The sequence below is a fragment of the Melospiza melodia genome, chromosome 9 (genome assembly GCF_035770615.1).
Source record: "Melospiza melodia melodia isolate bMelMel2 chromosome 9, bMelMel2.pri, whole genome shotgun sequence".
NCBI lineage: Eukaryota > Metazoa > Chordata > Aves > Passeriformes > Passerellidae > Melospiza > Melospiza melodia.
The window spans coordinates 3,051,509-3,193,877 of record NC_086202.1 but is presented as its reverse complement, the minus strand read 5'-3'; the positions used below and the strand labels follow the sequence as shown (position 1 = coordinate 3,193,877).

The 142,369-nt window shown below is 42.5% G+C and overlaps 5 protein-coding genes across 7 annotated transcripts; 2 read left to right on the top strand and 3 right to left on the bottom strand.

Annotated features, from left to right (window-relative positions):
- Window positions 1-70,282: 70,282 nt before the first annotated feature.
- On the bottom strand, window positions 70,283-75,899 carry TEX36 (testis expressed 36). Its single transcript, XM_063162810.1, has 4 exons — window positions 75,784-75,899; window positions 74,806-74,937; window positions 73,095-73,175; window positions 70,283-71,760 (listed from the first exon to the last, which is right to left on the bottom strand). Exons 1-4 carry the CDS (start codon window positions 75,829-75,831, stop codon window positions 71,431-71,433), a joined length of 591 nt encoding a protein of 196 aa, XP_063018880.1. The 5' UTR covers window positions 75,832-75,899; the 3' UTR covers window positions 70,283-71,430.
- Window positions 75,900-77,347: 1,448 nt separating this feature from the next.
- On the top strand, window positions 77,348-99,148 carry EDRF1 (erythroid differentiation regulatory factor 1). Of its 2 annotated transcripts, XM_063163011.1 has the most exons (25): window positions 77,348-77,532; window positions 78,773-78,981; window positions 80,368-80,434; window positions 81,571-81,696; window positions 82,186-82,310; window positions 82,653-82,812; window positions 84,053-84,154; window positions 84,422-84,543; window positions 85,284-85,395; window positions 86,059-86,206; window positions 86,281-86,389; window positions 86,691-86,802; window positions 87,712-87,972; window positions 88,274-88,345; window positions 88,457-88,607; window positions 90,635-90,823; window positions 91,863-92,063; window positions 92,412-92,630; window positions 92,950-93,173; window positions 93,508-93,666; window positions 94,094-94,243; window positions 94,461-94,614; window positions 94,941-95,056; window positions 95,633-95,796; window positions 98,180-99,148. In XM_063163011.1, the coding sequence occupies exons 1-25, from the start codon at window positions 77,467-77,469 to the stop codon at window positions 98,367-98,369; spliced, it is 3,708 nt and encodes a 1,235-aa protein (XP_063019081.1). In that variant the 5' UTR covers window positions 77,348-77,466; the 3' UTR covers window positions 98,370-99,148. The 2 variants fall into 2 exon arrangements, with proteins under 2 accessions (XP_063019081.1, XP_063019082.1); XM_063163012.1 differs by lacking the exon at window positions 84,053-84,154.
- An 812-nt stretch (window positions 99,149-99,960) lies between these two features.
- UROS (uroporphyrinogen III synthase) lies at window positions 99,961-109,579 on the bottom strand. Of its 2 annotated transcripts, XM_063163013.1 has the most exons (10): window positions 109,349-109,579; window positions 107,960-108,049; window positions 107,140-107,223; window positions 106,705-106,801; window positions 105,437-105,511; window positions 104,834-104,908; window positions 102,300-102,383; window positions 101,926-102,011; window positions 101,299-101,397; window positions 99,961-100,699 (listed from the first exon to the last, which is right to left on the bottom strand). In XM_063163013.1, the coding sequence occupies exons 2-10, from the start codon at window positions 108,020-108,022 to the stop codon at window positions 100,559-100,561; spliced, it is 804 nt and encodes a 267-aa protein (XP_063019083.1). In that variant the 5' UTR covers window positions 108,023-108,049; window positions 109,349-109,579; the 3' UTR covers window positions 99,961-100,558. The 2 variants fall into 2 exon arrangements, with proteins under 2 accessions (XP_063019083.1, XP_063019084.1); XM_063163014.1 differs by lacking the exon at window positions 105,437-105,511.
- A 56-nt stretch (window positions 109,580-109,635) lies between these two features.
- Window positions 109,636-118,252, top strand: BCCIP (BRCA2 and CDKN1A interacting protein). Its single transcript, XM_063163009.1, has 7 exons — window positions 109,636-109,899; window positions 111,811-111,885; window positions 112,378-112,458; window positions 113,175-113,267; window positions 114,298-114,485; window positions 115,634-115,811; window positions 117,887-118,252. Exons 1-7 carry the CDS (start codon window positions 109,762-109,764, stop codon window positions 118,055-118,057), a joined length of 924 nt encoding a protein of 307 aa, XP_063019079.1. The 5' UTR covers window positions 109,636-109,761; the 3' UTR covers window positions 118,058-118,252.
- Window positions 118,253-118,417: 165 nt separating this feature from the next.
- On the bottom strand, window positions 118,418-142,005 carry DHX32 (DEAH-box helicase 32 (putative)). Its single transcript, XM_063163010.1, has 11 exons — window positions 141,407-142,005; window positions 138,314-138,504; window positions 135,822-136,194; window positions 133,116-133,361; window positions 130,848-130,947; window positions 130,573-130,731; window positions 123,560-123,751; window positions 121,936-122,085; window positions 120,393-120,583; window positions 119,383-119,564; window positions 118,418-118,668 (listed from the first exon to the last, which is right to left on the bottom strand). The coding sequence occupies exons 1-11, from the start codon at window positions 141,674-141,676 to the stop codon at window positions 118,476-118,478; spliced, it is 2,247 nt and encodes a 748-aa protein (XP_063019080.1). The 5' UTR covers window positions 141,677-142,005; the 3' UTR covers window positions 118,418-118,475.
- Between the last annotated feature and the right edge of the window lie 364 nt (window positions 142,006-142,369).

Below are 142,369 nucleotides of genomic sequence, written 5' to 3'. Positions count from 1 at the left end.
CACCAATGTCCCTGTACCCAGAACCAGCCTGGGCTTTGAAACTCCACTGTGTGGCATTTTTGGGGTCCCCCATCGTAGCGGGGGAAATGGTGAATCTGACTCCATGTTCTCAGGAAGGCTAATTTATTATTTTATGATACTCCATTATATTAAAGAATACTATATTAAAAGTGTACTAAAGGATAGAGCAAGGATGCAGACAGAAGGCTAGAATACAATAATTAAAAACTCATGACTCTCTCCTCAGAGTCCAACACAGCCTGACCATGATTGGTCATTAAGTCCAAACAATTCACATGTTGGATAAACAATCTCCAACCACATTCCAAAGCAGCAAAACACAGGAGAAGCAAATGAGATAATACTGTTTTCCTTTTTCTCTGAGGCTTCTCAGCTTTCCAGGACAGAAATCCTGGGCAAGGGATTTTTCCAGAAAATATGACAGTGACACCACAGAAACAGTGAATCGTCTGGGTTGGAAAGGACCTTTAAAGATCAACTCATCCCACCCCAGCCATGGGCAGGGACAGCTTCCACTGTCCCAGGTAACTCCAAGCCCCGTCCAACCTGGCCTTGGACATTTCTAATGGAAAATGTCCCTGCCCGTGACAAGGGGATGGAAATTGATGATCTTTAGGCTCCCTTCCAACCAGGCTGTTCAATGATTCCATAATTCCATAAAGTCCCCTGGAACCTTCTCTTCTCCAGGAGATTACAACTGGGCATGGCACAGCAGGAGCACTTGAATGGGAACCTTACAAAGCAGCACAAGGTAGTGAGTTGGCAAATTTCCCTGGGGTAGTCAAAGAAAGAGGTGGGTATTTCATAATTACTTAATTACTGAACATCTTCACTCTCATCTCAGGCTTTTCAGCAAGAACAAGGAAATGCACATGAAAATGCTAATTAAGCCTGGATGGAACAAGAGGAGGGATTCAGTTGTCATCTGAACTGTAAGAATATTGAACTCTCAGAGCCTTCCTGTGCAGCTCACAGGGAGGAAGGAGGGAATAAGTGTTTAACAAGACAAAAACACCTTGCTGAGTATCTGTGAGTTTTGTTAAATACTCTTAAGTATTCCCATTCTTACTGACACACAAGTAGGATAATTAAATGAGTGGATGGTCCCCTAACAGCCATCTTCCTATTATCAAGAATTTTACTGCAAATTTAAGTATTCATAAGTATAATGAGGACCAGTTGACTCAATAAGGGGCACAGCTCGCTACAGAGGTTGATCTGAAGTTTTGCTGCAGCAAATTTTTCAGTCTGTCTCTGCTTCTACCTAAAACCTTGCTGGTTTTGCTCATCTGCAGGAATGTCCAGAGTCAAGGACAACTGACCATGCAGACAAAGCTTGGAGTTGATTCTTATTTTAATCTGAATTGTTCTGCCCAGCCCTCTGAATGGGATCACCCAAGTGCTCAGAGCACCCTCAGGTGCCCTGGGCTGTCCCTTGCAGCAGAATAACCCCGTGCAGAGTTATGTAACCCCAAATGAGGGCAGGATGGGTCCCTTGCCTCCTTCCAGCATTCCAGGTGCAGGTGATCAATCAGCAGCTTGCTCCACACGTGGGACCTGTCCACAACACAGGCAGTGCCCATTCAAACCTCTGCTCCATGCAAATTCCACCTCCACACCCAGGTCAGCATGGGGCTCCTTGGCAGAGACCTGCTTGTAAAAGGCAATATTCAGCAGAAAACACGCAGAAGCGTGAGAGCCTGAGTGCACATAAAGATACACAAATATTGATATTTGTGCACACACATTATCTCACAGAATTGGATTTTTCCACTCAGGGCCAGCACGCATTTCACAGATGTATTTGTCTCTCCTCATGTTGCAGACCTTAATTACAAAACCTCAATTTTCATACATTCTATTTATTTTCATACTGAGTGGAAGCAAATGAAATTGTCTTTTTTCTTTTATTTTTTTTGCACTCAATGCTGTGATGAAATGAAATTAAATACGACACACTTCTGAGACAAACACTTAGCCCCTTCAAAACAAGAGGACTGCTCCAGGTCAGTGTTTTAATTGTGTGAGGATGCTCAAAGCCATCTTTACAAGTGTTTCACATGGCCATACTGACTCCTAATTCAAGCTATGAAGTCGTGTTAAGAATCTTCCATTTTAATTTACAACATGAGAGGAAGGAAGAAACAAACAGAACAAGCCCTGGGTGTCTTGCTGCAAAGCAAATCACTGAAGTAAGAAGCACTTCTGGAGATCCTTGAGCAATCCTCCCATGCCCACCTCCCCTGCCTGGGACAGCACCCACAGCTGCTGCTGCTCCCCCAGACTGGTTTTGGAGCTGGGGTCAAGACCCCAGGTTTATTGTCAGTTCTGGCACTGTCTTCTCCTGTAAAACTGAGTGCAACTTGCAATGTGAGGCTTTTGACATCATTCATGCTTTCTTCCTACAATTTATTGCAAAGGCGGTGTTCTAAAAATTCCAACCTCTTTCAGATTTTCTCCCCTTCCTTCCTTCCTTCCTTCCTTCCTTCCTTCCTTCCTTCCTTCCTTCCTTCCTTCCTTCCTTCCTTCCTTCCTTCCTTCCTTCCTTCCTTCCTTCCTTCCTTCCTTCCTTCCTTCCTTCCTTCCTTCCTTCCTTCCTTCCTTCCTTCCTTCCTTCCTTCCTTCCTTCCTTCTTCCTTTCCTACTTTCTCCCTTTTTTCTTCCTTTCCTTTCCTTTCCTTTCCTTTCCTTTCCTTTCCTTTCCTTTCCTTTCCTTTCCTTTCCTTTCCTTTCCTTTCCTTTCCTTTCCTTTCCTTTCCTTTCCTTTCCTTTCCTTTCCTTTCCTTTCCTTTCCTTTCCTCTCCTCTCCTCTCCTCTCCTTCTCCTTCTCCTTCTCCTTCTCCTTCTCCTTCTCCTTCTCCTTCTCCTTCTCCTTCTCCTTCTCCTTCTCCTTCTCCTTCTCCTTCTCCCTTTTTCCCCTTTTTTTTTTTTCCATTTTTTTCATTTTTTTTTCTCTGGGTTTTCCACTTGCCACACCATGAGCTCCAGTTTACACCACCACTGTTGCTGGGTGTCTCCCACCAAACAGCCAAATTCGGACAATGCAGCCAATTATCAGCTGCTTTGTTCTCTCCAAAAAGGCTCCGTTCCAGCCTGTTATTCCTTCTGTTTCAGCAGCCTCCAATGACTTTGATTGCTCATCTGAAGAGTAATAAAATAGCTTCTTATCAAGGCTTTAAAAAATAATATACCTTGACATGGTTATTTAAGATTGAAAAGTCAAGGGGGCAGAAATAATTATTTTCAAAAGGAACAGAACAAAGTCTCTCTTTACACAGACACAAGAGAAACGTGGGCTACTCCAGCAGGAAAATATCATCAAGACTGAGTTTATAGGGACTACAGGTTTGTAGCTGCAATTAAAATATCAAGAACATTTGATAATAACAAAACTCAGAGAGACTGCACAGCAATTAAACCCAATCTACTGAGAGGTGAGTCTACAGTAACACGGTACAAAAGTTTATGAGACATAGATCTAATTAACCTAAGCTGTGCAGACAACCCAATCTGAATGCAAACCATTCCCAGCTGATATTCCTGGATCCCAGGAGCACTCCCAGAGCCCAAGGACACTGGAGAAGAAATTCCTTGGGTTGTGGCACATCTGAAGCAGCAGGAAGGGAAATGATGGAGAACCCAAAGCCAATTTGCTTCTGAACAAAGCAGGGACAAGTTCTCTGAAGGCATCAAGGTGTAAGAACCACCCTTACAGTAAAGATTTTCTTCCTAATATCAATCTACAAAAAATACACAATTTCAGCTTAAAGCCATTCACTCATCACCCATTTCCCTGTCAAAAATCCTTCTCCAGCTTTCATGGTTTTGTCCTTTATTCTCCTCTTTGAGAAGACAGTCTAGGAGAGTCTGGGGAGGAAGCTGAAACTGGGAAAAATTTGAAAAAAAATACCTATCACTTAGCTAAACCTTTTAAAAGAAAAACAAATCCTCAAGTCCAATATTTATAAGCAGAGAGTTAAATTTTTGGAGCTTCACATGGCCAGCAGCTCCAGAGTGTCCATCACTGTTTTTCCAAGGAGCTGCTAAGCCAGGGCTGGTTATGATGGGCTGTTATTTACAGCAGAGCAGTTGCCACATGAACCCCATGGTGGGACTGCATTGTTTGTTTGTTAAGTGTTTCTTTGTTAAGTGCTCTGACATCCAGGGTGAGGAAGGACGTGAATAAATGACAATAAAATGCAATATGGAAGGGAGCACAGTGGGAGAAGTTTGCAGTTTATTTCTGAGAGTCAATAACTATTTTTTCAGCTGTAATTTTTAGTCTTTATTATTCCAAGATACAGTTATTTGTTAGTAGGTGAACGAGGCAGGGCTTCAGGAACCATAATACAATGATGCTGTCACATTGTTGTGGCATTAATCAGAGGATCTAATTTTATGTGTAGTCCAAACATCAACAAATCTTTTTTAAAGGTATCGACTTTATTGATTTTAAGACATATTGTAGCTCTTGGGACAAAGACAGAGGGAAGTTCTACACAGATGTGCAGCACAGAAATGGGTGTAATTACCACCCCCTTGTGTTTACAGTGCACGGTGGCTGTGCTGGTGCTCCACATGAGGCCAGGAGCTCTCCCACTGAATTTCAAAGGAGTAGCTTAGAGCTGGGTAAGGGAATTGTTCCAGAAATGCTGATCATTCTACCTGCTGGAGAAAGAAATGAGCAGGCACAGAGCACTAAAATGTGGAAGTTCTGGCTTTGGTTCCTGATATTGCCGGTGACTCCAGGAGTCCCCAGGATCAGTCGTTCAATGAGGGTCTGAAATCCCACGTGTGACCAGGTGGAATATACAGTGTGATTTTGCTTTTTTTTTTAATTTCTAGACCATTAGCTTCTTCAGCCAATCATTTTCTTCATTTTCTCTTACTATTATTGATTGTAAGATGTCTCACACTGGGACTCCAGACTACCTGGAGAGCAGTGATGACAGAGGAGTCATGCTGTGGCCACGCTATTCAGTCCTCTGTATTATGTTCTAAAACCCCTTGTAAGTCAGATATAGTCCAAATATTCATGTGCTTGTCCAGGGGATTATTGCAAATGTCAGCTAAAACATAACAAATTGACCATTCCTTAAAGTTCTATTCAAAAAGCTTCTCTCTAAAATGTGTGCAAAAATAGTCTGTGTTTAAAAGGATACATCAGGACAAAAGGTATTCCCACTTTTCTACAGATGGTGAAGTGAAGCCAAAGAGGAGAATTATTTCATAAAGTTCATAAAATGAGGGCCACAGTAAAAATCCTCAAAGTCTCTCTGTTTCTGCAAATTGATTCTTCTTGCTGAGCCCAAGTACCCTGGGTGGGAGGGCTGACTGAAGAAGGGATAAGGGGAGAGCACAGATTTTCTGATATGTCTTCTCAACCTTCTCAACCTCTTCCAGTTTTGACCCCAAAAATGTATTTCAGACGGTTTTGGTTCTTATTCAGTGAGAAAACACTTTCAGTTCAGATTGGAAAGAACCATTAAAGAAGTAAACTGCATTTTTATTTGTTTGTTGAGCTGGCAAATACATTTTTCCCTCTCTTCCTGTGGTGCTGGCAGCAGGACAAGCCAGCACTCTGCCATGGGACTGTCTCCCCAGACAAACTGCCTCTCCTCCCTAAAATGCTCCCCTGACCTGATGCCAAAACTCTCATATCTCACAAATATTAGGAACTTCATGGAACTACCAGTGAGGATGATAATAGAATGAACTTCAGGAGCAACATGATGAGTATTATGGAGAGAAATCTCCTTAACTTTATTAAAGGAAATCACTTGCAATAGATTAAAGCATAATCCTCCTTGATGTTTTTAAATATTGGTAGGAACCACTAAATGCATATTTTAGGTTCTCATGAAGACTTTCATGGACTTCCTTTGCCTATAGTGCCCTGAAACATTTCCTGCTGAGGATCCCCTGTGGTGCCTCCAAATAAACTGCTCTGTTCTGACCATGCTACTACAAGGTACCACAAGATGATAAATCACATGGGCAATTGTTTTCTTACTCTGCAAGAGGATTTTGTTGCTCGTTTTTTTTTTAATTAAAAACTACATAGAGTTCAATGCAATCCTACAAACAAAAATGTTGAAACTTCTCAGGATACACTTAGAAAGAATATCTTTTAAGTCTTCCTAGGAGACTTTAAGGACTGATCCAAGTCACAGTACTGGCAAGTAGTGACAAGGAGGAATGGATTCATACTGACAGAGAGTAGCTTTAGATGGGATTTTGGGATGAAATTATTGGGATGAATTATGTAGTGTGGGAGGCCCTGGCACAGGTGCCCAGAGCAGCTGTGGTGCCCCTGGATCCCTGGCAGTGTCCAAGGCCAGGCTGGACATTGGGGCTGGGAGCACCTGGGACAGTGGGAGGTGTCCCTGACATTGCAGAGGGGTGGAATGAGATGTTCTTTAAGATCCTTTCCAATCCAAACCTTTCTGTCATCCTGTGACAAATGGCACCTTTTCCATCTCCTTAGGCTTTCTCATAGACCACTGGGCTTTAAGACTCATTCCACTTTCAGCCTACAGACAGAAACCTCATTTCCCTAAGGCGCCATAATCTTCTCTGTGTTTTTTCTTATCCCCATATGGCAAGGACAGACAGTGAGGGCAGGGGGAGGATGGAGTGCCCTGCTGCCTCTCCTGGAAAGCACTGCCACCACACAGCCTTCCTTTACACTCTCCCTGCTACTCAGGTTTTCATGCTGGGGTTTGAGAGGCCCACTGTGTTTGTGCACCCACAGCCAGGGACCATTTTTCTCTCCTTCCTGTGGCAGAGGAGTTTGTGCTACAACATCTGTCACTGTAGGACACAAAACAACACGAGCTCACACACTGCTGCTCTCAAGGTGAAGAAAAGGGAAGTTTATTGTCTGACTCCAACATTTATAGTTTTCCAAAAGTGACAGTGGATTGGAGGGTGACAGTGCCATCTCTCCAATGACACCAGACAATCCAACAGTCCATCATATTTCTCCTCCGCCATAAACTAATGCAAAACAATAAGTTATTTATAGAAAGTGTGTGAGAAGGTTTGCTACAAGAATGTAAACATCAGAAGGCTGAGAAAATATTAAAAAACCAGGGTGACAAACATCTGTGGTGATTTGGAGAAACTCCTGGAGAGGGCTGGCTCGGGGCCGTGCACCCAGCGGGATGAGAGGCAGGCACGGCACCACAGGGGCAGGCGTTGTGTGTAACCTGCCTGGCAGAGGAACAGAACAACTGGGATGTAATAAGATTATTACAGGGAGAAGTTATTCTGTTGAGATAAGGAGGAATTTTAATGACTTTGGTAGAAGTATCAAGCCATGGCTAGCCAATCTCCGACTCCCCCAGCCGGCTGATTGGGATTGCCTCGCTTAGAGGCTCCCGGACAGCTCCATGATACGTAGGACTGAAAGGGGAGATAAATCTCTCAATCTCTTTATTTTTTTAAATTTCAATACAATTGCCTTATTACAGCATTATGTGAGGAATATGCATGGTACTTCCCAAGGGTTTTGCTTTTCCCAATAGCAAATGTCTCACTCAGTGTTTGGGCAGAGCGGTTCTCTGCTAAATTGCTCACAATGCAAGCTATTATAGAATAGAGGGACCCTGTGGGTATGATTGAAATTTATATGCACTGAACAATCAAGAATGCCAAGTGCACTGGATAAACTGTAGGTAGGTGGCAGAAGGCAGATAAGCAGCCTAGGAGGTTTAAGTTACAGGATCTTAAGCAGTAGAAAGATTCATTTTATAATTTACATTACAACCGGCTTCATTTGTAGAATGAATAATGGAAAGCTCCGACAGATAAGTATTTGGGGTCCAATCCTGGGAGGTGTGGAGCACTCAGCTCCCACTAAAGTCAGTGTTCCAGGCTTTTCCAGAGTGTGTCTGTGCAGCTCAGGGGAGGTAACTTGTTGGTTAACAGCCACTGCAGATCCTGGAGCAGGGAAGCAGGGCTTTCACAGCACATCCCTACCTAACATCAGCCTGCTCTGAAAGAGCTCTGCATCTTGAGGGTATAAATCACTTCATGAAAAAGTACAGAGTGAGTGATTTATTTACTTTAAAGACACCAATCAAAACATTAAGTGTTGCTACAGGAAACTATCCATTTTCCTTTGGCTGAGTAGTCAGGCAAGGATTTATGAATATTTGTATTCATACATAAATTCCTCTGTTCAAATCTAACTAAATCCAAACCAGTAAATCTCCAGCCTTCCCTCCTTTCCATGATCTCAGACCTTCACAGGATGACAGCACTGAAGAAGTGATGCACCACAGGTAACATCAGACCTGCCTGGCAGCTCCAGCCCCTTCTGCCCCATCTCCTGTGACCAGAGGGATGTCCATGCACATTTCCCAACGAATCTGGAGACTGAGCATGGCATGAGGTCCAATCCACTTAAAAAAATTATTCTGATTCATTGCATTTGTGGTTTTATTCCAGAAAGCTAAACTGACAAAGTTCTATTTTTCTACAGCTTCAATATTTTCCTAATGACTTAACTGTCCCAAAAGCAACTCCAACTAAAAGAAAGTATTGAAAATTGTACCCCTACTAGAGATGAAAGAAGGTGAACATTGAGTTGGAAGAATGCCCTCAAGGTGCAGTAATTTTATTTAGAGTTGAGTTCTGCTTTATGTGAACCAACAATTTTGAGGCAAGAGGTTTGCAGTTTACAGCTATGGGTTTGATCCTTACCTACACCCACACGGTATTAAATAAAGCTGAGAAATACCCATAAGCAAGGCATGAGAAATTCAATGTGCTCTTAATAAATAATTATTAATTGAATTATGTCATTTGGGTGAAACAGAGGCATTTCCTTCCAGTGTGCATTAGCATCACAAAAAGCTGCTTGAGAGGTACCAAAACTCCCGCGGCACAGCGCATTTCGCATCCTGCATTTAACATATACCCAGCGATATTCGGGGGGAAAAAACCCATTCCCTGTAAATCACAGAGATGAGATGACACTCTCCCATCTGCCCCGTGGAAAGGGGGCTGTGTCTGAGGCCCTCTGGAGGGGTGGGAGGCAGAAGGGCCCCCAGAAAACTTGTGCTGGGCAGAACAAAGGCGCGGGAGCTGCGGCGCGGAGCGAGCGGCAGCCGCAGCGCCGAGCACAGAGCACAGTCCATAAAGCCACAATGAATGGTAATGACAGGCAATAAAATACCCTTTTAAAAACCCAGTAAAGGATAAAGACTGTGGGCTGCAGCACTGACTGGCAGTGCTGCGGCTGCAAAACATCAGCAGATTAGCATAAAGCATGGCAAGAAAGTACAACTAAAAATTATTCAGTCGTACCGAACGCTTGCAGGGAATCTAGGCCAAGCAAGCAATCAAAATCAAATAGAAACAAGGTATATGTAATCCCACAGTAAAAAGATTGAGTGACTGTACATTGCCAAGACATTTTAATACTCCTTTAGCCCACAGTTTTTGAAAACCATTAATAGAGCTATAAAAAGTGAGGAAAGCTGCACAATGCAGTTCAGACCAACACGGGGGTGTAATTCTACACCGATGTAGCACCAGTGTTAATATAATCTCTCTCATGTTACACAAGAAGCCCAGCAAGAGCATCATAAAATGCAATATGTGTTTTCTCTACAAGCTTAAGTGTCTTTTAGCATAATTATTCCTGATGCTTCAGTTATGGGAAGGAACGCTACCAATCTAAGCAGCAAGAAGTATTTATTTGCCCTTAAGGTGTAATTACGTTCTGGAAAATGGCTCTTTTTTAATTCAATGATCTACTCCTTTTGCTTGTTAGGGGTCACACACTGCTAAGACCAAAGTCCTTGGCATTAGGTGTCTGCTCCTTAAAAAGCTCAAGTTCTGTATGCTGAGGTTTGTTTGTTTAGCCCTCCTGCCTTTTCTCTGGGTTGTTTTTTTTTTCAGCTCCTGCAGCTCTAGGAGAGTGAGCAATATCTGTTCTGGCACATGGAAAATCATCAGATCATAATTTAAATTCCAAACACTAAATCTTTGTGCTGAGGATGCTCAAGGCAAAAAGGCCACTGAGTGGCTTTCTCTGTTGAATTCACAGAGCTACCAGTTTAAGGGGGGAAAAAAACCCCAAACCAACCTGTTATTTAAATTTTAATTTCATCAGATTTGAAGTCATCAAGACTTATCCCATGAAATCTCTCAGAGGAGAGCCAAATCTCCCCATGCAGGCTCTGCAGTGAGCACAACTCCCGTGGGACACATCTCCTGCCTGCCAGGCAGCACCACTGCTCAGTGCTCCCTCCCTGGGAACAGTCACCAACCCTACCAAAACTGCAAGTTTTAGTAAAAATCTCTCTTCTGCACAGCTGGGAGCTTTGGGAAGGAAACCCCAGGCTCCACAGACAGGGAGAGGGAAGGGCAAGGTAAAGAGCCTCTTTCTTTGATTCTTGCCCTTGGTGTTGACTTGCCCAATGGAGGAGTCTGGGATGAGGGATGTCAGCATTCCATGGCCCAACTGTGACAAATTCTTCTCCCTTAAATCACATTTTCCAGTCAAACATAGTTTCTATCACAACACAATGATGAGGTGAGCATTCCCTGGCATTAAAGTCAACTCCTCATCTGGGGAGCCCTAAGCCCCATGGATAATGAAGGGGAAGATTTTTAAGGAGTAAACTGATTTTAGTATAGCTGAAAAGAGGTAGGACTTTTGCCTTCTGGATCATGTTCTTTTTGTACCACAAAGATCCTCTGGTGTGTAAAATCCATGACTATAACAAATACACGGCAAGAGCTGCTTTTATTAAATGATTAAATGTTCCAGCGTCTCCCATGAAAGTGCGTGCCTCAGCAAGAGGATTTTGGAGGAACATATGCAAATGGAAACAATATTAAAATAATTCCTTAGTCTCCTGCAACTGCGTGCAGTGATTTAATACTATTAAATAGCAAACCCTTTTTTCATTTCAATATTTATCTTCAGTTTTTCTCAAGGAAAAAAATTAAAAGGCGCCTCTAGTTGATTCTCTGATTTTATACAACTGAGTAAAAATTATTGTGCGCTAAGCAAAGGAAGTTGTACCTCCCAGCTAAAGCCAAAGTCTCTGCAGAAAACATGGATCTGGTCCAAGGAGCTGTGGGCAGGGTGAGATGGAGGCAGAGTTCTCTTGGTGGGTCTCCAACCGCCCCATGGCTTGGCCTTGTGGGAAAGACCCGCACTTTTTGGGGTTGCTGGGCTCTGGAAGCTCAAAGGGCACTTCACCAGAGTGCTGGGGGGTTGCAAAGGCCCTTGGGCAGCTTTTGCTGCTCGTTCCTTGAGTCTGAGCACGAGCTGAACGGAGCCCAGAGCCAAACCTGCCCCACCAGGCTGACACCCAAGGGTGAGCTTGGTGCTCCAAATCTGCATCGGTGCCTCCCCCACTGGAAATTCTTATCCACCAGGGCAGCTACGAGCACCCCAAAATGCTTTTCCCTCTGGCTGGCAGGGGGTTCAGAATAGATGTGGGCACAGCAATAAAACCCATGCACTCCTTAACCCAGTTTCGAGGAGCAACTCAGCACCGCCTTCAAAAAACCTTTCCTTGGCAGCCACGGCGATTCCCAAACGTTGGGGAAAGGGCAGGAAAAAAGGGTTTTTCACAGCAAACAGGAGTGAGGGCGGCCAAAAGAAGGCGTCCAGGCTGCTGGGTTTGAATGGCACGTGGATAATAGGCAGGAGAGCAAGCAGGGAGCTCTGCCTCCCTCCCTGCCACCGAGCGCTCGCGTTGTGCAGCACTCCAGCGCTGCGCTTGGTTCACGCTTTACCTTAAAGTGCCGCCTTTCAACTGGAGAGGGAACGTGCAGCAGCTTTCATGCCCCTGCTGTGTAACTGTGGGCAAGTGCAGCCTTTGAAATGGCAGCCTCTGAAAGCAAGGAATGTTGGGCTGTATGGGAAGGCTTTCTGGCACAGGACTGGCGATTAGCGAGGGAATAACAGGGAATTAAAAGAGGGAGCTAAGTCGCTCTTGTCAGGCATCCCCCTTTCTTACCTCTTGCAATATGGACATGTAACTGTGTCTAGAAACGAAATCTGGGACGGGGGATGTTGGTCACAAAAGGAAGTTTTAATAATACAAGTCCTGGACACAAGACAAAAACTTGTAATTTGATGGGTTTTGCATGCACATGGAGTTGTGGCCATGGTTATGAACACATTTACACAATTTCCAAGAAAACAAAGAAGTTGGGAACTGAAAAAAGAACCCTCTCCTTTTGACCATTCAAGGTCCATGAATGAAGTTGGGAATTTGCACTCTACCTTATTCATTAAAATAGAAACTGCCATCACTTTAATGAGCAGCCTGAGGGTGGACAAAGTGCCTTGAATAGCTACGCACCATAGAGAACTTGGCATCCTCGCTGAAACATAATGTGGGATTGCAATTGTGGGATTTTTCCAGTGAATACGAAGTGATCAAAGATAACACTGCCCCAAAAAGAATTAAAACAGTGCAACATTGCATCAAGTTACAGCCAATGTCAATCATTACATGCCTGAGTGCACAGGATCTTTTAAATAATGTTATAGACATGCTGTGGCATTCAAAATATTCACTGAATTTCAAATTAAAATGCAAAAGCATGTTCCCCGCTCATCTGACCAGAATAGAGATCTCGAGGCACATCTTTCCAAATATTGCTCTAATGCCACATCATTTACCATCAGCTGGAGGACAGGCTAATTTTATGCAGAACTGGATGATGGGAGCACTGTCACATTAAATGGATTCCCAAAAGTTACCTTTGCCTTTGGTCCTGGGAGATGAGAAATTAGCAAAGACCGAGTTACAAAAGATTGGGGAAGGAGAGGACTAATTGCAGACTGATCACCTTTCCTACTGTGAAAGAAAAAACCCTTGGCACAATGCAGAACTTGAACTCATCATTGTGTAGAGGAGAGTTTCTGGCATGGAATTCCAGCCTGAGCTGCTTGCTGGAAAAAAAAAATGTTGCTTTATTTACATGCTAAAGGGAACCACCTCCTCGCTTTGGGCTGCAGATAAGCAGCCCTGGTGGGGAAGAAAAGGAAAGGGAACAGTACAGCATTCTGGAAAAGGAGAGGGTGGGAGGGAATGGAGTAAAGACACATCAAAGGAAATATTTATAATATGCCACTGCAGAGGGGGAGAATGCAGAAGTCTTTTGCAAACATAACAGGGAGCTCAAAGTAATTTCAATTTCTAAAAAGGTCAGTGAGGAAATAGCAGAGAAAAACTTTACTCCAAGCCCAGAAATAGCAATAGAAATATAGGAGCATTTAACCTCAAAACCTCTATGAAAACAGCATGGAATTCAGTCTTCAGGTGGAAAGAAAAAATACCTTCAGTGAAGGCTGTAGAAACCAACTGGGAGCAGGGTAATCTATGTGCTGTACAAGTGCAATTAAGTGGAGGATGGAGTAAGCAAATTTAGATCCCAGAAAAACATGATCAACAGAAGTGAAGGGAACAAGTACACATCACCCACTACCGCGTACTTTTTTTGCATAAAATGATCCAATTTGGCTCTAATTTTCAACACTGCAAGCTCATGGATTTGCACAAAGCTCAGATTAGCCCAGGATCTGGCTCAGAAGCTGACAGAAATGATCTAAATCTTAAATAACCTCATGTCAGTTAAAGCCAGGCGCTCACACTGGACCCATCTGATGGCCAGGAGCTGTCCGGGGGATCCCAGGAAATTCCAAGAACATTCTACACTCCCCTGAGCATGGGATCATCACCTTTTCTCTTTAACACCCATACTGCTTTCAAATCTATGAGTAATATGCTGCCTAATTTTGCTAAATGAATTGTAATTACAGTAATTCATGCCTGTAGCTCGTGCCCTTTTGTGGGAGGTTTTTGCTGTGAGAGCCATTGTCTCATCTTCTCTTTGGATCTACAGTCTGAGAACTGATCTCATGGAGCTCTGATAGATCAGCTCGTGTGTTATGGCTCTGTTTGGGTAAGGGGTTTAATTATGTAATTTCATCATTTATTTTTCTGTGAATTGAATTGCATTTCATTGCATTGCATTCATTCATTCACTGACAGCCCAAGGTCTAGAATGTGTCTGAATTTCCTCTTTGGTTTAATTGTTTATATGACAAGGTTTACTTCATAATACTTCATAAAAGGAAGAGTATATCATAGTCTTACAGGATTGAATTTAAGGTAAGTGCTTAATTTAACATTCTTATAAATAAGAAACAGAGCAGTAGGAATAAAAATGTTTAAAATGAGTGAAGTGTAGAACTGCCTATTTGAAGTGCTGAGAAGTGTGGTCTAATGAGCTGAGCACTGGACAGGAAGCCAGAAACCTTCAATAGAAATTCCTGATTAGACCCAGCTTGAGACTGCTGTCTCAGGCAAGTTATTAATCTCATCTGAGGTTGGTCAGTCTTCTGCCTGACAATGCTTAAAAGATCCAAATTTGTTGTGTTTTTGTTATTTAACTTTATGGCCCATTTCACATCAGCACTATTCTCAGCCTCAAAAAACAGAGAATAGGATGGGTTGGATCTTCAGCTGCCACTTTCTGCCAAGCACAGCCTAACCCATTTCTCTCTCCTGTTCCCAGGTCTGGGATCATCCTGTTTGTTCATTCACCAAGCCTCATGGTCATCCATGCAGGGCAATGGCACACTGGGTTTGGAGGTAAATTGAGCCAGGTCTATCTCCTACACCAAGGCTTCCCATTCACAGACAGTCATTTAGGGACAGGAGTCCCAAAAAGCCCCAAATGCATTGAATTATTGTTCATTACCATCTTCCCAGTCACCACTGGAAATCTCAGCTGGACAGCGACTGATGTTCACAAAGAACCATGGGGAAATAACAAAATACAAAGAGGAGGAGCACAGCACGCAGAGCACAAGCAGGAACAAAATGAAGATGAGGTTGTTAATATGAAAATCAGCAGCTTTCAGGAGCCATGTGCCAGCCTGCAGCTCTCTCCTCTCAATTAGAGCTTGCTTGCACTGGTAGGGCTTTGCTGGGAGTTGGAAGCAGAGATGCTGCCTTGCTGCTGTGGGGCAGAAGGGCTGCCTGTCCCACTGCTGTCCCAAATTCAGCAGGGAATGGGGGCTGTGATCTGCAGCCCCCCAAGATTCTGCAGCCCCCAAACCCAGCCTGTGCGGACCTGCTGCCCACCAGGCCCCACTCAGCTCCTGCTTCATAGGTTGCCAACCCTCCTGCTAAAATAGAAGATGTGATCATCAAATCACCAAAGCAATGATAAAAACAATTTTAAAAAATCCTCCCTCCAACAACAAAGTCAGAGAAAATACACATTTCCCCTATACATTCAGAAAAAAAGAATAAATTCATTTTCTAAGGTGCACAAAATTGAAAATGCCCAGCTATGTGCAGAGGATTTCTAAGGAGGTTCCCTGATCACAACCTGTGAGGATGGGAGAGAGTTGCAGAAGCAGCTGGAGGGTGATGGAAAAGCTTTCTGGACCCGAAACCTTTTCCTTTTACTCTTCCTTTGAGAGAGTAAATGCAGACTTACATAGTGAGAAGTTATTTTGAAATTTCCTTATTCTATATTAAGAAGAATAAACCAAACACTGCAAACAAAGCAACGTGAGTTCTTTTATTCCCAATAAACAATGGGATTTATACTTAAGTGCATGTATGAATCCTACACCTCAGGTCACAATTTAATCTCTCTTTAATTTAATGCCCAATTTAATCTCAATACGACAGCTAACAATTAAGAGAATGCATGTGGAGCCACTTAGGGTTTGATTGTATCGGCCGTGTATTGACGGCGGATCCGGGCCTGTTTTCCCGTAGATCATAAAACTTCAGAGCAAAAGATTGCACAGTTCAGAGAAATGTCTCCTGTTCTCAGCAGCTTTCAGGATTAGGACTTTAATGAGCCATGACTGGCTCATACCCATGCATGTGTTGCAAAACCCCTGTAGTTTTAATAAGCTACTTAATTAGCTAAATGTTCCGTAGTGGGCATTTTCAATGCGGTACTTCAGGTATGACACACTCCTTTCTAGACTTAAATCTCAGTCCAAAAAATGGAGTTTGTCATAAAACCTTTGCACAAAGTGATCTTCCACAAGCTTTGTCCTTTTATGTCATACTCTAAGCATGGATCAGAGGCCCCAGAGATCAGTGAGCACCATCCAGCCTTTGGCAGAATGTGGGAGCAACTCCATGGGCTCAGACCTCCAGTCCATAATTTACTGGCTCTGCTTCCTTCTCAAAGCTGTTCTGCCTGGAGAACAGAAGGCTCTGGGGAGACCTTATAACAGCCTTCCAATACCTAAAGGGGACTTGCAGAAAGGCTGGAGAGGCACATTGGATAAGGGCATGGAGTGACAGGAGAAGGGGGAATGACTTCAGGCTGACGGAAAGAAGGTTTAGATTAGATAACAGCTAGAAATTCTTCCCTGTGAGGGTGGTGAGGCCCTGGCACAGGGTGCCCAGAGAGGTTGTGGACTCCCCATCCCTGGAAGTGTCCAAAGTCACTTGGATGGAGCTTCGAGCAGCCTGGGATAATGGAACATGTCCGTGCCAAGGCAGGGGAGCAGAATGAGATGAGCTTTAAGGTTCCTTCCAACCCAAACTATTCTGTGGTTCTGTGAAATGCACCAACAGTACAGGATAATGCAACAGATGAGGAAAAACCTCACCCCGATCATGCATTGTAGAAATGCAGAAGTCCCACTTTGTACAAAAGCAAGGATGGGCTGTGCCCTGTGTTAGCCACATTCACAGATTTCTATCAGTTTAAATGTTTCATAGATTTAAATCTGTGCATGTGCCTCACACAAGCCACTGCAGCAGGATTATTTCTAACACACAACTTTGCCTAGACCTTATTTGTCATGTTCCAGCATCCCCCAGTACAAACCTTAAAACTAAAATAAAATTACACTGCGTTTTAAAAAATCACACCCCAAGTGATTTTATATAGTAAACTATTTATTTTAAAACAAGATTAAATATTGCGCCTCACTGAAAAATTCTCTCTTAGCAGAGAGCACTCAGATGGAAAATTTCATACATTTCAACTGATTTTTTGCCTGAATGGTTTTCACATATTTTTCGAAAACCTAGTTGTGTCAAATGATTTATTCTCCTCTAACAATACGGTGCAAGCAGCTCGGAAGATGCAAGTGCTGAAATGGTTGACGGCAGTTGGCCAATTAAGTACTCTCCAGTATTCTGATTTTTTTTTTTTTTTTTTTTGTGCTTTGCACATACTAATCCTTTTCTTAATGTATTGAGGTTCTATCCAGCAGAAAGAATGAGCTAACTGCAAGGCATGCCACATGAGGAGTGGGGAAATGCACGGCGACACGCTCGTATCCAGGGGAGGTTTAGCCAAGTGTGAAGTGGAAAACACAGAAGGGAAGGGAAGGGAAGGGAAGGGAAGGGAAGGGAAGGGAAGGGAAGGGAAGGGAAGGGAAGGGAAGGGAAGGGAAGGGAAGGGAAGGGAAGGGAAGGGAAGGGAAGGGAAGGGAAGGGAAGGGAAGGGAAGGGAAGGGAAGGGAAGGGAAGGGAAGGGAAGGGAAGGGAAGGGAAGGGAAGGGAAGGGAAGGGAAGGGAAGGGAAGGGAAGGGAAGGGGAGCTGGGTGTCCCAGGACGGAGGGGAAGGTGCTGCCTGGCTCAGGAGCTGCGGGAGGGCTCCGGGCATGCTGAGCTGCAGTCCCCAGGAAGCCTCCCTGGCAGCACATCACTGGAGGAGGTGATAACGGTGCTGCCTGTGCCAGGCAGAGCCAGGCAGCTCCAAACAGCACAGCTCAGATCATTCCAGGCTCCTCAGGCTGCTTCTGGTGCCTCACAGCCCCTCATGAGCTCTTGGGTACCATGAACACACAAACCTCTTCTTCAGAAACATTGTTCTGTCCCATGGAAGGAAAAAAAAAAACCACTTTAAAATGTGATGAACTGTTCTTCTCTCTTCTATTACAAAGTGGTAAGAAAGGCATGAATTTAAATACTGTACACAAGTTGGGGAAGTGACACACATGTACAGTACATAAGCAGTGATAGCAGCAGAATTTTGTCTACTAAAAGACAGCACACTGTCAACTGAAAGGAAAGAAAATTTAGTTTTATTTTCAGTGGATATTTTTTTTCCAAAACTTTACATTTGTTTTACTAAAATAAAATCAAATTTGCAAGTTTTCAGAAAGCTTTTCATTGAATAACATTCTGCTTTCCCTGCAGTCTTTTCTTCAGCCTTACTGATTATCAAGTAACTCCTAAAATGTTTCTTAGGTTTCTGGGGAGGAAAAACCCTAAAATTTCAATTGTAAAAATCTAACTCGTATTTCAGAACCTTCCCAACTGCTGTCCTGCTCAAATTCCTGATTAGAGAAGAGACACAAACACTTGTCAAGTGCAGTGAAGACACCAGATATCTGAAGCCCAGTGAGGAAGACAAAACGCTGTGAAGAATTCTGAAGTGATTTACAGCCCAGACCAAATTTATTTATTGCAGATTACTTTGTCTAATCCTTCTCCTGCTGAAGTTATCTCTGCCTTCAGCATTGGGTGTCGATGACAGAAGTATTACCACTACACATCAAAACATTGCTATAATTTCTCTCACAGATCTATACCAGTCACAACAGGTTGCAGTGATTTCTGCAGATAAAAACCTGCAAGAAAACTCTTTTTTTTTCTTGTTAGCCAGCTGGAGTTAAAACAAGTGGCAGAATAAGCAGACACTCCTGGCAGTTTCAATGAGAGGCTCTTAATTACAAGTCACAAGAGTAGGGGTCATCTCCTCTGTGGCCAGGACATTTGAATGCCTCCCTCTGGGTTACACCATTACAAGAAAATGTGTTTGTCTATTTACAGCTCCAGAAAAAGAAATAAATTGAGTCAGCAAACAGGTTTTTCAAGGTATGAATTTTGAAAGTTACATTTTAGGAAAAGTCTGAGTTGCAGGTAGTCTGTGTAAAAATGAAGAAATACTTGTTAGCATTTAAGGATTATATCTTGAAATGCTTCAAATAAAACAATGTCACTTCTTCACTCTGCTGTAGACATGAGTGCTGGGAATGGTTTGGCCATCTCCAGAGGTTCTGCTCATTCCCACAGAGAGCTGGAGCGTGGGGTGGGCTGAGTGAAAATCCCTTGCTGGGATTCTCTCCTTCCACAATCCCATCCCATTTCCAAAGAGAACCAGCATTCCCAGCATTGCTGATGGACTCAGAGCATTTCTCCAGCTTTTAGCCTGGTCCTTCTCTGAACTGTAACTCCTAAAACAGGGGTTTTCTGTCTGGGGAAGAGAGGCTCCAAGGAGATCTCAGTGCAGCCTTTCAGTACTTATAGGGGCCTGGAACAAAGAGGGGAACAAACTCTTCGGCAGGGCTGGTTGTGATAGGACAAGGGGAAATGGTTTTAAACTGAAGGAGCGTTGATTTTGATTAGATCAAGGATTTTTTCAGGTGGTAAAACACCAGCACAGGCTGCCCAGAGAGGTGGTGGATGCCCCATTCCTGGAAACACCCAAGGTCACATTGGATGGGGCTCTGGACAACCTGCTCTAGTGGAAGGTGTCCCTGCTATTGCAGGGGGATTGGAGTACCCGAGCTTTAAAGGTTCCTTCCAACCCAAACCATTCAATGAAAAAGGGGAAGAACCCCTCCAGCACTGAGGCTGGACTGCAGTCAGAGTGTAAATAGGAGAAAGCCAAGAAATCTTTGTGGGAATGATGTCAAGAGCAAGGAGGGCAAGCTTTGTGCTCAGGGGTCTGAATAAGAACTGTGTATAAAGTTCCTGAAAATGGATTTTTAATACATTTCACCCATTTTCTCCTGCTTTTGAACTATTCACTTTCATCTCCAGTGTATTCCTCACTTGATCTGCCATCGGCTTGGTAGACCAACACATGGTCCCTACTTCTGGGTACAGATTTATTAGGATTCCAACCTTGTCTGAGCAGCATGATAAATGCTACTAAATAAAAGAGATATTACAAATATAGGCCTTGGATATCAAGCATCATATTGTCCTCCTTTGTGAAAACAATTCAGCCAAAATTACATATATGGAAAAAAACAGAGTTAGTCAGGATGATTTATTAATTGTACATAACATGCCTGAAGGCAGATTGGGAATGGAATTCAGATGGATGGACACAGAGGAGGATTAGGCCAATAATGGCAAGGCACAGTGCAACTTCTTAGTCACAAATGCTCTCATCACATGAAATTATTTTCACAGATGATTATACTACAGCAGAGACTGCCCTACAGTTCCTCTCTTAAACATTACAGAAACTGAAATGCCATTGTGATAAAACTTTTGTGCTTACCAGAGACTTTCTGCAAGTCTCTTTCATATCAAAATTTGGCAACCAAGCACTTTATTCCTAAGTCTGACAAGTGGTCAAGTCATTTAATTGGGAAACTTGCTTTTTGCTTAAGTTCTGCCACATCAGGACTAGATGGGACCCTTTCCATATTAAAAAGGAAAACAAGAAAGGAACTAAAAAGTGTGGGAAATTGCACAAGAGACCACTCTTGTTACCTGAAAACAAATCTTTGGGTTTCTTCTGAGTGATTTAAATTTTCTGTCATAGAAAATAGGACTTTGTTTAGCTCATGATTTATAAATACTGGGCAGAAGTGTTCTGCACTGGTCTGGCTTGCCCATTAACTGGCCTTGGTGATATTTCTTGCATTTTCCCTGCACTGGCCATTGCCAGAGAGAGGCTGTTGCAATAATCTAGCCATGCTCTGGTCCACCAAGGAAAGCCAAGAAAATGCTCTCCCTCAAAGGCAAAGGACAGATAGGAGGAGAAAGGATTGGAATGGCTTGGAAAAGATTTTTAATTTGTAACTAGCAGGAGATCCCAATCCCATTCCCAAATGCACAAGTGGCCCTGGGAGTCCTAAGTAAGGAAATTCCACATTAAAGCCCCTCACCCCTCTCAGGTGAGTTTTACACCAACCTGTGAAGCTGGAAGGGTCAATGCAGCACAGCCAGCTCCTGCTCCAAAGAACATTTCTGCCAACAGGAATAAGGAAGACCAAAGAGGAGTTTCACACCAGTAATTAAGCCTGAAAGGAAATCCACACTCTGATCCTCCAGCACATGCTGCCCTGTCTCCTTGCAATTCCCCTGTTTTGGTGAGGCAGAGGTGGGAGGAAGGCTACAGATGCTGTCAGACAAAGAGCTGGTCCCTGTTACTGTTGCAGATGGTGGAAGCAGAATCCTTTTTCTTTTCACACTATCAATTAAGCAATGTTGCCAAACCCACATCAGCTTCTCAGTCAAACATTTCATTTCTCAGCAGTGTGTGTGAAGTTTGAGAGCTACAGTATGTTCTGCCAGCGGCCTCCAGAAAGCTGCTTTGCATTGTTTTGCTTAAATGGCTACAAAAGTGCTGTCAAAGAGACACTGTCAACTGCAGCTTTTGTGTTTATGTCTTTTTTTTACTTAAAAAAAAAAAAAAAGAGAAAGAAAAAAGAAACAAAACCTTGTGGAGTTGAAATAACTGATTGCTGCTTGTTTTATCAAATCCTTTTTACATTCCTTTGGCAGACATTGGATTTTCCTCTCTGCTATTCACAGTGCAAGCATATTCAATATTGAATAGACATTTTTGACAGTTTTTGAACCTGTTCCATAAGATTCCAAATGCACTGATTCATGGGGATTTGTAAAGTTCCTAAAACATTAAAAAAAAGTCTACCCTGACTCAAGAATTGTTTTACATCAGGATAATTTAAAACTTCTGCTCCTTCATCTGCATGATTTCTCAGAGCCAGAAACACTTTCACAACAGATTTGTCTGCCTTGTGCACTGAGAGGGATACAACAGCAAACACTCACTGCCTAGAAGTCAAGAAATCTAATTATCAAATGTTATAAAGGCTCTGCTTTTGTCTTTGAACACCTAAATGGGGGTAAAATGCTGGTCTTGGAAAGAATAGGCCACTGATTCTTTTATTTTAATGAGTATCAGTGAGAAACAACCACTGGACACATACAAACACAAACTAAATTTCACTGCTATGGTTGTAGATTTTTTATTCACTGCACTCTCTCATATTTTGAGTTTTCCAGCAGCCTGGGTATATTTCTTTCCTCAAATATCCCCTCCATTCCCCTAATGCTGCTTCTCTAACAACCAACACCATGGCAGCAATACTCATTGTAGTTTAAAACTACTCCTGTTTTCTTACTTGAGGGGTATTTCCAGCCTGATCCTCACTTTGGAAAAGCAGATGTGAATTGGTGTAAATTAATAAATGACAATAGTGATGATTACAGTAATGTGTTATGAGTATTCTCAGCTGCTCCCAGACACATGGAGTGGTGGTTACATTTTCTATTCCATGGCCAGCATAAAGGAAATAAATAAAACAGTGGTTCTCAGTTTGTTGTCCAGAGATTCGCTGGAGTAATTCCCACATAAAGCAGCGAAGCCTATGGTCACTGAGTGCAAATTCAATACACAAGAGCCCACATGTTCTAGTGGAAATTTTTTTGGTAGCCCACAAACAAAAAAAGGATGAAAACAACTAAGGACTGAAGCACATACAAATAAAGCATTAGATCTCTCACATATGTCCTCCTGGGGAAAAACTCCCACAGAAAGCACCAGGAATTAAATCTATAGAAATGTAATACAGCTCTATGGAATTTCCTCTGAAGGCCTATAGAATTTAGTACAGCAGGGAGTCCTTTTCAGAGCCCTTTTTTTTTTTTTCAGACAACTCACAGAAGGATATAATTCTAATGAATGGGATTTAAAAAAAAAGTAATAGATTGACAATAATCTTCTATTAAATTATTTCCCATAGAAGTATTGACAGCAATAGCTATTAACATTATTTTATAAAACTGGAGAGATATATTGATTAGCAGAGCCATTGTCCTGACACAGAGAACTCAGGCAATTTATGTTGCTATTCATTGTTAGGCAAAGGGGCTTGTTCTTTTTCTTTTTTTTAAACATCTGGACTCCCATGAATAATTACTTTAATTAAAATAAGAGACTATTTTATCTGCTCTCCTTGACAAGAACTTTGCCTCATGCTACCTGGCAAATCCACTACTGCCACCATGTAAATACTTTTCATGGATTTTCTGTGATTTAAGATGCAGCTTCCCCTGGGGATTCCCAGCTCTTGGGCTTTGCCTGAGCACCCCCAGGTCAGCCAGGGAGGAGCAGGCAGTGCAGCAGGGATCCGCTCCATGGCAGTGACAAACCCGGGGACAGCAGAGCTCCTTGCACAGTGAGTGAGGCAGGGACACCCAGACTGCCAAAGGAGAGGGAACCACGGAATTACAGAGTCATTTCAGTTGGAAAAGCCCTGTAAGACCATCGAGCCCAACTCTGCCAGCACTGCCAAGGCCACCACTGCCCCATGTCCCCAAGTGCCATATCCACAGAGATTTTAAATCCCTCCAGGGATGAGGACTGCACCACTGCTCTGTGCAGCTGTGCCAGGGCTGGACAAACCTTTGGGTGAAGCAATTTTTCCCAAAATCCAACCTAAACCTCCCCTGGCACAGCTGGAGGCCATTTCCTCGTCCTGTCCCTTGTTCCCAGTAGAAGAGCCCGACCCCATCTGGCTGCCCCGTCCTGTCAGGTTTGCTTGTCCTAAGGATAAGGACAAAGGAAAGGGGGAGAAGAGATGAGGCTTTGGAAATTCCTCCTGTCCCAGCTTTCTCCCTTTCCAGTTGCCAAGGGGAGGAAAAAAACCTAATGAAACCAACCTTACATGCCTTGTAGCGCAGGGGTGTGTGAGCTGATTAAAGTATCCTGCAGAAAATACTAAGTCTATTTGGGTTTGATTATTTTCTCTAGATCCTCATTAGTTTTATCATAGATTCATCTCTAATCTTTCGCACAGTGAGGTGGCAAAGTCAGATTTGCAAGGATCTATCAGACAAAAGCAAAAAGTCAGGGAAGGAAAAGCTGTTTCTTTCTTTGATGATGCAATTATCTGGAAAGAATTTTTTTTTACATTTTATTTCTCGTTGTCTCCTCAAGCATCCTTCATTTTGTCTTTTCTCTCATTCACCTGAATACTGGCTAAATACAGGGAAGTAAAATACTGAATGCTATCAAATTTGGGGACTCAACCTCACAGGAGCCTGAGCCTGATTTTTTTTTTCTCCCCCAAATTAAAATGTGCTCTCCATGCTAAATCCTGGCCCCACTGAAGTCAGTGGCAAAATTCCTAATGCCCTCCTCCCCCGGGAGCAGGATTTGGCCCGGCAGGGATGGACAGTAGCTAAGCCCAGCACCTCCCATCCCTGGAGATCTTCCCAAGGCAGCAGTAATCAAAATAATTCATTTGCAGTTCTAAGCCTTTGATGCATGACTGCTGAGAAAGAAGATTTGTGAAAGCTGTGACAAACTTACACCTCAGCTTTCAGAAAAGGAGAAAAAAATCTGTTACTGGAAAATTTGCCAATTTTTCCCCTCTAGCCCTTAATGCAGAGCAATCCATTTGACCATATAATTATTACTTATAGGAAAGGAGTTGGTAAAAGAAGCGTAATTTATGAGGGTGAACAAGGAAACAGATGAGATATAGGGAAGAAATATTAGCAGAAAAAATACAAAAATAAGAGAAGCAATGCTGTGTAATGCTGTCAGACCTAAATCAAAGTCAGAAAGGAAAAATGAGATGCTCGTGTACACAGATTATGCCACCATCAGTTTTTGCTGGAGAAGGAAGAACCTTGGCAATCAAGATTATCTGATAATTACCTTTCTTAATGCATTAAATTCACTCAGCTTCACCTTCAGGCACTAGCTGAAGAAAATAATGACACACATCCTCATGGTTAATGGCTAAACCCTATTTCCAAGAAATCTATTACATGTGGTGTCACCTAGAAAGCCACACAATAAAGCATCTTTAAAGGAAGCACTGATACAAAAGGATGGTGTTTGGAAACATAAATAGCAGTTGTTTGCAGCAAAACATTTTAAGGTGCAGGCTTTTGTAATACTAATGAAAGTTTGATTGTCTTTGTTAATTAGCTCCCCGCCCTCCTTTGTCAGCTGCAGAACAAACCTTTTCCTGCCAGCATCTCAGGATGCATTAGACATCATTAAACATCACTTTTAAATGAAGATTCCATTTAAAAGAGATTAATTTTCAAAGTATGGCAGTGCTTGAAAACTAATCTGTACAATGATACAGCTGCTGAAGAACACCTCCACCTCCCAATTCCCCAGAATTTATGGACAGATCAGTCCACGTGCTGCTGCTAATGAGGTTTGGAGGGGCTATTTGACAATCTACTGCCTCACAAAGGGACTTTGCCAAGTGGCCAATCCCTTTCTTATAGGATGTGCACTAGCCCTGGGCCAGCAGAGAGCCAAACACATCATCTACCCAGTCACACAAGCTCTGGAAAGAATAAATTGAATCTGAACCTGCTTTTCATCCCTTCCTGCACATGAGGACAGCTCCCTCACAGGCAGCATCTCCAAGATGAAGTCCTGGTGGGATGACCCTGGTCTCAGGGGAGCAGATGCTCTATCCAACATATTCTCCATGGTGCAGAACCCCCACACAGCACACTCCTTTTCAGACCCTATCCTCTGCTTTTCCAAAGGAGTGATGGGGAATTTCACCTTGAAACACTTGGCAGGGAGTTGTTGGGTTGTTCTGAGCATCTGAATTAGTCACATCAGACACCAGCAGGAACCAGAATCTTCTATGGTTCACTGCCATCATCAGGGGGTCAGCATGGGAGAAGAAAAATGAACCAGAGCTGCTTTGTAAATACAAAATGAAACATCGTTTTTATGTGGAATTTGGTTGGTCTTACAGAAATTGACCAGTTGTCTTTTTATATAATTTGTTACTGAAGAAATGGTCATTTCTACCTAAGAACAAGTGAGGTGTCTGTCTGCAGCATGCACAAATACATCTGCTTTCAGAAAAAACTGGGAAATGGTTCTTCCCAACTGGATGGCCTTTATCTCACAGTGGGTTTCCTTTAAAGTGTAAACTAAAACTTTCTGAGACAAAAAGACCAAGAAGTTTTAGGTAATTCTTCTAAGATGGTCCATGGACTCTCTCATGTCTCCAGCTGCTCCACTGAAACATGGAGAAGGAAACCCATCAGCCCCATCATGGAACTGCTTTAATGGTGCATAATGAAATGGAATTTGTTACAGGATTTGGGAAAAGAAATTAAAGTTACCAGGACAGCTGATTTCCTCCCGTGCTAATATAACCCTGCTGACTCCCACGGGACTCCTGCCTGTCATGGACCTTAATTTCAGCCAACTCTTCAGCAATGTCCGTGAGTGAAGACAGAAATTTAATAACTTTGCTGGAGTCTCAGGAGTTGATGAGATTTCAGAATTATCTTTGGGCACAATAAATACTAAAATGGAAGCTGAATTGGTTTTCACTTGCTATCATTTGAAAGTGTTCTTGTTATTTTTTTCTATGTGGATTGCTTAATTAGAAATACAGGTGCATTCACTGAGCTGTATTTTACTGCCCAACTTAAAAAGCCATTTTTAAACTACTGATACAAAGCAAAACTAATATTTGCTGTTTAATTGGTTTTACTAAAAGTCATTTTAAATGAGTCATTTTAAAAATTAATTAATTTTAATTATATGGTGCAAATATTTATCTGTTAAGTGAGAACCCATAAAATGAATATGAGAAAGGAATAAAGGTGTCACTACAGGGATGAAATGGGCAGCTTCTGTGTCAGTTACTAATGATTGGCCACTATAAATAAGATTTTCCCTTCCGTTGTATGACATTACTTTGGATATTTTTTGTACAGACTAACCATTAAATCACTTCATTTATGACTCAGAGAGTAATTTTACTCTATCAAAACTCAGGACTGCAATGTACTTTTCCAGGACCAACACCCACACAGCCTCCAGTGCCCTGTGCAGTGGAGGTGAGCAGCGCTGACAGAGCCGTGTCCCAGACATTTGGTGCTGCACTTGGCAGAGCACAGCTGGCCCCAAGAGGGGCTGTTCATCAGGGCTGCTGAGCAACACTGGGCAGGGGATGCCCCAGCAGCTTTCCTCGAGCTCTTATGGGTCATGCTGGAGACCAAAAACTGTTTTTATCACCCACTGCCTGCACCTGACAGTCACACATTATCTGCAGATGCCATGGCATTACTCCTCTCCTGTGCAGGACTCATGGAAAACGCTGTTAAGCCAATCCTTCAGCACTCCCAGGTAAAACAGCCACATCTAAACCATGATTCTGTGCACGTTGGTTCCTTAAGCAGATTCCCTGGAGTTTACTGCAGGAGAAAAGCAACCCAGATTTGGTCATTAAATTTAGATTCTTTTCGCTCATCTTATTCACACAGTCAAGAAAGGTATTTGTATCATTTTACTTTTCAATGGATGGAATAAAATTAGCTGCATAACAAGTGTCCTTGATCATGAATTATATAAAGCAATGCACTTATTTAGAATTCCAAATACACAAAAGAATTAAAGACAGTGAATGAGGAAATACACCTGCCAAAAGAAGAAAAGGTCCAATTTTCCATGCATAGTACAGATCATATTCCTAAAATGGCTGGAGCAGTCTGAAAATGTTATTCTAAGGGACATGTCCTGACAGTTCCCCTGACAGATGCACCTTAATTGTTGACTGACTGAGATTTTAGGTACCTGCACTAGGGTCTGTGGGCAAGGCCAGATGGGTCCATCCAATGGAACTGCTTAATCTTTAATGCAATAATGGAAACCCTGCAGAACCACAGAGAGAACCCACTCTGTACCATGCCTGCATTCCCATCTTCCCAACAGCTATATCCAAAATGCAGCTGTGCCTCCAGACAGAAATCCAATCCATGGAAGTTCAGCATAAGGATGGTGATGCTTGAGGTGAGACCAAAGGCTCATCTCAGGTAGATAGCTCTGTTCTGGAGTGGCCAGACCACTGGAAATGTTTATTTCCAGTAAATATTTGGAGACAAAGGATTTCTTTGAGCATGAGGTTGGTTTTATGGATTTATTAATCCCTCACTAGATTTCCTTTCCATGAGAAAATGCATTTCTTTGAGGCCATAGGAAGCAATACAAACCTTCAGGTGCCATTCTCCACCTTAGATTCAGATCTCAGAATGAGAATCATTCAGGTTGGAAAAGACCTTTAGGATCATCAAGTCCAACAGTCAACCCAGCACCACCACCATGGGCACCACTAAACCAAGTCCTTAAGAGCCATATTCACATGTTTTTTAAACACTTCCAGGGATGGTGACTCCACCACTTCCTCCTCCAGGTTTTCTAGGTGTCTCCATCTCCAGCAGTGCTCATCCATCAGATTAACAACAGCAATTCTCTGCTTTTGCAAACCAGTCTGGGGACAAAAGAGAGGTGGGCATTGAGGGCAGCCAAACTGACCCCACAAGAGGAATCCCCACAAGAGATGCTCATCTTGAGAGGTCTCTGTCTTTGGTCCCAGCACTGTGGGTGGGCATCCACAGTCCTCCAGCTGAGAGAAAATGTCCTTACTGAACACCACACATCAGCCAGACAGGTGGAAACCCTCACATTTTGGTGCCCATGCCCCATGATCTGTGACCATTTTAAATGTCACCATCAATGGCTGCCAAAAAAACCCAAATTCAAAACAAAGACCCCAGTCCTGGCTCTATGGTTAAGGATCTGGAGTAATTCCAAATCATGTAAGGAATTATCAAATTAATTTAAGTTCCAGGTCAGACAGTCCTGGGCAGCCAACTGGACTGGGTACAGTCTGAGACCCTGGGCAGAATGGAATCCAGCCAATATTAATAATTGCTTTACTAATTGAGGTTCTTTGTTTAGAATCTACAAATTATAGTTCAGGGGCTGAGGCATCTGTCATTCCCTATCACAAAAAATTAAAGCACCTGGATGACAGCATTACTATTTTTCACCTCTTGTTGAGCATAACAGTTTTGAGATCTTCAAGTTGGTAACATGCTTATTTCACATAGTTTGGTGTTTTCCTTGCTTTCTTTGATCTTTTGGAAATTATTGGAATCACAAATATCCTCTGGGTGACCACCTTTGGCCAAAGGGAATCATTGCTCAGTGATGTAACTGATTTTATCTGTGTTAAAAAGAAGAAAGAGAACTCCACGCCACCATTTTCCCACTTTATTTGTGCAATAATGTGAAAGTCCAGACCAACTCAGAATTATGCAAAATACCAGGACATGAAGTGTCTAATTACATTCTGACTTTACTGCTTCCTAACACCCTAAGTCAAAGTAGGTGAACTATGAAGAATATGGAATAATTGCAATCATTATCACATAAAATGCACTGTATATGATTTTAGAGTGGTTTTGGGCTAAATCTATCTTTAGCTTAGCCTCTTGGTATAAAGTCCCTTTTGTGCTAAAATTCCAAACCCCAGTTCAGGAGAGTGCAACAGAGCTTGATGAAAGCCAAATTTGAGGACGTTACTGGAGTATTTAATTCTTCTGGAGCATGAGAAATTCCTCTGATGAAGAAATCTTGGATATTATTCCACTGATGTTACCTCTGGCAGAGTCTCGTGGAGTTGGTGAAAATGGAATCAACCTCTCAAGATCTGGGCCTTGCACAGCTGAATTTCCATGATTATATGTCGAGATAGAGAACTTTAATTGCTTATATCTATGCAACATTTTATGAGATCTGCTACAAGCCCGTAGCTATGAGATCTGCTACGAGCCTGCAGTTCAATCCATTTGCTTTTAAAATCATCTTCTTAAATAAATTTTTAAGAAAACCCTCAGCTCAGTTCAGCTCTTTTATGCTTTATTTATGCTTTGTTTAAAATCACCAGAGTTGATAAGACTGAGCGAGGTTGCTTTGCACCTCTCAGAAGATGTGTGCACATTAAACATATTGGCAATATTTATTTATTTTGCCATCTGTCCCACCAGCCCCGCGTTCTCAACAGTTTGGCCTAGAGAGGGCCAAAAATCACCTGAGCATCATAAACCGAGTCCCCGGCTGTCAGCCTAACACATTGAGCCCACAGCTGCTGTCCTGCTGCCTGATTTAATGAGGTTCCTAAAGTATGTGGACAAGTATTCGGGCTCTTGGTTGCCATGGCGATGGAGCGGCCGCTCGGAGCGGGTGTCAGCAGCATCCCGATCAATGGCAATCAGCTCACGGCCCACCAGCCCTGCAGATGCGCCCGGCCGGCCCTGCCCCGACAGCCCGGCCGGCCCTGCCCGCACGGACACGGCGAAGCTGAGGCCCGACAGCCCGGCTGTGCCCTCACTGACATGGCGGAGCTGAGCCCGATAGCCCAGCTGTGCCCTCACTGACATGGCGGAGCTGAGCCAGACAGCCCGGCCGGCCCTGCCCGCACGGACGCGGCGGAGCTGAGGCCCGATAGCCCGGCTGTGCCCTCACGGACGCGGCGGAGCTGAGGCCCGATAGCCCGGCTGTGCCCTCACTGACATGGCGGTGCTGAGCCCGACAACCCGGCTGTGCCCTCACGGACGCGGCGGTGCTGAGCCCGATAGCCCCGGCCGGCCCTGCCCGCACGGACACGGCGGAGCTCAGCCCCGATAGCCCGGCTGTGCCCGCACGGACACGGCGGAGCTCAGCCCCGATAGCCCGGCTGTGCCCGCACGGACACGGCGGAGCTCAGCCCCGATAGCCCCAGCCGGCTCAGCCCCGATAGCCCGGCCGGCCCTGCCCTCACGGACACGGCGGAGCTGAGGCCCGACAGCCCGGCTGTGCCCTCACTGACATGGCGGAGCTGAGCCCGATAGCCCGGCCGGCCCTGCCCTCACGGACACGGCGGAGCTCAGCCCCGATAGCCCCGGCCGGTTCTGCCCGATAGCCCGGCCGGCCCTGCCCGCACGGACACGGCGGAGCTCTGCCCAGCCCGGCCAGGCTCAGGGCACAGACCTGTCCGACAGGCAGCAGGGCTTTTGAAAACTCAGTGTTTTGCATCCTCTGAACTCGATCGCTTCCCTCAGGTTCCAGGAGAAAACTAGAAATGTGGAATCACAGGTTATGCTGAGTTTAAAGGGACTCATCAAGACCAGCAAATCCAACTCCTGGCCCTGTGCAGGACGCCCCAACAATCCCCCTTGTGTCTCAGAGCATTGCCCAAACTTGGTCAATACTACATTCCCCAGAGGAAAAGGATTTGTCCATGGTTGACTCAAACATCTCTGAATTTCCCATCACTTATCACAGCATTTACTACAGTAGACCAGCACCTACATTTCTGAGGCCAAGTGTTTTTTCACTGAGTCAATTCACCTGTTTTTGGAAGACAAACATTGATGAACAATCTGTGATTCATGTAGAAGATTCCTTACCCAGAAGAAACTGAGAACCAGAGTAGCAATCCAGGAACATGGAGAAAACACATCATTCCAGATAACTCAGGTTAGATTCCCACACGTTTCCATCACAGCAGAAAGGGACTGAATTTTTTCCGGCATACCTTCAAAGCTAAAATGTTTTAAGTGTATTGTTTTTCTGTCCAAAAACATGAAAGGGGTAAATAAGCTATTTAAGTATATCCAGAACACTCAAACCTCAATGAGAGGTTGTCTCAGACACTCATCATGTCCCAAAAACCCCAACAATTAAACATATTTTAATGATCCAAATCTCAATTTACCACCTTACAGCCTTGTGAGATTATTTTTCAGATCCAAAGGAAGCTGTTTCTTGTTTCTTTCCCAGCCCTTCTGACAGGGGCATTCAGACATTATCTTTCAGCCCAGAATATTAAAGCCCAAACAGCACTAGATCAGAGGGATTAGTCACATGTGTTTACATTGCCTTGGCCATTCAACCTTGCTTGTCCTCAGATGGATCTTAACAATAAAGCAAACAGCTACACTGTGTAACAACCAAAGTGGGTAATCAAGGCCTCTGAACAAAGGCAGGAAATTAGAGAGTTTGGAGTTTCTGTGAAAGCAGCAAAAGATGTCCTCAAAGTTGGTACAAACTGACATTTAAGAAAGTATCACGTCAAGTTTCAAAAATTGATGTATTTTGTAGGGGTAGGTGGAAAAGCACAAGGCCATAAAGACAAAAATTCAATCCCTCTGGGATCATCTTAGAAAACAAGCTACACATTTCAAGCAAAGAAATTCCCCAACAAACCCACTCCTCTCCATATGAAAAAGCATCAACAATCAGACCTATTCTCGACATGGCTTTCTGTCACTCATCAAATCCTCTGTGTCCAGAGGGGGAAACAAATTCCAAGGGAATTCACCTGGGGAGCAGGAATTTCCTTCTGTAAGAACTGATCCCATCATTTTTGCTCCAGTTGTGAGCAGATGTTTCACAGCTTTGCTGCTCACCGAAACCAAGCTGAGCCCTCAGGAACTGAGCTGCACCAGCGCTGCAGTGGGGACAGCACGGTCCGTGTCACTCCATGGTTTGTCACTCATCGAGGCCAGCTCCAGTGCCAACACAGCAAACACAACCACACCATGTTATTTACAGCTGAGATTTACTTCATGCCATTTACACAGCTGCAGGTTTCATCAGGGACGTCTTACAGACTGGGTTTCCTCATCAAAATGGTGCCATCTTCAAAGGGATGTTGCTTTCCAAACTTCCATGTCCAATTTTCCTGTGGCAGCTACAGTGGCCAAGGGATATCTACAACTTGTAGTATTGCCTCAGCTCAAGGAATCTGTGACATGGTCACAATCCAAGACATGCTGATCTTCAGAACAAAATCCACTGCTCTGCTGGTGCTGGCTGCCAGTCCTCATCAGTCTTACCAGTCATGGCAAGAGAAGATTAAAGGCAAAGGCACATCCAAAGCCTCTCCAGTGAGGAGTGAAGCATTTCAGCACTGTGCCACAATGGCACGTTTCATCTTGGCAAACTGATCGTTGTCCAGAAACTACTTCTGCCGTGGACATTCCACCTTGTTCTTTTCAGTCAAAATGGGTTTTATGGCATCTTTGTGGTATCTTTGGCTTCCTTTGAGTAATTGGAATGGATAAAGTTAGAAAAGAGAATGTACAGGTCACTTGGAAATAGTGCTGAGGGCTGGTAACATTGTACCCTGTGACCATGCAGACTTCAGTGGTCAATCATGAAATCTACAGCTCATGCAAAACCTCCTCCCACTGCTTGCACGGGACCTGGCCCCACCACACAAAGCCAAGACTAGCAGATCAATACCAACCTCTCCACCTAACCAGATATTCAGACTATTCTGAATGCCAAACCTATCAAAACCATGTTTGCTGTACCTGACCCCTTGCATGGTATTTTCATGATGGTCAATCCTCATTTAAACAAGCAATAAAACGAATGGCACTGACCATTTCCTGTCACTGCAAAGGCAGAACATCTGTTTTACTGAACTCAGAGGAACTTGGCTCGTGGCTCAGAACACACCTGAAGGAAAAGGTAACACATTCCTGATGAAAACTGACTCAGCTGTCCAAGGGCAGAAAAATGAACTATTGCTATGTTACCTGAGTCATTCACTTTACTACAGGAGCAGATGGACAGGTGGAAAAGCACTATGGACTGATCTGCTCATTGATTTCCATACTGCACTAGAAGTCTTTCCTTCCACAAGGAACTATCACCAGGCTTCAACTTCCCAGACTGACCAGCACTAGGAGGAATGAGTTAATCAAAGCCATCCCTGAAAACCTAAGGCTGGTGTCTCCACTAAGGCAGATAGCTGCCTCAAAACTTGATCATGTTATCCTACTCACTTATTTCTGTAGTGGTGATTTCCCCACAAAGCATTTCTCTAAAGCTGAGTGGTCCAGAAAACTATGGTTTGAGATTTTTTATTGGGTCTTTCTATTTTATGGGATATACAGAAAGTTAGAAAAAAAAAAAGTTTTTAAATGTTTGAGATGCAGTTTGTTCTTACAATATACAGACTCCAGATTTGTAGTAGTGAATGAGAGCTCTGTTCCATCTTCTGCTCAAAGACACAATTCTGACTTCTCTCCCAACTTGGATATTAAAAGTTAACTTCAAATCCCTTCATGAAATGGATGCTTATTCTGGGGGGTTTTATTTGCAGTTTTTGGCATAGTGTGATTTGGTTTATATTTACGTTTCCCCACCATAGCTATAATTTCCCCTTTCAGGATAGTGAAGTGTTCTCTAATTGGCTTTTATTTTGCTTCATATACTCTTTGCACCTCGTAACAGAGCTTTGAAGAGCTCCCACTCTGGTGAGAGAGTTCCTACAGAGGCTGTGCTTGCTGTAAAATATGATGACATTAGTTAAGTGATACGATCCTCCAAACACACATTCCTGCCATCAGCCTCCAGGAGCCTGCATTACAGGCAAGCAGCAGTCCATAATAAGTCCATATACAACAGGGAGTGATGTGATCAGAGAATGTCCTACTGAAATGCTTGTTCTTATGAAGTCCATGAATATTACTTTTAAGTGTAAAAAAAAGTAATCTGTTCTGGAAAGACACTTATGAACAGAAAGGGGGAAAGAATACTCTCTGATCTCTTGAGCCGAGCTCTCAAGACATCAATGACTATGCACTCATTTATAATCTCCCCTAATTTACTGGCTGCCCTAGAGACACACTTTGATCTTTGGGAAGATCTACTGTATCTCTCTGCTTTGCAACAGGCAATAAAAACTGTAACCCTTATAATAAAGTGGTCTAAATAATGTAGTCATAACATCTAGCCCCCAATCCATCAAGGAAGATGCCACCTTGCACTCCACATTCTTGGCATAAATATTCATCACCAGCATGGGAAGGCTTGGCTGTGCACAAGTTTTGTAGTAGATGTCCTTTCTCTGCAAGTACACGTGCTGTGTGAAAGTCTGTATAATTAATGTCAAGGATCACTGCTACACTTTGAGCTGAGCATGGGAAGCAAATGCAGTTTGCTTCCCAAAGCTGGTTGGTTGGTCAGGCTGCTGTCATTAGAAGCTGTGCTTATTCAGGTTTATTAATCTACAGCGTTGGGAACACATGGCAGCACCTCACATCCCAGCAGCACAGGGAGATGTTCTGCAGGAGGTTCTGCAGGGGAAGGAAAGCACATGGAAACCTTAGCCCAGGGGCTGCAGTGCAGAGCTGTGCTGGCAGAAAGAAGCAGGTACCACGGGAGAGGTGAGGAGCAGCACTGCTGCATGTCCTGCCCTGAAACACTCCTGCTCCTCCACGTGCAGCTCTAGAGCTCCAGCAGCAGCAGCTTCTCCTTGCCACAGCACTCTGAGACAGGCAAGAGGGCTCTTACTGCTCTCTGTGGTTCACTTCAAATGTTCTCCTGCAGACCCAGGCTCAGCTCTCTCCTTCCCTCACTTGTCCTCTGCTCTCTCCCCTTTCTTTGGTGTTCAGCCCCACTCCTGCTCAGAGCACCTCACAGCCATGGAGTGAGACAGTGTTTGGCGCCACAGTGCCACTCACCCTGCCTGTGTGTCACCCTCTTCCCTCCACATCTCTAAAGCTTAATTTTTTCATTAAAGTCCAGCCCTGTGTCCAGCAATCACCAGAAACCACTCCTCCTACAGAAAAGCCCCACCATGCCCCTGCTCCTCAGTGCAGCACAGAGATGTTCCTCTGAAGGAAGCAGAAATATTCCTCTGAAACTTCTGCTGTCACCAGCTCTGCACTGCTCCAAAAAACAAGTTCAGAAAACCCAACTAAAACTCAGAAAAAAACAATGCCCCAGAGCCAACAGACATTTTGGAATATTTTGGCCTAAATAATGAATAAGGCTCCCAAGCAAACACTTTTAGGATTAGCCAAGATTATGAATGTTTCAAGACTGTAAAACAATAAAAATCACAGTCAAATTTACCAGCATTATTTAGCATATGGTACAGATAGAAGAAGAATAATTAAATAATTCAAAGAGCTGAAAGTTACCCATTATAGCTTCTGAATCTGTAGATCCTTTGTACAATTTTTTCATAATGGCAGAAAGCAAATCCAGCTATTAGGGCTACAGGAAATCCCATGGGAGGCATTTTTCTTAATTGTGTATCTAAACTTCATTTTGCTGGAATAAAATGGATTAAATGTTTTCTGCAGTTATAGGAGCAAGGCATAAAGCAGCACCAAGAGTCCCAGATCTCCTGTGCATTCACTTTCTGTCACCCAGGGCAACTCTGGAAGAGAGATCCAACACAGAGCAGGATTAATGACAGCTTGGGTTTGTCAGGGCAGGATCAGCTTCCCATCCTGGGGCACCTGTCTGGGAATTGTGCTCTTAAATAGTGCATCCAAACAACCTCTTTGGTGGGAAACTTCCAACTATATCTGAGGCTGAAATGGAGAATAAATTGCCAACTTGCACAAGCCAGTCAAACTTGAAGGGAAAAGCAGATTTGCTGCTGACTTTGCCGAGGTCCCTTTGTAACAGCACAGGTGTCACACAGGAGTGGGTTTGTTTCTTGTGAGGAAGCACCTCCTCAGTGTCAGCAATGAAATAACAGCACCAGAAATAGAGAGAGCAGAAATAACAGCACCAGATGCCTCCAGAGCTGTCCACACTTGTTGATCCATGGCTGCGAGAGACAGCGCACGCACGGCATGGGAAATGACAGAATACACATCTGGATGCCAAAAAGCATTTACTGCAGCAGTTGCTCTGGGAACTGTCCTCCCCACTGACTAGCCAGATACACAAGGCTGGAAATATTACCATGGGATAGGCAGATCCAACAGCAGGTTAAAAGCAAAAGGAGAAGAAACACAGTGGTATTTGGATAAAGAGAATTAAATACACCTCCTGTCCCCAAACAGACCCAAGTCCCTGAGGGAGTAAACCAGAGAGAGCTGAATTTTCACATGCAACCAAAGCCAAGAGGAGATAACACAGAGAGAGGTCCCAGCGTGGAGCCCACTGCTCCCCTGGAGTTGGGCTCCAGGGAATGGAGACACTCTGGCACAAGTGAGGTGCACAGGATAGCCCCCAGGGTCACACAGGACAGCAAACAGGAATGCTGTTTCTGGTGGAAAGGGCAGATGTAAAGGCCTGGTGTGACTTCTCCATGGGCTTTCTGCTTTCTTTAAAGTGTGCCTGCAGCCAAAATTAATGACCAAACAGGCAAAGCTAATCACTCATGGTGGTTTCAATACATGAGCTATTCAAACCCAGTATAATTTTACCTCATGTTTATTCTGAACCTTTCATCCTAAATGTTCTTTGTAAAACTTTAACATGAAAATGGGGCTCAAACCTTGAAGTTTATTTGAATTAATGATTAATACTACCCAGAAGCCAATCCTAAAGCAAATACCAACACACAGAGTCATTTTCTCAAAGAGGAACAGAGATGCCCTGTAAAGTCTCTTCACAGCAGCAGACTGAGGGGAAGGAGGAACCAAGTGGGATCAGTTAACCAGGAGGGAAAATGCAGGTGGGCAAGGTGCAGGTGGGCAATATTTAGTGTTCACTACAAGAGGAATGTGTACAAGCTCCAGGAGAGGCGCTGGAGGTATTTATTATTTCTGCACATCAATGAGATATTGCTGTCTCAAAGTGACACCCATGGCCATTGAATCACAGAATCACAGAAATTCAAGGCTGGAAGAGACCTGTAAGATCATCAAGTCCAACCCATGTTCTAACAATTCAACTAGATCATGGCAGCAAGTGCCACATCCAGTCTTTTTTTGAACTCTTCGAGGGATGATGACTCCACCACCTCACTGGGTAGATGATTCCAGTATCTGACCACTCTTTCTGTAAAATACTTCCTTCTTAATTCTAACTTGCATCTCCCTTGACACAGCTTGAGACTGTGTCCTCTTGTTCTGTCTGTTGTCACCCGGAGAAAGAGACCGACCCCCAGCTCACCACAGCCACCCTTCAGGAAGTTGTAGAGAGTGATAAGGTCACCCCTGAGTCTCCTTTTCTCCAGACATCCTGGCCATCATAGGTGGATGCCAGTTTTCCCAGCAGCACAGCAGTATGGAATGTTTGTATCCTGGAAACAGGAGCTCAGGGTTTGGCCAGAGCTCAGCTGGGCCATGGCTGAGAGGAGCAAGACAGAAGGAAAAGGTTACCCTGCAGAGTGTGTGTGGCTCTCTGCTGACTATGGGATGGAAAAGGAAGAGATTTCCCGTGGCTGTTGGGCAGGCTCCCTCTCCCTGTTCCTGCTGGCCGTACCTGCCATGTTTTCCCTCCAGGATGATGCTCTGCCCAGCAGCAGGAGCTGCTCTGGCCATGCAGGGGTTTTGCTGCAGCACTGGGAAAGGGCCACGGACATTTCACTTCATCTGCTCCAGGCAACTGTCTGGTTTGCCTGAGCCTGGAGGGGAACAGAACTCAGTGCTATTGTCAAGATGCCATAAAAAAAAATGTATTCAATAGCAAAAACCTCCTCAGACTGATCAGTCTGACAGACATTAGATGCTCCATGGCTTTTGTTGCCCTCGTAGAAAGTCAGACAAATGATGGTCAAATAAGTGAAGTACTATGGATTGCACTAATGAAACATAGGAGAACTTTGTCCTGTAATTTGCCATGGATAAATGAGATATTTTTTCCCATTCATACCACATCTTTGTTAACGGCTCTTTTTGGAAAGGCTGAATCTCTGTGACTAAGGGTGAAAGCTGAAATTAACTCATGGTATATAAGATTTATAGACATGTATATAACAACGTGGCTTTCCAGTAAGATGCTCAGACTCAAACATGTACTAATACTTTTATTTTTCTAAATAGCCTTATTTTCTGGGGGGAAAACATAGAAGCGTAGAGCAAAGCCAATCCTGTTCATGTTCTGGAGTGAGCACACACATGGGAGAGCTCAGCTCAATTCTCTTTCTCCAGCTCCAGGGCCACCCTGGCCTCACTTTTCTGCCCAAGGCCATTCCTTCCCCCAAAGCTGTTGGGATTTCTTTCTCAGCTTTGCAAAAACTACTCAAACACTGTTCAGAGAGGTATTTTAAGAGTTTCAGTTTTTTGGTTTTCACTGTATTAAATCTGTATTTTCCCTGTTAAAAGTTTTCTATTTCTGCCTTGCTGCACTATGTCCCTATTCTGGAATTTCAGACACCTCTGGTGTGAAAATGAAAACTCCACTTGAACTGGGAGAGAAGAATCAAATGCCATTTGCCGGAGCAGGTTTCAGACCAAAAAGGGAGCATGGAACATGCTTCTTCTTCATAATTACCGTGGAATTTGTGCAGAAGGAATTTGACTCAATCAACAGAAATATCAACAAGAAGAAATGTGTGTTAATGAAATACCATGTATTTGGAATTCATACAGAGATCATGAGAGCTCACAGGAAGAACACACAGCAAACTCCAGCTGCAATCACACCACAATTTTAGCAGAAATGTCCCCATCACTGAGCAAAATGTCATGGTATAAAGTGATAATGTATTGAATTAAGAAAACTTTTTGGAAAATGATACTAGAGGGTCTTTTCCTAAATGGATGGTCATGTTTAATTAGGTTTAAGAGCAAATATGGCAAGGGATCCTCACACAACAGAGCAGACTGCTGTTAACTTTGGCTGCTTCCTGAATTTTCAATGAGATCTCTACTATAAAAATCATTTTGCCATTGCAAACATTAAGGAAAAACTGCCTTCCTGATCAAAGAATGCCCCCTTTTGGAACATCCCACTCCCACAGAACACAGGTTCTGCATCAGGGTGGTTCTGAACACCACATTCACGGATCAAATCTTCTTTTCCTGATGGAGGATTGTGCAGGTTAAAACCTCTCACTCCTGAACTGTTATAAAGGCAGAGCAATGTTAACACTCCTGTGTAGCCTCTGCCAGCCCATGGCTGCACCAAGGCACTCATTTGTGCCATTTGCTTTTCCTGACCAATTTTACAATTCCTATCTAGCTGTATTGAGTTTTCAGCATGGCACTGAGCTTCATTTCCAGAGCAGCAGCCAGGAAAAGTTAATGACCCAAAAATGACACTATTTTAGGCTTATGGTGGGCCAACCAATCCCTTCCACCCTTGGACTGAAGGGTTTTACCTCTCAGCCCTGCAGGGACACAAAGCTTGAAGGCTGCAGCACTCATAGGAGCTCTTGCCCCATTTAGGATCCTGGAATATAGGTGCCAGCCCAAATTTCCCCTTCTCTCTCTCCACTTTCCATTACAGAAGAGATGGCAGCTTCCTTCTAGTCCAGGACAAGATATTTCCTTGTGGATCAAGTGCTCAAGAAGAGGGGAGCACAGCAAGGGAAGTGCTGGCAATTGCCTCTAGCCTGTACAGGGGGGAAAGTGACTGACAGATAAGCCAGGACTAAATCTCTGAAGACAAATCTTGGGGTTCTGACCTTTAAACAATACCAAATCCCTCAGAAAAAAAAATAAAAATCAAGGCTAAACTTCTGAGGAGATCTTTAGACCATTTCAGATCCAGGGGTCCAGTTTTAGAGAGATTTTTTCAGCACTCTTTTGTTTCTGTTGGGAAAAAAAAACAGAAAACGGGCACTTTTAGACAGACAGGAATAGGAAAGCAATATGGGCACATTCTAGCAGCTGGAAAAATTATGCCTAGAATTAACCAATATAAATGGACAGCATAAAGCAGGGTTGTTCTTTCTGATTTGTTTTTTCGGAGTTTTTTTGAAATGCCACACATAGGGCTTTTATTACAGCCCCACATTCCACCTCGAGCAATGGACGTGCAACTGCATCCTTTAAAAAGCATTGCATTTTAAGAAACACAAGAACGCATTAACAATGGAATTAAGTAACTGGCACTATTTGTTACCCCTGATTTTTGAATTCCCATTGGCTTTTCTTATTTTCTCTCCCTCCCCTCCACAGAACAAGATAATTAGCCAGAAGCAAATAAGATGTACAGAGCTAGAAAACAGAAGAGCCTGACATGTGTAGTGCATGCTGTCAGCCATATGGCATTCTATATATATTGTTACAGATGAAAATCGTACCACACACTGCGCTGTACATTAACACTGGAACGGGATACAGTAATTCACGGGCAGAAACTGATACTATCTGCTGTGTTGGCTAATAGATTTTTGAAGTTTTCTCCATAGCATTTTATTTTAAATGACAGTGTTTTCTATTAATGGGTGGGCACTGTCAGTTTGTTGACCCCGGTCGGGAAGGACGTCTTTTTGTTCCGATGGCAGCCATCATTTCTGTGAAGTGATGCATGTAAAAAAGCCAGGAAATGCAATTCACCTCACACGCGGCTGTCACTCAATCTGACATCTACATGTTGGAGTATTTTCTCAAAGTTTTCTCCATGTGACCTGCAAGTTAAAGATCAGGGAGGTTACCTTCATCCAGCCCATCCATGTGTCAATCATCCCCACCTAAAAATGAAAGTTACAAATAAACTGCAGCTCTATTTATACTCTGCTGCCTGTCCCATCTTTTCCACGTCAATCTCGCCGTCTCTCATTACAGCTACATCATGCTGCCCCCCTTCCTGCTTTGTGTATCCCAGATTAAGTGCCTTTGTTTTTCTGCTGCTGTCCTTCTGAGCATGTAAAGCTCTTAATGCCTTAGCTCTCTCTTTTTTACCCTGTAAAACTTTGAAAGGAAACTTAGAAACATATTAGTGGTCTTTTAAATTAGTGTATGGCTAGAAATCAAACAAAAACTCTCTTTTCCATGCAGAAGCACAAGGGAAGTAAATACAACCGTGGAGCTGAAGTATCTCAAAGAGAGTGGTTAGATGGGATTTTGGGAAGGAATCGTTCCCTGTGAGGGGGTGAGGCCCTGGCCCAGAAAATCTGTGGCTGTCCCATCCCTGGAAGTGTCCAAAGTTGGCTGATGTTTGGAACAACCTGGGACAGTGGAAGGTGTCCCTGCCATGGCAGGGGATGGAATGAGAGGAGTTTGAAGGTTCCTTCCCACCCAAACCATTCTGTGATTCTGTGATTTCATTCTTTCTGTGCTGGCTGTTGGAGCATGCTGAGGGAATTGCCAAAGGCAGAGCCAGGGACCTGGCAGTGTTTTCCCAAGTCCTTGGTGTATCACTGGCACTGCCCAGTAGAGATGAGGGGTTTTATATGTGCTGAAAGTTGACCTGAACAGAATTACACCAAGGAAAAGAAAATATTACCAAAACCAAAAAATATTACTCCAAATCACCTCTTCCAGTATCCAAGCTCCTTCCTGTATTTAAAAAAATGCTCAATAAAATCCTGACCTCTTCCTAATTCACAGAGGCAACTCTGCTCCCCAGCCCCTGAAGTGAAGAGTAAGCTGGAAACTGCCCAAGAAATCTTGAATTGCTTCAGCTAGAATAAAACTTCATGGGAAGACAAGAGGACTGTCCTTCAAATCCAATGCCTTGGGATCAAGGTCCTTGTAGTACCCAAGGAGATAAACTTATCTGAAATATCCACGAAAACACAGAAGGAAGATTTGGGAACAGCTTCCTCTCAATTACCAAGCAAGATCATACAATTTCTTATTTTACTTAGGTTTTGTTGCCAAAAATCTAGTCTGGGTTTTAAGCATTTTATTTGTTTTGCTCTTTAATCCCAGTTCCCATTGGGAGATAAGGTGAACCAGGGCAAGGTAGACAAATTCAGAGCCTCATCTCCATGCAGGCAGCAAATTTACTCACAACAGGCTTCAAATGTGGTACACGGGGCTTTCAAACCTTGGTTATATTCAGGGAATCCAGAGGTGAAAGAATATTTTCTGCCTGTCTTCAAAGGAACACATTTCCAAGCACCATCCTTTGGGAAGTGCCTTATCTGGCAGGCAAAAATAGCTATTGCAGTGCAAAGAGCAGAAAGTAAATCAAATTACCTCCATATTTTTGGCTGGAAATCTTATACCTGATAGTCCCTCTCACAGTCCTTCTCTTCTGCTCCATCAATATTTGCGTACTGCCTACAAAGAGGAACTGGCTTCACAGAAAACACGCGTGGCAAAAACCACAGACATGTCTCCATAATGCAAATACATCTCTCCATATCTCAGCAGCTGGGTTATTTTTCTTAGTGGTGGGGAGTACAAATTCCAGATTTCCCAGGCAGAGGAGGGGGTTGGACCTAGGTCTGCTTCATGCTTTCATGCTAGACAAGCATCTGACTCTTGAACATAGGCAGGTTGGGATCACCTCTTCCCTGGTTTCCCCTTTGCTTTCAAAGATTCCATTTGAAAAGTGGAAGTAAGGCAAAAAAACAAAAGAAAGAAAAAAAGAGTGGTTTGATCAAATGTTGTATTTTCCTCCACGGTTTTAGTCTGGCTGCCAAATTTGGGCTGGGGGAGGAGGTCACCCAGCCAGAAGCACAATATGTTCGGTCTGCTGTGGCTTCCAGTGGATCTGCTCCCTTGGGGCTGCCAGATGGAGCTGCACACCCTCCACTGAAGCCCCTCAGCCATATGCCAGGACTCACCCGTGGCTGTGCTCGCCTCCAGTTCTGCTCTAACAACAACCAAGGGAAATATTTGGATCCTTTGTCTCAGAGCACCCACAGGGAGGTTCTCCTAACCTGCCCTGAACTCCAGGGCAAGAAGTAGTGCCCAGACTTCTCCCCCTCTCTCTAGTTGGGTTTTGGATGAAGCTGAAATCTGTGTTCCTGTGGGAGTTCAGCAGGATTTCATCCCATCAGTGATGTGGCACAGGTACCTCACAGGTTCCCACTTCTCCAGCCATGCCAGAGTCCCTCCTGCATCCCAGAGACATCTCCACGCTGTGCAGCCACTCAGTAAACCACCCAAACCACCCTGGCCATCCTCTGCTCATCCCCACCTCATCCAGGGGCTGGTGGCTTGTGGAACATCCCAAGAACCAGCTATCCTGAGGAGCTTCCAGCATCGTGAGAAACTTTCTGGGCTAAGGAGGTAAAATGTCCTCTGTGTGCTTGTCTCTCTGGAGAGCAAATCTCCTTCCCTGGGCTACAAAATGTGAGGAATTCCTTCTGTTTTCTGACACAGCTAAGCAGTGATGATGGTGTTTTCACAAGATGGTTTGTAGGAACTGGGACTGTATTAAATGACATTTTACAGCTATTTTGACTGCAAGGCTGTTTACATTTCAGACTCTCAAACCTACAAGACTATATTTACCATTTAATCAAAGAATGGACTCTGGATATTTTGATTTAGGAGATCCAGCATGCCCCAGCATCATGTTTGCTGCCCACACTCACTGACCACAGCTTGTGCTCCCCTCTGTTCACAGGAGGACTTGGACACAAATCCCCCTAAGAAAGTGAATACCTTCATCATTTTCTTGTGTCTCAGCTGGAGCACAGAGGAATGGACTGAGAAACAGGAGGAGTGAAATATTGCAGTGAACTTTTAAACTAAAATAGCAATAGAGAGTTAGATAATTAAATGGGAAACCAGATCCAAATGTCAAATAAGGAGGGGGACATCAAAGAGAAACAGCAATCTCTGATAAAGATCAAGAGAGAAAACTAAAATTTTTATGGCATATGCTGACAAATGGCTGAAGTAAAATATAACAAAGTAACTTGGTTTAGCAATATTTCTACAGATTGTCTGAACTACACTGCTGCAGAGATCAAAGGATAGATCTGGAAACAAAATACCAAAAGAAATGACACACTACCCTTCTACATCTTCCCTCTCCCACCGACCCCCCTCCCTTTTAAATTCATATTTCAAACCCAGGACTCAGAGGCTGGAAATTTGTAAGAGTTTCTGGAAAGGTCACTCCATCAACTGGGCGAGTGTGAACTTCTTATTTGAAATTTCTTTGCAGTGTGCTGTTATTTTCTGTCCCCATCAGAAAGGGGCTCCAAAGGCAGGCCCAGGCAGCTCCGGCTCGGATCTCCTCTCAGCTGAGCACCAGATTTTCCTGGGATGCTCAGCTCTGCTCTGCGTTTCTGTGTGGGACTCTGTCACATGGCTCCAGCAGATGGGTTTGCTGCAGTTTTTTTCCCAACAATGCTCCCATTGTTGTTATTGAAACTTCTCCTCCTGCTTGAGCCCAGTCCTCATTATGTGCAGATTAATCCCCTGGTTCTGATGACTGTGCTTCTCTATCAACACTCGCCATTTGTGGGCATCCTCAAAACAGAGAATAATTTCTTATTTTTGGTTTGCTTTGTTGACTTGCTTATCACTTCATCATACACTCCAGCTAAATATATTTGTCAATTGAGGCATTTTGAGCACTTTGTAAATAAAAGAGCCATCTGTAATTTATTTAAAGTTTATTTGCAGTAATCTCAAATGCAGGGACCGTGCCAATTATTTTTTTTTCCTGTTTTTCAATTACTTAAAATTAAAAATGAAATTTCACAAGGAAAAAAACCCTGTTTTTTCCATTCTACTTGAAAGCCAGCTCTCAAGATAGCTGCTTTTCTGTATTATCAGGAGACTGGGCGATAAAGATTATCTCTGACTACATTCTCCTCCTACAAGAGAACAAAGACTCTTTTAATAAATGAAACTCAGATTCTTCCTGCTCAATGAAAAAGGATTGCACTCAAAAATAAAATAGCCAGGTGAAATCTTGGAGTAGATGTTGTTACTTGCAGGACTAAAGTAGATTGAATGACCCTTTCTGGCTTGAATCTAGGCAAAGATTTGGCAGATGTACCTGCTGCAAAGGTGTGATAGCTAACAGGAAATTGCAAGTCCATTGGAGGGCAAGGCTGGACAAGAGGCACAAATGTTCACAGATAAAGTGGTTTAGCTGGTTTAAAATATCTACTTAGTTTAAACAAAAAATTACTTTTCAGGCACTTCTTGAAAGCTGGAAAAGAAAAAAATCCACCATCCTGCACCACCAAAAGTGTGCAAAATGCTGCAGAGCCTCTGTGGAGCTCCTGTTTTCTGTTGGGTCCTGGTGCTTCCCTGGGAGTTGGCAAACACCAGTTTCCATCCCCAGCCACTAGAGAGCACAGCAGCCACAGGGCAAAGACAGATCACAGGGCCCTGACAGCAGGAAAAGGATGTTTATTGCTCCCCTTGCACAAAAGATGGATTCTATGTAACCCTGGTTTGTATTTAAAACTCCAGGAGGAAGGGATTGCTCAGGATCACAAGAGTGAATTGCTACACTTTAGGAAATGGATATGTGGGAAAGGACAAGCAGTGAGCTGGACTGGTGGAGACTCACCCTAATGTTCACCAACTCAATCTTTATTAGCAGAGACCACCAGAAATGAAGTGCATCCTGACTCCTTCTGATCCTTCAGCTTGCATGTTTGCCATGAGGAAAGTTCAGCAAAATAAACTGTTGATTTTAGGAAGCTGTTTGTCCCCTCCGTGTAATAAATGCTGACATTTCCTCCCTGTGAACCATCTTTTGCCATTCATCCACTGAGTCCTTCCTCTGATGTCTTCCTATTTATAGCTCTGTGTCTCCTATTTTTCTTTTTTTTTCATTGCCTCTTAGGATTATGGAGTCAAAAAACAAATGTGGTGCCAGAAGAGACAACTGCCATTGGATTCTTCCAGGGCTTCCTAATCTGCTCCTGAAACTTCCTGGAATAAATCTCATCGGAGTGGAATGAGCTGGGTTTATACAAGATAAATGTGAGAGCAAACTTTGGAAACTTCCTGCCTAATCACAAAATAATAGAATTTTGAGGGACTTTTTGAGGTCTTGTTGTTCAATCCATGGCACAAACAGGATCTTGACACCCAATGACTTCTGAGGCCAACCCACCTCCTCAGATGGAGACACCACAATCTGTCCATAGGAGCTATTTCAAAACCTTGCCAGCTCTTGTCCTGTAAAACTGTCCAAAAACCCCTCTAGATTTAAGATGATTTAAAACAAAGCTTCAAGTCTCGCATTTAAAAACAGACAAAACTCCTATCAATGAAAAAAAGGAAAAAAAAAACTGCTCTGTGTAAAAACTCTTCATTTATGGCTGTGCACTGGCAGAGATTTCCAAACTCCAAGAGCAAGGAAGAAATTCATTGCTGCTGATGACAAGCAATAAGAATTCTTTGCTAGACAATGAAACTTTTCATTTTAATTCATTTTAATTCCCTGTGACTTCAAGATGCAAAGGATCAAGTGGTTTTGGTTTCACACTTCACTAGCACAGTTTATTTGGAAACAGAAGAGGTGACAGATAACACCACACAGCATTCCAGACACTTCTAATGACCACACAAATCCCAAATAACTGCCTGAGACTCCATGGAAATGTCTACCTAGTTCTTACATTGAGCACAGAGTTTAGTACATGCATTGGTGGGAAATTGTTGTGCAGTGGTAGTAATTAATGGCAGTAATTAAGTTTCCAGATTATGAAGTGATAATGAAGTGTTGATTGTCGCAGGTGAAGGAATGAGGATGGCACTGTATCCAGTGGGGAGTTTGGTGCCTGCAGATCTAACAGGCACAAAACTTCATAAATAAATGATTTTCTACTCTTCACTTCCACCTAAAACAACTGGAAGAAAAACAACAAACTTGAAACAGATATTGATCTTGGTTCTACCAGCATTACATAAATTTAATACAAAATTACATCATTTCAATACAGTTTAAAGCAGGATGAGTACATTGCAGACTGGTCATAAATCTTGCTTTCTGATTGAATTAATGACCAGTACATGTCCAGCTACAAAATTCCTCATTCAATTCATAATTGATAGCATTGCAATCTCCCCTCAGTTTAAAACATATTTTTATCTTAGGCAGAAAAAAAGATCTTAACACAGCTTTGTTTCCTGTGATGGCTCTTCTTTGGCTAGAAAGGAATTTGGGATTCCTTTTACTGTCCTTCAATTCCCAAGATTATATTTGCAATAATTATATAAAATTTCAGAGAGGAAAAATACCTGAAAATGAGCAATTCTAAGTAGTTTATGAGGAAAACAGAGAAAGACAGGAGAGGAGAACAAGGAATTGATTTTTGGTGATTTTAGAAGGGCTGAAGCATTGCCTAGAGCATGATCCATGATCCATCAGTTCTTGCTCAAAGCTCACCTGGGAACTTCCAGGGTGATGGGGTAACCTGAGTGGCACTCGAGCCCTTCCCAGGGAACAAGGTCCAGCAAATGGAACAATGACAGCAGCCAAAGCCTCCAGAGGCAGGAATGGAGCCCTGCACAAAGAATCCTCTCCAGGGATCTCCCTCCCAGCTGGAAGGGGCTGGAAAAGGCTCATCAGAGTGCTTTGGAGCAGAACCCCCTCCAGGGGCTGCTCCAGGCATGGGAGAGGGGATCTGGTAGATGAGTGGGATCGGATCTCCCGAGGCTTCAAAGGCACCTCCTGCCTCAGCTGCTTCATGACCCTGCTGCTGCTGATGTGCTGCCACTTTGGGTCTGGTATCTCCTGGTACCTCCATCAGTCAGGGATGCACAGACACAGAAAGCAAGAAGAAAAAAATTGTGAGGAAACTGTTCAGTTTAGCCAATGCTTTTCCTGGCTAATTCTCCCCTTTATCAGCCCCGTATCTCCACAGCAGGCATCCCCTGCCAGCAGAGTGCAGTGGGACCCACCTGGGCTGGCTGCTGTGCACGGTTTCCTGGGATCCTGTTTCCCAAAGAGCCCTCCTGGCACAGGCCAGCACACAGGCAGGGAGGGCTCTGACAGAGCTGGGGCCCATTCAAAGCCAGATAAAAGGGACTGTTCACTCCCATGCTCCAGGTTGTAAGATGATCACCCACAGGTCTCCGAGCAGAATTTTCCCACAGAGCTGGGGAATACCCTGGGAGTTTCCTGCAGTTTGGGAGAATAGCTGTTAGCAAACTGGATGGACCCACAGGCCATGCCAGTACAGACACCAAAGCTGTAGATGAAAGTTGGGAGCAACAACTGATCCAAGTTATTCCAACAAAATAACTCTGTGCAAGAAGCCACAGAACAGCTGTCAGTTGTTAATTACAATAAACCCACTGCATCAGGAAATTGGCATATACAGGTACTAGAGTTATAATTAATCTCCAGCAACTGTTATCAGAAGCGGTATAGAGCACAGGACTCCAGAACTTGTTCAACAGAGGCAAAGAAACCTTTGCAAACACCTAGGTGTGCATGTGCACCATGTCCCTCTTACCACAATCCAGTGGAAAACAAACATGAAGACATTCAGCTGGAGTTATTCAAAACTTCTGAGTCAGGTCTCCAAAAACAGAGGACCGAATCTGAAGGTCTTTTGTTTTTCTCTCTGTTACAGAGAGAAATGGTTTATGGTAGACCTTTCTCCACAGCCACAAAGACTTTATTTCCTCTTTTTTATTACATAAAATCAGAGAGTCTCATAAATAAAGCAGAAATATAAAAATCTGGAATGTGAGCAATGCAGCAGTGCTGCCTTTGGAGACATCAAGGCAGGCTGCAGTGCAGTGAAGAGGGCACTGAGGCAAAATCAATGAACACTTTCCCCATGAAAGGAAAAACCTCAAAAGAAGTAATACAAAATTTAAGTCAAGAATCTAACCCAAAAATACAGAAAGCAGTTTTTAAGGAACAAAAAGCAAGAGATATTAAGAGGAAAACTGCGGAGGAATGTGGCCTAGAGTAGGATTATAGGCTTTTGGCTCTGATTCCTACCATGAGTAAGGATTAGCCTTGATTACACAACGGTTCTGCTACTATTAGTGACTTGCTCACTTGCCAGTTGCAATAAAAGCAAAGCAAAATATATTTAGTTAATTTTGACACCAGAAAAGCAGCCACAGGGCATTTATTTAATCACAATTATGGGAGAAAAGTCCAATTTTTTGTTATCTTCCAGAAGTGGAGGCAGAGTCTGTTTTTACTCAAATCAATGTCATTATGCACATAGAGTCATTCCTTCCAAAATCTCCTCTGTCTTTACCCCACATAAATAAACCCCACCACCCTCTAACCTCAGTCTCTGAGGTAATGCTTCCAAAGCACATTTGGTCTTTAAAAAGGCACAGTTCAATCTGAACCAAATACTCTTTCAGCAGAATCAACCAAAACCATTCGCACTCTCTTCTCACACGGATTGCCTGAAACTTGAGATTTCCAGAGGTCTCCTGTCCTGGTAGGTGGGGAACTCATCTGCAGCATAAACACTCCCACACAGCAGCAGAGATTTCACCTACAGCAGTCCTTTTGTCCAGGGACTCACCACATTCTCAGTCAGACAATACTGAGGGTCATAAAAAGACTGAGCTCTGTATTGCACACAGTCTGACAAGCAGATAAATGCACAAGTTGCTCCCTCAATAAATTACATTAAGGCCTGATTTTAGGATTAATAGGACTCGATAACTTCCCAGAGATGCTGCAAGGCAGTACATAATAGGTTTCAGACTTGCTTTAGAGCATCCCTCCCCTGTATGCCAAAGCAAACAGACACTGGATCCAAGACAGATCCCACTCAGCCCCTTCCCTTTCAAACTGAGTATTCCGTGCACTGGTTGTTGACTCCTCCTACTGCTGTTCACTGGACCAAAGGGAAAAATTAGTAAGGCTTCCTGCCCCATCCATCTAGAACTCAATTCACCTGAGAGATGAGATTTGAATTGCATTATTCAAAGGAGGAGATGGAACATACATCTGTTTATGCAACAGATTACATTTCCCTGTGTAAGTACAAGAGCTGTCTGATCACAGCTATTCAAAAAGCATTTTAGTGTTCAGCTCACTTCTCCTCCTGCTGTCCTCCCATCCCTCCCCAGCTACAGCTCTGACAGTTCTGGGGATCGGCTCTGAGCTCTGCCTGGAGCTCTTCACTTGGTCTTGTCAAAGCTGATACTCAGCCTGAGGAGGATTCTCAGGCAGTTGGCAAACACAGGTAAGGAACAGGAGCACTTAAGGCTTGGACATCTTCAGGTCTACATAGCCAGGAAGTTGAAATTTTTGGCAACTCCATTTTTGGGTTAGGCGGCAAATTTTACTTAATATTCCTGGGACAGTGTGGCAGCCAGCTGAAGGGTACTTAAGACTATGTGAACTCTTGGAGGGGTGATCCTGACATCTCCATCCTGAGTGCTTCTGTTCTTGTTCAGATTCAGCTTTAGTGGCCCATGCAAGAATCTAAACTAAACTAAATGTTCCCCTCTCCAATGAGTGTGCTTTCAGCAGCATCACCTTGCTGATCTGAGTGACTCCAAAAGCACCTTGCTGATCTAAGTGACTCCAAAATCCCTCAACCACCGCTGCCAGTGCTGGGACACACCTGGACCATGAGTCTGAGAACCAGGAGAAAGCCTGGACCCTCCTTTTGGCAGCATCTAGACTTAAACTTAATTCAGTTGCACAATACATTCTGAGCTACTTTATAATATTGTCTCCATCCCATCAAAGGCAGGTAGGAAGACATGCACACATAAATCTCTCTCTGGAGCATCCACTCTGCCCATCTCTCTGTGTTATTGCAGGTCATGGTGTCATTCCATACAAAATCTCTCATTCCCAAGGGAACCAATGCAGAACTTTAAATCAGGAAAGACAAAGATGAAAATAATCTTGTGGCTTTTGCTTTTCCCTGAATTGCCCTCACTGCAATGGGCATGGCAGGAGAGAGGGAAAGTCCAGCTCTGTTGCTGACAGGAGGTTTGTTCAAAGAGATGGTGGGACTTTGGCTGTATCCATTTAAAAGTAGCATATTGTGCTAACTTTATCTGCAGCAACTGCAAAAGTCTGATACAGAAGACACTTTATCTGCTACTAATCTTTGAACTGATAAATACTTCCGTGTTTCAAATCCAAATTCTCTGAGGCCTCTTGAAGGAACAGGATCCTGCTGATTAAAGACAGTGTTAACACCTCCAGTCCCTGGCCTAGATTTTCAGAGGAAGGTTCAGATACTGAATCAAAAGTTCAACTCTTTTAAAAGTTCTTTCCTCCCTCATTACTCGTCTGGCCAAGATGGAAATTTGCTATTTCAATTTTTAGAGAAAAAGCATTTGGAAGAGAGTTTGAACTACTGTTGAACTCACTTTTTTGTCTTAGCCTAGAATCCAGAATTTTAAGTAATCACCTTTACCAAAAAGGACTGTAAGTACAGACCCTTCAAGTTCTCTACTTTACCGAAAAGGATTGTAAGACCCTTCAAGTCCTCTATATTTGTTATTGATTTTGTACACCACAAAATACTGATTTTTCAACACCACGACCAAGCCAAAGGGAGCAGGCAGACTCCCATCTTTACTCTGATACACTGTTACAGATTTATTAATAGTTTATATTGATTTTGTTTTTTGTTTTTTTAGTCAATAAAAAAATTCTTTCTTTGAAGGTACCAAGCCTGATATCTCCCTGGTCTTAAATAATGAAGCTGGTACATGGCTGAACAACTTCGTGCATTGTTTTATTTATGAATTGCCATATGTAGCTATAATTAGGGTGTTTAAAACACATTATGCTACGCTAAGTAAAGTGAGATTTTTTTTTTTTTCTGGAGTATTTTCATCCGGAAAAGCCTCTTTGGGACATTCGCGATGAACACCCGTGCCCGAGCCCGCGCGTGGAGGCACAGGCCGCCCTCGCCGAGGGCTGAGGGGAGCGCGGCTCCTCACGGTTCGCAGCAGCACCATCTGCCGGAATCCCCCGGCTCCCTCACACACACAGCCCTTGCCGGGACTCGGAAGGGAACGAGAAGCTCTGACAGGGTCCCAAGCGGTGAAAGAGAAGCTCTGACACCGTCCCAAGCGGTGACACCGCTCCGCGATGCCCGGAGGGACAAAGATCCCCGCGCCTCCAGTCCCCGGAGCGCCCACAATACAATATAGATATCAAACTATCGGAGTGTCCACAGGAGGGCAATGAGGATGGATGTTGGGGAAGATGAAACAGGAAAGCCTTATAAATATGGTTGCCTGGCAAAAGATTTTGATAATATAGAAATTATAAACGAGATTGAAATGAAAGCAAGCTTTGAGATCCCTCAGTTACTGAACAACTGGAAAACAATGGTGTGGCCAGCTGAGGGTAAAAGGTGTTTCATCACCCTCTGCTTGCAGACAGGCCCAAGGGTCAGAGCAGATCCTACCAGCTGGGCAGAAGGGCCCAAAGAGGAGTTTTTAGAGTTTAAAATGTAACACAGTATGGTAATGTAATGATTCTTACAGGCTGTATGGAAATGCTATAGGATTTGTACTTTGTATTAGATTGGTTATGAGAATTAGAATATTCAGCACAGAAGATTTATAGTATTGTAATGGGAACCTCACTCTGTTATCCTCTTTTACTCCGTACCTCTTTTACTCTCTCACTCTCTTTACCACTCTCTTGCCTTCTCTCTCTTTCCCACTCTCTTTACTTCTTTGCTCTGCTCTGAGTTGTGGCTGGCAGCTCTCAGCAGGGCCCTGCACCCAGGCCCTTTGCAATAAACCCCAAATTCCACAGCCTGGCTGCAGAGACATCCCATCTCCATCCATCCCAACCATCCTACCCCCATCTCTCCCACAGATGGAGAAGGGCCTTGGGAGGCCCTGAGGAGCAGCTGAGGGCTGGGGGTGTGCTTGGCTGGATCCCTGTGCCCCAGGAGGAAAGGAAAGGCCTGGCTGCTTGCTTCTGTGCAGGGCAGCACCTGAATTGCTTTCCTTCAGTGTGATCAAACTGTGTTAGAAAGGGTTCAGTGGGAAGAGCTAACACAGATGATTGTGGAAACCCAGGGAATATTTCTGTGTCTGCTCTGGGGTGCCCTGACCCCCAGAGGAGCTCTGACTCTGACCCTCATTCATGGAGAAAGTTTCCTAGACTTTAAGATAGACTGGAATCCACTAAAGTGTGAAACAGATTACAGAGAGCAGTGAAGGTGTGTCACTTGGTGAGAAATTGAGGGTTTGGGGTTTTTAGTATGTTGTGGATAGCAGCAAGATGGAGGGCACAGGGTGCTGTCCTGGGTTTCTTCTTCATGCTTCTTCTTCATCCTTCTCCATGGGTTTGGGTGGCATTTTGTAATTGGGCAGAAAAGTCCCCACTGGGGGCTCTCTGGGATCAGTTATTGGGTTAAAAGGGAAAATAATCCAGGTGTCAGCTCTTAATTGGATAGTTTAGTCTTAAGGGACCTTGGAACAAGAGATTGTTGCCCATTTTGTGCCTTCTAATGAAAAGCTGCCAAACTCACAGCAGTGAGACTGTTTTACTGATAAGAAATAATAAACACCTGAGTCTGAACATGAACTACTGTCTCAAATGCCTTCAATCCAGGCCCAGAGAAACCCATAGTGATTACTGAAATGAGTGGATTGTGTGGAACATCCAGCCCAGCTCAGCATTGGCACCTCACACATTTGGTTCTTCAGATTCTTGTGCTCTGATTTCCCTTCTGGTGAACTCAGGATCCCCTTCTCTCCAAAGCAGTACTTGTAAAGCACTACAAGATCACAGATTTAAAACAAAACTCTGGAGAGACCTTGGAAATGTGTGACAGGCTTGGGTTCTGCTCTGCCCCCCCTAAACACCCTTTAAAAAAAATCTCAGAACAAACACTGAAATTCTGTGCCTGAAATAATGTCTTATTGTGAAGGAGCAAAGGCTATGGGATGTAGATTCCCAAACACTGATCCTTACAGCTTCGCTAAATAAAACAATTACTGACAGCCTCTTATTCCAAAAGATCAGTCAAATAATTTAGATGAACTAAGAAATGTAGGAGATACATTAAACATTCTTATGCTGTATATGTATAAACATGTGCCCATCTCCTAATTTAAGGGCTTTAGTTCTGTTGAAAATGAACTCACAATCTTCTAGGACAAACTGTCCTTCACTTCATCTAAAGCCTGCCATTAAATTCAAAGGCAGGGAGGCTGATCTTTAATGACATTCATCTATTTATATCTCACTTCTTAAATAACTGTAGAAATCTCTTTTCAGTGTGAACAGACTACAGAATATTTGTAAATGCATGCGGGCAATACAATGCACAATTTTGTTCTGTGCTTTCTAGAAGTGCCATCCTCTCAGGTGGAATTACCAGGATTAATTTAAGGACCATTAAAGGACAAAGCCCTTCTTAAAAATGGAACCAGACCAATTTATCTCTTGGTTGCCAAGAAATGCATTTAGGAAAAAATCAGCTACTTTGCATTTTGAACATGAGATAATTTAGTAATGTCAACATGCAACAAAATGGACTCGAGTGTTAAAGTGACTCTGCCAGGGTGTAATTAAGGCTCATGTCTTGAAGGTTATAAAGCAGAGTTACCTGTGCTCCACTGGGGTTGACTCCACTACACTGGCTAATTATTTTTTTAGGAATAATGGCAAACCATGTCAGACATCTTGCTGCTGATTTAATAACATACAGATTCGAGGAGACAACCTCTACCTTTCAGTTAAATCTGAAATAGCAAACAGGGCATTTAAAGAAGGGACAGAAAAATCCTGGCTGTTCCCCTTTCCTCACACAAATACCTCAAAACACATCACAATCTACAAAACATCAAAGAATCAGTTTGAAGAAGTTTAAATGCACATCCAGACAGGAAAACATAATGAAAATTGCACAGATCTTTTACTGAATTTCCCAGGTTTTATTTGAACTATCTTGGAGGCTTTTTGCTTGAGTTTATTATTCATTGTTTAAATTCTTTGGGGAAGTTTTTCCCAATTGCTGTAATCATCTGTGTTAGCTCTTCCATCCCCACTAAACCCTTTCTGATACAGCTTGATCAGACTCAGGGAAAGCAATTCAGCTGCTGCTCTGCACAGAAGCAACACAAGGCAGTAAAATAGTTCCCTTTCATGCATTTCTGAAAATAGTCTTTTATTTAACTCCTGAAACTTATCCATCTGAAAGGTTATCCATTATCTTCTTACAGGAACTTCTGGATTTTTTTTTTTCCTGAGGGTCTGGAAAGAATTTAGAAACTACCAGTGTTGCATCCATGTGGGGAGTTAAAATTATTCTCTCAAATATGCTTTGATGCAACTTTAACACCTAATTTCATTTCTTTCATGATGTCCAAACACCAACACAAACTGGTTTCCTCATTTAATCCACCTCTCTTGAGCATTAGTTTCCTCTGTAAATTTTAACATCTTTTTGTTCATGCTGTATCCTTACTCTTGAAAGATTGAATGAGATGTAATAATAATTCTTGGGATACATTTCTGGAATTGTTTGTCACATTAGCAGTTGATTGTTCTGATATTTTGAGAGGTTTTTTTTTTTCAGGTTAAAAAGTAATTACAAAACTGAAGAAAAATTACCTCTCTCCTGACAATTCACTTGCTCAGCTTACAAGAGACATTTGAAAATCCAAATTTATTATCTGAACTAGTGAACCATAACAAAAAAATTCTACTAGAACAGAAAGGCATGGTTTTCATACTAGCTATAATTTTCCAATAAAAACCTTACAGCACAGTAAAGATTAGATCTGGTTGGAAACAGGAATTTTCCCCATCATCTTCTCTTTTTTTTATTTTTTAATTAAGATATGAACTCTTCATCCAAACCCCAACCATTCAATTTTCAACAGAGAGGACCTTGATGATGCTGCTGTGAAGGCTGACAAGAGCTGAAATTTTCCATTGGATATAGGCAAGATTTTGTCAAAAAGGAAATGTTATTTAATAGTTCAAAGAATTCCATCTAGTTTAGCTTATCTGTTGTTTTTCAATTTTTTTGGTTTATTTCAGCTCTGTCATTTTTTGACACACCAACACCCAGCCCTGCCTTTGTTCCTTATTCCCTGCCACTCTTGATTTGAGTATATTTGAAATAATTTCTTGTTTATCTTTCCATCTTCAGCTGTTTGCTCTTCAAATTCCCTTCTTAGTCTTGCTTGACTTTTTCCTGTAATGGTTTGTTCTTTCTGTAGGATCCATTCGGGCAGGATTTCCATTTTCTCTGTTTGGCTTGGATAACCCCTCAAACTGCACCAGCAGACCAAAAATCTGTGCTGCTGATTGAGCAATTAAGATTCTTTAGGCACGTTAATGAAAGGACACTGACAAGTGACTGAGCTATATATAATCATGGCCTTTTAGAACAGCAGAAAATAAATTCTCTAATACCAGGTCTTTTAGACCCCATTAGAGAGCACAGCCTGTGAGGCAGCCTGAGCATTTCATCAGGTCGGCCAGGTCTGAGCTGGCTTTTGATGAGCTCCTCATTGCCATACATGAACTTTCCAGATGAGATTCGCTGCCTGATTATTTCCCTGGGGGATGGGAAGAGCACAGCCCTAATTAGCAATCTACTTTGATATGAAATAAATATTAATTGCCTTTTCTAATCTGAAGGTGTCCACAACCCTTGCCTTTTACTATTAACAAGAACCCCTTTTTTCTTTTCTTTCTTTTTTTTTTTTTTTTTTAATACTGAGATGTTTGTTATCCTTTTACATTTAAATAGGCCCTAAACTTGCTCAGGCAAGTTTAAGGACTACTTAAATATAAACTATCTCATAGTTATTTAAATATAAACTATCTAAATATAAACTATTCAAATATAAACGATCTCATAGTTACAGGTTTGGTTTGTGCTATTCTTGCAAAAACACTTGGAGTTTTAATTCAATTTTATGATTTCTAGAAAAATCTGTGGGATTATATTGCTGAAATATCAGCCACATATAAATGTTCACCTAAATTCTTTGCACAAACAAGTATAGATAATAAAGACAATATCTATTTTTATAGTATTAAAATACTATTATTATTAAAATATTAAAAGATTACTATATTTATTAAAATATTAAAGGAATATTATATTTATTAAAATATTAAAGGAATACTATATTTATTAAAATATTAAAGGAATATGGACTTACCCCTGTAAAAGAATTAAGCTAACAAGAGACTCCTGCAAATGTTTCAGGGATAAAGCACCAAATACAAGGAAGTCAAAGAGGTGCCTCTCCACAAAAGCAATTAGAAGTTATCAATGCAGAGGAATGATTAATAATGAAGTTGGAAAACAAGGCATGGGAGTCCTGAGTGTGAGGAATGGGGGTGGAAGCAGAAAATCAGAGAGGAAATGAGAATTCTCCTTTCCAGTCAGCGCTGGATTTTCCTCAAGCAAACCTTCTTTATTCTGCACCACATTTTGCTTTGAAAAAACAGCAAAGCAGTTTTCTTACAAACATCCACAGGAATCATTTTCCTGTGAGAAACCTGAGGAATACAATGTAATTTTTACAGCTTTTCCTCTTCAGTAAGAGAGCAATGGCAACCTGGCAGAAATAAGAGGCAGGCACGAAAGCCTAGCGAGGATTTTTTTTCTTATTATCACACCATCGCATCTGAAATAATTCCAGGATTCCAGCCAAGATCTTTGACACAAGTATTTGTAATGTTGAGCTGAAATACCAACCCAAAATGCAGCCAAGCACTGTTTGCTAAGACAGAAATCCTCCTGCAGGGTTTCTAGATTTATGTGTCTTCAGGAGATTGGGGGGAAAACAAGAAATCCTGAAGTTTTTCTGAACTAATACAGCTTCAGGATTAAGAGTGATCTGTAGACAAAACATTTTGCAAGGCTTTTTATCCCTGCCATGGGAGACATTTCACTTGAATGTTCTATTTCTGGAGCAACGGGGGATTTTTAAGTTTGCTAAAACAACTGAACACATTCTTCAAAACAATACAGTGGGTCCTTCTTGTGAGAGCAAAGCTAATCAAACACACATCCTGTGCTATTGATGTCAGCCAGCTGCTCGTGGCACTACTGGAGTCTCTGCTTTTAGGCCAACAGGAGTATTATGGACTGTTTCCTCCATCTGTTCTCAAAGCAAATGCCAAGATGGTCAAGGTGTCAGAACATCCCACTGAAAACTACATCAAAGGAGTGACCTGAGCTGATGTGCCAGGACTGGCCTCTTTGCAGAGACAAAAACCTGTAGAAATAAGTACAACAGCAAATCTAGAAAACATTTATAAGATAATTCAAGAGGAACAGCCCTGGATGGGCTTTGAGGGCTCCAAAAGCCCAAAATACCAAAAGATGTAGTTAAGGAAATATATAATGTGATCCCACCTGGCTGCAGCCACTCCTTGTAACCTGAGAATAGAGATTTCCTTAACACAGAAAGAGAGGAGAGAGCTGAAAGGAAAGGATTTACAGGATGGGTGAGTGAGGTGACTCAGGCTCTGAGAGGCTGGAAAAAGGAACAGGAGAGGAATGGGAAAGGAGGAGGTGATTGACATGGACACAGTGCAAGGAACTAAGGAAGGTGTTGGCAAAGAACACGCTTTGGTGGAAGCAAAAACACTTCCCACAAAACTGAGTGTGGGGTTGGGAGCTGCATCATTTTTCAATCTCCCTTGGGAGCTGCATCATTTTTCTACAGACTGGGAGGAATGGGACTTCAATAAGAACAAGTACCTGGCAGACAGAAGCCAGATAAGGGTGCTCAGGTGTCCTTGGTCTCTGAGCTCCTCTCAGCTGTGGGATCTCAGCTGCCTGGAGGCGCCAGAGCAGGAGAGCAGAGGGCTCTGCAGGCAGAGCTCAGCTCAGCTCTGAGTTCTCAGCTTCCCCCTCTAGGAAATGGGAGCTGGGCAGGTCCTGGCTGAGGTTTGCTCCCTGGGGAGCCCAGGCAGCCCAGGCAAAGCTCTCAGAGCCCATCACACCCTCCTTAAAATCAGAGGTTTGCTTCAGCTGCCTGCTGGACGTGTCTGAGGCTGAGCCAGCCCTCCCAAGCAGGATTTCACTGCCAGGGGAAAAGGCACCTGGAGGACAGGGGGCAGCTAAGGAGGACAAGAGCAGCTGCCTTTGGCAAAAGCAGACACCACCACATCACTCCCACCCCACCAGAGATGGCAAAACAGCAAATCCAAATGTGTAGGACTGTCCACCTCTCCCACCTGCCTTCCTTTCCCTCCCTGTGCTGTAGGAGCAGGATCCAGTCCCTGACACCTCATCAGGGGTAGCAAAATTCAATTTTATCAGTGCTGCCAAAAGACCTGGATGAATTCTGGCCTGCTGTGCCCAGAAAAGAGTTTGAACTCGCTACAAATTCTAGGCAAGCCTCAAAATTATCAGTGAGATTTTTTTTTCTACAGCAACAGTCAGAAAAGCCTGTGGATTCCAAGCTTCCATTTCCATGTAAAGCACCACATCTCCCTGCCTGACCGACCAGGCTATTATGATTTGTGTATTAAAGCCTTGTGTTTTCCACCTATCGAGTGCATAAACAACAGTTTAACCTTTATCCCAAGGCATGTACACCCCTTTACTCCCAGAAAAATGAATTCATGTTTAGCAGTCAAATCAGTATCAACCTGACCTTTAAACACATCAGTGTTTCTTGGAAAAATATTATGGCTGGGATGCCTGCTGTGGTAAACAATATTAGCTGCTCCAACCCATGGCTGAGCCATGCTGTGAGGAGCCTTATCAAAATAAGGGGGTGAAACCCAGCAGGGACTGCAGATCTTCTGACAAACTCTACAGGATATGAAGAACAATGTAAATGTAACAGCACTGGCAGATATATTTCTATATTACTGTTCCAGAGATAACAGCTAAGGTGAATCATTTCCCACCACCTACAGCACTGAATTATTTCAAATTCTGAAGGGACCATATTTATTTCATTGGTAGGTAGCAATTTACTTAGCTGAAGATCATTATATTTATGTGTCTGTGAAATCCTCACAATAATTATATATTTGAGCTGTCTCAGAAGTGCTATATATATTCTCATTAGTCATGTACTTCCAAGGATATTATCATTTTTTTTCCTTCAACAACCTTTGCAATCCGAGTGTGAAGTGCTGCACTGCACATGAACCTCAATTCTTATAGTTTTCTTAAACTCCAGTTTAATCAAACAGCAGGGTGGCCGATATTCAAATGCAAATGCTAAGCGTGCTATGAAATATCTTCATTCCCTTAAATGACTGCACTGTGGAGCTTATTTAAAACAGACCACACTGTGCAACAAAACAGAGGAGGACATGGGAAAAAAGTCCCCTGTTTGATATTACTTTTGCCAGACTTCTCCAAAAAAGGTCATGAAAATGTTTAGAGCAGGGTAAGGAGATGAAGGCGAGGGGGTTTCTGTCGTTGCAGTCCTGGCTGTGCCAAGCAGTCAATTACACCCCGTGGGTGGAGAGAGCTCCATTTGTTTTCTTCAATGCACTTCACAAGTCTCATGTGAAAAATATTTTGAAAACACAAAACGTTGCAAGGCTCTAAATGCAAATGGCAGCCCATGGAGCCAGAGATTAATAACGCAAGGAGGATCAGCACACAGTGACATTAAAACCTGCAGCCCTCAGACCTGCAGGAGAAGATCATGCTGTCCTTCACACCACCTGTGACCCTCCTCAGTGTTCCTGCAGGATCACCAGCTCAGTTTTTCCCTCTCCTTTTTAAAGCAAAACAGAGTGAGGTGCCAGGCTGGCACCCCTGGAGATGGATGCTGGTGGTTCATGTAAACACTCCACCCTTCTGCAGAAAGGCTGAGCCAAAGAAACCCAAGAGCTTTAAAAATATTAATCCCTCACATCACTACTGGCATTCTGTCCAGGTTCTTATTTATTTGAACACCTTCCACAAGCAATAAGGAAATGGCCTCAGTTGTATTTTCCTTTGCCATTCTTGCCAAAATCAGAGAGATTTCAGTTTCTTTCTCCTTTTTGAAAATAACTGAGTAGAAAAAGATTTAATGTCAGACTTGTTTTGATACACCAGGTCATATCAATTTCTCACTAGCCTTAGACCTGCCAAAATGACAAGTTACAGCTAAAATCAACAAGCAGCACAGGTAGAAGGCTTGCCATTACATCTCATGGATGTAGTGCAGTAACAAATCGGCCACAGCCACCTTAACACTGTGACAGTCCAGCAGCAATGCACTGCAACTACCAAAATCTGCAAAGAAAAGGGCAGAGGCTAAATTCTGTTTTAGGCTGTGTGAGCACAGGTTGAAACAAAGAGAAACAAGTCTCACTCTTTTTGCTGGTTTGGGAAATTGAGCAGTGAGGGAGATGGTGAGGAATATCATTTCCTCCTATCATCAACCCTTTTCTGCAGCAACCTTCACTCTTCCCTTTGGCAAGTACCTCTGTGCAAGTGCTTGCCATGAAAACTAAACCCACATCCTATTGTTAAATGAAACGTTTCAGTTCAGATCACTGAAGAATCAATTAAAAAAGAAAAAGTACAAAGTTTCCTGGAGAACACCTGCACAGTAAACAAAAATCAAGCAGTAACTTTGAGGAGCTCACTGCACCTCTCACCCTACATATTTATTTATATCTATGCTACAAACCCATGACACTCTTGACTTTGCTGGGGATGATTCTAAGTAGTTCAGTTGCACACAGGATCTACCATTTCTCTTCAGGTGAGCACCTATTTCTACCTGTAGAAATGTATTTATTTAGACACTCCATGGTTGTGGAAGCAAGCACTGAGCAAATGTAAATAAGCATGGCTTGGGAAACAGACAGACTCACTGTGAAATCCCCCCAGCAAATTAATCAGCCTAAAAGACTCTCACAGTTTGAAATTGGGCTTCCTAATCTATGATGGCTGCCACATTTAGCTTATGATGATATAAAATAAACATCACACCTTTAAACTTTTCCCAGGGCTGATAAATCAGCAAGGAGGGGATGACTCTCACGAGAGGATCGTGCCTGTGGTTAGCAGAGTCCCACAGATACACAAGAGATGCAATTATGCTGGAATAGCCAATTCTAGAGCTCTGACATGGCTTATTATTTGACTAGCAAACAAGGAATTTCTTCAACTTAATTGCAGCCTAGCTATTCTAATGCTGATCTTTTTCATCCTTATTTTCCTTTAACTATGGCCTTCATAGAATTTTGTTTTATTTTAATTCTTTGGTTGTTGATGTGGCCATTTCTTGGATCTGTTTCATACCTGCTACAGATATGCACAGCTTCTGAGTAAGTGCAGTTGCTGATAAGATTCACCCCCATCACAGCTCACTTGTTAGAAATTTGTGATTCAGAGTGAAGGAATTTGCAGCATTAATTTCAGCCATGCACTGTTAAAGGTTCTTAGCTGTGGCAGTGCAATGAATACATTCTGGAATTACTGACACTCTTGGTGCAATGTTTACCTTTGGAAGCATCAGATGACATTGTGCCTTGTGCCACAGTGTATGTGAGTGTGATAAGGAATTTATAAGTGCAGGAGGCAGCACTAAACGTGCATCAGGAATTATCCTCATGCTCCGTGTGCGTGAGGGGAGCTGAGCTCTGCCAGGGGTGAGGAGCTGCAGGTGCTGACCACCACCTCAGCCACACACCAAGGACACAAACTTGTCCTGCCTGAAGCCATTTCCATCCCCCTGCAAGGTAACCCTTCCATCACCCTAAACACGAGGAACAAATGATTTTCACTAATTAACAAACAGCCTTGGCACAGGGCCCAGCCCCAACTGCTCCGGTGCCGGCTGGAGGGAGCACGGCAGAGCAACTGCTCTGGCAGGTTTGGGACCTGAAAGGTCAAGTAATTACCAGCCCTTCGGAGGCATAAACTGCCTTTAAAGCCAGCAGAGCAAGCAAAAACTATTAGGAGATTCATCCAACATTTATCTTTTAACTTGTTATCTCCGATACACAAACTCATTCTTATACTGTTTGCATTGCGGTGCATAAAATATTAAAATTAAAAGGCTTAGGGACTTCTGAGGGGAAAAAAGAGAGTAAAACTATTTTAGATTCAGAAGCATTTCATCAATATGTAGTGTATTTGCATACTGGAATCAGAGAGTCTTGATTATGCATGTTTATTGATTTTGGCTTTGTTTTGATTAATGATAAAACTGTGATCCTTCTTGTAAGGTAGCAGGGCTTGAGGGAGCTCAGTGCAATACAAATGTTTTGTATTTTAAGAAATCCTATTTATGCAAATAAGAGCACATTCACATGCATTTTTCTCAAGCATGGCTGTAACAAAGCTCTCCAAACATTCTCTTTTATACTCTGGATAATTTGGGGAGGCATGTTTAATACAAAAATGCCGCATAACAATTACTTTTTTCTTCATTATGAATGGCTCCCATTATATCACCTTGGACAAAAGACAAGCTTCAATTCCCACTGAGCCTAATTTATTATCACAGCCAAAGATATTGTTTTGTGTCAGAGTGAATGCAATATTTCTAGAAATGGACTGCAAAAATCCTGCTGGGGGAAGTTCAAGGGGACTAGGGAGAAGTGAAAAACAAAAAACAATCTGGAGCTGGCTGGAAAAGTTTTTGCATTTCTGGAAAAGCAATGTTGGCATGTTTGCCTCCAGTCCAGAAAGGGGGAGAGAGGCTTTCACCAGACAAAGCAGCTGCAGATACTCATTATCAGAGTGCAAGGAAAACGTGAGGACAATGTGTCATGTCCTAAGGACATCAAGAGTTGTGACAGATTCTATTCCTGCCTTAGTTACCAGCATTTAGACCATCCACTGGGCAGTGGACTGAAAGGATTCTGAATTTATCCAACCAGACATCTGCACATCAAGATAAATAAAATTATCAGTTGGCCTGTGTTCTGACACATGAATTATCTCACAAATCTCAGCAGGATCTTTGCCTGTATGACAGCTGCCATATTGGCCTCTGATATCTGCTTTGGCAGCAAGGTCAGAATCTGGAGTCTGAACAGAAGAGCAACCTGAGAATAAGTGAGGGAGTGGAGGTGAGGAAAACCCTCCTCCTTAAGTTATAACCCCCAAACACTCTTTTTTGACAACTTAGTAGTCCAAAGCTGTGTTGTAGGAGAAGGATATGGAATAAAAGTGTCCACATCTGCAAGCAAGGCTGACCCATGTGCTGAGAGACCCTCTGACAGCTTCTTTTTGAAGGACAGTGGGGTTGGTTTGCCTCCTGTGGGCTGTGGGGGTTGGAGACAACAGAACACCAAGAGAACACCAAGAGAACACCACCCATCCCACCATCCTCCGCTGACTCTGAATATTTGCTTCCACAGCAGTTCAGAGCTGCTCCACGCTGCAGGAAATCTGGTTTAATCCCTCCTCCAGGTGCTCCTGTGTATTTGGAGAGATCCCAGTCCAGCTCAGAGGGAAGAGGAGGGGCCAGCTGCACAGCAAGGAAAGGTCAGGCTGCCTCACCACCATTCCTGCAACTGGAGGACTGCATTTCTCTTGGAAATTTGGGCTCTTAATGTCTTCACTGGTTAATAACCCCTCTTCACTTCAAGGACTTTGGTACATGAAATAGATGAAATGTTCACCCTCCTCTTCCGGCTCCAGCTGCTGGGAACTTTTCTCCAGTTTCAGAAGAAATGGCTTTGCCCACGGAAAGCCTTTGCTGGCCAGCACTGACAGAATGCAGCATTCCCAGGCTGCAGGGCTCCACTGGGATCCCCTCTGGAATCGCTCAGGTCAGGAATGAGAGTCAGGACAGACTGGGGAGATCCCTGCTATTTCCTGAGCACAGGGCACAGGAACTGCTGCTTCCCTCCCAGGTGCTCTGCAAGAAGGGATCAGCCAAGCCATGAGGGCACACACACATTTCTGCCTCCAAAAAAAAACAAGTTTCACTTGTTTTTCAACTCACTTGAAAAGGCAAATATGGTTTGAAATTTCAAATTTTGTAAGGAATTATTTAACCCAAAGGCTAAAGCTGTTTTATATTTAAGACTGAATTTAGCTTGAAGCATAAAGAAAACTCTAGCATAAATTAGCACATATTGAAAACTTGATGCTAGAGAAATAAAACGTTGGTTTAAATCCAAGTAGTAAACCAAAAAACAATTTTTTGAATTTGCTGAATACTGTTGGTGATTAAATAAGTAATCAGATTATAGGCTCTGTGAGACAAAATAAAATAAATAAGTATTGAAAAACCTTTGAACTTTGTAAGCATCAAAACCCATGAGATATCTCTATTTATACTGGAAGCAAGTTGTTGCATATCCCTGACATAATTTGAGAGCTCACTGATATCAGTATAAATCTGATAATTCAACTCCCAACTGTAGCTCTTCCACTGATATAACACATTAAAATCAAGCTGTTCTACACATCTGCCCTCCTGTGGAACCAAGCTGCACTGCAGGTCACAAAAGAGTCGGAAGATCAAATGTTAATTTTCGTCTCAATGATAGCACGTTTAATTCAGAATGAAAATTAACATCCCACATGCACTGAAAGTCTTCATAGCAATGATGTAAAGCTGGAAGTGTGGAGATGAACACCAGGAACAAAGATAGGATTAGGCATTTTTGATGGAAAATATTGTGCTTCTGCATCAACAGTCTTCTCCTCCAGTCCTCTCTTTTTTAAGTCTCTAAACCTGGTGCTTAACTCGGCCCATGAAATATTCTGCAATATGTTGGTCAGGCTGGGTTTTAATTTCAATTCAGCTGAAGAAGCATTGTTTAAAAGAATCCCTATATCCCAGGGGAATCAGGAAATTACACTTTATTTATTGGGTTTGCCTTTCCCATAAGCAGACAGAGCCATATAGCATCTGATTTCCCAGTGAGGGGAGACACAGCTTGAAAAAGAGCCCAGCCAATGAGCCATTGGGCATTGATTAATTAAGCAGCAAGATGAGGAGGGTCACTCAGGGTCATTAATGCATGCCTCCAATGCCATTGGAGTGTCTGGTTAATACCATAGGGCCTGAGCCCACAACAGTTTACATCTGGGCACAGGACTTGGCACTTGTGCTGCTCTGTTTGCACGTTAACATTGCCATTTGTAGGTGCTGGAATGCACTGGGCAGCCTAAACACAACCTTCCTTTTTGGGGGTGGTGGGGTGAGAGAGGGACAGAAGACCTTCATTTTCAATTTATTTTCATAGAATTGTTTCTGTTACAAAATCTGTCATTCCATGGACTATTGAAAAGGATCACAAAAATACATACTCGTTGCTATTACAGGAGTGCTCTGTGAGCACTGTTTCTACAGATCCCACAGCAAGGGAGGAATTAAATGAAAAGGAATAAAAATTCCTAAGACTCTTCTGATTTTCTGAACTGGTTCAGGCAACCTGGAAAACCATCACCCTCTACCTGGTCTGCCAGAGCTGCTGCATTTGCTTGCAGCAGTTAAACACTGGCCTTGTGAGAAAGCACAGGGTTTTCCCTGGTTCAGGGGGCTGGGCATTCACCTGTGAGCAGGCACTCCTCAATTCCTGAGATCCAGTCCTTGCAGTCCCAGAGGTCTCCTCCGAGCACTTCTTTCCTTCTGTTTGAATTAAACTTATCTGTTTCAAACTGCATTTTTTCTGTACACAACATTTCAAAAATGGCAATTTGAAATTTTTCACTTTCAGGTGAATATACTGAAGGATAACAAGCTTGACCACACAAGAGGTAACATGATCTTCATAAAAGCAGCTGAACAAATCATAAATTGGGTTTTACTGGTTCATTTGCACCCACTATGGCTAAACACCCAATTTAAGGTCAATTGTGATTGCTTCCCTGTTGAATGGATTTCCCTTTAATTAGATATTAATGTTTTACATTGATATTACATTGTTTAAACACAGACAATTTACATTGTTAAAACACAGACAATGTTTTAACATCTAGTTATTTAATTACTTTGTTGGGGAAGCAGGAATAAACCCAGAAATTTGGGATGAGGCAGCTCTGTATAGTTCTTTCCCATTCCAGAGTGGAATGGGGGTCTGTCCTTGCCATCTACTGCTCTTCAGATAAGGTATCAGCAGCAGGAGAGTCTTAAGGAAAATTATTATTATTATTATTATTAGTATTAATAATAATAATAATAATAATAATAATAATAATAATAATAATAATAATAATAATAATAGTAGTAGTAGTAGTAGTGTACTGTGGCTTGAAGATAGAGATGCCTAAGAAGTTTCTAATTAATTTCAGAAATTTCATGTCTTGCCAACCAACGTGGTCAGTGTACCAACATAAACACTTCCATTAGATACAGGCCTGTCTGTACTCTTGGTTCAACATCAGCACCACCACAGTAACACCAATATTTTCCTCAGTTAGGGAAATGTTACACCTGTAAAAGAGTATTTAAAGAAGCTTACATCTGTAAAAGAGTATTTAAAGAAGCTTAATATCATCCACACGTGAAGTCTATCGCTGTAAATAAATGGACATCATCTTTGGGCTTAGGCAGAGCTGGGACAGAATTGTCACTGAGTAACTGTGCAGCACAGGGAAGGAAATGGACTCACCTCCAGTGCCACATCCACATGAAGTTTCTTCACTCTAACCTTGAGAGTACAAGCTAAGCAACAACATTTCAGCTACATGGAGTGATGAGATTATGAACATAGTGATTAGATTAACAGCAGATGACTTGGAAGTCAAACTGCTGCATCTCCACTGAATTGGCAGCTCCAGCAGCAGCAGAACTCCCCCTTGCAGTGCTCCCCACAGGCCCAGCTTTAAGGACTTCTTTAAGTCCTTAGACACCAAGTAAACAAAAGACAAAATTTCCATTTTGCCTTCTATTGATCCAAAGCCAGTGTGCTCTCATAGAACCAGGGTCTCTAATGACTGGGAACAGCTTTTCATTGGTCACAACACCTCACAAGTGACACAGCCATCAAAGGGGACATCCAGCTTACCAGGGGCATCACAGGCTGAGCAACGGCAGCTTTGAGGGAGGCCATGTCCTCACATCTCCTTATCAGCAAGCAGGATGGAAAGAAGGCAAAGAAAACCAAGCAGAGTTTAAAGCAGTGAACACAACACTGCAGACACAGGCACAGACTGTCACCCAGCACAGCTCCAGAGGCCACCTGGGAACCAGGGGACTTCAGCTGGGCACGGAAACCTCAGTGGCAAAGCTGTTACTCAGCTCAGCTCTTCTAATCACAGAATGTCCTGATCTGGAAGGTCCCACAGGATCCTCAGTGCAGCTCCTGGCCCTGCACAGACACCCCACAGTCCCACCCTGTGCCTGAGAACTTTGTCCAAACCCTCCTGGAGCTGTGCAGCCCTGGGGCTGTGCCCATTCCATGGGGTGCCTGTTCCGCCCTCTGGTTTAACTTTTTAAAATTGATTTTGTTTCAGTTCTGTGAATTTAAGTAACACACTGAAACTCTTTTAAATTAACACAAAAAAGACTTCCTAAAATGCTGCCTAGGCAGTCCCTACATTGATGCATGCCCAGGAGAAAAAACAGAGGACACCAATACTCCTTGGAAAGGATTGGAGGATGAGGCTGCTGTTTCTGTAAAGAGGGTGTTTGGGTTTGGTTTTTTAAATATAACAATGCACAAAAGAAGTCCATCCTTATCAGCAGCACTTAGAACAGTATTTGGCTGATTTAACCCACAGTGTGATCATTCTGCTGAGCCCACCTACACCCATCTGATCCCAATGAGCTCCCAGCCAAGAGCACTGTCCTGCACTGACCTGAAAACTTCAGGGGAGTCATCAGCCTTATTTCAATTTCTTCCATTCCCAAAGAAACAAACAAAAGAAAATGCATGTTCAAAAATGCTTTAACTCAACAGGACCTTTCTCACAGAGACAGTATTATCACAAGAGTAAACAAACTGATGGTTTCTATCCAAAGTACACAAATTTATCTGAGGAATTCATTATTCATTTCCAAATTCAGTGTCTCCTGTTATTTACCCAAGAAACATTGGCAGAGCATGAGATGTGTGGGAATCACCTGCTTTATTCAACCCACCACAGTTTATTTCAGTTTATAAGGGATTCATGATCTCTTCAGTTTCTCCACTGCAATCTTTTTTACAATATAGTTGAAAATATGCAATAATCCACAGGTACATTTCTTTCTTTTTTTAAAGCCACATTTTAACCAAAAATGGGAAGAAAAAAACAAAAAGAAAAAGGGGGAAAAAAGAAATCTGGAGTGTTTCTATTGGTATCTTAAGGCATAACAAACTCCAGCAATTTATTTCACCACATCCAGTTGTAATGCTGAACCACAGATAAACATTACTAATGGAACAAGAATGTGTTCCTTCCTTCTGATGGAGGTCCAAAATTGCCCTTTGGAGTTTGCCAAGCAGCATGGGGCACTTCATTCACCATGTGATTGGCACACACTTCAGTTCTGAATCAGTCTGGGGATGAAACTGTTGGCTGAAGCTCTGGAAATTCTGACTCTGGAGCTGTCAGGCAGGCTGTCTTTACTTTGAGAAAATGCAATTCTTTTTAATAGCACTATGTTACTTGGCTTTTTATTTGGTTTTACATTGTTCATTGATGTTTTGGATTTTGATGTATTGTGCAGCACCCCAAGAACTCTAACAGGGGGAACTCCATTTAAAAATGAGTTTATTATTTCAACATGTGCTAATAAACATGCTACACGTTTGGGGAATCTAATCCCATCTATTTTGATGGCACACAAAAAAGCCTTCAGCCACTGCCTGCTGATAGCAAAAAATGCATCTGTTCACTGAAAGGCAGAAATGTCATTTTGTAACTGAGCTCATGTTCAAGGCAGCTCTTACAATGCAGGGAATTCTAAGGGTCAAGGGTTTATTTTTCCATTTATCTTGTAAAAAAAGGAAATTATCTCATAAACTTATGATTGATTTTTTTTTTCAGTCAACATTATTTTGCATAGCAACAAGCTTATTTGTAGGATATTTCAAGACACATAGCTTAGCTTATTATTTTATTGATATTAATGGAAATGATCCAGAAGAGGAAAACACATCATCTGGAGGTCTGACTCGAGGTGTGACTCAACTGCCTGCCACATCCAGTGAATGTTCTGGGAGCAGAGTGCTTGGAGGATTGGGTTTGAATTATCTTCCTTGGGGACATGTAACTATAAAATCATGAGCTCTTTTTAAGATCCAGTCCACCCCAACTCAATCCTCCATGCAGCCTTTCACTTCAGCTCAAGATTTTTCCCCCTTACAGCCATGAATCAAATTTTTGAGTGCACAAATGTTGTTCACAACACTCTTTCTTTTTTCACTTCTACAACTGCTGTGCTTTTACCAAACAGGACACTGATTTTGCACAGCAATCTAATGCACAGCTTTTTTTTTATCTACTTTCTCTAATGGCTGCTCACCTGCCTTCTCAGCCATGAAACCTTTCCGAAATGTTTCTCTCTTGCCTGAACACACAGGGGTTTGGCTCCCTGCTGTGGTAATCCCTCAAGGATCCAGGTCCATTATGCTCCTGTGTCAGCTGCCTGAGGTACAGCCCTGCCACTGACTCAGAAGCTGAAGGAGCTTTTGTATCAAGATGAGGGTCACCCAGTATCAGGTAACACAAGCACAATCCCTGTCTGTGTTCCCCTAGCAGACATATGTCTAAAAATATGCACAATCCTGTTTTTCCTTATAACTGGGAAGGGCCCAGCCCCATCCACTGCCCATGGCTGGGGGCACTGGGAACACTGAGCTGCTGCTCAGAGGGAAGGGAGGGAGCTGGGGATGCTCAGCCTGGAAAAAAAGAGATTCAGGGGTGCCCTCATCACTCTCTACAGCTCCTGAAAGGTGCCTGTGCTCAGGTGGGCTTGGGCTCTTTCTCCAGGCAGCACTGACAGAACCAGAGGACACAGCCTCAAGCTGCACCAAGCGAAATTTAGGTTGGATATTAGGAAAAAAATGTTCTACAGAAAGGGTGATAAAGTTCTGGAATGGCTGCCCAGGGATGGTGGTGCTCCTCTTCTTTAAAGCTTTTCTAGAAATGTATGTATTCAGAGCAATGCAAGGTAATGAACTCTCAAGGTACTGCCAGGTGCATTTTACTCAATGTTTATTCCTCCACCATTGGTTTGACTAGTGAACAGTTCACACTTGCTCGGTGGGTGTTCCAGAGGTGTTTGGTGGTGAAGATGTCTCGGGTGTCTCGGGTGTCTGGGATGGCTTCAGGGCTGTCTCATCCTCAGTAGCAGGTGTGCTGGAGCGTTGTTCCTGGTCGCTGTGGCTCTGGCAGTGGTGTTTGGGGTAGCGCCTGTGACACTGCTCGTCATTTTCGGGGCTCTGACCCGACACAAACGTGCTCTGGTACACGGTGACGAAGCCCTCGCGGCTGCTCCGTCCCGGCGCACGAGACCACTCAAAGAAGTTATGGGAGTTCTGTCTCTGCTTCTCTGGATCCAACTTCCTCACGCCCATGCCCTACGGGAAAAAACAGGAAACTGAAATTCACGCAACCATATGACTTCCAGTCACAGCTTCACAGATGAATCTTGTAGCAGTCACTACCCCACTGGGAAGTGAACGAAACTGTTACCACAGTGATTGCAAGAACTCACGGTCGACCTTTAGCAAGTTAAAAATAATATTGTCAGACTCGCCTGTATGAACATTTTTGGTTGCATATATAATGGGAAATCTGCTGACCTTCCACCTCTCAGAGCTAATAAACCACTTTTACTCTGCATTTCTGTAGCACACCAGCTACTCAAGGCTATTTAGCTACACTCGGCTAAATTAATCTTCAGAGGCACCCAAAGAAATAGGTTAATAATTCCAGGTTTGGACTGCAATAAAGAAACTGAGACAGACCATGAAATCTGAATCTTCAGTGCTATCCCTTGTGTGTCCAAACACAGAGAGACAGAGCCTGATTTTCACACTCCACAGCTCGCAGGAAATTTAGCTGGAATTATGGTTGATCAGTATCTCTACAACAATGAGACACTGCCCAAAGTGCACAGAAATTGAGGTTACTCAGTGAATAATGAATTCCAAAAAGTCTAGGCCTGACAGAGCCCAAAATCAGACAAACACTATATCACAATTCACTGATTCCTCCTTTACTCATTATCCTGTGAACTGCACTATTTCTTTTGCTGCCTGGAATAATACCAACAATCTAAGGGGAATGGAAGAACATGAAACTGTTGCCCACAGAGAAAAGCCCATACAAAATTTAATTCTAGTCAAAGTTGAGGCTTCTGCAGCATAAATTTTAAGAGGTGTATTGTAAAGAATTCAAAGAATAAGTTTTTGAGATATCTTGTGGGTATCCTATGGATTTTGCTTAAATTTATGATAAAGATGAGTCTGAATATTTGGGAACGCAAATTAGAAGTTCCGGAGATATCTACAAAAATTCATTGCAAGGCAAATCACTTAGAGCAGACTAATAGGACATTTAACTAGGTACAAAACCAAAACAGAAATATTAGAAAAAATTAGAAAATGTCAGAGACCAAATCATGGCTTTTTGCTTCCCTTTGAATCATACCATTCTCAATAAGAGTCCCACAGATGTTCCAACCCTCTACTAATAAAAAGTGTATTTTTCTTTGCTATTTACATTTTTCTCATCTCACAGTTTTAGCATGTATTTTCTCTCTTCTTTTTTTCTTTTTTTTTTAGCATCTAATTTTTCTTTTTCTTTTTTTTTTTTTCTTTTTTTAGGGGACAGAAAAGATGCTGTGTTTAATCTCTGGCAGACCAATAGATCTGAAGTTGCTTGATTTGCCTCAGTGCTGGGTACTCACCAGGTCAAAATACTCGACTGCATTGCATATGTCATGTCTGTTGTCATGAGAAGAGAATGGGAAATTGTTGTTTCCTGCTTTCTGCAAAAAAAGAAATTATAGCAAAAAACCAAAAAATTAAACTCTCTTTGGAGTCTATTAGTCTTTGTTCTTATACTGTGAGATTACAGCTGCCATTGCTCTAGTACAGAAGTAATATTCCTGTGTTAAATATTCACCTGCACATGATTTTATAGGGGTAATGTAGACTTTTAATTTTTTTTAATAAAATGACCAGGAGGATTTGCTAAATATATACATGATTAATATAAAAGTGCAAATTTTCAAATAAGAAATTATACATTCTGTCTGCAAAGCAGCAAAATGCTAGATATATGTCAGGACTGCCTTGCTTGATTTAGAGTAGGCCTAGAGCTAATTAAAATAAACTACAAAAGGGACCTCAAAACTGAATTAGTCTGTGATTTATGGACTGAATGTCATGGACACTGCTTGTTGCAGGGGAAGTTGAAGAGGTATTAATTGCTTAACTAATTTATAATCTCATTCTTTAACGTGATGTTCATCCAGTCTCTAAATGAAACCAGAGTTTCAGAAGAAAAAAAGGACAACTGCAAAAAGTGCTATTTTAGAAATACTGAACATAGCTGACTTTCTAAATGTTATCAGTGCAATATCCTAAAGTTTTAATGCAGCACAGTCTAAAACAAGTGTTTCAAGAATAGGGGAACCTGAATGACTTCTAAAGATCTTTGTGACTGGAGGCCTGATCCAGCAAGAAGATTCACCAGACACAAAATGTGCCTGCACGGGGGCAGCTCCATGGTCAGATCTCAGGATAATTGGTTTACTAGGCAGATTCTCTTCTTTTTTTTAGGTATATTTACCAGTGGATAAAAGCTACCCTTTTCAGGCAGTGACTAAGGCCAGATGTTCCACAGAAAGGTAGATGTAATATTAACACAGTGTATACTCATGTTACAGTATAATCTCCTTTTCATAGTTCCAACCTTCCCTTTTAAATATTCCTTCCAAGCCCTTCATTTCTGCCCTTCACTATAGCAAAACCAGTGAAATGAACCCATTGTAATTGCTGTGCTCATAGAAAATGAAAATAGAAAATGTTCTGTGCCGAAAGCAGGCGGGTTAAGCAAAGCCCAGTGATGAGAAAATAAGGACAGGAAAAGGTGCTTACAGCACTGTAACTTTTTAAATACTTGTGATTTTTAAAAATACTGTATTTCCTTTCATCATAAAATTTTTTAACAAATCCCATTTTTAATCAAGCCTTAAAAATGTTTGAAATGAGGAGCTTCTAACTTTTTAAGGATCAAAAAGAACACTCCTTTGTGTGAATATACTGAATTTCCAACATTCATTGCCAAACAGCTGATCAAATTTCCATTAAACCTTCTTTACACACGGGCTGTGGGCTGAGATTGATCATAATGTATTCGGTGTTTCAATAATAAAAGAGAAAATCAGCAGTAATACAGCAGGACTCGGAGCTACTAAAATTATGAGTGAGTAACAGGGAAATATGTTTCTTCCGCAGCACAGGCAGCAATCACTGCATCCCCTGAGGCACAAAGTCTGCCAGCCCGCTGTGACTGCTCCGCTAACGACCCCGAGCGCTGCTCTTACTCACGACTCAGCGAGTGACAGCTTGCACAAGAGCTCCGAAAATGGGCTGTGCTGCACAGGAGCTCACCTGCACCCGAGCTTTGTACTGCAGCGGCATTCTGTGTTCCTGGCCCACAGCGGCGACGGAGTTCAGGACATGCTTTAGTGAAGAGCTTGTTACTGATTCCAGCTCGCCCAGCTCCAGTCCATCGTGAGTGAACTAGAAAATAATGAAGATTATGAGCCTTTAAAAAAAAAAAACAAACCCAAAAAACAAAAAACAACCAAACCCAAATAACAATTAAATCTGATCAGAAATGTGGGTAAAATGGTATTTTCCCGTTTATTTTTTATTACTTGGACTGCAGCAGCATCTAGTGGCGCCTGGAAAAATGAGGAGGCTCCCACACACACAACACAAACCTGACCATAAAGACGTTCAAACGTAGATAAAACAACCAGACAAGAATTTTAGGAATCTTCAAGACAAGAATGTCCAGGAACTTTCTGAAAACTGTTTACACAGCAATAACCACCAAGGAAAACAACAACCTTCTAACCCCCCTTCCCCCATGCTACTCATGTGTAGCACAAGTTTGAAAGCACAAAACTTTTGGGAACAGCCCAACCCAACATCAGGCCAAAGGGTTCAGAGAGCGAGGAGCAGCCTGTGCCAGCAGTGTCACAGTGCCCTGGAATACCAAGATGTTCCAGCCCAGCGTTTCTGATGGGGTCAGAGTGTTCTCCTGGAGGCCAGAACTGAGGCAAACCTTGGCTGGAGCTCTCCAGAAGAGAAGGAAGATCAACCAGGGCTAACTATCAAATAAGAGACCTCCAGCATTGCTGGAAAACTGGGCGGCAGGGGGGTGGAAATCCAGCCAGGGTTGGTTAACAAGCCAGAACTTTTGCACACTGAATACGTAGGACACCTTCCTCGTAAACCTCAGGAACGGGAAGACTCATTCCTGACTGAAGGACAAAGTCACCCTTAGCACGGTGCTTTCTCTGAGAGTTTAGGGATCAAGAAGCCCTGTGGGGGACACGGGGGCTCCTGCTCGGCCCTTACCCAGTCGCTACTGTGCCCCCCGCTGTGCTCTGACCCGTCCTTAGCCATGGCTCGATGTCACTGCCGCTGCGGCCACTCTGCCAGCGCCACCGCGGTTCCCTGGAGACGCGCTGAGGGGGCGGCCGGGCTGTGGAACCTCCTCCCCTGTGACCTCAGAGCCCTCCCGGAGCTCCACAGCACCCCGAGCAGCGCTGCTCCCGCTCCGCTGCTGCAGGGGAGAGGGGAATTACCGCTCCTCAAAGGATTGAATGTTGGAAACAAATCAGTTCTGCACAATCGCTTCAGTGACACTTTACTGCCCGAATGGGAATGGGTGGGGAAAGGAGGGCTGGTTTTGAGGAAAACCCAAAGGATGTTAGAGAAAGAATTCTTAAGATGTAACTTCCTGCTCTTTTGAAAATGGCTTTCCACATACACACATTTTAATTGAAACACACGCCGAATATTTAAATATTTATATATTTATATATTTATATTTACACGCTGCGTCCTAAGGATTTTTTTTTTCTTTTGAGTTTAAGCGCTGGCTTGGAAACATCCCAACTATTTAACTGCAGCACACTTGGCCACTTTAGCACAAACTTTGCCTCCTTGGCCTTGACAGACTGGAAAGAAGATGACACTTGTGTTCTTTTTGTCTTCAAACTAACAGAAACTAGGTTTAGATTGGATATTAGGAAGAAATTGTTCCCTGGGAGGGTGAGGAGGTCCTGGCACAGGGTGCCTAGAGAAGCTGCAGCCCATGGCTGAGGTAGAACTGGATGATCTTTAAATTTCCTTCCAGCCCAAACTATTCTGTGATTCCATGATCTAAATCTATGTGTGTGTGTGTATATATATATTAAAAGGTGTATGTGGCTATAAATATAGATATAGATGTAATTTAAGAGGCAATCAGTATTTGTACTCCCTGACCAATCATGAAGCGTACTGCCTCTTGTGGTTTAGAGAATGAAGAATACAATCTACACGGAAAATAATAAATATTAAAAATCCCATGGGCACTATTTAGGAATTACTTGCTTATTAAAGCCACGTGAGCTTAGTTTTGGTTGAACTCAGTGTACAGAGGGCAGGACATTGCAATTTTCAATCCTCTCCCATGCTGAGGTACCCCACGACCGAGTTTTCGCTTGTTTCATTAAGGTCCCGGTTATCAAGGAAAGTCAGACAAGCCTGGAGAAAGGGAGGCTCGGGGGGACGTTCTGGCTCAGCTGTGAATGGCCTCAACCTGTGCGAGGGGAGATCTATAGGAGAGATCCGGGAAAATTTATTCATGGAAAGGGTGGCCAAGAATTAGAAGGGGCTGCCAAGGGAGGTAGTGGAGTCCCATCCCTGGAGGTGCTTAAGGAACGACTGGGCGTGACATTCCGTGCTTCGGTGTAATTGACAAAGCAGGGATCGCTCACAGATTAGCCATGCGTTTTTCCGACCTCAAAGCCTCCCTGACCCGGCTGGGAGCGCCACACCCGCCCCTCACGGAGCCGCCGCCGCCTCCCGCCCCTCACGGCGCCGCCCTCCGAGCCCGCCCTTCCCGCGCCTTCTCGAAAAGTCTCGCGAGAGGCGGCGGTTCCCGGCCGGACGCCCCCGGGAAGCGGCTCCGCTCTCGCCGCCCCTTCCCGGTTCCATTCCCGGCTCCTTTCCCGTTCCATTCCCGCTGCATTCCCGTTCCGTTCCCCGACCATGGAGGAGCCCTGCGGCGCGGGCGCCGCTGCCCCGCTGAGGGGAGACGCCGAGGAGCCCAAGCAGGTGAGCGGCGCTGAGTGGGGGCCGTGCTGGGTGAGGTAGAGGGGCTGAGGGGGGGTCGAGCGGTGCCTACAGACACATCCCCTGGTGGTGTTTTAATTGAAGCGGTGTTTTTGATCCTCTTTCCAGTTTGTCAGGGCCGGAGTGCTCTAGGGAACACGCTAATTATGATTAAGCGTTAATTGCGAGCGGTGTTGCTGTTGTTATGCATAAGTGCTTTGTATTTACGTAAGTGGTGTCCTGTGGAGCTGTTTTTCCCGCGACATGTGTTAGTTCAAAGCTGCTCTCACACGGGTGACAGCTGCGCGTTTGAAAAGAAATAGGCAAACACCAAGCTTATTTAATTTATTATTATTTAATAATAATAAGGTGGAAGCATGTTTCGCTTTAATGTTGGTGTAGGGAACACTTGGTGTTAATAACCACCTACTTTCACAAACTTCAGTGGGAGGAGTCGTGTTCGTTTTAGCCTTTCTGATTGTGTGTTGTGTGGGCAGCTGACCTTAGTGGCACTTCGTTCTTGTGTCTCAGGTGGACAAGAAGGTCACTGTCACCTGCTTGGATCAGCCACAGTGTGGCCACGGGACCAGGACAGGGGTTGTCCCCCTGTGTGTCCCACTGCTGAGGTCCAGCCTCACATTGTGGGCTTGGTTCTGGGGCTTTATGTCAGGAAAGACATTGAGGGGCTGGAGTGTGTGCAGGGAAGGGAGCGGAGCTGGGGAAGGATCGGAGCCCCAGGAGGGGCTGAGGGAGCTGGGAAGGGACTCGGCTGGGGAAAAGGAGGCTCAGGGGCCCTTGTGGCTCTGCACAGCTCCTGCCAGGAGGGGACAGCCGGGGGGAACAGGGACAGGAGCAGAGGGAACGGCCTCAGGGTGGACACTAGGAAGAATTCCTTCATGGAAACGGTTGTCAAGCGTTGGAATAGACTGTCTGAGTCCCCATCCCTAGAGGTGTCCAAGGAAGGACTGGATGTGTTGTTCAGTGGTCCATCACTGATTGGACTTGATAATCTTGGAAGTCTTTTCCAACCTAAATGATTCTGTGATAATTCCTGAAGTGAAGCTTATGCTTGACATGAATTGGAATTGGGATAACTGGGAAACTGTATGTGCTGGGGAAAGGGAAGTGACTATAGGACTGAATTTTGCTCACTTAGCCTTAAAAATAACTTATCACAGAACAAGCCTGATGGTTTTAATTGCCAGCTATTAAGCAGAAGGTTTAATTTCTCTCTGGAAAGCAGGGCTCGGTGCTGTTCCTCGGAGGCAATGAGGTGAAGAGCTGTGCTGTGGTGAAATACTCCTCAGCCCCTCCTCAGGCAGCCTTTGCCCGTCTGCAGGAGAAAACAGACCTGAAGCTGCCTCCTGCCAACTGGCTACGGGAAAGTGCCAAGCTGGGACCTGCAGGGACAACCATTCTGGGCAACAGCAAAAAGAGTAAACCCTTCTCAAGGTAAAGAACAGCAGCCCCTGTTTTATTCCAGGCCTTTAAGAATAATTCTGATTGTGCACTTGGATCCTGTGTCATTTAAAGTAGAAAGTACAGGTTTTACCATAGCAACTTCATATTGCTTTGTCTTAACCTTTCTCCCTCTACTTTTTTATCTTGAGTTGTTGCCTCTATGGTCTGATCTTGTCTCATTAGTAAATGATTGCTGATATTGATTATTTACATAACACACAGAGATGGTTTTGTTTATTTGTTCACGTGCATGTTGACACCTTGCCTCAGACAGTCAAACTGACTTTTTGTTCCTCCCCAGATCAAACTGGACTGGTTCAGCCAGCCCTTCTGCCTTTGATAACAGGTGAAATGGGACTTGTGGTTGGTTCCCCTTGGAAACCAATTTATGGCTCTTCTGGACCTTTAGAAACTGGACCTGACTAATACAAATGAAATCTCATATTTATATCAGGATTTCATGTTTCTGTCACACCATGGGTGAAATGAGGGGCACACCCAAGCAGCAGTGTTGCCTTTCAGTGTGGATGTTTGCTGAATTGTTGAATGAGTTGAGTTCAGAGTGTTCATAAACAGGAGGCTCAAATCCTGTGCTGAACAAGCAAATTCACACCAAGTCAGTCAGTCAGTGAAATTTAACAGTTTGTTCAAGGTCTGTGTTTATATTCTCATTATCTCTTTTAGGAGCTGTACTTTTCAGAGCAGAGTAACATATTTTTCAGGGCTTTATGAATTTTTCATGTTTATTTTAGATACTCTGATTGCCAAATAGAGGCTGGCAGTTCAATCTCTTTCTCTAGTGTCCGTATTAAAAAGCTGATAATGAAAGTATAACTTGCACTTCATGTGTGTTTTGGATTTTAGTGGTATCTGGATTTGTTTTAAAGAATGATCTGTACATTGAAATATTCCAGCTTAAGTACCTTGTAATTTCCTTAACGAGGGTGGAGGAAGAGACAATGTGTCTGTTACAACATGTAGGGCAGTTCTGGAAAATGTGAATAAGGGGTAAAATTCAATTATAGCTACTAAAATTGAAGTCTTTAATATGCTTAATGCCTTAAAGAGAAACTCCTTGAAGAACTCTTCCTATTTTCAGTTTCATTTTCTCCATTTTTTTCTTGATTTCCACAAAACTTTAAGTGTTATAGAATGTCCTGGAATTAGATCTAAGCACTTTGAAAGATATATTTGAAAAACTTGCAGAATATGAAGATGAAATTACTTTGGTAATTTTAAGTCTCATTACACTCGGGGATGTTTAGCTGGGTAATTTTTTTCTTATTTTATGAAGCCTTTCAAAGATTTAATAGATATAAAAGCCAGGTCTGTAATGTCACACTGGAACTGTCTGAACTTGTAATGTTTTTTTGATAGCTTTGGGATGGCCTATGACTTCATTGACTCAGTTGGAAATGATGTGGATGTTGTATCTGATTCAGAGGTATGGACACATCCTAAAGTCTTACATTGCATAAACTTTCATTTTAAGATACTGTGATGGCTTCTGGCAGTTTTGTGTCCTTTGGGGAAAAGGAAAAATCCCTTAATGAATCACAGATCACCAAGTAAGGGAATTGTGGTCACTGAATAAGAAATGTAGAGAGAAAAATCATATTTCCTCTGGAGTTCTACAGATAATCTGCAGCTGAAGTGTGCAGTTTAGTGAATGCAGCACATCAGCCTTGCAAGGTAGTTGTCTTGTGTGTTTGAAATCAGTTATTTTGATGCAAACTGTTACTCTCAAGATGGTTTTCTCCCCTATTCTTATACAAGAGAGAGCTCCCCTTCAGCTTCTCCTTTCATTTGATTTTTGTCAGTTTGTCAGCTCTTTTGGTGCTGGTAATATCTGTAGAATTCAGATGAGGCTGCTCAGAAGAGGAAACATGCTCATGTTAATATTTGTCAGATTTGTATTCAGATTTAGATCTCTGTCTGGATTGCTTTGGACACCTGGCAAAGAATTGGTATTGATGCTGTGAAAATAAAGGTTTACAATCCAAATCATGCCCTTGGATATTTTTGTCAGTTTTGTTGGTACCTGGTCATGGTGATCCAATCACAGAATGTGTTTAAGCCATGTGTGTTGTTCCTACTGGTGATTTGGTCTCTTTATCACTGTCATTGGTGTTCTCTGCCCTCAGCAAATGCATTTTCTTGTGGGTGGTTTCCAGATCCCTGGCATTGTCAGGCTTTATTTGACCATGTGGGCTGGGGTGGCACTGATTTTCTTCCCAGTGGTTGGGAAGGGGCTGCTTTGGGATTGTCCTGAGCACAGGTTGATAATAGAGATGTGTTTGGTGTTGCTGGGCAGGGCTTATACAGAGCCAAGGCTTTTCCTGCTTCCCAGGTGGGAAGTGCATGGAAATCTGGGAAGGGACACAGCCAGGACAGGGTACCCTGACTGACCAGAGGGGGCTGGGGGAAGGAAGGAAGGGGGGGATGTTTGGAGTGGTGGAGTTTAGGCTTGGAGTCTCCCCAAGTCATTTACACGTGATGGAGCATTAGTTTCCTGACAGTTGTCATCCCAGGCAGTATAATTATATTAAATACTCTCTCTTTTCACTTTCCTTCTGCAAGAACATCAAAAAACTCCTGAAGATCCCTTACAGCAAGTCCCATGTGAGCATGGCAGTGCACAGGATTGGGAGGACACTCCTGCTGGATGAGTTGGATATCCAGGAGCTCTTCATGAGATCATCTCAGGTGAACCACTTGGTTCTTGATAACTGTGCAGTGTGGGCAAAATGCATTATTTCAGGAACAGAATAGCAAGAAAATGTCTGGAAATCCCTAAAAACCATATGTGGGTGCCAAGGGTGTTCTGTTCAGTGTAGTTTGTGGGTAAACTGCTGCAGATGTCCTGTGTTCATGGCATTGTAGGGTTAATATTCTGTGTCTCACTTCTGTGTAATTACTTCAGTGTTGCTATATCATTGGATTGATTTTATAAGCAATATGTATTTCTTACTATGTAGCCTCTTGTATATATGATTTTCTAATGAAGTCAAATTTTCAGCAAGAACATAACTTTCCTAGAAGCTGTATTCTCAATAAATGACCAATTCAGGATTTCAACTCTGATGTTATTTTCTCAGTTTCTTCCTGTGAAGGAATATTTGTAAGTTTATAAGGCACTTGGTTTACTTTGCAGATGCTTCTTGACATTATTTTCATATTTCTTCTGTTGCCCAGACAGGGGACTGGACATGGCTGAAAGAGTTTTATCAAAGGCTGATTGATCAGAAATGGCAAAGAAAAAAGAAGAGTAAAGAACATTGGTACCAGAAGGCAATACTTTCTAAGTTTTTATATTACAGGTAATCTTTTGTCTGCATGAAACTTGAATTCTGCACCACTTCTCCTTGGTTTTTGGTCTTGGAGTAAATGTTAAAATTCCATTATAGTCTGATTAATTTACTGCTTTTTCCTTAAACAGAGGGAATTGAGGGGTGAGGTCAGGAAATAACATGAACTGTTTTCATGGAATTTGAAGTATTTTACTTTAAAATTTAAGTACTAAAGAATAAAATAAACAGCATGACTTAATTAAGTGCATATCAGCCAAGTCATTTGTTGGCAAGGGTGCATCAAACATAACAACTCTAAAAATGGATCTGTTTGCATCTTGTCAGCTGAACTTGTAAATGTTTCCTTGTCAGCATCAACGGAGATGGAGCTGCTCAGCCTGTTCCTTCCACTTCCAAGCAGCACCAGGAGGGTCCTGTTGCAGGTGAGAGTGATGAAGCAGGAAGGGCCTCCTGGCCAGCTCCTTTTGAAATGCCTTCCTCACTCTCTGAAGATCCAGGTGCCTCCAACCAGGTTGGTGTGAAGAATGTTTTGCATGGCACCACAGTGTTTGTAGAGCCACACATGGGGAAAGGTTCTCAGCAGTGCTGCTGCAGCTCCCTTTGCTGAGAGAGCTGAGCTGAGGCGTGAGGAGAGCTTGGCAGGAGGTGCAGTTCCAGATTTGCCAGTGATTCAGAGCTCCAAAATTCAGATATTTGTTCTGTCATTGTAATGCTAAATTGCTGTTTTTCCCAGTGTCCTTGAGAAACAAATCCTTTGGCTAAGAGTATTCATCCCTGCCTTTACCTAAGAGTAGGAAAATGCTCATAATCAGAAGATGTGTTTGGAAGCTTAAAGTTCTAGCTTTTCTTTTTAAATCTGCCATTAAAATCCATTTTCTGGTGGCCCTGAATTCTTTAGGGGAAGAGGAAAATGAAAATTTCTGAAAATGGAAAACAGTTAAGCAGTACTTAAAAATACTTGCCATGAGATTACACAAGTGAAAGGGGAGATGTTTACAGCAATTATGCAACAAGCTATGATTAGTATCAGGCCCTAATTCAGGGTTGCTATTCTGGCTAAACTTATTTATGAAAACTGTTAATTCCTGTGGTTTTTGTGAGTAATATAAACCAGAATTGATTAAATTTTGGAGAGGTTGAAAGGTCTGCTGTCTTCAGTCTGCTTTTATATAATAATGATGCTACAGTTGTGCTTGCACAATGTTACCAACTGAGCTGCCAAATTTAGGGGGTTTCTAATCTACATTGGCCATAAAATTGTAACTGCATGTGTTGTGTGAAGTGGAGAAATGCTTCAGTGCTTGAAAGCTTTTAGAAAAAGGACTCTTCTCTCTTCCACCCTCTTGAGGAACCATTGCCCCATTCAGCAGACTGTTTATCATAAAGAAGCTGTTGTGCATTTGCACAGTGCCATTTTCTTTAGTTCAGAAATAAACCAGCAGGATAGAGGTTTTGCTTCTGGACACTGATAATGTGGTGTTGACCTTGGGTTAACAAGGAGCTCTTGTAAATACTTCCTGGTTTCTTCCCAGAGCCTCTGAAAATGTTACAAAACACAACATTTTGGCACTAACTGTAGAAAAGAAGCATTCTAGTCACTGCCTAGAGGCTTTTTGCAGTTTTATGCAGATTTATTTAAAGATGATGGAGGTAAAGGTTTTTCCCTTACACGCTTTTGTTGTTCATATCTTTCTAAATGGCTGACTTGACCTCAGCAGCAGAATCACTGGTTATCCTTGTGCTCTCCACAGGGAAATGTGCCTCTTGAGCCCTCATATCTAGTGGGGCACGTGGCCTCAGCCCCCAGAGAGCAAAACCTGTCTCCTTTGTTCAATGACGGGGAGAGCAGTCAGGTATGCTGTGTGTGAGAGCTGCACCCCCAGGTTAAAGCAGCGCCTCCAAGCCAGGCTGAGTTGGAGCCAAGGCCAAACCTCAGTCCCTGTAGCTGCAGCTTTTGTGGCATCTGCAGTTTTAAGTTCCTGTGAACGTGCTGGGTTTGTCACGTGCTGGCTTTTGTTTGCTGCTTTGGCTTCTTGCTGTCTCATAATTCCTCAGAATGTCATGGAGAATGAGTTTTATGCCACTGATTTACTGACCAATTCTGTTTTCCCCTAATGAAGGGACTGAAAAATGACTTTGTTCGTAATATCCTGTGGACCTTTGAAGATATTCACATGTTGGTGGGATCAAATATGCCAATATTTGGAGGTGGGAGATACCCTGCTGTGAGCCTGCGTCTCAGGTGAGCTTAGAAATTCACAGATATTATTTATAGCAGCCTTGACTGATTTGTTACTCTGCTTCCTAGTTAGCTATCTGCATTTTTTGCTATTTTTATAAAAGAGAGCAGTAAAATTTATCTTCCTGGGAGTCTGAATTTCAGTAGCTGCTTGTTGGGCATAAGCACTTAAAATGTTATTGAGCAGTGAGACAGAACCATTCCAGTCCCAATTTAATGTCAATCCCTTCATTACCACTCATCCTGTTCCTCCCTCTACATGGGCAAAGAATGAGCAAAAACTTGAAGCTGATTTGGTGTATTTTTCATCTTTTAAAGACACATTTAAGAATTAACAGTACCTTGCTCTGCAAGGAGCTTTGGAAGGCCTGAGAGTAGGTTTGTGCTATAATTAGTTGCAGCTAAAAGTGCTATTGCTTTAGAACTTCTGAGGTACTGATTATCTGGGCAATGGTGTGACATTTGAAGCCTGTTAAATGTGGGCAAAACCTCCAAACTGCTGATGGAATGTGAGCATGTTCCATTGGAGAGATCAGCACATCTGTTTAGTTATAACTCATGATTAATACAACAATTCACAAATCATTGTTTTAGTCTTCATCCACTCTCAGGTGACTTAAACCTAAATTCCATTTTAAACATCCCTAATATTTCCTGAATGTGTTCCTAATGTTCCTAATTTCCTAATGTTTCCTGAAGGGGTAAACAAAGATTTAAGTAACACTAGAAATATTTTGTTTTAGGGATAACAACAAGCCAATAAATGTGCTGACAGGGATTGACTATTGGTTGGACAACTTAATATGCAATGTACCAGAGCTTGTAATGTGCTTTCATGTCAATGGAATTGTTCAGGTAAGTCTGGCTCTTTGCATTATGCCTTAAAATAATAATTCATTCTTCATCTTCTAAAATTGCCTCAGTTATCACAGATCCTTCACACTGTTCTGAGCAGAGATGACAAAAATCCTGTGGTGCAGAAGGAGAAGCATCTTAGACAGCTTGCAGCAGTCATCTAAAAATAGTGTATTCTTTCTTCCCCTCCCTTTCATGCATGCAAGATTCCTTCTTCCCCTGGTGTTTGAGTGAAGGCAAAAATAAAAAATGCAACTGCAGAAATCAGTTTCTTACATCTTGAAATCTGCAGTGCTCCCTTGCCAAGACAGATGCAAGCTTCTGAACGTTTCTGCTGTTTTACTGTGGACCAGCTGTGTTTGTTCTACCTGGTAGCCTGGAGTTTTTCCTAGGCTGACTAGGTTTTAGATGTTGTACCTTCTCCTCCATATTTTTCCTATTCTTTTGTTCTCCATTTGCCATGTTTGTGACAGAAATGGATCCTTCTTAAAGCTTTGTTTGAGTAGTGTCATCAAGATGTGCTTGCTTAAAGTAAATCATAGAAATTAACTCAATTTATCTTAATAACAGCCTTTGTTTTAGCTGCTGATGGAGACACTGCTGTATTAATTTTGGTGTCACAAAACCCTCCTGAGCTTGAGTCTTAATTTCTGTTCTTTGCAGAAATATGAAATGATCAAGACTGAAGATATTCCCAATTTGGAAAACTCCAATTTTTCTACCAAAGTGATAAAAGATATTGCTCAAAATATCTTATCTTTTCTGAAATCAAATTGCACCAAAGAAGGACACACCTATTGGCTGTTTAAAGGTAAGAAGGTTTAGATCAGTTTGAAAAGATTGGTGTTAATGTGATGTTAATTAATGAAAGATTTTCTTTTTCAGCAAGTGGGAGTGACATAGTAAAGCTCTATGACCTCACCACACTTTGTGAAGAGACTGAAGACAAATACCAAAACCCTTTTACAATGCCAGTGGCAATTCTGCTGTACAAGTGAGTTTTTATCAATTTTATTGCAGTATTTCATTCTTGGTGCATTTCTATTCAGAACACAGACCAAAAATCATGATCAAATGACAATCATATACAACCTCACTAAATCTTAGTCCCATTAGATCAAAACTGACTTTTCTTTTTCACCATTTCTCCATGTAAACTTCTTTGCTGATAAAGTCTTGTAGATTTATCATAAAGTTTGGAAGATCAATAGCTGTAGAATATTGTTTAAAATTTCTTTTTTGTAGCACAAAGAAATTATCCAGGGATTTCACTGTTTTGTTCAACTTTCTCTTAGAGTTGCTTGCAATATGATGTTGAAGAAAAACCAGAACAAGAAACACTATGGCACAATCAGAACATTGCTCCTGAATTGTCTCAAGTTGTTGGACAATGGCAGACATCCTCAAGTGAGAGTTCAAAGTTTTCTTGCACTTTTATGTAAATATGCTCTAATCATAACAAGCCTTGTAATAAATAGTGTGTTACTTCTTCCTCTCAAAGGAGAGAATTTAAATTTATAAACAAACTTAGAAGTTGATTTTATTTTTAAAGAATCCCATGCTATTTTTTTAAATTAGTATTTTTTGCTGCCCCTCATTACAGCACAAGTCTTCTGTCCTGCTCTAAAAAGGAACTTCTCATTACATTCAGTCTGTTCTTGCTGCCAGAGAGCCCTCTGGGAGCAGATCCTGGAGAAAAAGTGTAAAATGTGAATATATGAACATTTTTACTCTGAGAGTGGCTGAAAACTGGGTCAGGCCAACCAGAGAAGTTGCAGTCTCCATCTTTTCAGATCCTCAAAGCCCAGCTGGACACAGTTCTGAGCACCTGCCTTGATAAGTGGGCTGGGCTAGCGAGTCTCTAAATGATTTAAGCTGTTTTCAACTGAAAATGAATCCCAAAAATGTGATGTGAAAATCTGAGTCATATTTAGAATGGAGAGGAGACATGGGACACATGAAACTAATAAGAATGTAGAAATGTGGATTCCTTGTAGAGTTGTGAAAGGTTTTCAAAATCCCAGTGAGATCTCTTCAGTTTATTTTTTTTTGCTTGCATAAGACCCTTGTGTTGTCTCCTGTGATCTGCAAGCTGTCAGAACAGGCAGTACTTGTTCTCTGGTTTTTATTCTCCTCTAAACTTGATCAGCTTGGATCCTTTTCCTTCCAGGGAATTTGCTCAGGCTCTGTTTGCAGGTTATCAAACACCTCTTTGCATGTCCTCTGTCCTCCTTGTTCTAAGATCATTTATATTCTTGCCTCTCAAAAGAAAAATTGAACTTGAGAATGAATAATTTTTTTCTCTTCTTTGCAAAGATTATTGCTTCAGCAAACTACATGTTATCAGAGCTTTTTCAGCTGGATGAACCTAAAAAAGAAGACAGTGCAGACTTCCCTATAAATGGCAATTCTGATGAAAGTTACAGTGAGGAAGAGGAAGAGATGCCAGACAGTGATGAAAACGGTTCCTACAGCAACAGTTCTGATCCCCCAGATGACAATAAAGCAGTGGCAATCATCAAATCTGTTGGGGAGTTGTCAGTGCCAGAAAAGTACAAGTCTGTGCATCGAATACGTGTAAGTGGCACTGGGGTGTTTAAGGGATTTCCTGCATGGTTCAGTTCATGGGTATGAAATTCAGCTCCCTGGTAGTTTTGCCTTCAGGTGAACTGAAGTGGGCAAAGAAGAACAGTTCATGAGCTGCTCATAAAATCTGAGGTGTTTGAATTTTATGGTAAAAGCTTCGTGTAGGTTTTGTTTTTCCTTACCATATTCCACTTTGTCTTGCTGTTACCTCTCATTTGCATCTTCTGGCCAGTGATTTTATATTTCCTGTGCTGACCATTTCTTCTGTTCCCCCCCTGGTGCCCCCCTGAAGCCCAGCTGTGCTTTCCCTGTCTGCCACGGCACTGAGGAGCGCTGCAGGCTGGTGCTCAACCACGTCCTGGAGGTGAGTGCAGTGCCAGCTTCCTGAGGATGCTTCACCTCCCACCCCATCCTTCATCTGCTGTTTGCTAAATATTGCTCTCAAGGTGAAGGAAAGCATTTCTCCCTTTTGCAGGGTTTGAAGTCTGTTGACAGCAGTGTTAAAAAGGAAGGTGACCTTCCTGCAGCTGACCCCAGCACTCCAATCCCGTTGAAATATGAGGATGAATCCACCAGTGGTGGTCCTGAGTCTCTGGAAAAACAGATGGCCTTGTTTCTAGACAAAAGTAAGTGGTATTGTTGTGCAAAATAAGACCTTTCCAGTGCCAACACAAACTGCTGCTACTTTATTTTGATTGTCAAAACAGTGTGCTTAAATCACTAATTACAGCATTGCCTAAGGAAAAGTGCACTGAAAATTGGAGAACAGTCTGTTCCTTTTTAAATATGAACAGAGGAGCTCATTTGAGTTATTTTGCATAGCAAAGAATCTTTTATTAGTCAACACATGATTTTACTGGACTCTATTTAGATGTGGCTTTCAGATGACTTCCATAAAGCCTTGGTATTTTGAGGTTTGGTATGTGCAGCACCGTAAGTTTTGTGGGTTGATTTAAAAATAGCCTTAATTTCTTTACGTGTGTGTGGCCTGGATGTTTTCTGGAAGAATTTCTCCCTTCTGGCAGGTTTTGTTCCTACATCAGGTGCTTGAATTGCATATAAAATGTTAACTAGGATTTTGGGTTTTTTTCCTGTACCTCTACAGTTGTGAAAAGAAGCAGCAAATAAAAGATGTTTTGTTTGCTGAAATGCTCAAACTCCTGGAGTTTCAGACTACAGTCTCACTATTTTATTTTGTTCTGCAGTGACATAAAAAGTTCCAGGAAAGACTTTTTGTTTGAAAGAAGTGGAGTTCTCTGCAGGGCAAGGAGCCCTGTAAGCATAGCCCAGAAAAAATTTATCTTGCCTACTTTGGCAGTTCTTTATTCTTTCCTTTCTCCTCCTTTCTGTCTTTGAAAAATCTCTGAATAAGAAGCCAGTTCAATTTTGAGTTATTCACACTCACACAGATTCCTGGATCTGTGTTGAGTCCATCCCTGAAGCAGCAGCAGAGCTGCTTGCTCTCTTTTGTTTCCCAGTCCCTGGGTTTGTTTTCTGTGATGTGAATTATGTATTTTCTCTGCTACATGTACATATTTACATACATATGGAAAGGATAAGTGCTGTAAATCCTGGAATTTGTAACTTCAAGAGAACTGCCTGTGAGCAGTGGATGGATACAGGGTATGTGCAGTGTTTGTGTCTTTAGCAGGATGGGGTGTTACAGTTTTACATTGGTCTTTGTCGTAGTGGAACATGAACTGCTTAAGGATTTATTATATTTACTTACTATGTATTTATATAATGTGGTAAGATAGTGGGTTTGCAAGCCAGGCCTTGTAAATCCACCTTAAGCAAGAGACACATTTCTGTGTGTGAATACTGTCAGGGCAAAATTCTGTGTCTTGGTGGGGACAGGCCTTAAATCAGGAACAGTGACCTGTTCTTGCTGGCTCCTTAACCACTGCAGCATCAAAAAAAAGCTTCATAACCTTATGCAGAGGATATCCTGAAATAAGTGTGAGAAAGTGCTTGGTTTTCCTTGTGGGAAGGACCAGGTTATCCAGGTTCTTGTGTGCTGGAGGCTAAACCCACATGTGGCAGCTTTCTCACTGAGACTGTTCATACAGAAACTGGGCATTTATCTCAAGGATGTGGTAGAGAACGTGACAAATTCTGCCTGTGACTTTCTTGTGGTTCTGTTCATACAGAAACTGGGCATTTATCTTGAGGACGTGGTAGAGAACATGACAAATTCTGCCTGTGACTTTCTTGGGGTTCTGTTCATACAGAAACTGGGCATTTATCTTAAGGACATGGTAGAGAGCATGACAAATTCTGCCTGTGACTTTCTTGGGGTTCTGTTCATACAGAAACTGAGCATTTATCTTAAGGACGTGGTAGAGAACATGACAAATTCTGCCTGTGACTTTCTTGGGGTTTTTCTATTGCTCCCTGAGGGAGAAGTGTTGGCCTCTGCTCCTGTGTTCCACCAGCTGTGTGAGGTCAGAGAGGCACTGTCCCTGTCCCACTGCATTCCCAGGAGCAGTGATGGAGAAGTGCCATGTGTTGGGTTGTTTGGCAGATGACACTGGAGTGCAGAGCTCTGCCTGTGCAGGGCTGTGATCAGGCAGTTCCCATCCTGCCTGTGCTGCTGTGCCTCTGGCATGTCTTAGAGGGGAGAGTCACTGATGGGGTTCTGTTCCTCTCACAGTGGGCTCCTTCCAGAAGGGGAAGCACTGCAGTCAGTCAGGAATGATTCCTGGATCCTGGCAGTACAAAATGAAACTCCAGCTCATCCTGAAATCATCCAGAGCTTACTATGTGCTGTCTGATGCTGCCATGGTCCTGCAGAAGTACGGGCGGGCGCTGCGCTACATCAAGCTGGCCTTGCAGTGCCATGGTGAGTTCCTGGAGTCATCTGTCACCTGTGCCACTGCCTGGGGAGACCTGTCACCACATCACACACTGCTGGGCGTGGTTTTCCCTGTGGTGTGCAGTGACAAGTGTGACAAGCTCGTGTCTAACTGGACTCAGTGTCCAGCTCAGTATTCAGGGCAGAAGTCTGAAGTGAGGATAACTTCTGTCACTGATCAATAGAAAGATGTGATCCCATTTTGACAGGTTGGGAACTTGAGGGCACATTGGAGCTCCAGGGCAGTTGAATTTGGGAGAGTTTGTCCTGGTGCCAAGGCCAAGACAGTGTTCTGTGCTCCAAGTGATGCTGCTGCAAGCTGGTGTTTATTCCCTGGTGGTTCCCATGTTATTTAAATATATCCTTGAGAAGTACTGAACCTCTTCAGCAGCTGAATTGGATGCTCCTCTAAAATAGAATACATCTTGAAGTATTACTGAGGAAAAGGAAAAAAGTAAAATCAGGCTGTTTAGACTAATACTACTCTACTAATGAGAGTAACCAACTGGGAAATGCCAGTAGCTTAGTGCTAAAGTGCTGCTATTTCCCTGCCATAAGGGAAGGCTCCTGTCTTAGGGCAGGAGGAGGTTTATAAAGCAAACCCACTTGATCTTAGCACAAAGCATCAATAGACCTCTCAATAACTCACAGGACTTAGCAGCTTTCAGCCTTTTATAGTCTTTTATAAACTCTACCTTTTGGAAATTACCTTTTCAGGCTGTATTTCCCTTGAGTCAATCTGCAAAAAGTCAGTTTTCCCTTGGTCAAGTCTGAGGTTAGCATTTGTAATTACCAGAGTGACTGCTCATCTTGCACAGCATTGGGGCTCTTTTTAAACCATCAGCTGTGCAGGGCAACTGTGACTTTAAAATAAGTTATTTCTTCTGAGGATAACACATTGTCACACTTATTCTCTGTCTGCAGACAGGTAACACAAAACCCAATTATCTTGTCAGTCTGTGTCAAGCCTTTTGATGTGTAATTCTCTTTCCCCCTCCCTGATCCATGTTGGTTTTTCCCCCACCAGATACCTACTGCTGTCTGTGTGGCAGCATGCTGCCCGAGGTGCTGGGGTTCCTGTGCCAGTGCTTAACCCTTTGTGGGGATATCCAGTTAATGCTGGCTCAGAATGCAAACAACAGAGCAGCCTACCTTGAAGAATATAATTACCAGACTAAAGAAGATCAGGAGATATTACACAGCCTTCACAGAGAATCCAGGTGCCAAGGTATGATCCTGACTCAGGAGAAGTGCCAGACTTTGGATATGTGGCAGACATAAATAATTCCACTGGGTTTCCTCAAAGCCATGCCCCAGGAGAGCCTGTGGCAGAGGGGTTATTGCACTTCACTTCTGCTTCCTTCAGAGAAGGCTCATCCTGCCTGTCACTCAGAAGGGGGTTGTCAAGGTGTTGTATGACATGGCCTGAAGCTGTGAAACAACTAAAGGCTGTAACTGCTTCAGTGATCAACAGAATCTGCCTGACATGAGTCTTGTACTTTCTCTGGGCAATTTCCCCTAGACTTAAATTAGAGAAATACTGTTTGACTCAAAGGCTTTGCATTTTGTTTTCCAGTGTTTGCCTGGGCTACAGATTTATCCACAGACTTGGAATACCAGCTTTCTGTCAGCTGTAAATGCTATGAAGCAGCTTATGAAATCCTCCTCTTCAGTAACTTAAAAAGCCAAAACCCAGAGCAGCACATCCAGGTGCTGAAGAGGATGGGCAATATCAGGAATGAGATTGGAGTGTTCTACATGAACCAGGCAGCTGCAGTGCAGACTGAGAGAGTGGGCAAGTATCCTTTTTCCATTCCTGACCATTTCATGGAGCTACAGCAGTGATCAAGTTCACTGATTGTATGAAAAAATCTATTTCTGTTTATAAAGAGGGCATTTAAATGGCTTTTGTAGTTTTTTAATGTCTGCTGTGATTATTTGTTTACACTAGATCCCTGTGGCTTGTAAACTGTAGTTAACTGAGCCTAAACTGAATAATGGAATGTACAGTTTATAGAAATTCCTTTAAATGTGTAGAATGATCTTGAAAAGCCATCAGGGAAAACTTCAAACTCTGAGGAATTTGAGTCTCTAAGCCTTGTGCTTCACCCTAGTGAGTAAAAACGTCTCAACAACAGAGCAGCAGCTCTGGAAGAAAAGTTTCTCCTGCTTTGAAGAAGGAATTCAGAATTTTGAGTCCATTGATGATGCCACCAATGCTGCCCTTCTGCTGTGCAACACGGGGAGGCTGATGAGGATCTGTGCCCAGGCCCACTGTGCAGCTGAGGGGGACTTCAAAAGGGAATTCTCCCCAGAAGAGGCCCTTTATTACAATAAGGTAACCCCAGACCCCAAATTCCTCCTGCTGTGAGGTATTTGTGAATACTTTGGTAAATATATTTAAATTTGGGTGGAATAATCTGGGTGCTTCCATAGTACCCTAATCCTTGCTGTGGGGGCTTTGGTGGTGTTGCTGAGGTTTGGTTGCTGTGACATTCACATGCTGATATTGAACACACACAAGGGAGAAGAACTGCACGCTCAGAATTGAAGTGATTATCAAATGGGAAATACAGAAAAAGGCTCAGGGAGATATTTTGAGTAAAGGGAAGCTGATTCATAGTTGTTAGAAATGCAGGCAGTAACTGTGTGTGTGATTTTGACATTTGTAGGCTATTGACTACTACCTGAAGGCCCTGAGGTCTCTGGGGAAGAGGGATGTGCATCCAGCTGTTTGGGATTCTGTGAACTGGGAGCTGTCCACAACCTATTTCACCATGGCAACTCTGCAGCAGGATTATGCTCCCTTATCCAGGAAGGCTCAGGAGCAGGTAACAGAGGGCTTTCATTGTGTCTGGAAAATGCATTGTTGCCATCCTGGAAAACACAACAGGGAGCAAAGTTGGTACTGGAATTGCAGAATCATACAATGGTTTGGGTTGGAAAAGACCTTAAAACCCATATTGTTCCTGGGATAGTGGCTGCTCCAAGCCCCATCCAGCCTGGCCTTGGGCACTGCCAGGGATCCAGGGGCAGCCACAGCTGCTCTGGGCACCTGTGCCAGGGCCTGCCCACCCTCCCAGGGAACAATTCCTTCCCAAAATCCCATCTAAGTCTTCCTTTCCTTCCCCTCTGCCTTCCCCTCTGCCTTCCCCTCTCTCTTAAGGTTGATTCCCCTTTGTCTTACATTAGATGCTCTTGTGACAAGCCCCTCTTCAGGGATTTTTTCCCTTGCATTTGTATTTATTTGTGTTGTAGATAGAGAAGGAAGTCAGTGAAGCCATGATGAAGTCCTTGAAGTACTGTGACATTGACACCGTGTCTGAACGGCAGCCCCTGTGCCAGTACCGAGCTGCCACCATCCACCACAGGCTGGCTTCCATGTACCACAGCTGCCTCAGGAACCAGGTATTGCCCCAGGCTCTTTCATTCTCTACCTTCCATCCTTAACATGCTCCATATGTGTGGAGCTGATATTTATCCTTCTACCTATAGCTGGGATGTATTTATTTCAATTATTTAACCAAAGAAACGAGTGCTGTTTCCCAACCCTGTCCAAGTGAACCCTTGCAGTGGCTGCTCCTGGCCATGCAGAGGGGATTAACTGTGCCCTGCTGTGGTGCAGGTTGGAGATGAGCACCTGAGGAAGCAGCACCGTGTCCTGGCTGATCTCCACTACAGCAAGGCCGTGCGGCTCTTCCAGCTCCTCAAGGACGCCCCCTGTGAGCTGCTGCGGGTGCAGCTGGAGAGAGTGGCCTTTGCAGAGTTCCAGATGGCCAGTAAGTGCAGCTCTGCCTTTACAGCTCCCCAAACCACCCCTGGCCTTTGCAGAGTTCCAGATGGCCAGTAAGTGCAGCTCTGCCTTTACAGCTTCCCAAACCACCCCTGCCCACTTAGTTTCATTTTTAGATAACTAAATTTATATGAGAGCAGGAGCAATCTGCTGCTCAGAATAGAATTTTCCTCAAGAGAGGAGACAAGGCACTTTTATCTTGCTGCTTTTCAGCTGACTGGGGCAGTGAGGGCTTTCTTCCTAACTCTTGAAGTCTTTGGATGGGAATAAAACACAGTCTGTAACATCAGCCTTTTGTACTCATTTTTTTAGGTCAGAACAGCAGTGCTGGGAAATTAAAGACTCTGTCTGGGGCCCTTGATATAATGACCAAAACCAAGGGTGCATTTCAGCTCATCAGGAAGGAGCTTGTGGCAGAAACTGAACAGGTAAAGGAGCTTCAAGTGGTGTGATACCTGCTCCCTTCTGGCTCGTGCCTCCACAAATGAGGGGGCATTTGGCAGTTAAAATATTCCTTGGTTACGTTTCCACAGAGCCAGGCTTAAAGAGTGTGGGCAGTTAGATGTGTTGCAGTTCTCCCTTAACCTGGAAGTGGATTAAAGAAATTCCTTTAGAAATGATCCAGAGATGGATTAAAACATATTTCTGTACAGATGTGGACTGCCTGACTGTGTGAATGGACTTCTTTTTGTGCAACTCTCCTATCCCTTAAAAGTCTTCTCTAAGAACTTCAGAACTTATCTATAATAGAAAAGTTCTCTGTCTGTGGTATATTTAATATTTAAATATTAAAACGTGCAGGGCTGTCTGTAGCCAGTGTGAGTTATGTTCCTGATGCCTCAGACAAGAATTCCTTCAGGCTGTGCTGATGTGTGTGTCCCTTGCTGGCAGTCTGGGTAACACATGTAAAAGTCAGCTCACCTGCAAGAAGGGTTTTTAAATCACTGCCTGTATTTAAGAGGTGGAATTCAGTGGAATTGTTCTGGGCTGTTTGTCTCCTGTAGATCAGCAAGGATAGAAGTCCTGCTGAGAGCGTGTCAGTGAGTGATTCCTCTGCAGGCCTCAACAAAGAGGAAGTCTTGAAACTGCTCGGGATCTTTGAGTCCAGGATGTCTTTCCTTCTCCTCCAATCCATTAAATTGTTAACTTCGAGCAAAAAGAAGCTTGGGTAAGTTGGAACTCGGTGTCCTTTATCCTGAATGGAGTGAGATTGGTGTGTGACTGAGCAGAGTTCCTGCTCTGGGGAGCAGCTGCTGGGTGCTGCTGGTCTCTTGATGCATCTTGCTGATAAAGTGTCAGTGGAGTTTGGCAAGCAGAACTCCTGAGCAGAAATTCAGGCACATCAGTAATGCTGCAAGGAGAGGGATGGATATGGGGGTCAGGGAATTCACTGATTCCTGATGGAGTCTTCTGTCCTGCTGCTGGCATTCAGGATAAACCTGAGTTCTTTTTGTGCTGACTGAAGAGATATTGAGCTTTGGTGTGGCAGCAAATTCCTTCCCCCAGTCCTTCTGTTGCTTTGATCTGAATGTGTGTGGTGTTCCTTTTGGGACCCAGAAAATTCCTTTTACTCCCCCTGCAGCAAGTGTGTGACTGCAGGAGCTGCTCCTAATGTTACATAAAGTGAAGTTCTGAAAATGTGGCTTTAGTTTGAGAGGATTCTTTCAGGCTTGGAAGTTGGGTTAATAGTTTTGGGGATTGAAGCCCTGCTGATGGAAGAGCTGTTTTGCTAAAAGTAAACTGTGAAATGAGTTCATTGTGTCCAGGAAGTTGAAAGTGGGAGACTGATAAATAAAAACCAAGATAACTCAGCCTGGGTGTTTTTAGCTGTTTTTCAGGCAATGTTAGGAGCTTTCACCTCCTAAAAACGAGCATCCACAAGGTGGCAATCTGAATATGTGAAACACAGAGGATTTTTACAGGATAATTTATATGTTACCAAGCAGATGTCACAGCTAACTGAGTAAATGGGTTAGTTCTGTTGTCTCATAACATGAGCAACTCCTCATTTTTTGTTTTGGAGGGTTTTTGCCCCCACATTTACCTTGGCATCATTGTGAGGTTTTGCACTGAAGTTTCCACACAGGGAACTTTAGTTACAGTTTGAATGCTGTGCAAAGGGACTCTTACAAATCTCCTCAGCTCCTTGAAACTTTGAGGCTAAGCTTGAAACTGCCTTTGATTTAACCTTTCTTGTGCCTTCTGTGCATCCTGTGTGCATTTCCTCCCTTGTGTTCTGCAGAGAAGTTCTGCCCTCTGCTTTGATAATGGGGTGAAAAGGGGGGAAATTGGAGCTCAAATGGTGCTTCAGGGTCTCAGGTGCACTTTGACAAAAACCAGGAGAATGTGTAGGAAATGTAATGTTGGATAGCCCAACTTGCAGCCTGGCAGTCAGAATGGATGAAATCAGTTGTACCCTCCCAAAGTGGAATCATGAGCAGAACAGAACTTGGCTGTGCAAATTGGAGGGGAGAAGTAATTGAAAGTAATTCTTTGTTCTGGGAATACATGTAACTTATCCCAGAAATACTTTGCATTTCAGTGGCTTTTTATTGACTACCTGTTCTGTTTAATAAATGAACCTGATTCCTGCCAAGTGTGTGATGAATTTAATTTGCTTCAACCTTTCTCAGTCATTCCTGAAGCACTTAGAATTAACCTGACTGTTGCTTGTACATTTTATATTTTATTATATTTATGTTTTATGTTCCTGCCTGCAGTATAAACAGAATGCCCCGACTGCAGTGCAGGGAGTGGTGGGGGCTGAGGCTGTCCCCAGTTATCCTGCTGGGATACTCAGTGTCCAGTGTCCCAGTATCCAGTTGGTCTCAGGGACTCCCACTGCTCACAGTGACCCTGAGATGTGTTAGAAAGTCTCTTTTCCCAGCCTGGTGATCGAAGGAGTCAGAGCTCTCCAGTTCTCAGTCTCAAAGTTGTTTATATTGTTCCTTATCTATAAAATTCTCTCTCCTGTCCAGCCAAGGTTCATTCAGTAGGACAGACAGAGGTACTCTGCCTGCCCCAGGGTGGTGTTATCTTTTTGTACTAAAAACTACATGTACAATATTTACCATTGCTTCCCAATACCTATCACCTGTGTTAGCCAGTGAGCTTCTACTCTAAACCAATCTGTAAGTGCCAACAACACAGCAGAAGGAGGCCAAGAAGAAGGAGAAAGGCTGGACATGCCCAGATCCCTCCGTCTTGTCCCCTGAACCCCCATTCTAAAAACCCCAAAAATGTATTTTTCACCCTGTGATAAATTCACTATCATCCTCCTTAAACTGTTGTGGCTTGTAATTCTTCATCTGAGGTTGGTAACTTGCTCCAAGGGTCATAATCAAACCCACAGGGGCATCTTGGGCTCTGTGCCAGGGTCTCTGAGCCCCCTGGCAGGGGTTTGGGCAATCCAGGACAGCCAGAGGGATGTGCTGGATCTTGACAAGTTGGGATACTCACATTTATTATTATTAACGTTATTGAATAATGCTGTTGGTGATGTGCAGAAGGCAGAGCTGTGGTCTGAGCTGGGCTCTGTGCTCTCTTTGCAGGGGCAGCAGTGAGGAGGAAGCAGCTCTGAGGACCAACAAGCAGGTTTACTCCCTGCTGCTCCGTGCCACTGCCAACAAGGGGCTGTCCCTGCTGGAGCGCTGCGAGCTGCTGCTGAGCCTGCTGGAGCAGCTGGAGGGGAGCCTGGCCTGCAGTGAGGGCAGGGCTGCAGTGAGGGCAGAGCTGCAGTGAGGGCAGAGCTGCAGTGAGGGCAGAGCTGCAGTGACTGAGGGCAGCCCTGCAGAGCTGCAGTGAGTGAGGGCAGCCCTGGCCTGCAGTGAGGGCAGAGCTGCAGTGAGGGCAGCCCTGCAGAGCTGCAGTGAGGGCTGCCCTGGCCTGCAGTGAATGCAGAGCTGCAGTGAGGGCTCCCTGCACAGCTGCAGCACCAGTGCCTTGCTGGGAGCACTGGGGTGTTCCCATGAGGGTTGTGCTCACTGAGGGTGAGCTCTCTCACTCTTGTTCCCTGGGAAAGCACAGGGATTCCTTCTATCCCCACACAGCTCTCCTCGTTCTGCTCGTGGCGTTTCGTTGTTTGAAATGCCAGCTTGGAGTTCTGGAGATAAAAAGGAACTTTTGCACCATGGGGAAATTCCTGGTTTTTCTCTTGCAGTGAAATCTGTTTTTTGCATAAAGATGTAACCTCACAGCTGCTCTGGTTTGGTATTTATTGAAATGTGTTTTGTGAGCAGGGCTGCACTGGAACACTTGCACTGCTAAAGGCAGCCCAAGCTGTACCAGGAGATTCTGGATGCACTTCCTAATCCCAGGGAGGATCCTGCACAAAAACCTGTGCCTTTCTAGCTCTGATGTGACTCTTGCAATTTATCAGCCATCTCTGGGATTTTGTTTTGGAAAGTGAATGGTTTCAGCTATGTTGGAATTGATCAAGAATAGTATTATCTTTTTCAGACTTGAAACTGTGAATAAATGAGAGGATATTTTTAAATAAAAATTTATTTATTAAATATAAACACATCAGTCTGCCTTGTTTTTCTTGGTTGTGACCCTCCTCAGAGCAGCAACCTGGTCAACAGAATTAAAACTATTTGAAAGACAAATTTTTAATTTTTTTTTGAAATATCTGTAATCTCCAATCAAACACTGAGTGGGGTCTTAGCATTTGAGGACTCTGGGTTTTTTTTCTGCTAAATATGTATTATTTGAAGATAAAATTATCCAGAATATAACATCTGATGTCCTGATATTCTTCTACAAATAAATGTGGTTCTTTATTGCATAACAACAGTGTAAACCACTTTTCAGAAAGGTAGGAATGGGTTTTACATGCATTCATATGGAATTAGATGAGCTTTTTAACGTTCCTTCCAACCCAAACCAGCCTGGGATCTTGCAGCAGTTTGTACCCTCAGAGATTCCATTTCATCCTGAGACAGGGAAGTGTTTGATAAGCCAAACATTGTCCTGCTGTGCCCAGTGGTGACCCCACACTGGAATTACTCAGGTTACAGGAACAGAACTTTGTTTCCCTCTTGTTCCAGCTGTGGAGCCTCTCATGGATGGAAATTCAGGACCCATCCTCAGACTTGACCTGAAGTGTGCAGCAAACGAGGCTTTCTCTGTTATTGCAGGAACCTCAGCACTGTGCTAACAGCACAAATGACTTTCAGGAGGATTATAAATGAATATATTATGATTCAAATCTCCTGTGAAGCCCTTGGCATTAGCTGGAGGGAGCGTTAGTGCTAAATAGGATTATTTTTCCCCTTCCAGAGATAAACAATTAAAGCATAAACCACATCCGGAACAGACAACTCTAACACCATTATTAACTCTGATAAGCCAGTTTATTTCCCTGTTAATAAATCCTTCATTACAGGAACAGAAACCAAAAGCTAATTTTGAACACCCTGGTTGGGTAACAAGGGGCAACAGCTGACCTGAACTGACAGCAGCAACTTCACAGCAAGAATTCTCCTGTTCCACAAAGAATCTCCAATTCACATTTTTATACAAATAGTTGAAAACAAGTAGAACAACAAGCAAACAAGTTTACAAAAGAAAATACTTCATTGGAATAGGGGGGTTTTTCCTACAAAAGATGTGCAAGTAAAACTGATCATACAGAGAAATCCAACCTGAGCTGTGTGCTGGGGGATACCTGAGGTGAGGTCTGGGGCTGATTGCAGTTTCTCAGTATTCACAGCTGCTTTTCAAGGATAAAATATTCACAGTGCACACAGGAGGAAAGGGAAGAGCTGGATGCTTTAAGGATGATGGACAGATCCCAGATTTCTTAAGATACTTCAGTGTAACCTTCTCACAGCCATCCCTGACCAGGACAGTGCTTCATAATCCCAACACCCACGGGTCTGCAGGTTGGAAAAGCCCTCCTGGAGTGCCCTGCTGGGCAGGCTGGGCTGTCAGAGGCAGCAGTTGTGGGGCTGCAGGGCTGTGTGCACGGCAGCAGCCAGGTCCTGGGCCGTGGGGCTCCCTGCGGTGCAGCTCACGGCGATGCCAGCGTCTCGCAGCGCCTTCGCCGTGCTGGGGCCGATGGCAGCAAACTGCAGGGACAGCACTGCACTGTCAGGGCTCAGCTCTGCAGCCCAGCATGGGGATTGGCAGCATTAACAGGCACCCAGCAATGGAGCTGCTCAGCAGTGACTCGGGGACATGAGTATTTATCTCAACATTACAAACGCTGAAAGCTCCGAGCCCCACAGAACAGGGCGAAGTGAGAGGAATTTTAATCAGCTGCAGCCTGGTGCAAGCAACAACTCCTCACACCATGGCATCACTCAAGGAAAATGAAGTCTATCCCAATGGAGATGGGGAAATTGGTTGGGGAGAACAATTTTGTTTTTAAAATCCACCCAAGGCCAGCTTGGATGGGGCTGGAGCAACCTGGTGCAGTGGAAGGTGTCCCTGCCCATGGCAATGGGGTGCAACAAGATGGGTTTTAAAGTCCCTTCCAACCCAACCCTTTCTGGAATTCTATAAATCTATATAATATCATTTGTATTTGTTATAAACTGGGGTTTTCTTCAGAGGAATAAACACAAACCAAAGATAAGGTTTGCAGTGGTTGAAACAGCCTTTGTATCTCATTTGCCCACCCCAAATTTACTGCCTCTCATATTCCACCATTTGTAAGAGAAGATACCTTGACTTGGTTGATCAAATCCCCTGAAAGCTTCTGGATGTGCTGGAGGCAGAATGTGACACCAGAGGGGCTGAAGAACACGATGCTGGCAGGGATCCCCTGGGTGAAAGAAGCAGAGGTTGGCACAGCTCACTCCAGCAGTGCCTTGGCACATGGGCACAGCACACAGGGAATGGCTTTAGCCCAGAGGGCAGGGGTGGATGGGATTTTGGGAATTAGGAATTGTGCCCAGAGCAGCTGTGGCTGCCCCTGGATCCCTGGCAGTGCCCAAGGCCAGGTTGGACATTTGGGTTTGGAGCAGCCTGGGACAGTGGGAGGTGTCCCTGCCATGGCAAGGGTGACACTGGATGAGCTTTAAGTTCCCTTCCCACCCAAACCATTCCATGATTCTGCAATTCTATGATGGAGGCTCCTAACATGAAAAACCAGAAAGCCAATACTGAAAAATGAAAAGCAATGATTATTGTTACACAAACTATGTAGGGCAGATTACTCCTGGATTCTGATTTGTGATTCACAGCAAAGATGCCCAGTGATATTTCAGTTACACTACTTTGAAAACAGGAATATTCTGGGAGGCATTGCCACCTCCCTCAGAAAATCCCAAAGCACCTCAGTGTCCAGTACCTGCTGGGAGAAGTAACTGCTCAAAGATTCCTGCAGATCAGGGTGCTGGGCTGTTTGATAAACTGTGAGGCTTTCCAGGGCTATGCCTGCAATCAGGACATTAATTCATTCATTAATTTCTATTATTTCAGTTCAGCACTCACAACATCCTAACTGCACTGAAGTGTAACTATTTTAGCTAAAAAGACACATGAAAGTTCTGTGGAGGATTTGCAGGTCCCTGAGCTGTGGGCAGCCAGCCAAGCTCCCGGTGTTTACTCCTGTCCTCTCCTCAGCAAGTTCCACTTTTACTTCTTCCAATTTGGTTCACAAGCTTTAGATACAACTTTTCTCATCACTGACTAATTAAAATGGGTCTCCAGGGGAAGTTCAACCTTTTTCTCTAAGCACTGTAGGAAGTACTTCTCTTTTCAGGGCTCCACAAGGAAACAGGAGAGCTGAGGAATTGGGTTTCTCTCCTGTAAACACACAAACAAGAACTTTAATTAACTCAGGCCTTTAATAAAGAGTAAATGTGATTTAATACATTTTAAAGGCATCAAATGCTGATTTATCAAATGCCTCACTACAGACACAGCTCGGAGGTAACTGAAAACATCTGCAGCCCCAATTCACAGGACAGGCTACTTAGCAGGAACATTAAAAATATTCCATAACTAGAATATGAATATTGGCTAAAAAGATAACTTTCTTTGCACAAGGGCAAGGGGAACAGAAATGCACTTTATCTCCTCCTCAGCACAACCTGCCTCAATTGGATATTTCAAATCTGTCCCACTCAATAAATGACAGAGCTCTCCACAAAAGAATACTCAGGCAGACAAAGAAAGGACAATACTGTGCTGGAAAGTTTTGGTCTATCTGCAATTCCATTTTCTTAATTCCCCAAGGAAAAAGGATTCTGGTTGCAGTGCTGGGGTGGGAGTGGATATCCTCACTTGCTTTTGTCAAATTAGGAATTTAACAGCAGACTTGCTTTGCACAGCTTTTGCCTTTTCTATAGATGAGAAACACAGAGAAAATGTCAATATTAAATTCTACACAGATTGATACAGCTTTGCATTCAGCTTTCCAAAGAAATGAAATTATTTTATGACTAATTCAGATTTGTTAATACATTTTATAGAGACAACTACTGGAGAAGAAATGTTTTTAAGTGCTGGAAGGAGATTGTTGGTTCATGCAAGCAGACATTCTTCAGGGATTAAAAGAAGGGCAGCAGGGTGAAAATCAAATGGAAAGACCCCTGTAGGAGTCAACCCAGACACACCTGAGTGTTCTGACTCCACTCTGAGGTTTCTTTAGAAACCAGATATTCTTAAATTAAAATTAAAAATTAGAGGAAGAATGAACTTGGCTCAGAATGTAAAAAAGATTTTAAAATTAGATGAAATTGGAATGTTCCAGAATCAATTCTCCTGCAAGTCATGGCAGTTATTTGAAGTGTCAGTGTGATACCTGTAAGCAAACACCAATTCTTTTGGTACAGAAAAACTCCTTGGTAGGCCTGAACCACACAACAAGGACTGGGATCTCCTGCTTCTGTAGCCAAATATTTGCCTTGAGAAGAGTAAATTCCTTCATTTCCCATTCCTTAAACTGAATTGGGTACCAAAGCACAAAAGGTGGTGACAAAAAAAATCTCATTATTTCAGCTTTTGTTTTTATTCTGGCAATAACCTCTCAAGATACAGGAAATTCAGAGCTATTCTTTTCATTTACTTCTTCATGCACAAACAGAAATTAATTTATACATAACAGGGAACATGAGATAATTTAATCTGTACTTCCAAGGTTGTTCTAAAGCTCTTGATCAGCTGAGAGCATTTAAATATGCAGAGCCCAATAAATTCTGGAGGATATTTCTATGTCTCAACAACAAACAGGCTCCAGTGACTGAAATTCACTGCTTGGGTAATTTTTTTCACCTTCCTACAACACAATAAACAGGTATTTCTCTTGTCTTTCTGCTTGAAAAAATCCCAGCAAATATTAATTCACTGCCAGAAGTAGATTTTGCAGCGCTAAGAATCAGCTGAACCCTTTCTTTGCTTTAACACATTTGCTGTTAGAAGAGAGGAGATGGGTTATTCTTCACTCACAACGTATTCGCGTTGCATTTTTAATTTTCAGAATTTATTATTTGATCTTGTGCTGCCAACTTCCATTTTTACCATTAAATATTCCCTAGAGCTGAAGTATTTTATGTGCCAGTGAATTAGAGAGCAGTGTGCCCAGCAAAACCAATCCTTTCCAGCTCCCATCCCATTTTTCTTTTCCCTGTAAATCTCTGCTACTGGGCAGGCTTTGCTCAGCAGCCTCACATCTGCACAAAAACTCTTTTTTCACTGCTCCTACTGAGCCATCCACTCAAAAAATAAACAGCTCCTAAGTCTAAAAATCTTCCTTATTGCTACTGGAAATTTTAACAACTTGGAGTAAGAACAGAAGTCAGCAAACAGACTTTTTTAAAATTCCCCAATAATCTGATAATAGGCTAAGAGTTACAGATTTAACCATAACAAAATGGTCAAACAAAACTTAAAGCATCAATTTAATTTCTTCAAAACCACTCAGTTTTGGTGCTGAGAACCAGATCCCTCTGAAACCACAGGGTAATTTTGGGGAATCAAACCAGCAATCAAATCTTCTCATTTAGCAGCAATTTCCAGTCATTACAGCTCTGATCTTCCAGTAAAAATCAACTTTTCCTGCTGGTTCATATAGTATTTATTAATTAACTAGAGGGTCTAAGATTACATGTAGATTAATATCTTGTAAATGCATTTTGAAGTATTTTTGTCTCACAGTGCACTTGATTTTGCCTCAAGGAAATTCTGAAATGATGGAAGGGACCTTAATTTACTTCGGATTACTTTAATTTAACTCCAACATTTTAATCACTTACTTGAACAAATATATTCAGCTAATTTCTCAGCATTTCCAGCCATTTCTCCTTGTGGAACAAGACCAATTTCTTCCACTAGAACCAAAAGCAGCAAAGACAAAACCATGGCAAACAATGAGAACAATTCAGATTTCCTGCAGAACCAAAAGCAGCAAAGAGAAAACCATGGCAAACAATGAGAACAATTCAGATTTCCTGCCACAGAACCCTGGGATGGAAAGGGAGGCACACAAATAATTTGTGTACAAATAAATTCTGCAAGGTTAGAATCCCTTTCATCCAATTTCAATTCCAAAAGTAATGACAAAACCACATTCAAATTAAGAACAAAGGGGGTTTTTTTCCTGTTTTGACCCAATTTTTCAAGCAGTGGCCATCAGATTACAACAGAAGGAGCAGAAATCCAGAGGCTGGATCAGATCCATGGATATCCTTGGCTGGAGCATGGATAATTCCAATGTTTACATAATTACCTCTCTTCCAAATTAACCACTTTAAAACTTAAATTTCTTTCTCAGCACCATTGAATAACAGCTCTTCCTCCAAAGATTGTACTTACAAGTCAGATTTAGCCAATTTTTCTTTTTTTAAACCCCAGCTTACCTAAAGAAGCTGTAGCTTTTCCTACCACATATGTTGGTTTGATATTCCACATTTGTTTAAGAGATTTTGACCAGGCTGAAAAACATTAAATTATACTAAATTAAATGGAATTTAAGCACATGGCAACAGAATGTGAATGATAAATGACTTTTTGGGCTTTTGTTTAATCCACAAATACAGCAAAATTATAATAATAGCTAAAATTCCACTACACATTCAGCAAATCTGGATGTACAAATCCTACAGGATCAAAAATAGATACCCCAAGTTTTTTATTGTCTTGTTTTAATCAGAGCAGCACAGGACACTGAGTTTTTTCTGGGACTACTGGGGTGAAAAAAGAAACACAAACCACAACAGTAGAAATAAAAATCAGAAGTAAAAAACTCAAGGATTTAATGCCATTGAGAGGAACCCAAATAAGAACTACAGAGTTATAAAAACTCATTTTTATTATTAAAATATTTATTTTCCAAAAGTCCTAATCAAGGTTAGGGATGGAATTTAGAGATACTTTCTGACCTAAAAATCTTAATATATTGTTCTCTACTGCTACAAATGCTACAATAGCTGAGGGTCTCAGTGCATTTACTGCTTACTCAAAGGTGTAACCTTACTCACAGGACATTGATTTGTCCACAGCCCAAAAATGGAGCAGGTAAAGTAGAAACTCCATGCCAGAATCACCCAAGATAAGAATTTGGAAGAGTTTAGAAGGATTTGGCATTTCATTGTGATGGGTATTTCTATTTAGCAGGATTCTTCCTCACTCCTCATCTCCTGCCTTGGATGCCTCAGCACTTCTTCATTTTTTAGCTAATAATGAATTCACTTGAGAAATTTCTTATCCAAGAGAGAGAGAGCTCCCTTTTTCTGCAGCATTTCATAGGAATTACACAGGCACAGAAGTGATGGCCAGTTTTTGTGAGATGATCTTCTCTTTAAGGAGGAAAGCAGTCAGCAATCAACCAGGCACTGCAGCAGAAAATATTCCTTCTGCAAGAGAGAACCAGGGCTGGCAAAGCTCTCACTAATTGCTAACTTGCACCAAAAGCTCCTTCCCTTCATTTTTCAGTGTGGAAAACACAACCCTTAAAAGCTCAGGGTAGCATAAACCCTTTATGATTCTAAAAGGATTATGAAATTCAGGTTTTTTCAAAAAAAAACATGCTCCAAATATCTACTGGTGGGTGAAATAAAATTCATTAAAATCCAAACTTTAGAAGATGCTGGGAGAAAAAGACCAAGGAATATCAATATGTACTTACCCTCTTTTTTACTTTTCTCTTTTAAACATATCTTGATGGCTTCTAATGCTCTTGGGCTGGTAAAAACCAGGCCTCCATAGCACTCTGGATGGGAAAGCTATTTAGAAACAGTAAATTTAAGAAGTAAAAAAAAAAAAATTAATTATAAATTAATTTTAAAAATCAGCTGATCAATTATTTATAACCTTGTGGCAACCAGAACAGCTTCAATAACTGCCAGAAATGCCCCAACAGTTGTGACAATTCACAATTTAAATGTGAATTCTGTTTGAACAATTTAATTCTTTAACAAGCAAGGGCAAAGGTCCTTGATGTTGTACATGAAATTTAGTGTACAACCAGAGAATTATTTGTACCACACAGAGAATGGTTAAATGGGATCTTGGCAACCAAATCCTGTTGGAGATAAAACAACTGAAAGAATTTCAAACTTACCTTCTCAAATAAGCTGTCAAGAGAGGTGAATTCAAATGACAAAGCTGGGATCAACGTTGCTTCCAAGTTGTATGATCCTAATTCCTATCAAGAAAAGGTTTGCAGCTCTTGAAATAAATTCCAAACAGCATTTTTGCTTTTTCAAAGAGCTGACTAAGTCAGCACAAGCATTTCTCTTTGTTAAAGCAAAATAAAAAGGCATTTTATTTCCTTTCCCTGGTAAATCTAGTTTGAATTTGTTAGTTATTTATTATTACAAGATTTAATTAAACAATCAGCTGTGGGACCTTCTGAGGTACAGGAGACACCAGCACAAAACTCTGAAGCCCCCAAGTGCCCACCCAGTCCTGTGAACATCCCTGTGCATGTCTGTAATTCTGTCAGTAGGTTTCTTCTGAAGAAATAATCCTCCTTTATCAGGAATTCTTCCTCTTATCAGTGAGATTTACTCACAGGACCAAGGGCAGGAGCAGAAGGGACCCCAGCAACAGGTAAGCTCTATTTCACATCACATTCCCATAAAAACACAAAGAATTTCTGTTATCCTTATTCTGTCCAAATAAACATAATCAATACTAATTAATTCAAATGAGGCTGGTTCAATATCAGTACTTTGCTGAGAGCTTCACAATGAATTCAGTACAAATGTCCCATAATTAATACAATTTTTGGCAGGAAGGGCTATTTTCCAAGATACTTTTTCTCTCAGCATAATTTCAGAAAGACACTCCTAATTTTTATTGTTTGACTTGAAACAATTGCATTCACATTTAATAAAGAAGTGACACTTTTTTTTTTAGTTTTCTCAACGTTTACTCACTTCAATATAAGGATCTGGTCCTGAATCTTTGTCTTTGGGATCCTTCAGCAGCAGAACCTTCATTGTTCACCAAGGAGGCACAGGAGAACCCTGAAACACAAGAATGGAATTTATCTTAATTGTATCTAATTTTTGGAGGAGTTTTGGACTCTAACAGTGACTTTAGCAGCTCCAAGGAGTGGGTTGCTAGCAGTTGTACTGCTCTTACACAAGGAGTAAACAGCTATTTGTGCATTCTCCAGGCAGGAACACCCACCCTGATAAGGACAGAAAAGAATATGCTGCCTTTAGATAACACTGCTCAAAGGAGAGGCTCTGCTAAACTCATCAAGGGGAACACATTTGAAAGAATATTTTGTAAAAGCAGTAGCAGCTCCTACAATGCCAGCACGTTCTGCAATTGAATCAGCTCCTATCTACAAAAAGATTATTTATTCTATTAATTTCCATGCAGCCTCTGCTCAGCAAAATGAGCATGCAAAGATTGATTTAATTTAATATATGTGTCTATATGCACACATTTATACATCTATAGTAACATAGATAATTTTCATATGTCTCCTCTGATAGTCTAGGGAACAAGGCAGGACTGAAAACATCTATTCTGCCATAAAAATGGAAGATGAGGTTTCTCAGTTCCTTACAAGCTTTGTGCTAAACTCAAAGTCACAAAACATAAGCAAATACACAAATAATACAATTTTTAGAGAGAAATCCACTCTCTAAGTGCATATTTACCCCAATTACCAGTGTGGTATTTTCCTGACAGATCCCACACATAGGAAAATTCAATCTTCCTGTAAATTCTTTCCCTGGATATCAGTATTAGAATTTTGGCAAGGAGCTAATTGCTCCCAGAGCAAACACAGCCTTAAAAAAACAAAACAAAATAACAAAACCAGAAAAACAAACAAACAAAACCCCCAAACCAAAACAAAATAAAAACCCCCACAGATGCGTTTGAGGCTTTAAAGGGAAGATGAAAATTTGAGCCTACTTGAAGCACGTTTATAAAGCTGGAGTTACATCCCAGGGCTCTGTGCCTTGCATTTCCCCTGGCAGGCAACAGCGAGTGCCCAATGCTCTTCTTTCCACGGCCTCATTAACAGTTCATTTCTTCATTAATTAGACACAAAGCGTTCAACGGAACACGTTGCATGTAACTTGATCATTAATGAGCATTCCTTCAGTGTTTAGGGCATCTGAACGCGTTTTCCCGACTGGCATTTTCATAAAGCCCAGAATCACGTTGTGCTTACTGCGCTGTCCCTGTCACCGTTCTCTGTGATTTATCTGGAATTATCCAGGGACTTTGGGTCGGGGGAACCCGGGACACGATTTCTAGAGCGAGCAGCCTGATTCCTGCTTTAATTGGCAGTTTTTACTTACAGTAATTTTTGCTGCTGTTGGAGATGCTCAGACACTTTTAAAGCACAGGGTCCCTGAGGCTGAGGAAGCCGCCAAGGTCACCGAGCCCGAGCAGAGCCCGATCCCCACCGCGTCCCCAGCCCTGGAGCCACCTCCAGCCCTTCCTGCAGGGACGGGGACTCCAAACCGCCCTGGGCAGGCGGATTTACACCCTGACAGCCATTCCTGTAAGGAATTCCCTTCGCAAGGAAGTGACACCACAGCACCGAGAGGAAATCCGGGTTCACGGGGACAGAGGCCGTCCGCGCCTCCCCCTTCAGGCTCCGCGGCTGCTCCGCGCTCAGCGGGCGCTGCCTGCCGCTCTCCATCGCGACTTTCGGCGACATTCAGCGACATTCAGCGACATCCCGCGGCCACACCGCCCCTCCGTGCCCATGGCCACGCCGGCCAAGCGCCGGGCGCGGGGCCCCGCCGGGGAGCAGGGCTCCCACAGCGGCTCCGGCAGCTCCGAGGGCTCCGACAGCGGCTCCGAGAGCTCGGCGTGCTCCGACTCGGACGAGCCCATCGCTGAGGTGAGCGGGACCGGCCCCGCACGGCTCCGGTACGGGTGGGGTTGGCAGGGATGTTCGGGATTGAATTGGGAAGGGATTTTGTCAGGGGATATTCGGGAAGGGATTGGGACGGGATTGTTGTCAGGGGATATTCGGGAAGGGCTTGCTGTCAGGGGATATTCGGGACTGTCGGGGGATGCTCAGGAAGGGCTTGGGAAGGGTGTCAGGGGGTGTTCGGGTGTCGCCACATTTCTCTTCACAGAGAAAAGCAAGGCACAATTCTTCCCAAGAATATTTCTGGGTTTCACATTCTCTGAACCTCAGAGAAAGGAAAAACAATTCTTATCATTTGCAGTGCCTGTGTTTGTGCAAAAGTAGAATGCAATATGGAGATTGTTTACCCAAAGTGATGGTGTTTTGTTTCCTTGGCCTGTCAGGGCCAGGTGTGTGTGTGTGTGTCGGGACTGAGGGCGACAGTCACGAGTTCTGTGCAGTGTGTGCAGAGTTGAGTGCTTGGCAAATTCAGTTTAGAGGTAATGTAATATAGTATAGAATAATGTAGTATGATAAAATAATTAATTAGCTTTCTGATAGCATGGAATCAGATGCCTCATTTTTCTCCCCTCATCGGGGGTTCCCTGAAAACACTATATTGGGGAAGGGCCCCGCCAGGCCCAGCGGGTGCTGGGTGCGTGTCCTGTGGCAGCGCAGGGAGCACGTGCCTGTGGGCCGGAGATCCAAAGTGTGTTCACTGTGTTGTTGTTGAAAGTTTTTGACTTTTTTAGCTGTTTTCCAAGTGTTGGGGCCCAGAGGTCTCAGCTGTACAGCCCGCAGCCCTTGGTGTGCCCACTCAGGTGTGGGGATGGAGGTGGCTGCTTGGAAATGGTGCTGTCAGCACAGGGCTTTGACTCTTTTATTATTTTCTGCTATGGTTTATTATTGTAAAAATAAATTTGCTTCCTTTTATTGTAGAATCCCAGAATAGTTTGGTTTGGAAAGGACATTAAAGCCCATCCAGTTTCACCTGCTGCCAAGGCAGGGACACCTTGCACTATCGCAGGGTTTTCCAAGCCATGTCCAGCCTGGCCTTGGACACTTGCAGGGATCCAGGGGCAGCCTGTGCCACTGTCTTCTGAATTTTATTGGCTTCCAAGGCTTCCAACTGTTTTCTACATTGCGAACAAGACTTTAACACAGTTCTTCCAGTGGACAGCAAAAGCCATGACCTCAGAGTGAGATTGGAGAGAGTTCTGGGGCTGAACGGTGGCAAAAGTGAGGCTGAGTTGTTGAGGTTACTCAGGAGGTGTAATTGAAACTGGCAATTAAAAGTTGAGTAATCTTGAAGTAGATTAACCTTGGCAGGTGTGATTTTTAATTTTGAATACCAATAAGAATGTTGGTAGACACACAGCATTTGTTCTGGAAGGAGAAGCAGCAGTTCCCACTGTGGCTGCTGCAGTGCTTGGGTCTCATCATTTGCAGAGTTCCACAGTGGGGTTAATGATGCCAGGAGGATTTGGGGAAATAGCAGAAGTGTGGGTTTGGGTGTAATTATTTAAATGTCTGCAGCAATCTGCAGGTAAGGTGTTAGACCCCAGTGCTGAAGTTGCCAGGGTTTAACTGCCTGGGTCAGCCTCTCTCCAGGAAGGCTCTGTGGCTACAACAGCTGTAATTGTGTGAACCAGATGGCAGGAGCAAAGCATTAAAGGTTTGTTCATGACACCATTGGTGGGTCAGTTTTAAAAAGTTACTTTCAGAAATGTTCTCTAAAGCTCACAGGAGAAATGATAACAACTGCTGAGATTACTGCAAGGTGGAAATAAGTTCTGTTTCTGCTCTTTGCCATTATTGCCTTCAAGTTTCTTACAGTTTAGCTTTGTTCTGATATGACCTCTGCCAAGTGTGTGTGATATTCTCTGTTTTGCTCCACAGGAAGTGAATGTTGAATTTGAAGCACATTCCATATCAGACAATGACTATAATGGGATAAAGAAGTTACTACAGCAGGTACTGTGGCTACTTGTCAGCTTGGTTCATATGTCCATTGATAAATAATATCTAAGGAGTTGTGCAAAGGCATCACTTCACATTCTCTGTATTGATTTATAGCTTTTATATATTACTTTCTTTCCTTTATTAGATAATCCCAGAGCAGTTTGGGTCTGAAGGGACTTTAAAAGCCCATCCAGTGCCACCCCTGCCATGGCCAGGGACACCTTCCACTGTCCCAGATTGCTCCAAGCTCCCTCCAGCCTGCCCTTGGGCACTTCCAGGGATGGAATAGCCACAGCTTTCAGATCATACCAAACTCCAGAGGGTACCAGTGTGAAAATACCAGCATGTGCAAGGTGCAGGAGCAAGCACCTCCAGCAGCTGATTGCTAGTTTTTGCAGTATTATAATGAAGGAAGATAAATAAAAATCTCACTTTATTTTCTATTAAGTGGTCCAGGATTTACCCTCAGTGCCTGAAATTTAATACTTGCTTCCTGTCTTCCAGTTGTTTCTAAAAGCTCCTGTTAACACTGCTGAATTAACTGATATATTAATACAACAGAACCATATTGGGAGTATTATCAAGGTAAGACAGATATGATATTAGTAATTGAAGTACAATGCTTTTTTTTTTGTTAAAATGACATTATTTCTGTATTTCAGAAGGGGATTCTGTCTGTTATTGTGTGCTTTCTTGCTCTTTCTGCTTTAAGAATAATTTTTCTATGGGAACTGAAATTTTCCATGCCTACTTTCAAGCAAAGAATGAATTTGCTGTGTTGTTATTGCTGGTTTCTTTTTACACATGGAAAGCTTTTCCCTCCCTGAATTTCAGTGTGGTAATGCTGAAAATGCAATGGAGAGGTTTGTCACCATCTCCATAGGAAACAGGAGTTTGTGACTTTCCTACAAAGACACAGCTCCTTGTCCCACTCCCTATCAAAGCTTTATTGCTCTGTGCTTGTCAAGACACTCCAGGTTTACTGCATCAGAAACTGAAGGAAATTGGTTTTGTTTAAGATACTGCCATTCCCTGGGCTGAGATGCTGCTTATCAAATGTGAGCTATCAACCTTCAGTGCCTTTCAGAGGACTCTGCTGTGGGAGGTGCATGGCCTGGCCCCTAAAGCTGCCTCTGAGCACACTGAGGTGTTCAGGGGTGCAGCACAATGTGCAGTGTGTGTTTGTACAGATTCCTCTGTGCTTTTCATCTGCTGACATCACCTGGAAAGAAAAACATCTTTTTCTACAGACTGGAAATAGAATGTCAGTATGAGCTGTTGCTTTTCCTTTCATCCAACAGCAAGCAGAAGTGCAGGAAGACAGTTCTGATGATGAAGAAGATGATGATGAAGTTTTTGGTTTTATAAGCTGCTTGAACTTGACAGAAAGGAAGGTTGGTATTCCTCAGTAACAGCTGCTTATAAATATTACCATCAGTAATAAATGAGACTGCATCCTGTGTAACAGGTCTGGACAGCTGGACAGGATTTGGAATTCCACTCTGGAGGACTGGGGTGATAAAACTTGAAGTGGATTAGCTTTTTGGGGTGATAAAACTTGAAGTGGCTTAGCTTTTTGGGGTGAAAAAATTTTAAGTGGCTTAGCTTTTGGGGGTTATAAAACTTGAAGTGGATTAGCTTTTTGGGGTGAAAAAATTTGAAGTGGATTAGCTTTTGGGGGTTATAAAACTTGAAGTGGATTAGCTTTTGGGGGTGATAAAACTTGAAGTGGCTTAGCTTTTGGGGGTTATAGAACTTGAAGTGGATTAGCTTTTTGGGGTGATAAAACTTGAAGTGGCTTAGCTTTTTGGGGTGAAAAAATTTGAAGTGGATTAGCTTTTGGGGGTGATAAAACTTGAAGTGGATTAGCTTTTTGGGGTGAAAAAATTTGAAGTGGATTAGCTTTTGGGGGTTATAAAACTTGAAGTGAATTAGCTTTTGGGGGTGATAAAACTTGAAGTGGATTAGCTTTTTGGGGTGATAAAACTTGAAGTGGATTAGCTTTTGGGGGTGATAAAACTTGAAGTGGATTAGCTTTTGGGGGTGATAAAACTTGAAGTGGATTAGCTTTTTGGGTCAAACGTGAAGCAGAGAATGGAACAAAGAGTTAAAACTGGGCCCAGTAATTCCAGCACAAATGAGCTGTCAGTCTCTTGTATTTCCTCCCCTTGATCTTGTGCAGTTTGGAGTTTTGCTGTGGTGCTGCAGTTCCTTGTTCCATCACTTCACAAGCTTTGTTTGCCCTCAGCTTTAGGCTGGAGAATGATTTCACAGCAATGGTGCAGTGCTTCAGGGGCTGCTGAGGGAAATTGCCACCAGGCCTGTAGGAATTTCCCTCCAAGGTGACGCTCAGGTGACACTCAAGGGTTTTTTTGTGCAAACAGCTGTTGTATCAGGTACATAAAATGCCCCCTTTGCTTGCAGGGCACCCAGTGTGCTGAGCAAATCAAGGAGCTGCTCCTGAGGCACTGTGAGCAGAGCTGTGAGCAGCAGGTGCTGGAGCAGCTCAGCAAACTCCTCAGTGACAGCACCAAGCCTGTGGGGCTCATCCTGAGTGAGAGGTTCATCAATGTCCCCCCTCAGATTGCTCTGCCCATGCACCAGCAGCTCCAGTAAGTTTGTTTATTTTTTTTCTTGCTGAATGATATTTTTCATCATATTTTTCAGAACTCTCATGTATATAGTGCTCAGACAATGATGCTATAGATATGAGTAAAGCATGAACAAAAAAAAATATTATCTCATATATGGTCTTTAGTTAATTTTAAAAATACTTTTATATCTTTATAAACCTACAAAACTTTCTCAAATTCTATAGCAAATATAATCTGAGAAAATGTGCTGTTCCATCTATCTAGAAATAGAAATAGCTCTATCTATGTTGCAGTTTATCCTTGTTTTGCAGATTATTTTCAATCTGATCTAGGAAAATTTAAAAATGAGGACTCTTTTAGCAGCTTGGGTGTTGCTGTGTTAATGTCTGGCTCAGGAATGGGAGATTTGGGCTGAGGGAAAGGATTAAAAGGTGAATTAGTTTTGACCCATGTAAATATGCAGTGTTTTGATTAGTTTCAGGGAATGAAAAAGCAGGTGAAGTGCTGCTTGATCTCTGCTAATTCATGGATTATATCAAAAGCTGGGTGAATGTAAATAAATTAATCCACTGAAACACAGCATTACATTATTCTAGTGTCACTGAGAACAGGGAACAAGGAAGTTTTGTTGGCTAAGGCACCAGTGATAGAATGGAGATCATCTTTATTTCTTCTTTCATTTTTGCCTTCTTTCCTCTCATGAGAGATGAGATTAGAAGTCAGATTGAGGTCACCCCAATTCAGCACTTGTCACAGCTCAAATTCAGATCTCAGCCTCTTTGTCTCAAGGTTTTGGAGTGACAACATGTTGAACACAAGGGTGAGCAGGAGTATGTTCTGTCCTTTCAGTTACAGTCCTCAAGGAGAGATAATGTGATGTATTTTTAAGGAGAGTTGCACTGAGAATCATTGCACAGACACTACCATGAACAGGATTCAGGGAAAAAAGGGTTATGCTGTGAGCTGTGGAAAAACATCCATGTTTTTATAGTTCAAAGTACAAATAGTGTGTTTAAGTGCAAGGAATGCATCTGCAAAATTGATTTTCTGAGGTGTCATAAGAGAATAGGCTGCAATTTGAATATCCTTTCTATGTCACTACATGACAAGGTTTGGTTGTGTGCTTGTTTAGGATTTAAGTTGTGGGAACGTTTCTTCCTCTTCAGGAAGGAGCTGACTGAGGCACAGAGGACAAACAAACCCTGTGGGAAGTGCCACTATTACCTCCTTATCAGCAAGACCTTTACAGAAGCCACAAAGAGCAATTCTAAGAGGAAAGAAGGGAAGAATCAGCCAAAGGAGGAATTAATGTTTGCAAATGCAGAGGAAGAATTCTTTCATGAGGTAACATCACTATTTAATTCAAAATGCTTCTTTTTCTTTACATACCAACAAGAGATGTTTCTCCTTAAATTCAAGGGGAACTTTTATCAAGGTGATCACAAATATTTTGAAATTAAATCAAGGATGTTTTGGAGTAGTGTTGAGAGAGAAGCAATCAAGCTCTTTGTGTGTATTGATTTATCTGTTCCCTTCTGGGTACCTGTTACTTGCAAAAAATGCTCAGAATAAAAACTTATGGAGGTCCTAAGAGATGGCTCTTGCTTCCCTTTCCTGTCTCTATTCTAGTCAGGGCAAGTACATTAATAAAAAGTGGTGAAACACTGAGATGAAAATATTACTTCCCATTTCCTAAGGCAACCTGGCCACACAATTCTGGTCCCAAGCCAGATCAGGTGAGGGCAAAATGCAGGAAATTAAATTTAGGATGTGCTTTGAAATGCAAAGAATTTTTCATGGCTTCTTTTTTTCCTCCTTTTTTTTGTTCCCAAAGCTTTAAAACCACCATTATACAATATCATTCCTTTATCAAGAGGCTGTTATTTTTCATTTCTGGCAGTGCCTGCAGGGCAAAGGACTTGCACATGCATGGGGTGGTTAATGGCAAAGGTTCCTGTGTGTAATCATTCTGACAGAGGCTCTGATAGGGCTGTAATTTTATTTTTTGAGAGTGAGAGAAATGTAAGTGGAGGAATTCACTGGTAGCTGTAGGGAATTGTGTTGTAGCAGGTTGTGGATTTTTTGTGTTCCTGCCACAGCAGCTGAAACAGCTGAAGCTGAATTCTGTGTAAAATGTTATTGAAAAGCTGCAGGGGAGAAGCCTGTGGAGCTCATGTGTCTGTCCATGGGTGTTGTGTTGTAGAAGGGCCATTTTGTATTTATTTATCTCAGCTTTGTTAATTATTAAAGGCTAATTGTGTGCTTTCATCTAAACTCCAGTAATTCCCAGCTCAAACTGAGCATGGTTTTCTTTTTAACAGTCTTTCCAGTGTTTAAAAAAAGTCATTTTAAACATTATGTAGGGTATTAAATAAAATGTCTCTCTGTACTTAATAATGTGTGTGTGTTAAATTAGTGCTGAGTGTCTGTCCTCCCTGATCACACACAATGTTAATTAGATTGCCATCAAACAGCACCTGGAGCATATCAAACTGAGAGCAGCCTTTTCCTGCTCCTGCCACTGCCCTGGCCTTCATTCTGCTCCTTACAATTATAACCAGAAGATCTGTTAGAACCAGACTTGCAATGGATTAAAGGTGCTCAAATTGTTCTTGAGCAAAGCCACTCAGTTAGTGTGCTAATTCATCCAAAATGAGATTTAAAGCCTTGGTATATTGAGTGGATCTTAATTTTCCTTCAAAGGGAAGGAATCAGGTAAGTTCTCTATTGATGGTTCAGCTCAGAGTTCTTCATCTGACTTGTGTGAGAACTTGAAACATTCATTAGGTTCTTTTTCTGATCAGGAATTTTGTCTAGGAAAGCTGATGAAAAGGGACTTTCTGTATGGGGTTTATATCCCTGAAAAGAAATGCTGTACATTCCAGACACCTGCCTGTTTGGAGAGGCATAAACAGATCTTCCAGTTGCTGCAGCCACCTGGAACCTTTCCAAGAGCTTTCTGAAATTCTCCTCAGGATTCATTTGGTGCCCATCCCCTTAATATTTGATTTATACTCATATTATTACAGATTCCTTAACTTTGAGGACTCTAGGCAGTTTCAAGAGAAGCCTCAAGTCTCTGAGGCTCTCCTGAAAGCAGGAGAGCCTCAGAACATTGATTTTTTCTTTTTTCCCCCTCCCTCCTAGGTTATTTCTCTCATCCCAAACTATAAAGGTAGCAATCATTATAGAATTTAATATGAAAGATATCAATTCTGTGAAAATATAATGCTTGTTTGAAATACTTCAAATAGTGGATGTTTTGGTTGTTCTTTTTGGTGGACAATTCAAGAGGGAAAAAAACCCTTCTTAATAAGCATGGGAATGATAGATTCATTATTTTCACTTTGTTTGGATGATGAATTACCTTCATGCTAATTAAACATTTTAATCTGAATGCTTTTGTTTCTGTTGTTCAGAAAGCCCTTCTGAAATTCAACTACTCTGTGCAAGAGGAAAGTGACACCTGTCTGGGTGGCAGATGGTCCTTTGATGATGTGCCCATGAAGCCTCTGAGGACAGTTATTGTAGTTCCAGCTGATGGAATCCCTGGAATTATGGATAAACTCAAGGATTATCTCTCCCTCTGAGCTGCCCTACAAACCCCAGGTTTTTACAGAGCAGCCATGCAGGACTGTGAGCTCAGAATATTTGCACAACTGCTGTTGGGTCAACAGTTTTGCACAACTAAAAATATCACCAAATGAATATTTTTAAATACTGGATCTTATTTTACTTTGATATCATCAAGAAGCAGTCAATAAAAACCCAGTGTCAAGAGAAAACCTGAATATCTGCTCAATGTGTTTTTAACCAAAGCTAAATCGTGTGGGTTTGTTCCAAAATAATGCATCCATCTCCTTTTATTTAGAAAAGTGCTTTTTCTTTATTTCTTCTGTTAAATGTATTTATGTCAAAAGTTTGAAATAATTACTAGGTTAAGGTGGGGATGTGGTTTGGATATATTGCTTTTATTTATTGTCCAGTGTGTGATGGTTAAGTCTAAATTCACTGAATAACACATCTCTGCTCAGTGGGAGTTTGGGGAAATTCCTCATTGTCTTTGCTGTCACTGGCAGTTTTCTGTTCCTCCTTTGTGGCTGAAACAGGTGCCAAGTGATTGATCACTTCCTGCAGAATATCCTTGCTTTCACTTGGAGGAAGATTGCTGAAATAATACTGAGGTACCAGCTCTGCAAATCTGGGGAGGAAATCACACAAAACATTATTCAGTTTTATTGAATTTTCAAATATTTGAACAATTATTTCCAGGCATATCTAAAAGAAGCTACAAAGTTGATATTTAAGCCCAAAGCTTTGCAAGAATCCAAGATTCTCTGCAAGATGTAATAGGAGATTTTGCTTTTGGTAGCACTGAAAATCCTCAGCCTGCACTTGAGCTGCAGGCTGCATTAAATAGGAATTTCCCTGCTTTAGAGCAGAGTGGTTCAATAACATTATGAAAAAAGCTCTCCTATAAACATGGCAAATGAAAAAGATTGGAGAGTGAAATGGATATTCTTTGTGTAAAGAGATTTTTGCAGCAGGAGCACTCTGGTCTCTCCCTGAATCCATAAACAGGCCATGATTCAGCTGGCTGGCTACAGAAAATATGTTAAGAAAAGGATTTGCTGGAAAATAGCTTTTCAGGGAGCAAAGACCTTTCCAGCTGGATTCATGTGTGAGTACACTGCTCTGTTAACTCTGTTTGAAATTTTTTTCTATATATTTTACCTTGTAAGAAATTTTGCAGCTAATAATGTGGCTTTTTCAATAGATTACAGTTACAGTGGCAAGTACTGAGAACAGTGAGGGCCTGAGAACACACATCTTCCCTGTTTATTTTTATTATCCTCCCAAAGTGATGATTTTGTGGCTTTAGGAGTGAAGGAGGGTTGCATCACAGGTCACTTACAGATGGGGGGAGATCTCAGAGACAACTCTGATGGAATTGCCCTCTGAGATGCTGAACTCATGGAACAAAACCCACTCTGGAATCCTCCTGGTGTTGCAATAGGATGAGAAGGGGTGGAGCTGGGCCACTTGTTTGTGTGTTAACATTAAATAATTCCCTGAGCCATCCACATCACGAGCAATCTGAAAAAAAAAAAAAACCCAAAAACAATGTGGAGAGTTATCCATGATTGAACTGATCAGTGCCTTTTAGATTTTAACCAGAAATTAAAATTTCCTTCAGATACTTTCAACTGGAGCCACTTCCCAAGCTTGTGTGGGAAAGCTTGGGAGTGGATACCATGAAATGAGACTTAAAGAAAATGTTCATTTGTTTATTTGAAAGGAAGCTGCAACAAGTAAGTGCAAAACTATCTGGGTTTGGCTTTGCAGGTCCGTGTGAAGACATACAAACATGTATTCTTTAGCACATTTACTTTTCATAGACTTTAAATACAAAGTGTCAGGCCATGAAATGTGCAGCTGGGAGAGGTAATTTTGGTATGGAGACTGCACAGGGATGTGAATGAAAGCCTGGGGACTCAAGTGGGAATAAATCAATCTAGTTTACATTTACAACTACAGTTAGAGTGCCTTCCTGAGATGAGGCAAGCTGTCTGCTATGCACACCTAAATATATCCAAGTATTTCTCTATTTCCAGGCAATTTTCACCTTCAAAAAGGAGGTAATTCCTGGGAGAATATTGCAATTTCAAGAGGTTTTTTTTGAGGTGTAAGAGTTCTTTGAGTGAAAGGCATATTGGCAGTTTTTTTCTTGCTGTGGAGAGTGTGAACTCCATGCACTGAGAGAAGAACCCCAGAGAAAAGGCTGAAATGAGAAGTGTTTGATACACTGAGAAAAAAAATGGCTTTTATGGTAATCAAGAGATTTCACTAATGAGCTTAGGTTTTCTGAAAGCATTCTACATAATTTAACATCCAGGAAGATGAAGCCACAGAGTTTTTCCTTACATGCATGAAGTAACCAGATAAAAGAGCTTTCTTGATGCTCAGCAGATTTGCTTCTGATCCAAAGTCTGGTTCTGAGATGGGCAGCTCAATGCGCTTCATGATCTCCACCAGCTCGGCCCTGATCATCTCTGCCATGCTCAGGGCAGAGCAGCTCAGGAAACACTCACAGCACCACTGCTCCCTGCTGAGCTCTGTGGGGACAAACAATGGTTTGGCTTAAAGCAGAATCCCACTGCTGCACAGGTGCTGCTCTGTGCAATAAATGCTCTTGCACTGCTGCAGACATGTCCAAAGTTCTGGTAATGAGCCATGCAGACACCTTAGGCTCAGCTCACAAAGTGGGCAATACTTGATACCCTCAGTTAGTTTCACAGAATTGCAGCTATTTCTTCCTCAATCTAATCCCTTCTTTGCTCTGTTAGGAATAAAGCTTACCACAGAATGAATAGCAATTCTATTTTTCAGGCCTTGTAGATTTAGGCCAGGATATGGAGTTCAAATCACACCCGTAGTGCTGGTGCTGCACTCTGGTAAAGGACTGGAGCTCCTGGAGCTCCCTTCAGCATTCCACATGAACAGGAGACAATCCTGCTTCCCTGTCCCAGGTTTTTACTCAGTGAGTGCAAATTTATCCCTCTGCTGTCTGAGCACTGGACTCAGAAATGAACTGGAGCAGGGGAAAATGCAGTGAAGAGCTGCTGCTCTGCAGTCTCCTGGCTTTTATTTGTGTTCCCTCAAATGTGGACTTTACTTGTCACAGACATGTTTTATGAAAAATCCTTTCCTTAGGATTTTTTCTCCTGAGAAGCTGAGAGGCCTCAGAAACAAAATGTAAACAATGATTATCTGCTGCTGTGGAATGCAACAGGTGCATCTGGGATTGGCCCATGTGGTTGTTTTTAATTAATGGCCAATCACAGTCCAGCTGTCCAGACTGTCTTGGTCAGTCACAAGCCTTTGTTATCATTTCCATTCCTTTTCTATTCTTAGCCAGCCTTCTGATGAAATCCTTTCTTCTATTCTTTTAGTATAGTTTTAATATAATATATATAATAAAATAATAAATCAAGTCTTCTGAAATACAGAGTCAACATTCTTGTCTCTTCCCTCATCCTAAGACCCCTGCAACCATCATCACATTTACTACTTTCCATTTGTCCTTTAACTTTTCCTTTCAGATCACAGCTATCAAAACCCCAGCAGAATTGTTGGGCTGTTGGAGGAATTGAGGTCCTCCTCAACTGCTTCTATTCACCCTAAACTTGGATTTTGTGCTTCTACAGGAGGATCTGTAGAATCATTCTGGCTTTGCACAGTGCCACTTCAAAGGACAGCTGGAATATGGTTATGGATCCCTGTTGGTTCAGAGATACTGTCCTAGGATATTTTTAATTAATTAGTAAATTAATATTCATCAGCAATAGCTACTCCCATAGGTTTCTCCCCGCATATCAGCAATTCTAGAAACAATCACCAGATTTTTGGGTTTGTTTTTTTTCCCACACTGGTCGCAGTGAGCTGATGTTGGCTCGGGCACACTTGCCTGTGTGAGTGGGGCTGGCAGTGGCTGCCCTGAAGGCGTTGAAGACGTTGATGAGGGTGCAGTGATCTCCGGCAGGGTGGGAGAAGCGGCGCCAGCGGCTCCGAGCGATCTCCTCTGTGCCGGGAGGGGCGGGCAGGAAGCAGCTGGGAGCTGAGGGAAAAGAAGGCCAGTGGTGAAAACACAGAGGTGCATGCACAAAACCCATTGGTATTTTGGGGTTTTTCCCTCCTTGCATTTAACCCCCAGTATTGGATCAGTGCTGAAGAACTGAACCTGCTGCATTCACTAAGTGTTTATTTTGTGGGTGTCCTACCAGTCTTGTTTTGTGGGAATCAGAAAAACTCCCACAGACACTGAAGGGTTTGATCTGCAGCCTTGGATTGATGTAACAATACAATACACAGATATTAAGCAGAAAAATCATAAACTCTTATTCCTACAGTTGTAAGTAAGAATCTGCCTGAAGTGAGTGAGAAACTGCACTGATGAGATGGTGAAGGTTTATAATGCAGGGGTGGGGCTGTATGGAACGAGCTGAGAGTTCAGAAGTTAGAACAGAAGCAGATGTGTGCCTGTGAGACAGAAGCCCATTGGACAAAAGCATCCTCAGTGCAGCAGAAGTGAGTAAAGGTGATGGGTCAGAAAAGCAAAATAAACCCTGTGGCAGCTGTCCATGGGGTTAGAAAGTTCTAGATTGCCTTGTAACAAAGAACTTGTGACTGCTCTGAGCTATGGCAGAATGCTTGCTCCTCTGAAATCTCAGGGCCTCTGAGACTGATGTTTGTCTGAGCAATAAATTGTTCTTAGCCTGAAAATTGTCCCATCCCTTCATTTCTAGCACTGACAATGATATTGTTTAGTTAATATGTATTGCAAACACAAAAGAGCAGCTTTCTCCCAGACTGATGCCAAAAAAGCTTCCTAATGTGACAACCTAATTCAACCAGAATCCAACAAATGGTTTCTTTATTATAAAAAGACATCTTTTGATTTAATGCCTTACTTTGCTCCTCTATGTTGAAATTTCTGCTTCCAGTGCATTTTACTTTTGTGTCTTTTGAGCTTTTCTAAAACTGAATTGTGCCTATGCTCAAACATTTACATTTGTTATATGTACTTTAGAAAAACCATCACAAGTTAAAAATCAACCCAGTTTGGGCATAAAAAGTTGTCCTACAAGGAGAACAACTCATGCAGACTGATAGCCTGTGGTTCATGTGTTTGCTGCCCAAGACTCCAAGGTTATGTCAGAGAGACAAGATCACAAAGTAATTCTTTGTAGGTAAACAGTTCAATGTTTTATAATTAGAACTTTCTTTATTTTGCTGCACTGATCTGTCACAAATATAGATTAAAATAAGAAAGTTCCATTTTGAAGGGATGTTTCTTACAAAAGGTAAAAAGCCAATGGGCAGCTAAAGCCTGGAAATGGAATTCCATGTGGGAATTCTTTACCTAGCTTTCCTTGTATCCTTGCAGTTAAGATTTGAACAACCAAATCTATTCATTTACTTGAAATAAACAGGATGTGAATAACAAAAATTTGCTTTTGTGGATAGATTTGGAAGGAATCTGGATTGGTCAGGTGGCACAAGGCCTGCAGTGAGAGCTGACCCAGCAGTACCTGTGACCATGGCTGCAATGGTGAGCATCTCATCCACACACTCAAATTCACAGGAAGCCAGCAGTGACTTGGACAGCTGAGGATCCAGGGGGAATTCTGACATAATAATCCCAAATTCAGAGAGGTTTCCATCGTTGTCCAGTGCTGCCAGATAATCCAGATCTTCCAAAGCCTGCATCAGGCTTTCAGGAGCTAAGGAAAAAGGGAAGAGAATTCCAGTTCTTGAGAGTGGTACACAGGAATCAATGTGTGAAGTCTCACTGTAATATTTCAGCTGTGGGAAAATGATACTTTTATTTGAACAAAAATAAGAACAAAAATAAACGATTAAGAACAAAAAGTAATGGATGAATGAAAGGCTGAGAAAATTCTGGAGGAAGAAGAGGTAACAATCATAAGCTGCGTATCACTTTTTTGATACTTTCAATGTCAGAACAATATTTGTCAGAAGCTCAGACACAATCCTCAATACCCCTAGATTCTGTCAAAACTCCTTCCATTATTGGCAGATTTCAGGTGGATTTTTTATGTTTATTCTTTTTTAAGAGGGGTGGTCACATTTTTGAGGGGTGCTGAGATACAGAACAGGTCTAGGAAAGATCTTTTTTAACCAGAGGAGATATTCTGATATTTACAGAAGTTATAACTTTCATTCTTGCAGGTATTTGAAGTTCTCTTGACTGCCTTTTTAATTTTTATACTTTTTTTACACAGATTCTAATAACACCAGAAGAAAAATGGGAATGTAGTAAAAGAAAATGTCTCCCCAGCAACTGGCTGTACTTTCTCACTCCACAAAATTCAATGCTCAGTTTTCCCTTAGTGTGGGTGATAACTTCCCTACAACCTCCATAGGTAGAAGTGAGAACAGTGAGGCAGCAAAAATAATGAGGGAAATAAGAAAATGTCCTGAGAGGACAGGATTAAACAAATCAACACTTAAAATTAGGGACTGAGCAGGTCTGAAAGGAAATCTGATGGTGATAAAAGGAGGTCAAACAAGCATAGAAGAGCTTTATGTGGTTGAGAGAGGGATCCTCAAGTTGAAGTTGTCAGGCCTACACCCCAAAAAATTGTTTTCAGAGCATGAAAAACATGGGTGGAAATTTGGGAACTCCTGAAGTGTGAAGGTTCTTTAAGGTTCTTTTCCTCCCAGCTCTTTTCCAAGGTAGATTTCTATTCCAGGTTATATTGAATAGTCAATATCTGTCATGGGTAGCAGTTCATTTACATTCACAACTGCCCTCCAACCACTGCAGAAACTTCCTCCTCACTCCAGCCTGAGGATCTGGTTGATATTTTCTCAGTTTTATGGATAACAAGTGAAATTTGAAGCTGGTGGCAGAAATTCCACTGCAGCAGGACTTGGCCTCACCCCAGCCCTGGGAAGCTGCACTGGCCATTTGTCAGCTGCTGTCAGTCTGTCCATTAATGGGGAAAAATCCCTAAATAAAATACCCAGGCCACAAGCACAGCTGCCCACACAGGCAGCGGGTGCATCTGCACTTGCATCTTCATTAGCAGATGGCCAGAAATAATTTCTTGCATTCATTAAGAGTGGGAATGGCATCACCAAGACTAAGAGGCTGTGATTAGCTGCTAGGTCACATTTAGCCCCACTTTCCCCACACAATCTGCAAGAAAATCTTGAGGTCAGGTTTTGACTTCATTGGCAGTGAATTGTTTATTGCCATCTCTCTGGAATTAACCAGTAAAAGTGAAATGGGAAGTAAACAAGCACCTGTTGCTTTTAACCTCATTCTGTTATGTCTGAAGGGGGAAAATAATTTATTAATTCCCCTTACGTGTTCTTTTCCATCATCTCAACCTGCTAATGTGACTTTGGTTAAGTTTAGAACACCCAGTTTTCAGACAAATTCTCTCAGGAACCTGCAAATTCATTTTGAAACTGCTTCATTTCAGTCTCAGAGTTCCTCCCTCTGCCTGTACAATTCTATCCAGAGAAGACATTTATTATAAAAAATATGGGGTTTAGTGGGATAAACAATGAGCCCTTGCAAAAACTGAAGTATCTGAGAAGAAAATACTTAGGAGTTTTAAAGAAACGAGAAGTAGCAGCTGATGATGAATATGAGTCAGTGACAGGAAATAAAAATCAGTGATTGAAAATCAGGGATAGTAAAAGGGTCCCTCAGATGTGCAGTAATTACTAGGAGATCATGGAAAGCTGTTTTCCAGAATTCAACAAAGTAGTTTGTGCTAGAGCTCACAAAATACATGGTTATATGGCAGCCAATTTCAACCCCCTGATGGCATCAGTAATTTGCATTTTTATGCCCTAGAGTTAGTTGTCTTGAGATTTATAAGCACAAATTACTCCCCTGTCTTGCTATGAGCGTTCTGGAAAAAAAAATAAAAAGAAAAAAAAAAGATTCCTGGAGTTTTATTGCTCTAGAAAGGACAAGACAGTAAAGGTGGATTAGAGCAGGTGAAGGAACAGTAAAAAAGCAAAAATAAAAAAACAGAGTAGATCTTTTTAGGGCTTCTTGCCAGCAGCAGCCACTGCTGCCTTGAGGTGTGAACCACGAGGATTTGTGACTCCACTGGTCTTTCACAGCAGCAAAGCTCAAAAAACCTCTCAAGATGTGTCCTGGGCTTTCAACAAGAAGCTGTCACATCCCTGGAATTTTAAAAGGTATTTCCTAATCTGATATTTTCTTTCCCTGCTCTGTGTTCTTTGGCTGCTCTGGACTCGTTTCAGGGAATCTGACCAGTTTTATGTAAATACAGATTCTGCTTGTGATCCTTCTTAGGCTTAGGAAAGCAAATATACAACATAATGTTATTGTTAGCACTGGAATCGTTTATCTGAAAGTTTCAAGCTACTTAAAATGATATTCTTGGTTTTGTATTTCTGTAACTTTGATGTGAACAGAGTAAATTCTGTCTCTAAAGGCAGCTACACCTGTAGTCCTCAGCACCACATCCCAGCTGGCTGAAATGCAAGTGCTCAAGGTGAGAGCAAATAAATTAAAAAGTATCATCCTTGCTGCTTCAGGAAGCAAGTGATTTAGGGATTTGGTCTGTAATAAATGGATAATAAAGATAGGAATGAAACTTAAATTTTGGGATTTTAATAGTCCATTTAACTGCTCTCTTGTGCTTCTCTGGAGATCCACAGCTCCTGTGTTCTGGTCTCCTACTCTGCAAATGCTGAGGATGTAAAATACCTTTTTTTTTTTTGATAGATCTTTTCCTTTCAGAGGAATAACTTAAATAAAGAGCTGCCATGGCTGTCAGGTGAAGGGATGTTGTGCATAAGGAGCTGATGCTCTGCCTGGCACACCCCAGGTTGTGCAGGTTCTGTTGGGCTGAACAGCAGAAAGAATTGCCAAAGCAATTCCTGCAGGGAGAGCAGTCCTGGGAAGGGCGTTTGCTGTTCCTGCTTTCCAACACTGCTCCTTGGACAGCAAACTGAGAACAAGGAGGACTCTGTGCCAAGTTTTCCTCAAATTATGCAAAGATTTTTCTTCTGCAAGCACAAGTTTCTCTGTCCTGATTCTCTTTTTCCCCCCTGTACCTTCTGAGTCAGGATTTTTTATGTGTCTGTTCTGCTCTGAAGGCACCAGTTATAACTATTATTTTGAAATGATAGTTGATCATTAAAAATTACCTCCCCAAGCTCATCCTTTGCAGTATTTCCATTCCCCCTCATGCTGCTTCATCACTCCTCCAGCCTGGCTGGTGATGGTCCCTGCTGTGCTTTTCTGCCAGGAAGGGCCTGACCTGCCCTGTCCTGACAGAATTTACTGAAAAATGTCTGCACACATCATTTAATTGATGAAATCCAGAATTTAATACAACAAAGAATTAACAAGTAAATTTAAGATAATAAATCTGCCCTGAAGTGATCTCTGCTGAGCAGAGTTTACATGGTGGATTGAGTTTCTGTCTTTGACAGTCTCCAGTAAAAATATGCCAACAATTAATTTTTCTGAAACAATTTGAAATTATATAAATGTATGCAACTCTTGTTATTCTGGATTTTCTAGAAACGTATTCTCCAGGGGGTTGTGAAAGCACAGCTCTCAAATGTCATGGTCATGACCATTGATACATCCTTTAATCTGCAAATTGTTTAGGGAAATTCTGAATGAATGCAGAATCTGCAAATGCTTTCCCCTTGATCCCACAGAGAAATTTCACATGGCTTCATCTTTCTAATGATTCACTTAGCTTAAATAAGGATTTTCCAGTGATTTACAAAAGTACTCAACCTTGCTGCAATCTATGGGACTGGGATTCTTTTGTCCCTTTATAAACCCCAGCAAAGATCTATCTGATTTCCTGATCAGAGTGTAAACACATCCCTGTTCTAGGGGCACAGGAATCCTGATTTCCTATCAGAATGTAATCACATCCCTGTTCTAGGGGCACAGGAATCCTGATTTCCTGATCAGAGTATAAACACATCCCTGTTCTTGTAATCACATCCCTGTTCTAGGGGCACAGGAATCCCTCTGATGCACTTTGGAGCTGCAGTGCCAGGTTCATTTTCCTCTGGCTCATGAATTCCAGACAGGGGAATGAGCTCTGTTGCTGCTCTCCATTATGGCATGAATTAAATGCAGCAGCTGTAAGCCTGACATGTTTGTTGCTTTCATAATGCAGTAATGAGTCAGACCTAATCCAGGCTTTTATTTCTCCTCAAAGAGCAGCAGGAAAAAAAAAATCCCTTGTGCACATTGTTGCTGAGCAGAAATAAAGTGTTTTACTGATGTATTTTTTGTCTCTTATCTGCTGCATGTTCTCCATGTGCAGGAGACAGATTGAGAAGAACTTCTGGCTATGGATTTCAGTGTCCTGATTTGTTTGTTCCACAGTTATCTCAGTGAAAACTTGACTTTGTTTAGGAGAAATTCACCTGAAACCCCTAAAGCCTCCCTGTGTTTCAGCTGCAAAGACAAGGTGTTGGACAGAAACAGAGCAGAGGGAAGCCTGTGGCACCCAGGGGATGCTGCAATGTTTTTATTCCTTTTACTCCAAGGGAACTCAGCTCCCAGGAGGGGAAGAGCCATGGAACAGCCAAACCCATGGCAGGGATGGAACTGGGTGATCTTTAAGTTCCCTTCCAGCCCAAACCATTCTTGGTTTGTGTGCTTGAAAGCCTGATGTGTTTGGAGTTCTGTGAGCTGCTCCAACACAGGAACTGACTCTCCTGACAAATTTATCCCTTGGGCTCTCCAGTTTCTTTCAGAGAATTTCACAGCAGGCACTCCAAACTCTGTGTTCTGACTGTGGGAGCTTTGCACTCATCTCTGGAGGGTTCTGTAGGGATCAGTCCAAGTGCTGGTAGGAAAAGAGTTCCCTGTCTGCTCCAAAGTGGAAAGAAAGCCAATGTGTGAGGTGTCCTGGTTAAAGGAGGAGCTGTGCTGGATCACCAAAGCTGTGTCTCAAATGTTCAATTGTGTAAGGCAGGAAGCAAACAAGGAAATTGTGCACAATTTCTCCTCTCCTGTCAGAGCACCCCTGCAGTGTTTGTGGGATTTTTCCTTTGTTCAGCCAGTTTGTCCACTGTACTAACTGGACAATAATTCAGTAATTCCTAAAACTGTTCAATACCAACACCTGGCACTCTTGATCTAGTCAGCAAAAGCTTTGTCATATGTGATGTCCATGCAAGTAAAGCCAATTTTTTCACTCACCAAAACCTTCACAATTTTCACACATCTTTCTTCAGCTGCATTATCCAAAAATACAGCTAAAACTTAGAATTCCTGTATCTGTGAAACCCTTATGTGCCTCTAGCATTTCATTCTCTCTGAATGCTGTCCCATTTAAATCCAAAAATGCTGAATGCTTTCCCTGATATAATTCTACTAATTCCTTCTACAGTTCAAGACCAACTTTCTTCATATCCAGGAAAAGCATTAAAATGTTTTATTGTATTTTTAATAGTAAAATATGTTTTAAATTTGAGTGGAAGCAAACTATTCCATAAGCATTTTCCATGCAGATTTTGTGGGTTCAGCACAGGAGATGACAGAAGGCCAAAATACTCCAATTCTCATTGGTTTTGAATTAATTACCATCAGACTGGTCATGCTTTTTCCCTATTTCTATTAGGCATGTTTCTGCTAAACAACACACAAGGGAAAAATAGAATAAATTTTTCTTGAAAATTCCACTTAACCATCTATTGCAACATCCAACAGTGAGAATTAGCACTTTATTACTGATTAATTACAGTGAACAACACATAGAAGAGATCATTCCAATTTTGTGTAAGTGCACAAGGAAAGGCAAGATAATATAAGAAATGTTCCTATTTGTACTGGAAAATTTTCAAGAATGAAGCCAGCAATCCCCAAAGCTGAAATCAGGGCTATTTCCCTCACTTTAATGGGTTTCAAAGAACCTGCAGTGGCATTTGGGGTTTGTGATAAGCCAGAAGAGAGGAAAATATCCTATAGAAAAAAACCTCAATTATAAAGTCAGGGAAAAACTTCCTTTATTCTCTTACCTCAAATTCAGTGTTTTCCCTGGCTAGTATTGAAAGTGTATTTGGCTTTATTTTATAAGGAATATTGCCCTAAGGAACAGCCCAGTGTAAATTTGAGGTGGGAGATGCTGGAGGATAAGGAGGAAGCTCATTTCCTCCACACACATCCCCCAGGTAACAGCAGTGCTTTATTTGGCTTGTAAACTTTTGATTAAAGGAATGTATTTCATTGGATATCTGTACAATGCCTTGTACAACAGGGCAGAAATTTTCTTTGTGGCTTACAGGAAAATAATATGTAACCTAGATGAGAAGATACTTGGAATATTGATATTTTTTTTAGCATTCCAATTCCATTCAGATACTTTATGGTCTTTTTTCTAAGTGCTATTGAGCTGAGAACTGCTGTAGCAGGTAAGTGGGAAAAGCAGGGTGATATTATTACAAGTCTTTAAATAAAAAACAATCCTGTGAGTGTCAGGGTAAAATTAGCCTGGAAAAAACTTCCAAAATAATGATAAAAATATGAGAAATTGGTGAATCCTCTTACCTGGGCTGCTGATGAAGTCACAGTGAGCAAAGCCTGCTATGTCCATCCTCTTCAGGAACAGGACCAAGCTGATGAGGTTGGATTCCTGAACTTTAGCTGGAATTTCTGCTTTCATTTCCTTGTGTGTAAATTCTTCAGGGTACAAGCAGAAGATTTTCCCTGGAAGAGAATTCAGGAAAATTACCTTTTTAAAAATGCTTCATCCTCATGCTGCCATGTTGGTTGTATTAATAAATTTGAGCTAATGGATTGAAATTTTGAGCTAATATTTCTACCTGATGGAGACATGCCCAGAATTTGTTTATGCACCTCTGCTTGACTTTGGCTGATAGGCTGGGTTAGAACAGAGTCTGCTCTGATTCTAGGATTGTACACCTTTAAATGAAAGAGACACCAAGCATCAGACAAGTACACAAGGGCTGCAAAAATATGAATGGTCTGTACTCAATTTCTCTCTAGGTCATTTCACAGAAAGGGTAGTAACAGTTTTCATTTCTTTTCGTTTCAGCAGCTTGGGAAGGAGAGCACTCAGCACCCTGACAAACTGACAGATGTTCTGCAGTCACTCTATGTGTGCTCTGAGATAAATGTCTTCTTTTCCCCCCTGAAGAAAAGTACCTTACTGAAGCAGAAAATGCTGTCATCAAGAAAAACATCAGAAAATATTATTTATTTCTTGCAGTGACAGAATCCCAACCTTTTCTGACAGCATTTTGCTCCCTAGCTCCAGATTTTTGTCTTAATATTGGAACTACAGGAGATGAGGGCTGTATTGGAGATATATGATGCCATGTTTTATAGTTATCTTAATTATGCTTTATTTGGATTAAGCTGAGGAGCTGATTCACTGCTCTGGCCACAAGCCTGTGGTGTCCAGCAAGACTTAAAACTGCCAGGATAAGGCAGCTCTCTACTCCTGCCTTATGAGTCAACTCTACCTGCTTGAAGCAGATTAAAAAAAATGATAAAAATTTAAAAAAACATCCTTCAGTGCAGGGCACTTTCCTTTCCTGCAGGTGAATTGCTGATTTACCCCAGCTGTAAGGATCAGGTGGGATATTTTGCTCTGCACTGAACTTTTCCTGTTCCCTCTGTGCTCAGCTGGCTTTGGCTGAAGGGGAGTTTGAAGTGGTGAGGGAGGAATATCACAGGACTGAACAAAAGAATTGAATTAAAGGTAAAAATTGCATCACTGATTGATGGAGGGGATTTGATAGACATCAGGACTGTTGGATCTGGTTTGTTCCCATTGATTTGTATTTTAAATTCACAACATTTGTAATTTGTTGAATTGTACTTTGGGCTTCAGGTGACCATGGCAGTGAAATTCATTTCTGCCATCCAAGAAAACTGCACTTGTAGGAATAAGTTTAAGAAATAAGCATGGTCTAATTGAAAACTGCTTTTGGGCTCTTCTTCCTGGCACACAAAACTGTAACTTTTTTAAACTTGCCTTGAGACTGAGTTAGTTCATAATTGCCAGTTAAAAACCTTTTAAAATGACAGATTTGTGCAGTGAAAATGAAAGGTACTGGTAGTTCACAAGCTTTTCCCTGAAATACCTGCAAGGCCAATCAGGATTAATGATTCCTGCTCCAAAATGCTGGGAACACTTAACTCCAATTTTGGTTATTCCACCTTGTACTATAGAAAGGAAATGTATTGCATTGTTTCTTTTGCCGCTTACTGGAATTTTTATTTTAACCAGGACAGTTACAAAACCTGTAGTGGTGCAGCTCTCCAGTTCATGTTCCTACACAGTTACTCATCCCTTAGGACTTCAGTTTTGTAGAAATAAAACAAATTAGATTTTTTTAAAATTTTTTTTTGCAGCTGTACTAATCCTTCCCAGGGTGGAAAACAAAAAAATGAAGTCAAACTTAGAATGAACTGGAAAAGGTTAAGTATGAATTAGATAAATCAGTTTATTTAGTTAATTTATCTAAGTATTTCTAATGCAATTAGATAAATTGCAGTATTTGGAAGGGAGCACATGGCCAGGAGGAGCACAAGCAGCTTGAAAAAATAGAGATTCCCTGAGAGGGCAATTACTAAATAATGAAATAAGGGATAAGAATAATCTCCTAAACCAGATCTACCAACAGGTGTCTAAGAAGTGATTGTATTTTGCTTTATGTATGAAATACTGAAGAGAGATTCATGACTGATAGGCCAGACTCAGGTGAGATTTATTTTGCAAACAATCTGTCATGGGTTTGGTGCCCAAATGAGTGGCAATTTCAACTGGAAGTGTTCATCTGCTTTTAGAAACTTCAAAAATCCAATTTCTGATTGGATTTGGGAAGTAACTGTGATTTCTTGCTTGGTTTTCACATGAGATGTCCATGAAAATGATTTAAATTCTATTAATTTGCTTGTTAAAAATATCATAGAACCTGTGCTGTAAAAGAAGAGCAAGAACCACATGATCCTCTACAGATTATTTGCATTAATCTGAGCTGCACAATTCCCTCTCCCCTGCCCTGAAAAGCCCTTTTGCAGAGTTTATTTTGGATAAAGTGCCTCTGCTTCCCTTCACTGACCTTTCTTGTCTCCACACCCACATCGATGACAAAAGTCACGTTTTTAGTCCAGATCAGAGGTTCTCCAGAGCTGGTGGTGAGCAGCACTTTCCTCCTGTATTTTTGGCAGCATTTCTGCTTGTTTTGAATGAGTTTGGGAGTCAGGTCTTGTTTTGTGGGGTACAAAGGGATGGGGATGAGTTCTCCAAGGTCAGGGTTTAAATTGGGCTGTTCCTGTCTGATCAGCTGATAAGCTTTCTCAATTTCCTGGAATCAAGAGAAATACATTTTTTCCTTACAAAATTGTTATATTCTTAGTCCAATTGCATCACATAAAATGATCAAAATATGCAGAAACCTCCCTACTTTCCCTTAATTATTATATTTGAGAAGATGTAATTATTGTAAAGGTTTGAATTTTTTCCCCCCAATGATTAATAAACCTCATAAAGATTTAATAAAGTCAATAAAATGTCCCTAACTTGTATTGATGGAACATCACCTTTAAAAGATTTCACAGATCCAGAGGTTAGACAGGAATTGTAAAAGCTTTTTGTTGTGGTTTTAGTGGTTTTTTGTTGGGGGGGTTAATAAGAAACCATTTATGCTCTGCACCATTTTTTGAAAGGCATACAAAAATAATTCATGGCCTTGCTCAGTCTGAGAGGGAATTTTTTTAAAAGCATTTTTATTAGCAAAGGTTTTGCAAAATTGAAAAGCCAGACTGAGTTTCTCTTTGAGAGTGACACAATATTTTCAGCAGTTATAGGTTGAAAGTGCTCCATAAAAATTGTTATAAAGATACAAGAGTGACATCTAAGAGCAAGGCTGGCAGCAGGGTAGCTCATAAATCCTGATGTTCTTGGTTAATTCATATTTTTGTTTAGTTTAAAAGACAGCTGAGTGCTTGGGAACAGTGAGCCATTACCACGATGAAACTTTAAATCACAGTTAAACAAGAATTCATGGGATGTTCTGGTCCATAATGAGTGTTCTGTTCATTGAGAGAGAGAAAAATGAGTGATCTCTTCTTGGCAAGAAAGAAATTCCTATTTTAGTTTTGTGGGGAATTTACCTGTCAAAAAACCCTTTTTTAAGCAGAAATGAAACTTTTGAAGTAGAAAGAGAGTGTGTTGTTTCTCTGACATTATCTATTGTAAATAAGGGGACTAACACAGAGAATTCATTACTTTATCATTTGTAAAATTGGTGTCTATAAGGTTTAAAACTGATTATTGACATTATTAAAAGTGTTTCATATCCATCCCTTTATTAACAGCAAAAAGCAACAAACACTACCTGGGTAGCTTGTGGTAAATTATCTTTGCTGAGAAAAGTCATTATTTCCTGGGGATTTTGTTGTTCTAAAGCAGATTTAATGACACACAGTGGAAGATTGGGGATCATTATCAGGAAAATAATAATAATAATAATCACAAATACTGCAACATTTATTTGATTGTGAGGTTACTTTGGCAGCTCTAAAGGACTTGCTGGTGCAGTGAATTCAGGGAACCACTGCTGTCTACAGAGATTCAAAGGTGTCACTATTTAGAATGGCCAAGCCTGTGCAGATTCCTGGATTTTCTGCCACACCTCTGGAGTGACATTTTCCTCCTGCTACTGTGCACACAAATGGTTGGGGAGAAGAATCCAAATGGAAAAATCTCCTTGGGAGGTTGAAGGTAAAACCCCCCTGTGCTGTAGGGCATTGATGAGGCTGGACCTGTGTCCGTGTGTCCATTCCCAGCCAACAGGGATAACACAAACTGTGGGATGCCCAATGCCAGGACAGGTTATTAAATCCCTGCCCTTGTGCTGCTTCTACAGCTTTTTGCATCACACAAAAGGATGGTAGCCTTTCTTTAAACCTGCAAAAAATATATACTTTCTACACAATATTTATGTGTTATATAGATGTTTTATGTGTATAAAACACAGTGTTATGTATGCCATGACTTCTTTCAAGGAAAACCCTGAAATTATAAAACCTGGTGGCACATCTGCTGTCTTAGCTACTAAGACAGCAGTTTTTTAATCTGACTTACAAATACCCTAGCAAGGTATTTATGGGTCAGATTAAAAAAACACATTTCCTGATTAAAATCAGAAAGAGAACAGGTTTAGTTCCTAGACAAGCTACCTAGGACAGAGGCTAGATAGAGTTAAAGGAATAAAACAGGGATTTATTAAAGGCCTTCACAGGATACACCTTGGGCAGTACAAGAGCCTGGCCATGGCTACACCCAAGATGGACAATGAGTCATGAGGTTTCACAGTTGTATAAGCTTTGGTCCATTTCCATACGGGGGTTAATGTTGAAATGTTGTTGCTTTCAGAATATCTGACTGGAATGGACAGCCAGGAGTTTAATCAAAGTTTCTTTGTGCAGCATTTTGCTAAAAAATAGGAGACAATATTGATTCTGTTTCTAATGTAGATGGACCCAAGACTGGACGGCGTGTCACGAGTTTTCACATTTTTATGAGTTCTGCTCCATTTCCATACTGGGGTTCATTGTCCAATTACAGCTCCAGGTTATGAAGTCTCATCCTCCCAGGTTGCTCTCCCCAGTTTGCTGTTTGCCCTTTTTGGGGCCTGGAAAAGGATTGTTCTGTGTGACTGGGCCGTGAGGAGAACTTGCTAACACTTTACATGAAGCTCAGAGTTATTTCCCGTGCGGAAAACGCGAAAGCTAAACCTTAAGGCACCAGTTGAACAACTCACCTGCTCAGATGCCAGGAAGATGACGATGTCCCCCCTCTCCCTGGCGTGGTGGATCTCCAGGAGCAGCCTGAGGGCCGGCAGGAAGGGGTCCCCGTGGGGGCTGCAGGAGAACACGGCCTGGGCGCGGTGCCGGCCCCGCACGCGCAGCACGGGCGCGCTGCCACAGAACCCCTGCAGGGCGCTGCACATGTGGGGGGCAGTGAGCAGCACCAGCCTCAGCTCTGCCCTGGCTGCCAGCACCCCCTTCAGCAGGCCCAGCAGGGCGTCTGTGGCCACCGTCCTTTGGTGCACGTCGTCCAGGACGATGACGCCGTAGCAGCTCAGCAGGGGCGTGGACATCATCTCCCTCTGCAGCATCTCATCTGTGCAGTACCTGCAACACACACACACACGCAGCACTCCACCAACAGAGCACCAAAAAAGTACCAAAAGCCTTGGACTATTATTGTAAGAAATTAATTCAGTGTCTTGGGGGCAGCTTGGTTCTTTCTGTTCCAACAGGAAAGGTTTGATAAGAACAGGGAGGATTTTTAGTCTCAGTTACATGTTCAAATCCTTCCTTTAGCAGCTACAAACCTGATGTGATTCAATGACACTCAGAGACACAGTGGTGGAAAGGATGCTCCAGGCAAAAGCAGAAATCCTCCTGCCCTGAAATCATCTGTTCATCTTCCATCACATGCCATAAACAACTCCTGAGCTAGGAACAAATCCCTTTGGACGAGGAAAAGAAGGTGCACTTGAGGAAGAGCCAGAACCAAGATGAACAATTAATTTATAATATAAGGCCCTCCTCACTTCTATCCCTGCTGCTGACAGGTTTTTTAAAGGATTATTTTTGTTGGTGGCACAGCAGGACTTGGAATTCTTGAAGCAGGTTTTGATGTGTGAGAGGAAGGGATTCATCTCCCTCTCAACAGGAGCAGCTGCAGGGAGTTCTCCACAGACAAAGGACAGGCAAGAGGAAGAGTGGTGGAAATTGATTTTCAGAAGTGGTGAGTATCTTCTTCACTTGAACCCGGGGGCTGAGAAAAAAACTTGTGGTCTAGATATGATACTTTGTGCCTCCCATATTAAGGAACCAGAGAAAATAACTCTCATAACTTTCTGGGAGGCTCAAAAGCTGAATCCTCTGTTCCTGCTGTCACCTGCCTGTACTTGTTACATTAAGTGCATTTGTTATCTCCCAAAAATCCCCCTGAATGCTATTGTCCTCTTGTTGATGGATATATCCCCTTCTAGCCATGTTTTTTGATTGCTTTTGAATTTAAACTTGGGAAAAATTATCTCCTGTTCTCTTCTGGTAATGAACACTCCTGTACTGGAAAATAGAAAACAAAAGTAGAGGAAAAGAAAAAGAGGTTACTGAGGTGCTTAATGAAGTTTTGCATGGACAGTAACCTTGCCTAGTTAAATCTCTGCTATGATTTATCCCAGAATGCCTCATTCAAACCTTTTAGTGCTTACTGATTCATCACAAAATCTCTGCAGAACAGAGGAGAGAGCCCATTCACTGCAGTCTCATGTGAGTGAGGGATGGAGCAGGGCAGGCTCTGATCAGAGCTTGGGGTGCCCAGGACTGAGGGAATGAATGGCTGCAGGGGTTCAGGCTGGATTTAGGGAAAGGTTCTTCCTCAGAGGGTGCTGGGAATGGGCACAGCCCCGAGGAGTTGTCCAGGAGTCTGGACAACACTCCAGGGATGCCCAGGGTGGGATTGTTGGGGTGTCTGTGCTGCACTGGGTGATCCCTCTGGGGTCCCTTCTACCTCAATACACCGTGATTTCAAAATTCTACAACTTTCCAAAACAGCTTTGATTTTTATTTACAAGATCTGCAGTGCTGCCAGCTTCCCCAGCCACACCTTGTCCCGAAGGCCTCCAAAGGCACTGTGAAAAATGTGTATTTTATGACTGGTTTTTTGCAAATATTCAAATAAATGTTATATGTGTTGTGTTAGAAAGTTATGCTGTATTAATTCTCTTAAGTAATGTGTTAAATACAGTTTTAGGTTATAACAAAATGTTAAAGTAGAAACTATGCTATGTTGGATACTTTGTTTTCTAAAGAAAGGACTCCAAGATAGCAGCCACAGGACACCTGAACCTTTCAGAGAAAGAGAATTTATTGCTCCATTATCAGGAGAAATGAACTTCTTCCTGCCTCGCTCGGGCAGGATGATGCTGTTAGGATTATGAGGAAGAAATTGACGATGACCACACAGAATCCTGTGTGTGAATGGAATTTATGCATCATGTATGAGGTGTATGAATATGCAACAGGCTGTTGTTTTTAAGGCTTAATCCTCTGTTAACGTGGGTTCTGTTTTGGGCTTACACTGCCCAGAAAAAGGTACCCGGACATCCGCAACTGTTTGTTTCTATTGTCTCATATTGTCCTAATTTGGACAATTTATCATTACTCTAACTGTATTACTATTTTTATAACCATTTTATTACTTTTAAATTTTCAGAAGCAAGGGATTGGCACCAACCTGAGGATGGTGTCGGGCGCGCAGCAGCTCTCGAAGGGCACGCAGTACCCCACCTCATGGCCCACGCCGAGCTCCATCTGATCGGCCACACGCAGGGCCAGCGCCACGGCGGCCCGGGGCAGCACCTGCGTGCACACCACGGCCCCGCGGGGCTGCAGGGCCAGGCAGTGCTCGGCACACCACTGAGGGACCTGCGGGGACAGCAGGACACAAGGGTGAGGGCTGGATGGGCTCCTGGAAACCACCGCGGGGCCGGGCAGTGCTCGGCACACCACTGAGGGACCTGCGGGCACAGCACAGCACCGCCGTGAGGGCTGCACGGCATCAGCACGCTCAGCGTGCTTTGGAAACCAAAGCTATGAGCTGAGCGAATCAATGTTGTCAAAAGTGCCTCATGAATTTAATCTTTTTTTCCCCCGTCATTTTCATTTTGTAAAGAGGAACCCCTGATGGAGGTGGGGGTGCTCAGCCTGGAGAAAAGGAGACTCAGGGCTGCCCCCATCACTCTGCAGCTCCTGAAAGGTGCCTGTGCTCAGCTGGGGCTGGGCTCTGTCTGCAGCAGCACTGACACAACCAGAGCACACAGCCTCAAGGGAAATACAGGTTGGATAGCAGGAAATAGAGTGATAAAGTTGTGGAATGGCTGCCCGGGGAGGTGGTGCAGTCCCCATCCCTGGGTGTGTTTAACAAAGCCTGGATGTGGCACTGGGGACCAGGGTTTAGTTGAGGGGTTGGGGCTGGGTGGGACTCGATGATCTTGAAGGTCTCTTCCAGCCCAGTGATTCTGTGAAGTCTGCAAATTCTGTGAATTCTGTGAAAGAGTCCAGTAAAGGAAATTAAAATGAATATACTGCAAAACCAATGATAACATTTTCTGAACCTTTATATTGGGATAATGGATTTATCCCATTATCTCAAGACTAATAAGTATTTTCTGGACTAAACACATGTTTATTTTAAAGAGGGTGAGGTATACAAACTGTAGGGTTTGTATTTGATTAGATTATAAAGGACTAATTATTATTAGTTTAATTTCCCATAGGCTAATTGCTGTTAGGAGCTCATTCCAGGACTGGAATTTTGAACAGCTGGAATGTTCTCAGCAGTGTAGAACAGCAAAACCAAGCTGAGAGCTCGCTGCTCACAGGGCCTGCACCACGCATGGGAGTTACCCATATCAGCTCTTGGAATCTCTTAAATTCTCAACATGGATTAGAAGGTTTTTCTGGGAATTGCTCAGCTGGACTCAGGTTGGTTGGAATTTGCTGCAGAAGGGGCATCTGGGGAGGAGGTGACGGCAGGGGCACTGCAAGCACGTGCTGATGGATCCAGCTGATGCCTTGTGAAGGCTGCCCTAGAACAGAGGCTGGACAGAGCTAAAGAATAAAGTAGGGATTCATTAAGAGGCCTCAAATAGGTCCACCTTGGGCAGCACATCCCAAAATGGCCCCAAAATGGACAACTGGTCACCAGGTCTCTCACTTTGATCAGTTCTGCTCCATTTGCATATTGGAATTAATTGTCCAATTACAGCTTTAGATTATGAAGTCCTGTCTTGTTTTTCTCTCTCCAGCCCACGGTGTTTGTGCTCCTGGGCTGAGATTTGGGTCATTTGTCCTTGGTGCCCAGCTGGAGCAGGAATTGTTTTGTCTCCCTGCTCTGTGCAGAGAACTCACCATCCCCTGATATGAAGCCTAGACTTGCACACTAAAGCAGAATAGAATCTGAAAAACATAAAAGCTAAACCTGAGTCATCACAGCGAGGTTGGTGCAGTTGTGTTCAGGGCTGGCTCAGCAGCAAACCTGCCCCTGCTGGATCATATCCATGGAGAACATATCCCTGGATTTCAAACTGACAAATGCCACAGCCAATATCTCTAATTTCAGATGAATTACTCTGCAAACACATAACTGAAACTGAGCTGCTCCGGGAACTTACACAGCAGCTCCTTAATTTATGTATTTACTAACAGCAGCACTGGAAAATATCCATGTATTGTTGTTATGAGAAATTAAAATTGCACTAAAAATATTATTTAATGGATGTATTAGGTTTTAAATCCTTCATTGAATCAACATCTAAAGCAAAGTGCATCAGCCACATATAATTTATTTCTGTATAGTTATACACATTTCTAGAAATGTTTAAAAACCAACCAGCAGTGTGCTACATCTTATTGAAGGTTCCATAAAATTTGCCTTGTTAAAGGACAATTTAAAAGCTAACATTTCTTAGCAAGTTGTTTACTATTACACAAGTTTTTTGTGTGTAAATTACAGGCAATAACAAGGGGTAAAAACCTGGCACTCCAAAAATTATATGGACGTGAATCATTTTTATGGGAACATAGGAATTTTCAGGGAGAGGTGTGATGTGTCTAGTTTAAAATGTGATCTCTAGAAGTGTCCAGCATTGAAGTCTGTAGGATATATGAGATGCCCTGAAACAGTAATTATCCTGCAGCTCTACCTGCAAGAAATTTTTCTCCTGATCCCAGTCATAAACAACAGTATTTTGGCTGATAGCACTTACTTGAAAATTCTTTTCTACTCTCTGTGACAACAGACCTGGCTTGTTATATATTGGTAAAGCAGAATTTCATAGTCTGACTGATACTTGTGAGCTTAGAGTCAGCTGAGATTGTGGCTTCAATGGTTTCTTTTAACAGGAGTTTTGTAAAGTAATTTTGTGCTGTTGGAGGGAACATTTGCTCCTGGATGAAGAGGGTGAAAGACCATTAATTCTCCCTGAGAATCAGCCCTGCTGATTTCAATCCTTCATTCCCTGCGAATGTTTTGTCACTTTATCTTATGACAAATCCCCCTGTATTTCTTTCCTGATACAGCATTAACCAGAAGCAAAACACAGAGTAACTTCAAATTTTTTTGAGCGCTTGAAGAAAGTTATTAAAATGTTTAATATATTTCAAATCTGTACTTGACTCCATTAATCTTTATTCACTTTCTACATTTCACTTTCCCTTTCTGGCCTTAATACTTGGATTACAATAGTTACAGTGACTCTGAAATTCACACCTCATTAAATGTTCTAAAACTGCATTTAAAAACCCCAACCAAGTCTGTTGTACTGACCTGGGAGCTCTTGCCAGTCTTAGCATCTCCTGACACAATCACAATTTGATTATGAAGCAAAGTTTCCATGAAAGTACATTTTTCTCGCCATATTGGAAGCTCTTCTCTCTCCTTCATCAGTCTGTAGTAACGGGAGGAGTAAGGCAAGCCATCAAAAGGATTAAGCTCTAAATCTTCTCCACAGACAAGAATTTCCTCTTCATCCCCGTCGCTGCCGTCGAGTAATTCTGACAAGCAGTGGTTCTCTGGAGAAAAGGTTAAAAACTCCATTTTCTTACATATATTATTCCCAGCAAAAGCACGTTAGTGATGGAAGGAGTCCTTTGTGTGCTGATTGATCATTTTGGCCCCCTAAACCTGAGCAAATCCATTTTTCCTCGCTCCAGGATTAGTATTTCACAGCTCTTGGGTTTAAAAGTCCAGGCTCGGTGTCCAGCTGCCTTTGTGGTCTGCTTGTCTCACTCTGGATGGTTTAACAACCCCAGTGAGCCTGGAGAAAATATATTTAAAAAAAATAATCACCAAAAAATCTTCCAAATGGCAGCAATGGAAGCAGAAAGAGAAGCTGAGCAGATTTTGCAGTTCAGCATTGAGTCCAGCCCGTGAGTCCCAGTGTTTGCTCTTGTCCAGGCTGGGGAATAATTGGGCAGAGCAGCTGAGCCTGACCTTTGTGGCTGCTGGGGGAGGCTCTGGAGCTCTGGCTGTGATTGCAGGGCTGGCATGTGGGAGCTAATCCCTGCACAAAGCTGCACCCCTGGGTGCTGCAGCCACGGGCAGGGCTCTGCCTTTGTGCTCTGTGCTGGGCTCCAGTGAGTCACAGCAGCAAAAACTCTTTTTATTTCACTCTGTGGATGAGCCCGGAGGTCTTGGGAGGCTTTAGCAGCTTTTGCTGCAGTTAAAATACACTTAATGCTTGAAAAAAATCCCAGTTCTAATGCTTCAAGGGCACCAGAAGTGGCCTTG

Coding starts and splice junctions, on each gene's coding strand:
- BCCIP (XM_063163009.1), top strand. CDS start 109,762: ATGGCCACGCCGGCCAAGCGCCGGGCGCGGGGCCCCGCCGGGGAGCAG. Junction 109,900..111,810: donor CGGACGAGCCCATCGCTGAG/GTGAGCGGGACC, acceptor TTTGCTCCACAG/GAAGTGAATGTTGAATTTGA. Junction 115,812..117,886: donor AGGAAGAATTCTTTCATGAG/GTAACATCACTA, acceptor TCTGTTGTTCAG/AAAGCCCTTCTGAAATTCAA.
- TEX36 (XM_063162810.1), bottom strand. CDS start 75,831: ATGGCTAAGGACGGGTCAGAGCACAGCGGGGGGCACAGTAGCGACTGG. Junction 74,938..75,783: donor GGGGGCACAGTAGCGACTGG/GTAAGGGCCGAG, acceptor ATTATTTTCTAG/TTCACTCACGATGGACTGGA. Junction 71,761..73,094: donor CAGTCGAGTATTTTGACCTG/GTGAGTACCCAG, acceptor TTTTTCCCGTAG/GGCATGGGCGTGAGGAAGTT.
- UROS (XM_063163013.1), bottom strand. CDS start 108,022: ATGAAGGTTCTGCTGCTGAAGGATCCCAAAGACAAAGATTCAGGACCA. Junction 104,909..105,436: donor AAAAGCTACAGCTTCTTTAG/GTAAGCTGGGGT, acceptor TTTTGGTTCTAG/TGGAAGAAATTGGTCTTGTT. Junction 101,398..101,925: donor GCAGTTACTTCTCCCAGCAG/GTACTGGACACT, acceptor TCTTTCACCCAG/GGGATCCCTGCCAGCATCGT.
- EDRF1 (XM_063163011.1), top strand. CDS start 77,467: ATGGAGGAGCCCTGCGGCGCGGGCGCCGCTGCCCCGCTGAGGGGAGAC. Junction 88,608..90,634: donor GGCCTTGTTTCTAGACAAAA/GTAAGTGGTATT, acceptor TTCCTCTCACAG/TGGGCTCCTTCCAGAAGGGG. Junction 95,797..98,179: donor TCGAGCAAAAAGAAGCTTGG/GTAAGTTGGAAC, acceptor CTCTCTTTGCAG/GGGCAGCAGTGAGGAGGAAG.
- DHX32 (XM_063163010.1), bottom strand. CDS start 141,676: ATGGAGTTTTTAACCTTTTCTCCAGAGAACCACTGCTTGTCAGAATTA. Junction 123,752..130,572: donor TGACTTCATCAGCAGCCCAG/GTAAGAGGATTC, acceptor CTTTTTCCTTAG/CTCCTGAAAGCCTGATGCAG. Junction 122,086..123,559: donor CATTGCAGCCATGGTCACAG/GTACTGCTGGGT, acceptor CTTTTCCCTCAG/CTCCCAGCTGCTTCCTGCCC.